The 144,179-nt window shown below is 42.8% G+C and overlaps 2 protein-coding genes across 2 annotated transcripts in view; both read left to right on the top strand.

Annotated features, from left to right (window-relative positions):
* Positions 1-4,336, top strand: part of rrp15 (ribosomal RNA processing 15 homolog) — a 25,394-nt gene extending 21,058 nt beyond the window's left edge. The window contains exon 5 of the mRNA XM_041208282.1: positions 3,911-4,336. Coding sequence (XP_041064216.1) covers positions 3,911-4,057 — 147 coding nt within the window. The 3' untranslated portion in view covers positions 4,058-4,336. The remainder of the gene's footprint in view (positions 1-3,910) is intronic.
* A 2,223-nt stretch (positions 4,337-6,559) lies between these two features.
* On the top strand, positions 6,560-94,388 carry LOC121269664 (transforming growth factor beta-2 proprotein-like). Its single transcript, XM_041174454.1, has 8 exons — positions 6,560-7,118; positions 7,282-7,643; positions 30,602-30,765; positions 77,880-78,012; positions 78,152-78,262; positions 83,205-83,382; positions 89,267-89,420; positions 91,316-94,388. Exons 2-8 carry the CDS (start codon positions 7,298-7,300, stop codon positions 91,472-91,474), a joined length of 1,245 nt encoding a protein of 414 aa, XP_041030388.1. The 5' UTR covers positions 6,560-7,118; positions 7,282-7,297; the 3' UTR covers positions 91,475-94,388.
* The last annotated feature ends 49,791 nt before the right edge of the window (positions 94,389-144,179 follow it).

A 144,179-nucleotide genomic window follows, 5' to 3' on the forward strand; every position in this document is an offset into this window, starting at 1 on the left:
CTGTTCATGAAGTTTTGGCATGGATCCTGATGGAAAGGAAAGAATGTCAAGTATAGAGCCACGAACCAAACTAAACTATTGGAAAAAATATGCTGCAGGAGATCAGTGAAATTGCTATTCTTGTCATTGAAAAATCTAATTAAAAAATGTTGTATGGCACAAAAATCCTTGGCTCAAATAACTAATGTTAACCATGCTGATTGTTTCGCATTTGTCATTGGGATTTTTCAGGTAATCACAAACTTAGTCCATTCGCTTGACAGATAGGAATTTTCCAATTACCAATGGGCATGCACTGCTGAACCGCCCAATTAAGTTATTTATTTTTTTTCCCTCAAACTAAGCAATCTGGAGCTGACAACTACTACAGACCAAACCACTCATAGTTTCTTCATTGTATTCAGTCTTTACTTTCTTTCCGTTAGACCAGTGCCTATAATTAACATTTGCAATTTAATACACGTTTCTGTGAAAAGAAACCACGAAATGTACCCTTAAAATCATTTAATGGTGGAAATTCTTGAAGAGGTTTTCCTATATAGGTCTAATTTTGAAATTTCACATGGGAGGCAGAGATCCAATAATAGATTTTCCCCTTTTCAGTTTTTTTACATAGTTTAAGCCATTAGATAAAAAAACTGAACTTATGGTATTCTGGGTAAGGTTTTCTTGGCATTGCAAAGGAATGATGTTTGCTTTGGAGAAAAAGGAGCTTATTGCCTCAGAATGTGTGATCAGTGGAGGAAGAACGATGCTGACATTTGTTACATTCACAGTTACCCACACACTTTTCATGGACTTTGCATGATGACTTACAGAAATAGAGATCCATTTTGGTCTCGTGCTCTACAGAGGGGATCTGGGACCTGTGCAAACAGTGACATGTTTTCAACCAATCAGATCGATGAACATTTATTGAGACAAAGAGTTTAAAGCAGAAAGTGTATTTAATACAATATAAAATCATGTCAGCAAAATAGACAGAAAGCAAGATGAAATTGAGAGGGATGAGACAATTAAAATCTGAAGGAATGAGCTTTTCAATTTTAAGTTTTCAGTGCCAGAGAGGTTGTTCAGTAATTTAACTGTATCACATCATTAAAAATTATTTAATGAATAAACCTCAATTTTTTTCAGATGTGTTTAGCGGGTATCCTTCATGTATTTTAGTGCTGTGACTCTTGATGAGGTGTTGGTATAACAACGTTTGTGGAGGCCCACGATAACTTTGGCAGCAACTTTCCGATTTGCAGAACTGAACATGTTGCTGTCTGTAAAAATGTTGAGTGCTGATGATCTTTGAGATGTTTGAATGATGAACTGCAAATCCATTGTGGAAAGATCTGTCCATTGGGAAAGAAAGTGGTGAAAATGTCTTTTATAATCATGCAGACCTTTAAGCAAAGGAAGGAAGGTTTAAAGAGGAAAGTGGTGGGGGGTGCGGGGATGGATGGGGGGGGCGGGGGTGGGTGGGTGGGTGCGTTGGTGGCAGGGGGAAACTTGGTCCTATCTGTGCTGAATTATTTTCTGTTAATTTCTCCTGTTTTTATTTTGTGGACCAGGAGTTTGGAAATGGCAGCACTTGGGATTGTTGGTGGCTAAATCATAGGTAGCTAAATCTTAAATCATCAAAAAGTAATGCAATTAGCAAATTGCCATATATACAAATAGACTTGCATGTTGACATGGCTGTATGGTATGCATCTCTGCACCTGCAAAGGCAACGAGATTAAGCAACCCTGCCCCAGAGGGTAAAGCTATTGCCTAGTAATACTCAACAATACAAAGTCCCAGAGATAAAAACAAAAAAACTGCGGATGCTGGAAATCCAAAACAAAAACAGAATTACCTGGAAAAACTCAGCAGGTCTGGCAGCATCGGCGGAGAAGAAAAGAAAAGAAGGGTCATGAGGACTCGAAACGTCAACTCTTTTCTTCTCCGCCAATGCTGCCAGACCTGCTGAGTTTTTCCAGGTAATTCTGTTTTTGTTTTTAACACAAAGTCCCAGGTTCATTCTCTGGCCTGAGTTGACTTATGTCACATGGGGTAATATTTGGATGTTAGATTTACGATAGAATATAAAATTCATATTATTGATCATATTTAGTGATTCTGGCTGGAAAGTACATGATCCCAGGTGGAAAGTGCTCGGATGAGGACAGGATCTGACTTGGTTGGACGCCCTCTGTCTTGGGGAGTCCAGTGGCACTATCTAGGCACACATAAAGAATGGTCACTTTGCCAAGGTATTGGAGTGTTACTAGCGCCTGTGTGAGCGTACCCTAACAAGAGGTGATGCCTGTCGGAGAGGAGGAGGTAGTTTGCTTGGATTTGTGAACACCCTTGATTTGTTTATTTTATTTTTGAATTTTGGTTGTACCCATGACTCCATCAGAGCTCCAGGTTCTCCTGGAGAATTGATGATTGTAACCTTAAACTCCATTTGAAAACAATTCAATAATTAGTGTTTTTATAGCCCCGACGCTGTTCTTGAATCTTTAACGGCAGTAATGATTGTCAAAATATATTTTTTCCATGTGGTATATGCAGTCACTAGATAACCACAATTTTGTGTGGTTATAAATTTCACACTGTCTCCTGTAGCTATAATTCATACACAAGCCCTTTGATGCTTAAATTGCATCAAACTGACACCTCCTGGTAATTTAGCATTCCCTTGCAGAATGCTAATGAACCTAATCTAAACCATGCCTGTATCACATCGAATACATTGTTATAAGACAAAGATATTAATACTGACTCCTCCATTCACCACTGTGAACAGTGGTTGAACCATTGGGGTATGGTAATAATGTGTGCTATTGTGGCTTTGCAAAGTTCAAAGGGGCATCTCAGATGTATTGGGTAGAAGACTCAAGAGCTATCTGCCTCACAATTGATTCATAACAGTACCCACAACTCTTGCCAGCTTCAAGGTTCCTTCTGAAGCATGCTAAAAAAAATAAAGGCTCATTTGTTATTGAAGAAAAATTAGAAGGACCAAAGTTCCAATGCTGATTAAGCTGTAGGTAAGTAAGAATGTTTAGAACTCCTAGCTTTCAATTAAAGGTCTTCCTTCGGGCAGCGAGAAAGGTTTAGAGACTCTTTATTACAAAAATGGTTTGGGGGCTTCAGGGCTCAGGTCCCACTTCAAAAACTTCGCTGCAAAACCAACACTTTTCGTGTATTTTATTGAAGATTTTCATGTTAAAAGAAAATTAACGAGGTTATCTGCTTTAATGTTCCAATGCTGCTGTCAATGACTTTACATCAAAAAGCTGGCCAGTGCCTTGGCATTGTATCGTGGGTCGGTGTAATGCTGAAAGGTGCCTCAGAGTGGCGCTCCAGCTCCACCTTAATCCTTTCTGTATACGGTATCCTGTTCTCATATCCAGTTGTAAAATTCTACATTGCTATCGTGTAAACTAACTTTTGAGGAAAGGGAGTTGAGGGAGAACTCACGGCTGATTTCAACTACTGAGCCGGATGCCTCTAGTTTTAAACACAAATATAGGAAATGTTGTACAAGATTGCTTCCGTTTGAACCAACCGACCGCAAGAGAATGAATTAGTGCCACGATAACAACGTTTGACTCGTTCCAAGCACAGATCTATATTATAGTCATCAGACTTCCTAAAAGCCAGCTTTGTGCCATGTGAGGTAATGTAGCACATAAAGGGAATTTGGTTCAGAGATCAAAAGAAATATTGTATCTCGTTTCAAACGGGTTCATTAAATCCATGTTCTGTATCGGATTCGTATGCCAGGAAATATTCTAATGTGCCAGCACCTGGGGGTTAAAAAAAAGCCTCCGATGAGTGTTCAGACTGCCAGAGTTAATGAAAATGTGAATTTTATACGCTTATTTGTGCTTTTGATTATATTTCATAATGCACTGTTCTATTGCAGGTTGAGGTTAAATCAGAAGATAGTGCAACATGGAACATATTACGTGATGACTTCATGATGGGAGCTACAATGAAAGACTGGGATAAAGAGAGTGACGAGGAGGCAAAGACTGATGTAGCTGCCGGGAAAAATGATGCAGACCCATGAACCTTGTGATCATTTGGACTTGGCGCAAACCAATGTGAACTGCAAAAATGCTCATTCTGTGAATGCATGAAATTGTGTATGATAGGGGGGACGTGCTGCCTTTTAAATAAAGCACTGTTTCTTTCCAAGGACTTCAAAATAAACCTGTTCCAAATCCATACATTCCACCGTATTTTGTGTACAGATCCCTTCAGAACAGAATGATGATCTGGAATTCAACGGAAGAATCAATGCTGGTTGAAATAGTAACAAGTCAATAAAGACGAGTATTAATTCAGATTTATGCTTGTGAGTTGTCCCATTTTCTAAGGGCTGGTCCTTGCTGGGAGTTGCACCAATCATTTTGTCTCCTTTAGACAAAACAGGTCTGCGCTTTATTCCCGTAACAAACATCTGCGGTTCATATACAAGGAGCTAGTTTGAAGTTAGGTAGGGAAATGGGGCGAGAATTGGAATAACAGAAAATGTTGGGGAAAAAAAACTCAGCTGGTTTGATAGCACCTGTGGAGAGAGAAACAGAGTTAACGTTTCGAGTCTGTATGACCCCTCAGAGCTAGATGGGGCGAGAATTGAAGCCCACAGAGTAGTGAGATACAGGCCAGTTCATCTTGTTGCTGATGGTGGGTGGGGGGAACAACCAGGAGCTTATCACCCGGTTAGTATTCTACAGTTAGATCTTTAGCATCCATCTGAGGTGGCTTCTTCCATCTAGTGAAGTTTCAGCACTCCGCTTAAAACTATCAATGACTTTGTCCAGTCCTCGAGGGCTTTGTTGTTGTAAAAGGGGTGTAAAATGCTTCAAAACATTTAGCACTTGCCTATAATCTCGGCATATACATCTGTACACGGCAGCAAATGTAGCCATTGTGTAGTCAGTCAACGCTAGGTCCTGGAGAGAGGTGGGGAGTTGCTGAAGAAACTGGCATTTACTTTGTGTGAGTTGTGTGTTTGATTTAACTGCACGTTTTTGAAGGGAGAATTCCAGCGGTGCTGCCGAGTCTGAATCAGTTTATTTTCCCCTGCGATGTGGAAATATTTGTCCAACTGTCTGTTGGTTTAGAAACTGAACGACCCGTCCTGCTGTCCAGTCTAATATTCTGAGTCACGTAGGTAGACGATTTCTCAAGTGATGAGGATTGCCTTGTCACCGAGGCAGAGCGCACCACGAGCACCATTCTGTGGACAGGCAGCTCGCACCGCGCCAAATGTGGCGCCCCCGGGCCCTAGCGCTCCTTTCCAAATCGAGTATTCTGATCGTCACTGATAAAATATTTATCTGAGGCGAGCTCGAGTTGTTTTTATTTTTACACAATGTTTAGCTACAAGGACTAGAACAGCTGTGAAGCAAGCAACAGGGCAATTGTGTTCCCTCTCCCCTTCAATATTGTTAAACTCAAAGCATTAAACTGTCTACAAGAATTTGCATAACTCCACATAGTATAATTCTAGTATGTAATAAGTCCCTGGAATGAAAACGTTGCAGATGATGAGAGACTTTATCTCGCCATGAATCACACGATTTGAAGCAAAAGTTCATCTTCACTGGGTTTCTGTGTGAATCTCTTTGATCCCGTGCTTTGTAAGCTTAAAGGGCTTGGATTTTCCATCATACAGCAGCTTTGGAAAAATCAAATAGGGATCGGAGTAAACACGGGCTGCTGTGCTGCTCTCTGATGCCACACGTGTTAAATAGCTTCAGTACAGTTTCATGTTTTCAGATGGCTTGTGCTAGCATGAACAGCTTTATTTCTGTAATTTGTAGTTTAAGGTGGTCACAGGATCCAAGCTGTCTCCAAATGAAAAGGGTGTTAAATGGCTGATAGGGATACAAATTGGCGATTCAGTGGGGAAAAGGACCGTTGAAAACATTTATTGATGCTACGAAGGAGTACACTTATAAACAAAACTATCAGCAGCGTCACCCTTATTGTCACTGCCACTTTGAAGCAATGAGTTAAATAAATCTTCACACTATCTCGCGAAAAGCATTTTGCTCTTACGGGTTGTTTCTGCCTATTGCCTATGCTGTAAAGCGGCGGCGGTGGGGGGTGAAACTCTGCTCACTCTGTCTATCCCTCCACCCAGAAGGGCACTGGGAAATAACGCTAGATATTTACTGTTAAAAGATTATCTTGGGCTACAGTTGGGAAGCAAAGTCCCTTAAAACGGGGGATGCCAGCTACCATCCACAAAGCTCCTCTCCGCTGTTACATTTGCCTGAAAGCCGGTGTTTTGAAATCTACTTGGGAGTCCGCCTGAGTTCCAACGATCCCTGCGCCTCAAGCAGGAAGCAGAGCGCAGTCGGCGGGGCTCGGGGAGGGAGTTGGGGGGAGAGGGCGGGCACTAGGACAGCGCGGAGAGTTTGGAGCCGCCTGTCAGTGGGCAGCCTGTTAACGAATGCTGAGGAATCTTCCATCGGTCGGACCCCCACGTCACTCCATGGAGGCAACACGTGGTAAAGTGAGACATTATAAAGGTCTCCCTGTGCAGCCTGATGTTATCTGCTGGCAACTCGCTCCCTAAGACGCACACTGTACAGACTCTGTCTCTCTCTCTCTCTCTCTCACTCACTCTCTCACTCACTCACTCACTCCCAGCCTGGACTCAGACTAGGATGGAGGAGCGAAAATAACGGTTCGCGAATGACGTGAGGCTCCTACTTCAGATTTTTTTCCAAAAAAAGTATAAACTTTTTTCGATCTCTTGTCAGCCCCCCCCTTTTTTGAGCTTAGCTTTTGCCAAATTAATTTTTTTTTTTGCTTGTGTGTATGTGTAAGATTCTCTCCCTTTTTCACTTCACCCTGGACTCCAGGCGAATCAGGAGAGCTCAGCCTAGTGGAATAAAGCTGCTGTTTTATTGACATTTTTATAACTGGAGAAAGCAAAGGCTTTTGGAGAGAGAGAGAGAAAAGTTGGGAGAAGTGAAAAGATTTCCTCAGGACTGCGATGAAGTGAAGGTGTGTTTATCTTCGGCAGAAGCAACGTTAGCGCCTGGACTGCAGCTTCAGCGAGAAGCCAGCACTTGGCAAGTCATTGAACTGCACAGGACTTGAGAATCAAGGTTAAACAATAGCAACAACAAACGTGCCTTTCCTCTTTTTTGTTTTGTTGTAAATATTTAACTTGTTTTTCTTTCGCGTGACGATCACGATCTGCAGCTGATATTTTTCTCTCTCTCTCTCTGGCCCCCACATACACCACCCACTCTCTCTTCAACTTTCCAGCTGCCCGGCTTTGAAAATGCACTACTCCATTTTCACTGTTTTTCTCACGCTGGATTTCGCAATGATCGCCGCTTGCTTGTCGACCTGCAACACTCTCGACATGGAACAGTTCATGAAGAAGAGGATCGAGGCCATCCGAGGGCAAATCCTCAGCAAACTGAAACTCACCAACCCCCCGGAACATTACCCGGAGCCCGAGGAGGTCTCGATCGATGTGCTCGCGATTTACAACAGCACCAGGGATTTGCTTCTGGAGAAAGCGAACGAGAGGGCTGCCACTTGTGAACGAGAGAGGAGCGAAGAGGAGTATTACGCAAAAGAAGTTTACAAGATTGATATGAATCCATTTAGCTATCCTGAAAGTAAGCCATAACCAACAATTTAAAGTGAGCGTATCCCTTTTTGCCAGCTAATGGAGACTGTAATGTATTTATCAATCAAGTCACATAAATCTGCTTATTTGAAATACCACCCCCCCAAGTTGGGTTAAAGATGTGTAATTGGCAATGCTTCATTTAAAATAAGAGATTGATAGTTTTAATATCCAATCTGTCAGCAAAAAGGGATGTCATTCCTCTTTAAGACAAACTTTTTTTGCATGGTAACCCATTTTGCGAAGAAGTTCAGTTGGCAGTTTGCTTTCGCGCTATTTTTATGTAATATGTTATATGTGTACATAAGGCAGCTGAAGTACAGCAGTCGCCTATTCGCACCCTGCAATTTGAGCAGAGCGAAGTGACATGATTGGACAAAAAGTAATAATGGCATTTTTTTGGTTTTGTTTATTTTTGTAGCGGTAATTTGGGTTGTGGGCAGTGTGCACGGTCGCCTGACCACGAACCGGTTCTGGATGATGGCCCTGTGGAAATCATATCGAACATATGAATCACACAATCTAGAACCTGCCGTCTTCAGTGGAAATGCTGAAATTCCAAGACAGGTGCTGTGTAAACAAACACGGCAGTCAGGCACAGGGATAAATATTCGGATTTCCAGCTACCATTTAACTCTTTACGTGCTGAACTACCTTTCCAACTGCTCACTTTATTAGATACTTTCGCACAGAATAAAGTTGCCTTATGCCTAATATTGTAGAAATTAATGCATCTTAAAAACCCAACCAACTTTTTTTTTCGCAGATTGACTAAAATGACTTTCTTAAGCTCAGAAACATTGTTGCGGTCCTCATATGGTTAACTTGTCCGATGATTTATGTGACGAAAGTACAAAGGAAATCTATAAAATGTGATCTTTACGATCTGCTCCACAACCTTAACTAGTTATGGGATTTCTCAGAGAAGCACCCGCTAGAAACTAAGCTGTGGGATCTTTCCTGTGTCTTTCCTTAAGGCTTTTGTTGAAATTGTGTGTTAGACAGCAAATAGTTTATCATATTAGACATACAATATCGCATTTTAGACACGTGTCAAAGCTTGAAACGTTCTCACAGTTCAGAACTGCAAGCGTACAGTAAGTGTTCAATTTGAACAATCGAGTATCAGTCCAGTGCAAGTTGTGCATTCAGTTCGTAGAGCAGACCTTCACAACAAAGTGCACCCCCCACCATCCCCCAACCCCATGGCGTGCGAGCCGCTATTTCTGTATGGAGCACGTGCACGTTCAGTCACTCTGCCCCAGGTTAATTGGGCAGAAACGCCTGGCCTCGCAATCCTCGGTGTACAGTTTCACATACAGTGCTATCCTTGGCCGTTACAAAAATACCGTCAAACTCCAGCTTGGGCTAAGCGCCAACAGCGTTACGCACCAGAAATGGGTCAAACGTATAGTTGTGAGATACCAATTACGATACCAGAGCGATTTAAACATTTTTTTAAAAAGTTTTCTGGCTTGTATTTATTGACCTAAAATTACATATGCTAATTTGGGAGAGTGACGGGAGACTTACATTTTCTATACTTCACTGGAAGTCAAAACTCCAAACTACACCTCCCGAGTTTTTTTTATATATCAAAAGCTTTGTTAACCAACCAGAAATGGCCGTGGTTGACTCAATGAAAGATCTGTGCTTGGAAAATATAAATTGTCCCAATAATTGCTGGGTACGAATATAGTGCAACCTAGAGAGAGGAAGGGCGATTGGAATAGGTTTCTGTTTTACTAGAAGCCCAGGCCATGCAACGACTTAAATCCCTTGTAATATTCGTGCAATCGCTTGCAAATCCGTGTTGTGGACGATTTCACTCTAAAGCATACAAGTAGAATTTCCTAATTGATGTTTGCCCTAATGAATATTTTCAAACCCAGTATAAGGGGAGGGGAGATCTGATTGTTAAGAATGAAAATATGTGCGTTTTTATGACGTGTACACGGGGTTTGTGTTGGAAGAATGAAAATATAATAATCGGGTGGAGGGGGAGCAGAATGAAGTCGCCTTCTTAGCTGTAAAGCGTTTTAGAATAGCGTTAGGTCCGGAGGAGATTTATATAAATGTAGGTCCTTTCCTATAATTTTGCATAATTTGGCACAAATGGTGCTAAAGTATTAACATCTTGCTCTGAATTGTATGCTCTGTGTCCCTGCTTCAAAACTCCAGAGTCCAGATTCCTGACTTCTGCCTGGAAGACTTGTGTTAACCCGTGATCCAAACTCTCGTTCTGGGCATAAACGTCAGGTTCCAGTCACCAAACTGTCACCTATGCTCCCCAGTGCTCTGTGCGCCTGGTTATTAAACAACCAATACTCCGGCACTAAACTGCAGGCTCCAAATCCAAGCCTCTGTGCTCTCCTCCGTCCACCTGTCTCGGCTGAACCCCTCTCTCATTTTCTGAGGTGAGTTGTATGTATCTCAATCAACACATCTCAACCAATGGGATGCTAGGAAGTGAGTAACGACACTGCCGTCGCTGCAGCTCAGGGACAGCCAGAGCACAACTGCCTTAGAAGCCGGGGTGGGCAGTACTTTCTAACAAATTCAGGAGCATGCATTGTTGGTGTGGAGAGGTTTAAAGGTGTTCAGAGGTTAATCCATATCGCGCATATCTACACAAAGAGCGAGAAAACGTGGAATGTAACCGTCTCCCCTATAAGAAGCTCATAGACACCGGCTTCCCAACATTAAGAGCAGCGAGCTGCTGTGTGTTATTCCCGAGCTGAAGGGCCAACATAGTTTGGGCTGCGCAGAGTCGGACATTTAGTTAGCCACAGATTTTGGAAGTCAAGTGTTTACTTCTCCCCACCGTTGGCCACGATCATAAAATGTATTTGGCATCAGTTCCAGGACACTGCCTCTTTTGCTTGCATTAGCTGCAGCACCATAAAGCAGTGAAAGAGACATGGAGGAGTGCCTTTCTGAAAATGAGAGATGACAAAATGTTTCAAGGCCGCATTTCAGCGACCATGCGTTACTTTCTAGAGCCTCTTCAGGTTGGCATTTTATGTCAGCTGGCACTGCCAGTCAGTTAGGGATTCCCCAGGAAACACAAATCCATTTTTAAATACTGAATTTGTTTCAGATACAGGAATTTCAATACCTGCTAGGGAAGTATGCAAATCAACTGGTTCGCTTTCCTGAAACACCGGAATTTCCTGGATTGCATTTACACAAAGCTTACACCGAAACTTATGCCAGAGTTTAAGAACCAGCAGAAAGCAAGTGCAAATGCAACACCACCCATTGACGAAATAATCAATTGTTCTCTTGTGCTATGGAAATTCAATCTTCGAGCCTTTTACCTCTACCTGCTCCTCTATCCCTTCTACTATTATGCAGAACATGGGTCCGCCCATCGGGAAGACAAGTCCAACTGCCTAGCCCTTCAATGGTGGGGGATGCAAAGTATTTCAGGGGTGCTGAGACTGGCAGCTCTTTGAGTGAGAAACTCTGATTCTTTGGTAGAGTAATAAAATGATTTTCTAAATCATGAAAATCATTCTAAAACTCTAGAGCTCCCATTTAGGCTCATCTCAGGTGACTTTGTGCAGTACCTGTCCCTCAATATTTGCCCATCAGTCTATTCCTGTGCATTTTCTATTTTGCATAAATCTGAGAAACATGAGGGCCCTTGAGAGGGCGTACTGTTTACCACAATGCTTCCAGGGATGAGGGATTTTAGCTACAAGGTTAGCTGGGGCTAGGAGCAAAGGAGATTGAGGTGAGACCTGACAGAGGTGTACAAGATTATGACAGGTTTAAATAAAGCAGACAAAGAAAGGCTGTTCCCATTAGCTGATGGTACAAGGAGTAAGGGACACAGACTTAAGAGTTTGTGCAAAAGATGCAGCGGAGGGGGTTGGGGGGGATGGGGCTGATGTGAGGAAGTACTTTTTTATGCAGTAACTGGTAATGTCCTGGAAATCACGGCCAAGAAGGTAGCGAAAGCAGAGATGATCAGTGATTTCAAAAGAAAATTGGATGTGCATTTGAGAGAAATAAACTTGCAGGGCTACGAGGATAGAACAGGTGAATGAGGCTGACTGGATTGCTTTATCGAGAACAGCATGGATTCGATGGCTGAATGGCCTCCTTCTGTGTCTTTATAACTCTATCACTGTATGTATGACCTGGCCTGTTGCATAGGTGGTAGGGCTATGTAAAGAAGTAGCAGAGGGTTTTGGCGGCTATATCTCAGATTTCGTGCAAATAATTGAGGCAATTTGCACATAGCAACGTATCAGCGTTCAACTGGCACTAATCAGCTATGCACAAATTTTCTTGGAAAAAGCTGGCACAGCTCCAATTTTACAGTATAATTTCACTGAAACTTTCCAGGAAATTCCAGGCTATCATTCCATCCTGTGAACCCTCTCGCAACTCATTTTCCTCGCACTTTTTTTCTCTTTATTATTTGGCTCTGGAGAGATTTTTAACATTTTCAGTCAACAGTTGTGCTCAGCAGCTTCCAGCTGTTGATGTACTTTATACCAGATAGAGAAAATTCACTGTTCTATGGGTACTGCTATAAACCCTGATAATTTATGATATATTTGTAATCACCAAACAATTTCAAACAATTTCTCAGACTTTTTTTTAATAAAATGCCAATGTATTGTACTCCTTATTTAGGATATTATTCCTGTAACTCTGGTGTAAATTCCTAAAATGCCACTGGATTGTGGTTTTGACAGAAGGATTTGTGAAATATCCTAAAACTCTGGTACAATTCCCAGAATCTCATGTGATAAAAATAGAATATGAGTTCAGCCTTTGCAGACAAGTCATCCCAATTATAAATGGGCAAAGCGCTGAACTGAAATTTCAAAAATATAGATAAAAGGTCCTGGAATCCCGCATAATAAAAATAGAATTTGACCAATTCAATCACTATAAATAAAAGGCCCAGCCCATAACTACAACATAGTTAGAAAAATAAATTAAACCAGAGCTGGATTTACAATCAAATGCAATTTTCAGTGCAGCTGTGCATGATTGCAAGATTGCAATGTTGTATGGCCTTCTTTTCCAACATTTTTTGTTAAAAAAGAGCAATATGACACAGTTGACAGGAGCAGTGAAAACATTTGCTGGCTTGTGGAAGCAGGCTTAGATCCAATTTATGAATGCCATGTTATTGAATAATTTGATTATGTTGCAGTGGTTGCTTTAGGCAGAAAACATAATTACAAATGATGCTTCTGATTGCTGCTGTCTGTTATCAAAAATGCTCAACCACTATCTTTGGATTTATATATTTTATAAATCACCCCAAAAACAGATGGAAATCCAAAATCTCATTCCAGTGACAAAGAAACAAAAAATAAATGCATTTAGTGCAAGGAAATAAATCATCCCCCCCCCCCACCCCAAGCAATCCCTATAAGAAACAACTGGTTGTACTCTAACATAATTAAATAATTGTCTGAAATATTTCATGATCCTCAGATTAAACCTTTTATATAACTGGAAAATTGGAATCGCCCGAGCAGTCCTTTTCTCTGAAGCATGTAAATTGAAGATGCACAATTGTGTCTGGGTTTAGAAAGTGTTCAAGTGGTCTGCTGCAACTCCTGGGCACTTTATAACCTTAGCATGGAGTCCTTCTAATGTTACAAGAAAATGGACACTTAAGCCCAATCTCCTAACCTAAAAAAAACACCAGGGAGTGGAGCTCTATGCATGTACGGAAACACACATGCACAGCACTCTTTCCTGTTGGGCAGATTATGATTTCCAGCCACGCGTAGTCCAATATATAAGTTGAGTATTGCTGACTGCATTTCAGTCTAAAGTTATGGCTTTTAGACAGTAGGACAGTTTAATTGAATAGTAGCTGCTGAAAGCTAGGTTTTATACATGTTTTGATGTACAGTTATGCAAAAGTCATTTCAAAATGTATTTTTTTAGTCAAATTAATTTGAGAAGGCTAATGGCTCCAAATGAATAACTTTCTATTCAGGGAGATTATTATTTATCATTTGGTGTAGTTGACGTGCCAGTCTGGTTTATGTCACATCATCCTGATATTTCCAAGTTTTTGTCAATGAGAAGGTGATCTTGGATAAGCCAGCTTCAGGCAGATACTAATATCTATCTAAGAGCCTCCATAATACCTGTATATATTAATCACTGACAACATCTGCCCGCTTTAGGGATATTGGTAAACCAAAAGTAAGGGGTTTCCCATTTAAGAAGGAGATGCGAACAAAAATTTCTCTCAGAGGGCCGTGAATCTTTGGAATACTGCTCCCCAGAGACCGGTGGAGGCAGGATCAATGGATATTTTTAAGGCAGAGGTAGATAGATTCTTGCCTAACAATAACCCAATACTAAAAATGAAGAACAAAATAGGCAAATGGACATTGATGTGCTGGTAGCAATTATACCTGGAAGAGTGGTCTTCACACAGTAATGATGTGCATCAGTTTCAGCATAAAACAATCAGGCTAAGATTTATTTTTCTGAAACAAACTCTGGTAGCTTGCAGTAAAATGCATTCATTCACATTTTGTAATTGACGAGGACCAAATGCCTCATTTCTTTTCAATCTTTATATCATTACCAACAGTCATGCTATGCCCAGTGATGCCTGCATGGACATTGCAGACTTTGGATGACCTCAACTTGCTGATAGTACAACTGGGTGCAGCTGTCGGTTGCAGTCTCAACCCATTGATAGGCCCATGCCTGCCCCAAACCTTACTATTTCTTGTCCCTCAGAAAGATATCTTCAACCCACTCACTTCTATCTACCACCACCACCACCATCCCCCACCCCCCCCCCCCCCCCCCCCCCCCCCCCCCCCCCCCCAAGGAAAGGTCGAGGGTGGGTTGCTTCAGGCTCATGTTGCACACTTACTGGTCACAGGTGGAGTGGCACCCCTAAAGGTTGGGAGCAGGCTACTTGTGCACCCTCTGGTCAGTATGGAACATGAGGAAACTGGAAAAAATGGAAGGTGAGGCAATGCAAACTAAATTAGATAAAAGTTCTGTTGAAGGGTCATGAGGACTCAAAATGTCAATTGTTCTCTTCTCCGCCGATGCTGCCAGACCTGCTGAGTTTTTCCAGGTATTTCTGTTTCTGCTTTTGTTTTAGATAAAAGTAGTACGGCACTTTAGGTCATGTTCCTCATTCACCACCAAATGATCAGCTTGTTTCAGGTAAAATGATTAAGTATGCATCACAATTTAGATTTCTAGTTGTTCTTGCACATGTTTAAAGGATAGTTTTTACTATTTGTTTTAGGCATTTTCTGTGTGCTTTCAAGTTTTCTTTCATTAAGGAAGATTACATTTGGAGTAAAGCAAATAATGTAGAGCCAGTTTCAGTGTACAATCTGACAGTTGGAATAAACATTTTATCTGTATTCCTGTGGAGATAAGTGAAATGACACATCTTTATTTCCAAGAAAACATTATTTAATTAACACACAAAGCATGGCTATAATATATGTAGCAGGCAAATATATGGCAGAGCTTTTTATAGCCTTTTCCGCTTAATTTTTGTGTTTATTCTGTGTTATTGAAATGAATACTAACTTTGGAACATTTTTCTTTCAGGGGAGGAATGGCATCAGGTTTTAATAGTTAAAAACTAAAAGAAGCAGCCTTATACAGTGTGTCTAAACATGGTCTGTGAAGCATATTTAATTTTAAATGACTAAATGTGGGCAGTGTTATAGTAAAATCTCAGCAATATTTAGTGTGATGATAATGTGTATTTAATGCTCCCTTTTGTAAGCTTGTTCTTTATTTTAGTATAGATTCTGTACTCATCATTGTGATGAATGTTAACATTAAGGAATGGAACATCTAACATGTCTGTTACAAAAGGGCAGGATTTTCCCTGTGGGCTTCAGGCTGTAATATAGTTCAGAAGCCCACACTGAATGGGAAACAGTCACTCACTATGATTTTTCCCCAGAGCAGCCAATTAGTGGCCGGAGGTTGGGCTTGCCATCCAATTAAAGATGGCAAGCCAGGCTCTTGAAGCTGGAGGGCCATTCTGCCGCTGTATCCATCCTGAAAGCAGCAGAATGCATGGTAAATGAGAGCGATGACACTTCAAAATGGAGGGACCCTCTCCAACATCTTTTTGTGGCAGTCTTCTGTCTCGTAAGACGATGGTTTGCGTTATGTTGGGAATCTCTGTGTTAAGCATCGCCTGGTGTGGCTCAGGATGTTACTACAGTGCCATCTCAATGTTCAGCCTGTCAAGCTCCATGTTGATCACAGCTGCCTTGTGCACGTTATCAATCAGCTGCAAGTTGCCTGTCTATCTTAAGCACATGGTCCTAATGTCCTCAGGAGCCTCACTCTGGCATGGCAGTCTCTGCTGTGTTTGCTGCAGAGACAGTGGGATGTGAAGGTGCACAATTCACAGAAGCACAGAATCACATAGTGCAGAAGAGGTCCTTCGGCCCATCGAGTCTGCACCGACACGTGAGAAACACCTGACCTACCTACCTAATCTCATTTACCAACACTTGGCCCATAGCCTTGAATGTTATGAAGTGCCAAGTGCTCATCCAGGTACTTTTTAAAGGATGTGAGGCAACCCGCCTCCACCACCCACTCAGGCAGTGCATTCCAGACTGTTACCACCCTCTGGGTTAAAAAGCTTTTCCTCACATCCCCCTAAACTTCCTGCCCCTTACCTTGAACTTGTGTTCCCTCGTGACTGACCTTCAACTAAGCGGAACAGCTGGCCCCTATCCACCCTGTCCATGCCCCTCATAATCTTGTACACCTCGATCAGGTTGCCCCTCCGTCTTCTCTGCTCCAACGAAAACAACCCAAGTCTATCCAACCTCTCTTCATAAGTTAAATGTTTCTTCCCAGGCAACATCCTGGTGAATCTCTTCTGCAGCCCCTCCAGTGCAATCACATCCTTCCTATAATGTGGTGACCAGAACTGCACACAGTACTCCAGCTGATTCGCTGGCCTGTTTTTTCTGGGCCCTTGTCTCAGCCAGCAGCTCTTAATTTCTGCTCGTCTCTTCCAATGCTCTTCCAAACAGTCAGCCTCCAGAGGTCATGGCTTTCAATGACTGTCTCCCAGTTGTCAGTGACAATGTCCCCCATCCTCACTAACTGCAATAATCAGTTGGGGAGATGGGTGAAACACCACCTTGAGTTGTACTGTAGGGAGAACACAGTCAATGAGGAAGGTCTAGACACCATAGAAAGCCTGCCTGCCATGGCAGTGCTGGATATCGAACTCACAGTGGAGGAGCTTAGCACACTTGTGGATGTTATTGTAGTAGAGTTCTGGGTGCCCAAGAGGTGACCCAGTGGCCAGTTCACCTTACAGAAGGTTTTTGGGTTTATGGCCGTCATTCATCAAGTGAACGTAGCCAAGCTAGTGCAGTCACCGTTGGCTTAGGAATGAGTGTAAGCTGATGGAACCGCAAGCTCCAGGACCTCTGGGTTGGTGACCTTGTCCTGCCAAGAGTTGCAGAGGATTTGTTTGAGATAGCGAAGGTGGAAGCTGTTCAGCCTTTTCTCCTGCCTTGCATATGTTGTCCAGGTCACACTATTGTAGAAGAGTGCCCTGAGGACACAGGCTTGGTAGACCCGCAGTTTGGTGTTTTCACTCAAGTCACTGTTGCTCCACAGCCTCTTACTCGGCTTGGATATAACTCTTGCAATGTGTGTGTTGATTTCAGCATCAAGTGACAGATTTCTGATGATTGTGGAGCCTAGCTATGTGCGGCTATTAATAACCTCTAGCGTTACATTGTCAATGCTGATAGATGGTGGTATGGCAGTATCCTGGACCATCACATTTGTCTTCCTGATGCTGATGGTCAAATTAAACTCTTTACAGACATGAGAGAGCCTGTCCATTTGCCGCTGAAATGTTCCTCAGTATGGGATGCTAGTGCAGCCTTGTCATCATAGAGCAACTCTCTGATGAGGACTTGGCACACCTTTGTCTTGGATCTCAGGCGGGTATGGATGAACAGCTTTCTGTCAGTACTGCTACGTAAGTAGACACCTTCTGTAGATGATCTGAAGGCATATGACAGCAGCAAAGAGAAAAATATGTCAAAGAGTGTTGGTGCTAGAACACAACCCTGTTTGACTCCAGTGTGGATATCAAAGAGCTCCGATGCTGCCCCAACATAGCTGACCTTGCCCATCATGTTGTCATCGAAAGAGGAGATTGCATTGTGCAGTTTCAGCAGGCAGCCAATTTTCTCCAGCAGCTTAAATAGACTACCTCTGCTCACATGGTCAAATGCCTTGGTGAGATCAGCGAAAGCAATATCTAGTGGTCTCCTTTGTTAACAGCATTTGTCCTGCAGTTGCTGGACTGAGAAGACCATGCCATTGCTGATCTTCCAGTTCTGAAACCGCACTGGGAATCGGGGTAGATGTGTTCAGCCAGGATCTGTAGCCTGACAAGGGAAAAATAGGCAAATACTTTTCCAATGATGCTCAACAGAGTGATGTCTGAATAGTTGTTAAAATGGCTGCAGTCACCCTTGTTCTTGTACAGGGTCACAATCTTTGCATCACACATATCCTGAGGCACTGCCACCTCCCTCCAGCAGAGACAAAGACATTCGTGCAGATGCTGCAGGAGTGTTGGTTTCCTGTACTTGCTGAGTTCAGGCAGTATGGCATTAGCACCTGGAGCTTTGTCCATGGCAAGTGAGTCAATAGTTTTGCTAAGCTCCTCCACTGTGGGTTCGATATCCAGCACTACCATGACAGGCAGGCTTTCTGTGGTGTCTAGAGCTTCCTCATTAACTGTGTTGCCCCTAGAGCACAACTCAAGGTAGTGTTTCACCCATCTCTCCAGCTGTTTATTGCAGTCGGTGATGACCTCCCCTCCCTTTGTTTTCAATGGAGCCATTTTCTTTGCTGATGGACCTGTTGCCTTTTTGATCCCTTAACACATGCCTCTAGCATTCCCTGTGTCGAATGACATCTGGATATTCTGGCAAAGTTGTAATCAGTAGTCATTGGCGCATAGCCTAGCAGTCTGTTGGACTTTACTTCGGCTTGGTGTATTCAGAGTCTTCTCATTTGGATCTCTCTTGTAATTAATGAGAGTAGACCGCTTGGCTTCAATGACAGGTTCCATGACAGTGATGTTAGCCTCGAACCAGTCAGCATTTTTCCTCTCTTGCTTCCCATATGTTGAGAGTGCAGTATTGTGGGTGGTGTCTCGAAGTATGTTCCATTTTGCTTTTGCACTCTGTGTGGGAATGCCAGGGAGCACACGTTCAACCCAGTCGGGAGACTGTCAGGTTTACCTGGGTAGGGAGTACGGCTGGCCTTGATACGAGGACGGCACTTCTGCTTTGAATGAAGAAACTCTAGGGTTGCATCTTAACCCTGGTGCACACTAGAGAGGGATCTGTACCACAGTCAGCACAGTGGTGGCTGCGTGTGTTGAGAATGCTGTTCAGAGATTCATGTCTGGTGATGGTCAGATCCAGTTGGTGCCAATGTCCTGATCTTGGATGTCTCCAGGATACCCTGTGGCATGGTTTGTTCCGAAAGAAGGTGTTAGTTACACAAAGCTCGTGGTAGCAGGAATGTAGTCTCTGCCCATTCTCATTTATCTTTCCCAGACCATAATGTCTGAGGCAAGAGGGCCATGCCCCATAGTCCATGCCCACTCTTGCATTGAAATCACTCAGCAGGTAAAGATGTTCTGGCTTCGGGATTCTGCTGATAGCGGTATCATGGATCTGGTCTTTCACCTCTGTAATGGAGCATAGTGTTAGAGCGTAGACAGTCTTGTGGTTAACTGGCTCTGTTTGATTTGAGAGGCGAATGGAGAGAACACACTCTGAGCCATTTGTGGGGGGGTCCTATCATCGAGAGTAACGAGTTCCTTACAGTGAAGCCTACACCTTGCTCACGCATTTCCTCTGAACTCTTCCCCTGTCAGATGAACGTGTAATGTTTTTCTTTCAGTGATTCGCTCTCAGTGAGTTTGGTCTCTAGTAGGCAAGCTATGTCAATGTTCAGCCTATCAAGTTCCATGTTGATCACAGCTGTCTTGTCATCTGTCAATCCTGCACATATGGTCCTGACATTCCATCTTTCCAATCGAAGAGTTGGCATTTTCTTTCTTTTTGTTTGTTTGTCTGGTGCGATGGATTCCGTCCACTCATTGAGCAGAGACTCTAAGCTCCAAGCACCCACTGAAGCAGGTTAGCACCTTATTAGTTGGGAGCTACCCGACTTAAGGTTGGCAGTGGCTGAACAGTGGGACACAATGGTCGCTCCTACCATTGGAAACAGCTTGTAGCACCCATTCTCTTAGCCAATGGCGTTGGGCTTATCGCTCATAACTATGTTGTGTTAATGCTCTTCAGCGAAACTGGAGTGTCCTCTCTTGGGCTCAAGCTTGTGCAAAATGTATGGAGACCTTGGGCTGCCCAAATGTCAGGGGCTCCCTCTCGACCTCCCTGGTTGAGCCCAAAGGTATGCAAAGCACTGCATTTGGCTCCGGCTTGGTTGCAGGAGTTTCCAGAAAGAAGACATTTTTATACTTAAACTAAAAAATGGCTTCTGAAGATGGGCCATCACAATGAGGAGTGGTGGGGAATCCTTCTGCCAGGGGGATGTGGCTGCTGCTTCACCCAGGCAGGCAGAGAGGGCCACTGGGTGCTGCCTCCACCAACTCCCTGCCTCGCTCTGTCACCGAACAGTTAAACTGGACCTTCCACCAACTGAGGGAATCTGGAGGCCGGCTGGAAAACCTGAATGCCGCCCCCCCCCCCCAAAAAACACGCACATGCCATTCTGCCTTCGTGGGGGCAGGATGGAGCCAGATAACTGCCACTTATGCCAGTGGCACTATTTTTAGTGCCCACTGGCCACTGAACTAGAGTTCCAACTCCGGCGGGGGCTAAAATTTTAAGCCCTTGGTGTCAGCACCAAGCATTCAGTAGCCAGGTATAGCATGGTTGCGTGAAGAGTGAAGTTTTCATTGCTCTCTGCCCAGTGATGCATTTCAGGCCTATCCTGAATTATTTGAATTGAGCCAATGACATTTTTTTTTTATTATCCACACCCAACATCCTGCGGCCTCCATACATAGGAATGTGAATAGGTGTTAATTAATGTTGGGCAGTTTTGTGCTGACGATTTTTATGCTACGAACTGGATTAACAGCAGCAACATTTTTGACAGTCCATCAGTATAGAGTCATAGAGGTCTACAGCATAGAAAATGGCCCTTCGGCCCATCGAGTCTGCGCCGGTCAAACAAGTACCTAACTATTCTAATCCTATTTTCCAGCCCTAGGCCCATAGCCTTGAATGCCATGGCATCGCAAGTACACATCCAAATACTTCTTAAATGTTGTGAGGGTTTCTGCCTCTCTGCCTTCCAGGCAGTGAGTTCCAGATTCCCACCCCCCTCTAGGTGAAAAAATTCTTCCTCACATCCCCTCTAAACCTCCTGCCCTTTACCTTAAACCTATGCCCCCTGGTTATTGATCCCTCCACCAAGGGGAAAAGTTCCTTCCTGTTTATCCCATCTATGCCCCTCATAATTTTATACACCTCAATCATGTCCCCCCTCAATCTCCTCCACTCCAGGGAAAATAACCCCAGTCTATCCATTCTCTCCTTATAACTAAAACTCTCCAGACCCAGGGGTCCATATTAAGATTGCTGCTCCTTTTGATATATATTAATGAACCAAACTTGGGTATACAGGATAAAATTTCAAAAGCTGCAGGTGACACAAAACTTGAAAATGTAGTAAACCATGCTTTAGATAGTAAAAATTTCAAGAGGATATGGACTAGTGAATTGGGTAAGGCACATGTCAGATGAAAGGTAGCATAAACTAAAAGGTGCAATCTCAAAGTATACATGAGTTAATGGTATAAATGGTTTCCATAGACCGGGAAGTTCTTTGGAGTTGTTCTTGCATTGCTATAGATATTTTTCCGGAAATGTGGCGCAAATCCCGTTATGCCACATTCCTGAAAAAGTAGAGCAGGAGCAGGTTGGAGAAATTTCCTGGCCGCAGTGTCTTCCGCGTTACTGGAAACCTGCTGCAAGGGAAACTAATTCCTGCGGAGTGAGCTTTCCTGGAAAGCAGCAGGAACCTTTGCCTTAAGAAGATGATTTACCGGAGTCCAGTTTCGGGAAACTGCGTCTATTCACTGCATGCAAAGCTGCATGCAGATTCAGAGCAAATCTTTGTGATTGGCAGCAGAGGTGAGCCCATTAACAACTAACACTTGCATTTAAATCACAGGAGAGTGATTTTTCACATTCAGTGTGGTGTGGAAACTGGCGATAGCAGATCGACCGCCTGTTTTACACCCCACCTGGAACAGAAGTTTGAGCGGTGTGTAAAACAGGCGACCAATCCACTACCACCACACTGAAGCAAAAACACCCCAGTTGCAGTTTCTAGACTTTTAAAAGAGCATCATTCCTGTCACCAAGGACAGTTCAGCTGTTTCAACACAAAGAATTTGTTTTTGTGATTATGCCAAAGTGTTTACTTTCCGAACAGCAGGAATTGCAAATTAATTCCACTCTTTATGATGGACTATAAAAAAAATTAAAGCTTGCATGGTTTTATGCGAAAAATGTATGAAAACTGATATTGTCAAGTGGAGTTTTCCAAAATAAATGCCATGCAGTATTCTGCATTCTCCCTCCAGTCTTATTTATGGCTTCTGAAATATTTTACAGTCAGTCAAATTGACAGGCAGGAAGCAGTTGTCTTCATTTGAGAGCCCATAAAATTACTTTCCATTGTCCACACTAAATGGTGATTGGAGCAATCCAGAAATTCTTGAAAAGATAAATAGTAACAATAAAGTTCTGTAGCTCTAACATTCGATAGCTTTGATTGACAAAGTCTGTGGTAACAAATAAGGATGTTTAGTTCTGACTGTGGATATTTTTGGAGGATAGTACAAGAATGATATAGGCATTTTAGACATTTTTTAAGTATGTCTACATTGGTGTCCTACTTTACTCTTTTCAGTTACCTGCACCCCCTCTGATGCTCGATGCTGGGTTTAGTGCATGAGTGATGTGGCATGATTTTCTCTTTAATTTTTCTTTCAGTCAGTTCAGAACAGGGTTAACTGCCTGGATTTGATAGTATGTCATACTTTTTGGAGCATGACTATGTTTGGAACTCGGCACGTGGGCCATGGTACACTATTATACAGTACCAGTGTCCTGCACCATCTGACACAGCACACTGGAGTAAAAATACACCACACTACCATAGCAGCAAACTTCCTTTAAAGGCGAATGCAGTATTTTGTGTCACATACATCCAAAATAAACATGAAATTACAACTTTCTGTTTTTCCTGATTATAATAAACCAGGACAAAACTCACAATTCCAAAGAAAGAATTGAACTTAATAGTAGGCAGGTGGACCCAAAATATGAGCATGGCTGCTAAATTTCAACAATTAGAAGCCCTGATTAGCTGCCTGATATTATTTTTTAAAAGGTCACTACAAAGGCAATGAATGTTGTGATCATGTGGGAATGAGCCTGATGTTTGCGATAAATCAAAACATTGGAACATTAGAATTAAAGGATGAAAAAAGACCGAGATCCATCTAATTCACATTCTATCATCTCGATTGTTGCACAATACAACAAAATGGAAATGCTGACTAATCATGACAATTAATCTTTATTTATCAACCTGCTACAGACCCAGACAAGAGGTGAGGGAAATCAGTAATGGTGGAAAACGTTGGGAGCCGTAGATCAAAAGTTACCCCAAGCATGCTATGCTTATCATATGTCATGTCTTAAATTACTCATATACCAAATCTCAAAATATTCTTATAGAAAGCTATCTAATTCACATTTGAATAAAGACTTAAATCTCCACTCAGTTATAAAAGATGAACCATAATGTTAATGTTTTCCTCCATGTGTTGTAACTAGTTTCAAAAGCACAACAGCATAACCTGAGAGCAAGGAAATGAATAAAGTTGTATCTGGTGATGTAATTCATGTTTTGTGTTTGGTTTGCCACCATGTATGATGAATTAGTGGCTCATCTAACTAAAAGTTGTTGTTTTTGTACATTCTTCCCCTGGAGAATTGTGCAAAATTGTGCAAGGATTTGCAGGCTGATTAACAGTCACAAAATTATTAATTTCATGGAATGTGAGTGTCATAGGCATTTATTACCCATTCCTAATTGCCCTTGATCAGAGAGCATTTTAAGAGCCAACCACATTGATGTGGGTCTGGATTCACATGTAGGCCAGACCAGGTAAGGACAGCAGATTTCCATCTCTAAAGGGCATTAGTGAACCAGATGGGTTTTTACAACAATTGACAATGGTTTCACAGTTTCATCATTAGCCTTTTAATTCCAGATTTTTACTGAATTCAAATTCCACCATCTGCCATTGCAGGATTTGAACCCAGGTCCCAAGAGCATTACCCTGGGCTTCGGGATTTCTAGTCCGGCGACAATAACACTGCCATTGCCTCCCCCTCTCTCAGAGGCTGTAACCATCTTTATGCCAGCTGATACTGTGATTTATCCTATAATGTGGGAGGTCTTCATGGACTCCCCTAACCCATATAATATGGGGAAGGACTTTACATCCACCAGATCCATACATCCCACTGGATGCTAACCTAGAATCAGAGTTTCAGCCAGTACCTCCAAAACATACTGGAGAGAAGATCAAACATTGCATTTTCTGACTAAGTGACAAGCCAATGGCTCTCTCCCATCTAGCTCGAATTGAAAGTATTACATTTTTACTCCAAATCTGTATCAGTCTAATTATCTACTAAATTTTCGATAATAAAATATCATTTTAGGCAAAAAGGAGCTAATTTAGTAGGGAATGTTGAAATTTCCATCCTGAAAGGGTTAAGTGTATGTCCCTCTGTATTGGAAACAAAAATTAGCTTAAATTTCAATTTTGTAAAAACAAGCCAAACTATCTGTCAGCCAAAGGTGTTGTCATGGTGATCTGTATATCCAAAAACATATTTTATGTAGGTTGGATAAACTTGCTATCCTGGCCACTTACAGCTGTTTTTATTGGCCACTTTTTTTGAGGTCACCTGGACTCTGTTGACTATGGAAAATAATCCAGAATTTAAGCAATGCCAAGATTTATGTGGAATAATTTCAAAGCCCACATTTGAAGGATTGCTGCTGATGGTGGTCCCATTGTCTAGCTACCAGATATTGAGAAGAACATAGCATATACAGCCAGGAGCACAAAAAAGCTATTCCATCAATGTAAAGGATGACTCAAGTGAAAGTCTTATGTTCCCTATATGGACTAAAATTAGAACACAGGAACAGGAGTAGGGCATTCAGTCGCTCAACCCAGTTCCGTTTTCAATTAGATCATTGCTGATCTTAAGTTTGTTTTCCCCTGGCCCCCTTTGTTCCTTACCCCTTATTATAATTCTGTCATAAATATTCTTGAAAGAAGTCTATCATTCTCAACTTTGAAAATTTCAATTGGCCTAGTCTTAGCAGCTTTTGGGAGGAGAGAGTTGCAGACTTCTATGATTTGTTGTGTGAGGAAATGTTTCCTGATTTCACCCTATAGCCATGGCATCTGGGCTCCCCCAGCCAGACTCGCAGGCTCAGTCAATAACACTGATAATTTGTTATTTTATGCTACAGTGTATTATCCCTTCAGTTTGATTGGACAATGTGCTGACTGTGTCAATTCGTTATGGGACATCACTCAGAGACTGCGGTAAACATAACGATACAGTGGTTTCTTATATTACCTTAGCTCTAAGTTAAAATATTCAAGATTAAAAATTCACAGAAGATCAGCTTCATGCATATGATCCCACTTTTGGAAAGTTGGATTTTGTGACTTGTATTTTTAAGAAGGGGCTATTTTTCTGCTTTTCCCACTCAGCTTATCATGTACTTTCAGGTCAAATACAATGCCGATTATGCCATTTTTCTATCTGGTTACAAATGATGTGTATGCAATTGCTGTCTTACCAAAGTGCCCCAGTTTCCTCCAAAAAGTAGAGCACCTCCACACATGCTCATTGATAGTGAACAAAATGTTTTGCAGCACACGTGTGGAATAACCCGCTGATTCTTGGAATTAGATTTGTTGCAGTGAGTAGTTAGGCTGATGTTATTGAAATGCAATCATTTCTGGGGCACTCTGTCAATGCCAGCTGTTATATTGAAGCTGGCACAACCATTTGAACATTCAGCTACCGACTCAGGAAATGGTTTCAGGAGGTGTAGCAGCCAGATAAGTGTATAATTGGTAACTCTGTACTATTATGTTTAAGTCAAATTTATACATTAAACTTGGGGTGAAAATTCTGGATACAATGATCCAAATATTCACAGAGAAAGAATATCAAAGCAAAATTCAGGACCTCAGTATAAAGAAGATGGAAGTTTTGGACAAGCTGAAAGGGCTTAAAATAAATAGATCCCCAGGGATAGTTGATATTTATTTCAGAGTGTTGAGAAAGACTAGAGAGGAGATCTGAAAGGTACTGATAATCATTATGAGAGAGTCATTGGACACTGAAGTTATCAGTAGATTGGAAGCATACCCATTTTCAAAATTAGTGACAAAACAGATGCAAGGAATGATAACCTCTTAATCTTATTTCAATTCTGTGCAAAGTAATGGAACAATTATCAGGAGTAAACTTGAGGATTATCTGTGCACAATTAAATTAGTTAACATCAGGAAATATAGCTTTATATAGGCAAGATCCTGCCTGATTGACCCCCTTGGTTTCTTTTAGAAGTGACAACCCAAATGAACAGTGCCGAACCTTATGATTTTCAAAAGGTGATTGATAAATCTCTTCATAATTAAACTCAATGCAGTGGGCTTTAGGACAAAACTTAGATATGGATAAGAAAATGGATGAAAGGTAGAAATGCTTAAGCATTGTTTAAAGGGGTCCTATCAGGGTAGTAGTGATAAGCATTAAGTGGAGAGTCCCAGGGCTCAGCAGGGGGGCCAATGCTATTTCTAATGTACACCAATGACTTGAATTCAGAAATGTTACTATAAGCTGGTCAAGCTTCAAGACAATACCAAAATAAGAAGGACAGTGAAATCAGTGATGCAACCTAGAAACTCCAGGGTGAGTTAAACAAAATATGCGAGTGGATTAAACAAAAACTGACGAAATGTAATGCAGGTAAATACTAAAATTGCACAGGGGAAGGAAAAATAAATGATTTATGTACTTCATGAATGGTGTATAAGTAGCTAAGGATGAAACTGAAAAAAACCTGAGTATTAGTAGATTGAACCCTCAATTTGTACAACCAATGTAGTGTAGAAATCACAAAAACCATGTTGAAAATCGAACGGCATATCCAAGACAATAGAATACAAACCAGAGGAAGTAATTAACAAACTATACAGCGTTCTGGTCAGATCGCATCTTGAGAACTGCCGCTAGTACTGGCAAATGAGGAAGATATTTAATTCCTGGAAGCAATGTAAGGAAGAGCCACCAGGCTGATCTGTAGTGTCAGGAATCTGAGTTATGAAGAAAGATTGACAACACTAGAGCTTTTCAGCCTAAAAAGGAGGCATTTGAAAGGGAATATTATAGAGATATTTATGAGAACATAAAAAGGTTGTTTTGAAATACTATTTTAAAATAAACTTTAGGAATAGGACACAATTTCAAACCAATTGAAGGTAACTTCAGGACTAATTTCTTGAAATGGGATTCTGGGTAAAGGAGTGGAAGTGGAAACCTTGGAATGACTTAAGAAATAACTAAATGCAGCTACTGGGAGAGTATAGTTATTCAGAATGGATGAATTAAAATAGGTAAAATGGTCTTCCTCATCTGTAAATAAATTGTCATCTTGTGAGAGTAAAGTTATAAAACAAAAACAGAATTACCTGGAAAAACTCAGCAGGTCTGGCAGCATCGACGGAGAAGAAAAGAGATGACGTTTCGAGTCCTCATGACCCTTCGACAGAACTTGAGTTCGAGTCCAAGAAAGAGTTGAAATATAAGCTGGTTTAAGGTGTGTGTGTGTGTGTGGGGGGGGGGGGGCGCGGAGAGAGAGAGAAGTGGAGGGGGGGTGTGGTTGTAGGGACAAACAAGCAGTGATAGAAGCAGATCATCAAAAGATGTCAACAACAATAGAACAAAAGAACACATAGGTGTTAAAGTTGGTGATATTATCTAAACGAATGTGCTAATTAAGAATGGATGGTAGGGCACTCAAGGTATAGCTCTAGTGGGGGTGGGAAGAGCATAAAAGATTTTAAAATATTTAAAAATAATGGAAATAGGTGGGAAAAGAAAAATCTATATAATTTATTGGAAAAAAAAGGAAGGGGGAAACAGAAAGGGGGTGGGGATGGGAGAGGGAGCTCAAGACCTAAAGTTGTTGAATTCAATATTCAGTCCGGAAGGCTGTAAAGTGCCTAGTCGGAAGATGAGGTGCTGTTCCTCCAGTTTGCGTTGGGCTTCACTGGAACAATGCAGCAAGCCAAGGACAGACATGTGGGCAAGAGAGCAGGGTGGAGTGTTAAAATGGCAAGCGACTGGGAGGTTTGGGTCATTCTTGCGGACAGACCGCAGGTGTTCTGCAAAGCGGTTGCCCAGTTTACGTTTGGTCTCTCCAATGTAGAGGAGACCACATTGGGAGCAATGAATGCAGTAGACTAAGTTGGGGGAAATGCAAGTGAAATGCTGCTTCACTTGAAAGGAGTGTTTGGGCCCTTGGACGGTGAGGAGAGAGAAAGTGAAGGGGCAGGTGTTGCATCTTTTGCGTGGGCATGGGGTGGTGCCATAGGAGGGGGTTGAGGAGTAGGGGGTGATGGAGGAGTGGACCAGGGTGTCCCGGAGGGAGCGATCCCTACGGAATGCCGATAGGGGGGGTGAAGGGAAGATGTGTTTGGTGGTGGCATCATGCTGGAGTTGGCGAAAATGGTGGAGGATGATCCTTTGAATGCGGAGGCTGGTGGGGTGATAAGTGAGGACAAGGGGGACCCTATCATGTTTCTGGGAGGGAGGAGAAGGCGTGAGGGCGGATGCGCGGGAGATGGGCCGGACACGGTTGAGGGCCCTGTCAAAAGTTATCCTTACTTTGCTCTAACACTATCCTCAGAGCAGCACCTTCTATGGCACCAATGTGGCACATGCATTTGCCGTAGGCTGCATCTTTCTCGATTCTGAATGAAGTTGGCAATTTAGTATTGCATCATACTGAAGTGTGGTAAACTCTGTTCACATGTATTTTTTGGGAAGTGGGTTCAGACTGCACAAACTTAGTTCATGTAATAGTTCTACAAGCAGCAGGGAGGATAGACAAGCCTGGATTGTATTTCTTCTCGATTTCCTTCTATCACTTTCTCTCAAAAAGGCATTTGCTCCCTAGTGTGTACAGTTCCATGAATTCCAATCATTTTTCAATAACGTGCCCAAATGATTATTACTCATATATTACATTTGGCACTGAAAGTTAAGAGGTTATTAAACATCAGTGCTATCACAACCAAGCTTGATCCTGTCCTCATCTGATATTTACACACATAAACACATTTCCAGCAGGGGCAACTGGATAATTTGTGAGCAAGAGCCCTAATCCACCTAACCCACTGGTGTCAATCCAAATCCTACCACCTCTACCATTGTCTCAGTAGAGAACAGGTAATTCGGAACACATCAAGTCTGGGAGTTTTGTAGCCTGTGTGGTTCAACTACTCGATATATCCCACTGGGGAACTGGTCAGCCTGAGTTTGAACTCCAGAGATGGATGCATAATATGCTAAATGATTGCGCCATCCAACCCCAAAGAGTAGCTGATTTTTAAATTATGTTTACAGACATCTGCTATTACTGAAGTTGTTTAGATCTCTAACACATGTATATTTTGAAAATTACCAGGAGATTTTAGTGTTTAAATAATTCAAGTACTGCAATGATCATTACAAATCAGAACTAATCAGATGGTGGGAGACATTTGGTTTAGAGATAAACCATGGGGAGGCTTTTCTGCATCCACATATTGAAGTCCTTAGGAGACACACCCACTTTTCTAAAAGGAAATGGAATTAAATTGCAAGACTGACTGGAAGAAACCATGAAATTAGTGCTATGAATTTCAATTCAAACCATTTCTAAACAGGAAAAAGGAAACATATGTATGTAGGATAATGCATGGTTGTAACAAGGTAGTTATTCAATTGAAGAATCCAGGTAACATCATAAGTGGCAAGAGCACAGCTCAAACTGTTCAGAGACCTTGGCTGAACCCCTTAGATTAAGTTACAGCCTTTTACTTCATTTCAACCATATTATTTGTTGTATAATACTTTCTTCAATTAGCTCTTATGTTAATGCCTGATATCTTGCAGAACACGGGTAAATTTAGTGAAAGTCTTTTGTGTCTGTACTGCTAAAATGAATTATTAATTTGGCAGTTCCATTAAAGCAGATGTTTTATTAATATCCTGACTAGTTATTATAATGCATTACCTGCAAAATACTTGCCATGTATGCCACAGGAGGGCAAAATAAGGGAGCATTTAGAAGTTCTAAATCAAAATCACGAGGAATAGAGTGTGTCAACACTCCAGAGTTACAAAGCATTATCGTAGTAACATTTTACCTTACACCTCTGAAGTGCAGACAAATAGAATGCTTACACTACATAGAAACCTGAAGCCTTGTTACCCTCTGAAAACAGTTGTTATTAATAATGCCAGGCTTAGGAATGTGGAAAATATCATAATTTAATGATTTACATTTAAACTAATTATTTATGAAATCTGGGAGCATGGGGTCATGCACTGCACTATATTTGTATAGGGACATCTGGGAGCACTAACTGAAACTAATACTTTACATACTGGCTTCAGTTGTTTTTACTACTGTGGTTGCTGATCTTTGTTGATATACTGACTTGTCATTGCTCTGTACATTTCCATGCAGATGTCATCCCGTCCCAACAATATAACCCATACTTCAGACGTGTGTATTTAGACGTCACTTCAATGGAGAAAAATGTTTCGAACCTGGTGAAGGCAGAATTTAGAGTGTTTCGTTTACAGAATCCAAAGGCAAAAGTAGAGGAACAACGAATAGAACTTTATCAGGTAATTTTTTTTATTTTTAAAAATGTTATTGCATTTAATGTTTTTTTTATGTTGCTAATTTAAATGTTCAGTAATTGTTGGACATGGGTATATTGGTTCATTTCATTATATCATCTTTAGGAGCCATGTAAGTGTTTATATATGGAGAAGGACTATATGCTCTACAATCATACATGTCAAGTACTGAAATCATCAAATTTATGGCCTGCGGGCTTTTTGGTAAAGTCACCCCAGAATGCCCTCAATGCACTAAAAATATTTGTCCATGTGCAGAGGCTGGGAGAACACTTGGACCCCAAGATGGTTCAGCACAATACTTGGTGGCTGATAGGGTAGGGGTTTAGCATTCACTTGATATTTCTTTTCAATTAGTGAGCCATGTACTGCGAGACTAGAGTTTTTAGCATTTCCAGCATTACAATGCCTGTTTTATTTTCATGATCTACTCTGATTGTGGGATAAGTAATTATGGTATTAATGTGAGTCAGCAACCTGTTATGTTATACTCAAACATGAAGAGGGAATTGCAAGGGAACAATTAGTATATTCTAAAGCTTAAAAGATTTGCAACCTCTCAACAATAAGTTAGTTTTGTCTTTAAAGGCTGAATTAAAACACAGTTCAAAATGCAGGAAATTTTACCAACAAAATGTCAAAAACTGAAACATTTGTGGGGAGGGGGAGGCTTTACTCCCAGACCTGAGTAAGTATCCACATATCCCATCACAAAACTTTGGACTTGACCAATATGAAAAATGCATTTTTGTGTGTTTGGTTTTTCTCTATACTACAAGTGGTGAATATATTGGGCAAACCACCAGCTTAAGTTACAACAAACTTATGTCGCATTGCATTCTCAGTATGACCGATTGTTTTTATGTCATAGACAAAAGTCTTTAGGTTTTGTCTTCATGGATAAAGGGTCTGAATTATAAGATGTAATTGCACAAAAAATTGTTGAAAATCCTGAAATCAACGCACTAAAACAAGACTTATTTAATTGGCGTAAAGCAATGGCGCTGGCCCTAAGCCTGTATTCCAGGCTCTTTTTTGAATTTTTGATTTTTATATGAATTGTCAGATTATGGGGCTATGTCAGCTGCCTTGAGTTTATGAATTTTATTAATAATGTTTATTATAAATTTAACATTTCTGAGTTTTCTAGATCAGTATCTATGTTCACGGGATACTGTCACTTAACCAATTTAATATAGTTTCACTATAGTATTAAACAATTTAGCAGGCAGAATGAGAGAGTAATATTTGGTACGTTAAATATGATTTTCCTATTAGGCTGCAAGCCATGCTGAATATGATATTGAGAGTATAATTTCTCTATTAGAGGGGGAACCATAACTGTGCTATGGGGGAGGAATATTTTGGATGGTTTCTTAATGATACTTCTATTACAATTGCATTTTAACTACATTAATTTTTGCTATGATTGAAAATGCTATACCATTATCTGAAAATAGGGTGTCAGTATTGCTCCCAACTTCTAGTGAGAATGTTAGTATTATGATGGATTAGAGTTGTGCCAGTTTTTGTCCAACGTAAGGCTGACATGTACCTGAAACTGTGGCATATTATGATGTAATTGACTTAATCAATTCAGCTTTCACACTTGCAATTTTTGTCTGATTAAGCTTCCTTGAAGAGCCTTGCAAAATTTCTTTGTGTTAAAGATACTACGTAATTCCAAGTTTTTCTTGCTACTATCAGCACAAGTCCATTTTCTTGGGTCAGCTCAGATAATCAAGGCAACAGGCTATCCTAGATTTCAACTAGGGAACAGGCTTTCCGAGATTTGGCATTGTGCAATGTGAAGGGGTTAATTAATAATCTTGTCATGCCTTTAGGGAACAGTGACCATAACATGATAGAATTCTTCATTAGGATGGAAAGTGATGCAGTCCAATCTGAAGCTAGGGTCCTAAATCTTAACAAAGGAAACTATGGAATTATGAGGTGTGAGTTAGCTAAGATAGATTGGGGAATTTCATTAAAAGGCATGATGATGAATAGATAATGGCTAATATTTAAGGAATGCATGTATGCATTGCAACAGTTTATATATTCCTTTCTGGCACAAAAACACAACAGGAAAAGCGGCCCAACCATAGCTAACAAAAGAAATTAAGGATACTATTAGATCCAAAGAGGAATCATATAAAGTTACTAGAAAAAGTAGCATGCCTAAAAATTGAGAGCAGTTTAGAATTCAGCAAAGGAGGTCCAAGAGATTGATTATGAGGAGGAAAATAGAGTGTGAGAGTAAACTTGCAAGAAACATAAAAGCAGATTGTGGAAGCTTCTATAAGTATGTAAAAAGAAAAAGATTAGTGAAGACAAATGTAGGTCCCTTATAATTCAAAATGGGAGAACTTATAGTAGAGAATAAGGAAATGGCAGAGCAATTAAACAACTACTTTAGTTCTTTCTTCACAGAGGAAGACACAAATAACTCCCCAGAAATACTAGGGAGCCAAGGGCCTAGTGAGAAGGAAGAATTGAAGGAAATTAATATTGGCAAAACAATAGTGCTGGAGAAATTAATGGGACTGAAAGTTGATAAAACCACAGGGCCAGATAATTTACATCCCAGGGTACTAAAGGAAGTGGCCATGGAAATAGTGGATGCGTTGGTTGTCATCTTCCAAAATTCTGTAGATTCTGGAACAGTCCCGGCAGATTGGAGGGTGGCAAATATAACCTCACTATTTAAAAAAGGAGGGAGGGAGAAAACAGCAAATTACAGACTGGTTAGCCTAAAATCAGTAGTAGGGAAAATGCTAGAATGATGGGAACAGCATTAATTGCTTTAAGTTGAGACTTTCAGCCCTTTCTTGGGAGGAAGTCCTGGTTCAGAGAGCAGCTGGCCAATTGGATGGCCATTGGTGCGCGGGGTTGGGGCGGGGGGTGGGGGGGGGGGCAGTGGTTGGGGGTGGTGGGGGTGGTGGGGAGGTGACCTTCAATGGATCCAGGAGGCCCAGCCCCCCAGTTGCCCAACACCAGCCTGTGCAGCTAAAGCTGATTGTCTTCCCATATGGTGTGGGCCTCACTCCACCACCTGGTGAAATACTGGCAGTGGTGAGTTGAGGCCCTTGAGTGACTATTAATTGATCATTTAAGGGCCTCAGTAGGCCCAAGGGTGGGTGAGCCCCCAATGCCTCCCTCGCCCCTTTAAAATTTCAGACAGGTTGGGGGCAGGCGAGCAGGTAGGTGGTGAGAAGGCCACCTTTTATGTGTCCCCATCTTCAACCCACCAGCGGTAGAATATAAAATCCAGCCCAGAGAGATTGTGAATGGCAAACTTGAAGGAAAATGGAGTTGAGTGTCGGTACATAAAAGATCACCCATTTTTATATGATAAGAAACTAAGAACTGTGGAGGAACAAATGGATTTGGTTGTCCATGTGTACAAATTACAAGAAGCCAATGAAAAGGCACAAAGTCAAAAGACTAATGGAATGTTGACCTTTCTCCCAAAAGGGCTTGAAAACCAAGAGAAGGAAGTTATACTTCAGTTCTATAGAACCTTGGTCAGCTGCACCTAGAGTACTGCATTCAGTTCTGGGCACTCCACTACATGCAGTAGAGATTGACCTTAGAGGGGCACAGTGCAGATTCACCAGAATGATTTTGGAGGTTACAGGGTTATATTATGCAGACAGGTTGCATAAACTAGGGGCTGAATTTTCCCCATGGCTGTTGGTGAGAAAGGCCCTCCCCGTCAGGTCCTTCCTACACACCCAGAGTCTTTCCCCCTTCACACGTTAACCTCGAAGGGGCTGTGGTGGGGAACAGACCATTGTCCACCTCCTTCGGGAAAGGAGATTTGGAAAAGAGATGCAGTGGTTTTTGTCAAGGTTCATCCTGAGCAGCTGTGTGATGCAGGACTCTGTGCTCTATAGGCTGTTCCCAGGGATGCATGCTGAGGTAAACATCAATTGTGGCTGCAGGACTATCAACCCAGTGAAAGACGCTCTTTGCTCTCCCTGAAACATGCTGGTCTTCCAGTGCAAAGCGTTGTTGATGACCAACCCTTGCATTCTGGCACATTCCAAGGTCCAGGACTGTGTGCTGAGGGATGCATTACAGGGTGGCCTTTGACTGCCTCAGGAGAGCCTTTAAGTCTGCAAGGAGGGCTGGCACCCTGGCCTATGGTAGCGGGCCAGCCGCCAGGCGGCTGATTTTCCCTCTGTCATGTTTGAAAACAAGAAACTGGAAAATCCCAGTCAGCCTCCTTAAAGCTTGCCCAACAAGCAATAAGCCTAATTACCTACCTTCCCTATGTAGGTGGGCGGCCTTCCCAGGCACCAAACCCACATTGGCCAAAATGATGTTGGGAACGGGGTCAGGATGCTGGCATGCTGGCCAGCCTTGGAATTTCTGGGCCCCATTGCCTCCATTTCTGACATTGGTGCAGACTGAAAATTCAGCCCTGGGTTTGTATTTCCTTGAGTAGAGAAGATTGAGGATCAGTTTAATCAAGCTATTTAAAATTATTTGATAGGGAAGATAAAGAGCTTGTTTAAAATGATAAAAGATTTTGATACGTTGGATAAAGAGAATCTATTCCCACTGATGGTAGAATCTACGATAAAGCACAGTTTCACTGGAACTCTTTTCCCTCAAAGGCTGTGGATGCTGAAATTGAAACTTTCAACCTTAGTCTTAAAAGTTTTCATATCCCTTAAAACCCTTAGCTAGTAAAAACCTATTAGCCTCAGGCTTAGAACAGATTATAGATGAAAGGCATGTGGATGAAGGGACAGAATGGCCTACTTCTTCCCCAACGTTCCTATAATAAGTGGGCAAGTGACTATTTCGTTTATGAGTAAAAATAATGTTCATGCATATCCTCATTTCTTCCAACGTCATAATTCTATGTACACACAATGGCCAGAATTTTATATTGAATGAGCGGGCACGTGCCCGACCTGAAATCACAATTCAAGTGGGATAAAAGGCAACCGGACCATTGGCTGCATGTATTGTTAGGTGTTCAGGTGAGAGTTTGCTGTTTTTTGTCTGCTGAGATTTTCCTGTGGTTTCTGCTGAAGTATTCGCTTTCTGCTTCTGAGGAGGCAGTGCCATGACCCCAGCGTCGCTTCACAACCTCTGTGATAAAGTTTGCTGCCCCTGCCGTCTATCATAAGGCACTGATGAGGCCTGCACCTATGGAAAACATAAGGGACACTCAAGGCTTTAAAACAAAATCTAGATTTATATCTTTTCCAGAGTTGCAAAAAAAGGAAAATAACATAATGTTTTTTGCTACTGTCACACAAAAACAATACATAACACTGATGAAATGAAATAATGTCACCCGTGAAAATTTCATCCTGTGCTCATGGTATCTTAAACTTAAATTTGCGAGTGCTACATCTCGGTGCCTCCCCCCCCTCCCCGCCACCTCGCTGGCAGTGGCAATGGAGGCACTCTCTGCCTCTGCCAACTCCTTATGTGAGTGTGCCACATCCTCTCCACAATGCTCTACTATCTGAGCCGACAAACTAATGTCCACCGCTGTACTTGTATCTGTGCTGGTGTCTGGTAGCAAGAGAGGGTGTGACGCTGGTGGATCTATCTGCATTTCCTCCTCAGGTGTCAAGGGAAGGTCCTTGGGGTCCCAGCAGCCTCTAGAGGATGGCTCATCTGAGGGAGGAAGACAATATGCCATTATTATCAATCATCACATAGTCAATGTGCATGCTAGGTGGGCTGGTGTGACTATGGCCAACTACATTATGGTGGCATTGTGATTGCTGAATCACTAGGGACTCTTGGTTAGAAGCCCTCCTTTGAGATGAGACAACACTGTACTGACCAACAATGCTTATCCTCACTGGCTATTCTTACCATGCCTGCCACATGGGAAATGACAATCAGAAAGCAGTGCCCAGGTACCCGAAGGGTTTCCTCCTGCCCTGCCCCATTTACTGCCTGTTCCAGGGAGGCCATGGGGAAGATGACAGTAAGTCCAGGAAACAGCTGCAAAGGACACTAATGTATTTCCACCAGTAGAGGGAGAGGATTTTGTAGCAGTCTCCTTTCCCTCCAAACACTCAGCTGCTAAAGATCTGTCCTGACCAAGGCCTTCAGAGGAAGCCTTTATTCCCACCTTTGTAATATTTCTGCTCCTTTTAGGTTCCTTCTCACCCCTTGTTCCCACTGCACTTTGCTTATTTCCATTGGTGAGTTCCATCTTGATGCAAGATATCCTGTCAAGAGCCTGTTGCGTATATATAATAAGCCCCAATGAAGGTGTAGCAATGTACAGCATGTATCTATATGCATATGTGCTTTGGTAATGCACTAAAATTCAAAGAAAAGTATGAGGTTGGCCAATTAACTGTGTAGCAATAGAGAACAGTACCAAATACAGCAACCTGCACCATGGCAACTAGGAATAATGGGAGCGTGGGAGAGGAACCCTACATTGCTATTATTTGGTGTCTCTGTTAGGTAGAGCGCCATAAATCAGCCTGGAAATTCCTAAGAATGATGACACAACAAAACTTAGGCTGATCTTGGTGAATTACGCTGCAATTCCCCGAGAATCTCATTAGCATAGGCCGGAACATAAAGGCAGACCTAAAGCAAGTGGAATAAGACGAAACAACCGTGAGCTGAGGAACCAAACTGATGCTGCGTTCCTTCTTTAAGCTCCTCCTTATGCATGAAAATTGAGTCATCAAACCATCATATATGCACAGTTGACAGGCTTGGGTCTTCTTCAATATTTAGTGCAAATCATTTTGATCCGTAGAAATGCATTCAAAGATAAAATGAAGGAAAACGATTAAAAAGAAGTAATTGACAATGCCACCAAACAGCAGAAATAATACCTTAGGGTCCCATTGTGCCTGAAATGTTAAGAGCAGATTTACTGTCCATTCAGAACTGATGTAAATTCAGGAAATCTGCCTAAGTTGCACTCTGGCATGGGGGTGGGGCTAGGTTATTGAGCAGCAGAGATTTTCAATGAAGGTTCTTTTGAATTGGCATAAAGATCTAGAAATTACAACGTAAAAATAGCTGGAAGTGATTTACTCCTGAACTCCCTTGATCTTTTACACTGGAAATTGGCATTACAGTGATTATATTGTTTTTCTGGTACAAATTTACAGGACATGCTTTATATACATTCACTGTTGTACAGGGAGCCACACAGTATGAGAGGGAATATTTAATATGCGTTCTCTACTGTTTATGGAATCTAACATTGTGCTGTAGGAGATTTTATTTGGATTTCTTGAGTTTTGTGCTTTTTATTGCAATTGCTCTCTTTAAAAAGAACAAGTTCACAAAGAAACTTTGAAAGGTTCATTGTGAAAATCTAAGATTTTATAATTAATGTTCTTTTATGTTATTGTGGGTTGTTTATACCTGTTTTTGTAGGAAGAAAATCAGCCATGGATAGAGATCACGGATTTGTTTATTTTCTTAAGGCTGCTGTTTAATAGTCTCAGTTAAGTCCTGTCTTCTTATGTCAGTGCAGAAGTACCACAGCTCCATGTTTAGGTTGGAGTTTGGAAAACCTCCTGATGTGGTGCTGAGAATATAATTAAATCATTGTTTGAATGCCAGATGGCTCTGTGCCATCAATATCCTTTTATACATTAAAAAAATCAAAGATGGCACAATGGTCGAGTGGTGGCATGGCATTGTGATAGTGTAGACAGTGCCACAGAATGATAGGATGCAGCCAAATAGGAACAGGAGTAGGCCTTTCAACCCCTCGGGCCTTTTCTACCACTCAACTTGATCAATGGCTTCAATTTCTCACTTAATAGGTTCCTGAACTTAGCCTGACCATCAAGAGGAAATAGAGAACATAGCCCACACACTTCACAACAGGAGGGGAGGGGAATCCACAAGAGAGTCACATTGAGGGGTTGTAATGTTGTTTGTAGTGAAATCATTTGCAGATGGCTCAGAGTAAGTTCTCTGCCCTTCCTCTCTCCCGGAGAATTGTTAGAGATTCCCACGAAGAAGCAAAAAATAAAATAAAATAAAGAAGCAAAATACTGCAGATGTTGGAAATCTGAAATAAAAACAGAAAATGCTGGAAAAACTCAGCAGTTCAGGCAGCAGCTGTAGAGAATGAAGCATAAGTTAACTGGCTGAATTTTACAGGCCCCCCAGGTAGCGGGAACAGAGACAGGGCTGCCAATAAAATGGCGGGAGCTACGTCAGAACAGTCCTACAGTCAGGGAAGTTTTCCAGTGGTGTGTGGAAGGCAGGCCTAGGTGTGGATTGACTGGCTGCTCTATGGACTCAGGCATCCAATTTGCATAATTAAGGCCTCAGTTATTGGCCATTGTACCGGGCTGCTGGCATTTTGCTAATGGCCGAACTGGGCCTGCCTCACCAGCTTCATGGAGACAGCCTCCTTGCCTGGGCATCCTCAGAGCTGGAGGCTCCATGGCCCAACAAAGGGGCTGCCAGCATGCAAGAAATCCCCCTTATCCCCAGTGATCCCCCCAGAGGAGCTTCCCCTCCACTGCATGAAACCTACCATCCTTGGCTCCCTAAATTTTAAATTTTGCCTACCTGTCTGAAGGCGCCTCCATGTTGGGGCACCCCTAAGCTCTCCTGCCAATTGGCAGTGCCCATTGCCTCCCGATCAGACTGCTGAGACTTCAGAGCTGCTGGTCTTCTGACTAGGCCAGCAGTTCCAAGAGCCTGCCCGCTGTCCTTAATTAGATGGTGAGTCTACAGGTAATGAATGAGGAGGCTGCCAGCAGTGGGATCACTGAGCTATTCCCACTGTCACCAAGTGTGAGCTCACGACTTGCTTTTCAGCCTGACATTGTGGCCCTGAAGCCCACAGTAAAATTCTACCTAATGTTTCAGGTTGATGACCTTCTGTCACAATTCTAAAAGCATTTCCAGAATTTTCTTTCTTTATTCAAGAAAAGATAGTGTTGCCCTGTATTCCTCTTTCCCCCTCCAACTTCCTCGCCCCACAGTAAGAAAACATTTGTGATCCTGATCCAAACTAGATATCTTCTGAATAACTTTTGGACTACTTCTCCAGCAACTGGATTGTTCTTCCACAAATGGGAGCCGGGGAGAAGAATAATCACATCAACATGCACCATTTTTAATCTCCAGCACTCCAGTCAATATAAAGCAACATGGAGATCCAACAAAAAAGTTGTGAAGGTAGTATAACATTATTTATGTGCTGTAATACAGTGCATTGTAATAACTATTTATCAACATAGTATTACTGATTGGCTGTTATGTAAATGCATAAATAAAATTTAATCTATAAATTAAGAGTTACCAAGTATATCAATTCAGTCAGTCATTGATTAGTGGAAGCTGACTTGTTTCTCCCTAGAAAATGCTCCTTAACAACATATAAGTATGAAGACACTATCCCATTTTAACATATTATGTATTCAAAGCTAGCTTGGCTTTGTAATTATATGTTTCCAGGATGCCATTATTTTCACAAAATAAAAATTAAGCAGTATCCCTGTCCTTTTCATTGGAAGGCAAGATAGATTTGCGACAAATAGTAGCTGTGCCAAAATTGAATTATGTTTATAATACCACTGACAGCTGTACCAGAATACTGTAAGATTACCCTTTTTAATAAAACCCTTTCTTATGGCGAGAAAAAAACACCTTTGAATAGTGATTTCTAGTTGATAAATAGAGATGTGAGGGTGGGCCAAGGCCTCCCAGAAGCAGCAGCATTCTTCACACTTCTCAGTTTGTTTTCACAAAGCAATCTCCTCATAAAATCAAATAAAAACACTAATGTATTTTGTTGGGCGGGGTGGGGGGGTGGGGAAGTGGTAGTAATTTTGATTCCGAAAATTTGATCAGGAATAAAATATAATGTCCCAGGAGTACCAGCCTTAAATGTTTGTGTTAGATCTGAACTTTTAGCTTACCCATAGCGGGGATGCAATTTCTGAGACTGCAGCATTATACTGTGGGAAATGAAGAAGCTTTTACCTACTACATTGTATTGTGACTGTTGGATCATATGCAGTCAAAATATGAATATAATCCAGAAGGGTGTCTGTTGGCCAATTTGAATTGATATTAGCTTACAGCTACATTCTACAGTTATCTTGAGCTGCTGGCAATAGCATTTTACTTAGCCTGGCATTGCTATCCTTATCTACCCTCAAAGTAATGATTTCCCAAAGCACAAGCAGTAAAGCTGATAGTTTTGCTATTTCTTGAGATATGGAATGTATGAAGCCAGCCAGTATCTCAAGAAGCCAAGCTCTTGACTCTTAACTAAAAGGCTAAACATTTTTGTGAACCCCTTTTACTGATTGTTTTCTTTGGGGAAGCATTGTTCATTGTTCCTGGGTTTGTTAGAAAAAAGTGCCACACAGAATTCAGCCTCTTCAGTTCAGGTGGGGACCTAGTAGAAAATACTTTGCCAGTTCATTTTGTTGAAAGCAGTTGGAAACTTCTGCAGCTTAAACCGTTCCAGTCCACCTTGTGTCAGTGGAATGGGCAAGAGGTGAGAGGAAGTGGGGACTAGATGGGAAAATATGTTCATTAAAAATTATACAGTAAAGAGGCTCTTTTAAAAGATAAACATATATACATTCAAAAAGAGAAAACGTAGACTATGAAGACCTGTATAGTCTTTTTGACCTATGGTGGCAAAGTGATGCTCTGCAGATAACACGCAAAAGGATATTAGCTGTGTTTCTGTTGCTGTCTGTGATGCTAACATGGTGTGGGCTGGAATCCCCTCTGTAATACTTCTTGAAATGGGATAGGATAGTGTTGGAGGCTGAGAGGAATGAAACAGTGACGCCAACTGATGCTTTACTGTTCCAACCTGAATTTTCTTGCCTCTAACCCTAACAGAACTTCAGTTGAAAACTCCATCTTCACCTGCTACATGCAAGTGGGAGTGGTGGGGATGGGAGAAAAGGGGGTCATAGATGGATCTTACTGATATCTGGGTCTCTTTCTGCTGCTTCCTAGGAAAGGTGGTAGTAGACTTGGGTCAGCTGTGGGAAGGATCTAAAATTTTTTGAAAAGAGAGAGAAAGTCTAGTAATGGCACCCTTTCCCTCCAATTGCTTATCTATTCAAAGCCTCAATGTTAAATGAGTTAGACCAGCCTTTGGAGTCCTGTTAGTACCTCCTGCCTTTTTGTGTGCTGCAACAGCTGTCCTGCTACGATACAATCTTAATTTTCCTGTGGACCACTGGTAGGCTCGCACTTGCTACTAGAAATCGTAACAGAATCTTGCAATGAACATCTTATCATTTTGATTGCAGGGCAAGCTTTTCTCCTTATGAACTAATGGATAGCTGCTGACTAGTGTAGTGGAAATCTAGTATTGCTATTTATTCTGTTACCATGTACATACTAATGGAATGAGAGAGAGAAAAAACAGTAAACAACTATTCTAACCCATTGAAAATTTACTAACATACAAATAGCCTCTAATATATAATGCCACCACAGTCACAAGCTCAATTTTGCCCTCTGAATGCTTCTAACTTTGTATGACTGAATAACTGGCACACGACTGTTCCTTCATTGCGGCACACATGCTGTCATTACCCATTGGGATTTAATCAGATCACCTCAGTGCCAATATTGAGCTCTCCTCTGGATTCATTCAAATCACTTATCTAAATGCTGTCATGTTGGTAAATACCTGACTTGTTGGGGTGCATATGCATTCACATAGAAACCTGGTTATTGATAGCAGGAAGACTAATTGTGCTGTAAATAACCCTTTTCATAAGTAGAAATTTTCCATAGCAGTTTTTACAAAGCAGGTGTCAAACTGCAACATGAATAAGGGAGGAAACAAGCACCGTGAAGGTTATATTTATTTGTTTTGCATCCAGTGTAAATACTGAGCACTGAGGGATTGGATGGAATCCTACTGTAAGGATTGGAGGCTGATTATCATCCAAGTCAATTTGGAATGATTTAGAACTGGTATTAATCACTCCTAAGCAGTCAAATGCAAACAACACTCTATTAAATAATTAAGGATAAAAGTGTTGGTTGCTGAAGGGGGTGGAGATGAAACAATGGAACTCCTGGCAGCGTTGTTGGATCTGGTGTCCAGCACATCCATGAGCTGGGAAATGAAGCCCTGGCCTACAGTCCGTGTTTAAAAACCTTAATGAAATTGCCACCTGTTTCAGATGGGAGTTTTCAACACCCGCTCCAGACATATTTCTATAATAGAGCAGGGCTGAAGTTAAATGGCAAACCTGCAGGGCTGATTTCCAGTGGATTCCACAGTTCAGGATGCTCTGTCTGCGACCATAAACAGGGCGTGTCAGACCCTAAAATTGGCCCCATTTATTCATGAAGGTCTCTATTCAGTTTCTCTTCACGACCACCCTGAAAACACAGAAGTTGCCTTCCAGTCAGAGACTGATTGAAGTCAGATTGGCTATTTGTAGTAAGCTGACTAGGTGTGTGTTCTGCACCAGAGAAACAGGAAGGAGAACTTGTGTCTACTAATTCCAGAAGATAGACCCAAGCCACAGGAATTCTGTGAGGATCTAATACCTTTCACTTTGCCTGCTCTCTTTCTTCCATGCTTGTTCCTTCTGTCTTTGAGCTTTGATACATTGACCAAACGTCCTTCCCTTTAACTTCAGGTTCACAGAGCAGCTGTGTCCTTCATACAAATTACACTCAAATCCCAAATTTCTGAGAATATTTTTCTATGGATTGTATTTCAAAACAATTCCAGTTCTTTGTGCAGTATTACAGCCAACATGTGCAAAAGGTGCCAATTGCAAGCATTTTAGTTTACTTTAAAAATCCACTACAAAATGGTAACAATTTTACAGTGTTAATGACTGGGCATTTAGCCCATTTTAGATTTTGATTTAGACTAGAGGTTATGAAATTCTGATATTGCCAAATGTGTGTGAAAATGAATCATACTCTAGTCAACCAACAGGCATCCCAGATACGTCCGCTTTTTTCTTCCAAGCCTATACCAGACTGCCCAGCATTAGACACACGAAGATGCTGACACACGTGCACACACACAAACACAACACACACATGCACACGCAGACCTACACATACACCCACACACACACCCACACAAACACACCCACACACAAAGACACACACACACCCATACACACACAGACACGCACACATGCACACACACACATGCTCAGACATATACACTCAGGCACACTTTCCTTCCCCACAGAGTGTCAATTTTCCAACATTACAACACTGACTACTTTTCTGAAGAATTTCATTGGTGCTTTGGGGTGCCCTGCGGCTAGGAAAGGAGCAATGAAAATGTAAGGGCGGAATTTTCCGTGCCCATTGATGTCGGGGGTCATGGCGGATGTGAGTGGGCAGTAGGGCGGGAAGGCCAAAAATCAGTTTCATGATGTCGTGAAACCAGGTTGCGGTCGTTTGCTTCGCCCGTCAATGGCGGGCCGCGTTTCCCCCTGCTGCACATCGGGAACTTCATATCGGTACATCTGCATATCATTATAAACTCTGCTCGCTGGAATCATCCCCTCGTGCTGGATCATCAGGGGACGTGGGCATGATTGCTCGCTGTCGTGTTTCACAAATGAACATAAGTGACGTACACTTGGTGAGATGCACTTTGCTCGGGACATCGAGGTTTGTTTGTCTACCTTGCTTTAGGCAGCACTTGTGGTCATTAGCACCAGGCTTCGCAGACTACACCACATCACTTTTAGGGGGACTCATGGGCCGGCCTCTACTTACGAGACCAGCTATGAAGCAGGGGTGGCTTTTAAACAGCTGCAGGGCTAGGGTTTACTTTGGGAAGGGGGAGAAGTGGCCTCAGGCAAGGGAAGGGGCTGCAGGACGAGGGTTGTACTGGGGAAGGAGGGTATGCCAGGGTATGTGTGGGGCTACATGTGGATCTGTGCAAGTGACCTCAAGATGATGAGGCCTGAGGAGGCAGTCTCCAGAGGAGATGAGGCCAGATGAAGATGTGATGTTATGTGTGAGAGAGAGAGAGTGCTGATGTCCCTTGAGCTGACACGTGAATGTGTGATGGCCTTGTGAGTCTGTGAGTTTAGTGTGATGAGATGGTTGCGTTACCCTGGCAGCATGGATGAGATCATTCATCCTCATTCTGCACTGGAAGGTGAACTTCTTCTGTGCAGCGTTGGCACTGACCACCACTGGCCACTGCCTCCCAAGCTAAAGTGGTGACACTGATGGGCCTCCTGAGGCCAGAGCAGGGGTAGAGGACATTGCAGTGGGCTCCAACGGTGTCCAGAAGGCATCCCAGGGATGCATCACTGAATCGGGGGGCTGCAGTCTTCTTGCCTTTCTGCATATCTTCTGTACAGCAGTCCTGGGCTGGAAGCTCTCCGTGCGGCTGCACTTTAAATCTGGTGCCCGGTGTTAGGGAGTGGCAAGGTGATGACAAGGTGGGCGAATTGGAGGCTGCCCACCAGCGAAACGCATGTTTCCGGAGAATGCATGATTAAAGAGGCAGGATTGGGATGATATGGCGTGAAAAGCCATTGCAGCCAGCTGGTAAAATGTTCTTTTACCACCTGCTACTGCCCCAAGTCTTTTTGCTTTCTTCTTTTCAATTTGCTGCAATGGCTCCAGCCACATAAACAGAAGGTTTATAGGTAGATTTGCTTTGGATTATTGTTCTACTAGTTTTTCAATGTCTTTTAAAGCTTGTAGGGAAGTAATTGGAAATAGTGTTTGAAATAAGTGCTGCAGTTATTTTCACTGAAGGTGTACATATCTGCTTACATTGAGTTTCTGGGCCCTTCAATCATTTGCCAACCATTTATCAAGATTAAAAAAGACCCAGACAGTCAGTTCTGGCATGCACATCCAACACATAGTGGAAAAGGTATTGCATGTGTGCACCACATTGGCATGAACTGATTCCAACTTTGAAGAAATATAATGGAGGCATGTGTGTCCTGTCTCGCCATACTAACACTTGGCTGAATAATTGCAGGACCAGACTCTTAACTCTTCAGTCTTCCAGTTGTCCCTGAATTGAACAAAAGCCAATAGTACACATCACACATCAAGTCCATTGCCATTTTCTTAGCAGACCATTTAATTGCCTTTTTTCTGTGTTTTCCTCTTTATATCGTGATTTTTTTTTCACAGTCCCAGCTGTCTTCCCTGTGGAATGTACTACAGTATTACAACATTCTTTTCTCAAACGGTCTCAGCTGTCCTTTTGTGGAACTTCCTAGTTTCTGCTGCCGGTGTTGCCACCCGTCCAGTTTTGGATTAGACAGTCCTGTTTTTGAGTGGGCTGTCCGGAAATATCTAAGATGTAAACCAGACATCAAAAGTCTGATTTTTAAAATTTAAGTCCTTTTTTTTCCAAACATGTTTGTGTCTCATAATGTGGAGACATTAATTATTGAGGTTATTAGGGACTTTTTCATCACCAACACATTGAATCTCAGAATTTAAGCCATAGTCCCACACACTCCCTCCTGTCCCAATTCCACCCCCTGTCTGGTTTTGAACTTGGCAGAAGATAACCTAATCTATTGCATTTGTCTTAAAGGCATCACGAGGGCCTGCTTCCTTATGCCATTAACCTCTTGCTAGGAAGGAAGCAAATTTCACATAAACACTAAATAGAGTAATGATTGTGTTCAAGGTGCAGGCCTTCTGTTTCTAACCATTAATTTTTGTTATATTTGTTCATGGGATGTCAGCATTGCTAACCAGGTTTAGAGGGCATTTTAAGAGTCAACCACATTGATGTGGGGTCTGGAGTCATGTGTAGGCCAGACCAGGTAAGGGTGGCAGATTTCCTTCCCTAAAGGGCATTAATGAACCAGATTGGTTTTTACAACATGGTTTCATAGTCATTATTAGACTTTCAATTCCAGATTATTATTCAATTCAAATTCCACCATTGTAGAATTTGAACCCAGGTCCTCAGGATTACTAGTCCAACAACAATACCACTATGCCATTGACACCCTGTTATTGCCCTGTCTATTTGATTTAGATTTAGATTTCATTATGTATACCAACTTCCTGTCTAAAGACACCAACTTATCATTTGTCAACACAGTTCCCTAATGTGAACAAATGAATGTAATATTGTAATTTTTTTCTGTAGATAAGACAAACAAGGAAAAAACATCAGAGGATCAGAAACAAATATTCAAACTAAAATCCAGGTGTTTAGAGAGATAGCCAACAGAGACACAGAAAAAGACAACATTTACTCATCAACCAAAAGCACATTCAGCTTTATTGGAGTTGAGTCTACACTAGTGGCTCTTTAGTTATGGGGCCTCTCAGTTGAAAGAATCTAGCCATGCTAATTTCAAATGCAGCATCATTTAAACATGTCTCTCTGTTTCCATCTGTCCAATACACCACACTGTGTTACAGAGCCATAAAGGTTGGGAAGTGCCATAGGTTCAATCCCTAATCTGTGGTGATCTGGGGGGTGGTGATGGGATAGCGCTGACCCCAGAAGCAGATTCTAGGCGGCCATGGGGTTAGGCAGGTGCTGAGGTGGGCCGGTTGGAAGGCCTGCCTCGACTGTCTGGGACTTCGTCCCAGTTGTTTTAGACGCTGTTAGGCCCTCTAACCCTCACCCTCAGCCCCTTGCCCCCATACCTTCTTACCACCTTCATGCTAATAAATACACCCGATGTATCCCCATGCCTCCTCATGCACCCCCATGTTCCCTCCATATCCACTATTCACCATGGCTGGGCCTCAGGGGTCATGTGGAGATGAAAAAAGATAAACTATTAATAATCTAACAATTCACTTGGTAATAAAAAAAAGCTCCCATTCAAGAAACCAATTCAAAGCTTTTAAATCTCCTCACGTGGTTAATGTCTTATAAAAACAAATGAACTTCTATTTAGACCCCACATCCATGACAGATAATAACCTTTTAAAACTGTCAAGCTGTGAACTCAGAAGCCCTGCTGAGATAATTGTAGCTTTTGAAATTCAGCCTGGCTTTCATAATGACATAATAATAGTTCTTGGGGAACTATCAACAAAGAACTCTATTGAAACTGCATGACCAGATGGTAATGCTTTTTTATAACTCACACTAGATGGCCTGTCAATCAAAGCAGTCCAGCAGAGGGTTCTTTTTGTAACTCCCACTGACAGCTTCAGCCTGTTTTTTACATGTTTAAGAGTAGGGGATTTGAATTTGATCATGACATTTAAATGGCCTTCAAGAATGCTTACACCTACTTCAACAATTTGTGATCCCATTCAGCTTAACAGCCAAAATGAGGTGTGTTTGAACTCATCATTAAGTTCAAATGGCCCTGCTGAGTTTGGATTTCCTGCCTATGTAAATAATGCTCATTCCCCTTCCTCCAACAACAAAAATTGGATCTGTTGGAAAGGGGACGGGACTTCTGCATCTTGATACCACCTGCCATTATTTAAAGGTCTGCGGAGTCTTCCTGACTTCACGAAAATCTGACCTAGTGTCTCAGGTTAGGGAGGAAGAAAATCAGCCAGGATCTGCACACCCAGTTTAATGATCCTACTGGAAAGTTTGTGCGCAGACAATGGAATCCAGTTTAACACCAATACTTTTATGGTTGAAAAATGGGATGACACTTATTTCTTGGGCTTACACTTAAAGAATGATGGCTTTGGTGAGGTACTGGAGGGCAGCTGGTGTCTATGAAATCCTAACCTGAGTTGACACGTTCAGAAGAGGAGAAGCAAATTAAGAAGAAGATTGGAGATTATAAACTAGTTTCATTGACAGCAGCCATAAAGTGTAACCTACTAAAATTTGAATTTTTGGCTCTGTGTTGTAGAACTAAGCTGCAGTTTTTATGCATTTTTAGCATTGATTATGTTTTTGTTAGAATAACTTCTGCAAAAATGGAAAAAAAAGTCCAGCCTGTTCTGCACTTTTAAGCAAACCATTCTTATGTTTGTTTTTAGTTAGATTGCCAATTTCTGCTGCAAGTGATTTTTGACTTAAGTTGGATTTCTCTTGTGTATTGCACTGAGAAAAACTCACTAGCAGGCAGCCATTAATGAACTAACTTTATTTACATTAGATAAAAGCAAAATACTGCAAATGCTGGAAATCTGAAACAAAAACAGAAAATGCTGGAAAAACTCAGCAGATCTAACATCATCTGTGGAGAGAAAGACAGTTAACATTTCAAGTCTGTATGACTCTTCTTCAGTCATGCGGATTTTATTTACACCTCCAAAACAGAGATGGCAGTAGAGAGGGCAATATAACAAAATGCTTCAATCTTGCAAGATACTACACTCCCTCCCACTTAAAACAATAGATACATTAAAATGTAGAATGGTACATGTACATCATCTCCCAGGATACAATATAACAAAACAAACATCAACAATATCTGAAATTTAGCAGGTTAGGTTGCATATGTGTTTTTACTATAATCACCAACAATACATAGATATGATCAAAATTGCCAGAGTAATTTACATGTAGAAACATTGGGTAGAATTTTCTCCCCGTTGGGGGTTGTGCGAGAGCAGGCATGGGCAAGCGCGCAGCTGATCGCTGCCCACGATTGGCTGGGCGCCGCCATTTTACCTAGGCGGGCCAGTTAAGACCCACCCAGCATGACGCGGGCCCGGAAGTGCTGAGTACTATCTGTGCAGGTGGGGAGGGGGTTACCTGAGTCGGAGCCTGCACTCTTTCGCACATGTGCGTGAAAGAGTGCAGAAAGCTCGCTGAGGCACAGAGCTGCCTTAGGGAGATTAGTTTAAGTTTAAAAAATTCTAATAAAGGAAAAAAAAAATTTTTAGGTCATGTCCCCTCATGTGAAACTGTCACATGAGCTGGGACATGTCTATAAATTTTATTAAATTTTTTTTCAAACCTTTAAAAACCTTCAAGAATCCTCATCCCACCTGTGGATGAGGTTCCATGAAAAATGCAAAGTCTGCCTGGGCTCTTCACCTGTCCACCAACCTTAAGGCTGAATGGGCAGCTCAGTTTATTGTTTTAATTGATAGTTAACTGGCCTTAATAGGCCTTTGACAGTTTGATGGGCGCGCAGCCAACTCAGGTGTATGCCCGCCGAACTGAAAATACGAATGACACACGGTGATGCCGGGATGCACGCCCGACATCACCGCGCATCACTTTACACCTTGGCGAGCAGGCCATGCCGAGCCGAAGATTCTGCCCATTGATTTCTTTAGCACCAATTTGTATTTAACAACAATATCAACATTTGAAAAGAAATAATGAAAAGAACAAGTTTTTTCTTCCCTCCTACATACTTCCAATTAACTTATCTCGTTTCTTTCTCGTTCTGTCTGGGTAGCTCCCTCCATTTCCATTAGCTTGACTCTGTTCCCTCAACATTTCTGACTGTCAAACCTAAACCTTAACTTTGACTAATCTACTGCACCTAATGGTTAGGACTGTGACATTGATTTTTGATTTGTCTTAATCAAAGGCCCTGCCTCACTTTGCTCTACTGATGGATTCTGTGATACCGGCAAACTTTCTTTTTGACTTTCACTTTCTTTCTCACTTTCACTTTGGGCTGTAGGGGGAATTTGGACTCTAGCTGGTTTTTCCTGCTCTCGCTTTGTCAGATTTCCCCTTTCAAGCAAATGACCTTTATGACACTGATGGAGTCTCTCTACAATCTTCAGTAGATATGTGAACGCACCTAGTCTCTTTGTAGAACTCCAATCACATAATTCTCCTTATTACTTTGGTGCTTTTTCACCATGATCTTCTGATCAGCACTGAACTCTCTAAGTTTCATTCCTGGCTTTTCCCTCACTTTGCACTTGACGTCAGGCTCAAGCAAACTAAACCTTATCCTAGGAGTGTATTTAAACACTAACTCATAAGGTGAGCAACCTGTTGTAGACTGTAGGATTAACCTGCAAGAGGACATAAAACTTGTGTTGAAGAGAACCATGGAAATTACAGCTTAGCTGGTCACCTAACAAATAGGTCTGTGAAGACCACTTCACAATCTGTACACTTCTTTCTGCAACACCATTCCAATACTGGATGATATGGTGGTATTAGAGTGTGTTTGACTCCATTCTTACTCAGAAATATTTCAAACTCTTCTGACATAAACTGTGGACCATTATCTGACACCAACATCTCTGGCATGCATAAATTGCAAACCAGCTTCTCAAAACCTCAAGATTTTTGGCACTTGTGGGATCAGGCATGGATTCAACATTTATCCGCTTGCAATTGCTATTGATCAAAACAAGGTGCTCTTTCCCTTTCACTTTGAAATCAACATTTGCTTATTCCCACAGTTTCTCTGTGTTTGACCATGGAATGAAAGGCACTTTGGTTGGATCATTTCGCATCCTGAGGCACACTTCACAACTTTTCACCAATTCTTCAATATCTCTATCTACGTTCGGATACCAAAAATAGCTTCTTGCTACTGCTTTCATATGACTACCCTGGTGTGCTCTTAATGAAGTTCCTCTGACAATCTTTCTCTGAACCTCGGTGGAATAATGACTTTAAAAACTATAGAAGTCAACCTTGATCTACACTTAGTCCATTTCTATCAGTGGAATACTCCTGCAATTTCTCATCATCACACTGTTTAGGCCAGCCATTCATGACATAGTTGAGCACTTTACTGAGCATCACACCCTTGAGAATTTCTTCATTAATTTCTCTGGCAGACTCTGGCATGTCACTTGTGTATGTAAAGTAATTCTCAGGTAACTCAGCAGTTAGAAATGAATCACAGGAAATCTCAAAAGAACATCTAAATTTGCATGATCTGCTGATTTATGATATTTAATATTGTACTGATGGCTAATTTTATCTTTCAGTTCTTCCTCCTCAAAGACCACTTTGTGCTGTCTTAGCACTTCTTGAATGACAATTACTGATTCCTACTGTGAATACCTTGACCCAGTTTAACCGTATTTTCTTAAGCCACTTCCTTCCCTCCTACTACTACAAATGGCAAGTAACAGGATGCATCATCGTATTCCACCCCAACACTAACTTCACATAACACTGAGTACTGTTATTGGAATAATTAGTCAGCTTCACATTAGTTTTACATAAGGGAATGTGATTAGGGATTTCTTGTATTCTTTTGAGATACACTATTGCTGTTGTACCAACGAGGAAAGTAAGTTATGAATCTCGACTTTCATTTTTAATGTGGGTACTTGATTTATATCTTCAGTCCTTTTACTCTCATCTTCCATGTGTTGTTTCTCTTGCTCCCTGACTGAGTACAACTTCTGATCTTCCTGCTCGATAATATCAACCTCGGTTTCTCTTTGTTACTATATCAATCATATGTGCATTCGAGGATTTCAAAACTCCTGAACTAGCTTTAGATCTACCATGACCTCAACCTGGTGCATGGCTGGAGCGTTACTGTTTGCTCTACTCCTGCATGCCATTCGGATATGACTGATTTTCCCACAGGCATAGCACTTGGAAAGGGGGCATTTAAGTATTTGGTGGCTGCCATGGCAATGGTAGCATTTAAATTGCCATTTCTGAGACTGTCAGTTTGGCTGCCATTGCCTGGAGCTTGCTGAAATCCAATGGACCACCCCTGCCAGCTCAGGAAAAGAACTCCCTTGCAATTTGCAACTATCTCTTTCTATCATTTCCATGGCTTTGGCTGCATCATAGCTCTCCTTCCCCATGAGCTTATTACTTAAAAACCTGGCCTGGATTTTATTGTCCTTTAGACCTCCTACTAGCATGTCCCTAAGGTTGATTTCTAAGTTTGCTCCATACCTATAGTGATGAGAGAGTTTCATTAACTTGAGAATGTAATTTGCAATAGTCTCACTTGGCAATTGCTTCCTGTGACAGAACATAATTCTCAATGCAATTTCATTCTTAGTCATACCATAATTAATATGAGTCCAGAATTTCACTGATTTCAGCATATTCCATCAAACTGGAGTTTCTCAGACAGCATTGGTTAAAAACTACGATAAAAATCACCTGGCCCCATCATGGTGAGGAAAACATTTAGTTTATCCTCATCTCCTATTTTATTCACTTTCAGCAAAATGTGAAACCCTTGTTCATGATTATACCAGTCCTGTTTGTTAGGATTGAGTTCCCCCATTGTCCCCAAAAACGTCTTCAGTGCTCTTTTTCCAATTATACACCTTGTTAATGCACTGTCTACCTGAATCTTTCAAATTACTCAAACCTCCTAAAAAAAATCAATGTTAGGAGTTTCAAAAATATGTCACAATATTCTTCAGCCCTTAATTTCTCAACTGAATTGTAAAATCAAATTCCATCCCAGCCTCATCACTATTTTTCTGTTGTGTATTGCACTGAAAAAAAATTAACCAGCAGGCAGCCATCAATGAACTAACTTTATTTATACCTCTCTAACAGTGGGGATGGCAAAGAGGGCAATGTAACAAAATGCTCATATCTTGCAATATTCTGCTGTTTCAAATGCCCCTTTAAAAACTAGCACAATGTCATGAGAGAATTCACAATTTCTTTCACCCATTTTGTATAACATCAGTTTATTTTCATTGCACCACATGAAAACTAACACTGCCTTTCAGATTACGTCACTGAAGGGCAGCTTATAGATGAAAAGTGAAGGGGGCCAAGGATAAATGCTTGGGGGGCACCAGAGGTAGCAGGGAGAGAGCTATTTCAAATTATGCTCTGGCGATAATTAAATAGATAAGAATGGAACCGGGTGAGAGCAGTCTCACCCAGCTAGACCACAGTGGAAAGGCATTGGAGGAGGATGGTGTGGTCAACCATGTCAAAAGCTGCAGACAGGTTGAGAAGGATGAAGAAAGAACGTTTACCTTTGTCACTGTCACATTGGATGTCATTTTGTGACCTTAATAAGAGCCATTTCGGTAGGGGTAGGGACTGAAACGTGATTGGAGGGATCCAGACATCTGGCTCCAGGAAAGATAGGAATGGATTTGAGAGATGATAGCATGTTCAAGGATCTTAGAGAGGAAAGCAAGGTTGGAGATGTGATGGTAGTTTGCAAGGACAGAGGAATGATGTGTTATTTTTGAGCAGAATGGTGGTGATGGCAGATTTAAAGGAGAGAGGGACAGTTCCTGAAGAGAGAGAACTACTTAAATACTGGCTAACGTGTTGACCAGGAGTGGAAGTTGGGTGGGAATAGGATTGAGGGAGCAGGAAGTGGATGAAATGAGCTCGGAGAGGGCATGAGCAGAGATAGGAGAGAAACTAGAGAAAGATGCGAGTTCAGGGCTAGGGCAAGGGGTAGAATTAGAGGAAGTTTGGCCAGGTAAGCTAGTGGAAGGGAGGGATGTGACACAGGCAGCTGATCAAAATATAAGCGACCTGTACAAGGGAACTGTTGATTATACCAACCTATGTTTTGCTGAACCAAATCCTCACATTCAAGGAATTCCTGTGTGTCTAATAGATACAGTAAAAGCAGCTGTTATGATATTGATCCAAACCAAGACACAGAGCTTTTCTTTATTGAGAGAGTTTATTGACTTGTTCAGTCTCACAGCACTCCTTCCACTCAACCCAGTGTCCCAGCTTTTCCCTGTTTATAGTCTCTTTAAATAAAATCAATAATCAAAAGTAAACTAACAAGAGTGGGTGACAGCTCCTGGTGGGGCACTGTAACAAAAATCAAAATTTCAAAAGGAAACTTACAAAATCAAATCAAAATATCATTCCCGGCGATAATGATGTACCCCAGCTCCATTGGTCACAGAAATCCCCTGTTTATACATTTTTAGTAAAATAAAGATCAATAAATGAGAGGGAGTGACAGCACCTGATGAGGCACTGTAACAAACCAAAAACGTGAAGGGAAACTTAATTAATTAGACTAAAATAACATTCACGGGGGTGATGAGGTATCCCAGCCCCCTGGAACCCACTGGTCACGGAAATCCCCTATTTATACTCTTTCAGTAAAACAAAATTCAATAAATTAAACAAAAATCAATAAATCAGAGAGGGTAAACAATCCCTGATGGGGCACTGCAACTGAAACAAAGGGCAGAATTTTGCCCTTGATGGGCGGGCGGGCCCCACCAGTTCAGCAGCGGGGGGGGGGGATTCCCCAACTGTCAGAGTGCACTTTTTTGCGCATGAAAGAGCGCACGTCTCCCTGAGGCAAAATGCTGCCTCAGGGAGATTGCTGAAAGGCTGGCAAATATAAAAAATAGAACAATAAAAAATTAATTAACATGTCCCCCTCATGTGAAAATGTCACATGAGATGGGACATGTTAATGAAATAAACAAAAACTTTATTACACTTCTTTAAAACCACTATCAAACCTCATCCCGCCACTGGATAAGGTTTGTAGGAAAAAAATCACCTACCCGCCTGCCTGTGGGGCCTATGTGCTGAGCTGAAGTTCGCACGGGCCCCTCAAAATTGTCGACGATTGCCAAGATAAGGGCCTTAACGAGTCCTTTAATTAATGGCGGGCGCACATCCCGCTGCATAGCGGCCCGCCGACCAAAATATTGCAACGCCGCGCGGTGACTTCGGGACGCTCATTTTAAGTGCCGGTGTGCGGACTCCATCACCCGCACGCCAGCCAGAAAATTCTGCCCAAAGACTTGAAAGGAAGCTTACAAAATCAAATCAAATCTGGGGGTGATGATGCGCCCCAGATCCCCTATTTATAGACTCTTTTTGAGAATCAAAAATCAATAAATTAAACTAAAAATCATTAAATCAGAGGGGTCACAGCCCCTGATGGGGCACCGCAACTGAAACAAGAACATGAAAGGAAACTTACAAAATTAAATTAAAATGCCATTTCCAGGGCTGATGATGCACCCCAGATCCCCTATTTATACGTGCTCAAAGACAATTACTACCCATCACCTGTTTTTCTTAACCGTAACAATTTAATTGACATGACGTTAACAAACCTTAACAATGTAATTGACAAGACATTCACAACTGCCAGGGCAGTATTCTGAACCAATGATATTCAACAACTGCTGGTCCCACAGGCTGGTAGTTTTCGTATACTTTCAAGTTTTAACCTTGTGGATCAGTAATTTATGGTTGCTTCTAATTCCAAACACCAGGAGCTGGATTTTCCTGATGGGTTTCTGAATCCCACCATCAGGCTCAAAAGTGGTTCATAAGTCCGCACTATGTTGGAAACAAACTCTCATCTTTGTATTTCCCTGGCGCGGACAATTAATGGCTCGCCATCCAATCAAACCCATTGAGTGGGCTTTTTAAGCTGAAGGGCCAACCAGAGGCCTACCAACTTGAAAGGCAGCAGAGTGTCGTGACAAGTAAGTGAGGGAGCAGAGGCTTCAAATTGGAGGTGTCCTCTCTCAAAATTTTTCAAGAACTAAATCAGAAATTGCCTTTGCAGACAGGACAACAATGCGGGGGTAGTTGGGTGGGTAGGGCAGCGGGGTCGATGGTGTAGCAGGAGGGAAGCTCTTCTACAGCATGACCACTGGTTGCTGCTGCATCCAGGCAGGCAGGGAGGACATTTCAGCCTACCTGGAGTGCTGTCCCCCCAGACTGCCATCGGGAGGCTGCCTCTAGCAGCACCCCACTTTCTCCAGGAACCTGGAGGCTGACTGGAAAATCCTAGTTGATGTCCTTTGATTGGCCTTAAGTGGCCATTAATGAGCTGAATCTTCTACCCGCCGCATGTGGGCAGGTAGCCCTGCTTTCCCCCCATACCACCTCTAGGAAAATGGCCAGGGAGCGGGATGGGAATTATCATGCAGGCTGCTGTCGCTATTTTTAGTGCCCGCCTACATTTGTTCCCAGTCCTGGTAAAGGCTAAGAATCCAGCCCCAGGAATCAATGCCTAAAAAGCAATTTTCACTGGATTCCTAAGATGTTTCCACTTCCAATGAACAGAATCTCTTGAAATTCTTACTGAGTAAATGTTGCCAGCAAGATTCTCAAGTGCAAGGTTAAAAGGTTTTGGTAGTTTAAATATTTCTAATTTGGAGACACTTGTTATGGAGCAGAAAAGAAGGGAGGTCAGGCAAAAGAGTTCCTTAAGAGTGCACTTTCCTCATGCACCTTGTTAATGTCAGAAGATGACTTTCCATGAAGGAAAACCTGGTTGACTCTTGTTGTGACTTTCAGTTCAATGGCTCTACATTTGTTTTCTGAGCTGCATTCCAGTTCTTGAGAGACCATGTCCTTATGCGTTGTAAGAATGAAATGCCAGGAACGCCATTCACATCGGGGGAAAAATTGGCTCCGTTGTAGTCTCGAAAGGCAAACTCTTTGTATGTACAAGCAGCCACAAATATTCATACATGGCTATGGTGTTTGAGTGAATAAGCCAAAATAATTTAACCATTGAAGAGCTGGTTATTCAACGCTCATTAATAAATGAGATCAGGTGAGAAAGTGAGACTTTAATTTCTAAAGCTGAATATTATAGAATTAAAGAAGCATTTAGAATTCTGGGAAAATTTTCAGCTCAGAATATTGTTTGCATAAATAGACACATGCTTTATTTTTTGGCACAAAAGTAATATTCCGGGCCTCAGAACATGCTGGGTGTTCTACAATCAGGAAGGTTGCAGAGATAAATCTGAATAAATGTAATTATTGTTACTATCAGTGAAAGAATTTAGGTTCACACTCCTCATTATGTGGTTTAGTGAAGAAAGGATATCCAGCCACAAAAATGGGAGAATCCAGAGAGAAAGGACAAATTGTGAAGCTCCATCCCCAGTTGAGAAGACAGATAAGTAACCTGTCCCCAGAATTCCATCACAATCATTTCATCTTAGAAATAACAGAAACATATTTTCTTTGTGGAAATTATAAATCAGGAAATGTATATAAATGTCCTACGACCTTGCAGTGGATGAGCTGTTTACAATTTTTTTTTATATTCATTCATGGGATGTGTCACTGGCTAGGCCAACATTTATTGCCCATCCTTAATTACCCTTGAGAAGGTGGTGGTGAGCTGCCTCCTTGCAGTCCATATGATATGGTTACACCCACACTGCTGTTAGGGAATGAGTTCCAGGATTTTGACCCAGCTAAAGTAAAGGAACAGAGATATAGTTCCAATCAGGATGGTGAGTTGCTTGGATGGGAGCTTCCAGGTGGTGGTGTTCCCATGTATCTGCTGCCCTTGTCCTTCTGGGTGCTAGTGTCATGGATTTGGAATGTGCTGTCTAAGGAGCCATGGTGAGTTGCTGTGGTGCCTCTTGTAGATGGTGCACATTGCTGCCACTGTGCATCAGTGATGGAGGGAGTCAATATTTGTGGATGTGGTGCCAAGCAAGTGGGCTGCTTTGTCCTGGACGGTGTAAAGCTTCTTGAGTGTTGTTGGAGCTGCACTCATCCAGGCAAGTGGAGAGTATTCCATCACACTCCTGACTTGTGCTTTGTAGATGGTGGCTATAGTTGGTGAATATATGTGAGTACCCAAACTTATAATAATAATTGGCTTTCTATGTTGAAACAACAATATGTTGTACTTAAATAACACTTGTAACAAAATTTCCTAAGGTTTTTCACAAAGAGGTACACAGGATTAGAAGATTTAGGGAAGTGATCAAAGGCAAGGTTAAAGAGATAATTTTTGAGGAGGAAAGTGAGCAGTAGAAATACATTTTTAACATTTCAACTCATCTATCAATCCATTTTATTATTAAAAAATAATTTTATATTTTTCTACTAAACCAACATTTTTAAACTTTTTTAAAAAATTGTTTAACAAAGTGAGGGATGAAAATAGTTCAAGTCAGCCTCTGAGAATAGGCCTAATTCGCCTTTAATTGGCTACCCGGTGCTAGAGGGCAGGTAGACTTTATGACCTCTGTTACAGCTTCTGGGAAGGACCGGGACAGAATGCTGCCAGGAAACTGATATGCTGACCAGCTGCGTGAATTTTCACATTTGGCCACCTCCATACTTGCTCTCATTTGGGGATGAAAATCCTGTCCCCAGTGGCAGCATCAAGCACGCTCAAGTCAAGTAAAGCACAGCAAGATACATAGAAAACTCTGTCTACTCTTTCCCAGTCACAAATGGGCACTGTCTTTTGAACTAGTGTGAGGTTTTCTGTTTCAAGTGGATTCTTCCACTGAAATTGATCATTAACACTGGGCAGAATCTTCGGGTCAGCGAGCAGGGGTGGGCCCCTCTTGCCAATGCGTAAAATGACCCGCGGTGATGTCAGGCTTGCATCACAACGTCACCATGCGTCATTCTGATCCTCAGTTCAGCAGGGACGCACTGGAGTCGGCTGCATGCCCACTGAACTGTCAAAGGCCTATTAAGGCCATTTAAAAACTAATTAAAGTAATTAATTGAACTGCCCGTCCAACCTTAAGGTTGGCGGGCAGACAAAGAGCCCAGGCAGCCTCCACATTTATCATGAAACCTCATCCATGGGCGGGATGAGGTTTCATGAAGGGTTTATAAATTAAATAAATCTTTTCATTAAAGCTCATTGACATGTCCCAACTCATGTGACACTGTCACGTGAAGGTACATGTCTTAAAATTTTCTTTTTTGCTTTATTAAAATTTTTGGAACTTAAACTAATCTCCCTGATGCAGCTCTGTGCCTCAGGGAGATTTCTGCGCTTTTTCGCGCACATGCTCCAAAGAGCGCAGGCTCCGACTCAGTCAACCTCCAGCCCGCACAGGGTGCGCTCAATACTTCTGGGTGCACGTTACATTGGGCAAGCCTTAATTAGCCCGTCCATTTAAAATGGCAGCGCCCAGCCAATCGCGAGCGGCAATTGCCTACACACATGGCTACGGCCACTCCCTCCCAACTCTCCCGATGGGGAGAAAATTCTCCCTACTAAGTTTGTGTTGTAGGGCCATGGCCATCAGGAAGTGAGTTAGACTGCCCAATCATTTTTATATATGATATATTTAGCCCACCCGTCTAGGGTGTATTTGAATATTGGTCCTGGAGGTAATAGCGTCTAACCTGTCGCACCAGCCAATTCCCTATCAACATTTTTCTCATTTTAAAACTAATGTTACAACCTTTGACCTAACTTTCTGCTAGCTGTACACTGTCCATTCGGAAGTTTATAAAATCCAGGTCCTGGCATTAAGTTCCATGGTCAGAATTTTACAGCCCCATCATGCTGGGGATGGGGCCATAAAATGTGACGAGCCATTTTAAACTCCATTAGCCAGAAATTTCCCCCGTCGGTGGAGGTTGTGCAGGGGTGGGCCTGAACCCGATCGGCGCCCCCGATCGGGTCTGCGCCGCCATTTTATGTGGGTGGGCCAGTTAAGACCCGCCCATCGTGACGCACGCTCAGAAGTGCTGAGCACTCCCTGTGCAGTCAGGGTTGGGGAGGATTCCCTGCACTCTTGCACACACGTGCATGAAAGATCACAGAGATCTCCCTGATGCACAGAGGTGCCTCAGGGAGATTTGTTTCAGTGTTAAAATTTTAAATTAACGTTCTTAAAACTTTTAAAACATGTCCCCTCATGTGACACTATCACATGAGCTGGGGCATGTCAAAGAATAAATGTATAACTTTTTATTAGATTTTAAAACGCTTCATGAAAACTCATCCCACCCGTGGATGAGGTTTCATGAAAAATGCAAAGGCTGCCTGTGCTCTTCACCTGCCGCCAACCTTAAGGTTGGATGGGCAGCTCATTAAATTGAGTTAGTTTTAAATGGCCCTAATAGGCCTTTGACAGTTCAGCGGGTGTGCAGCCGAGTCGGCTGCACGCCCACCAAACTGAAAATCTAAATGACATGCGGTGGCATTGGGACGCCCACCTGATGTCACCGCGCATCATTTTACGTGTCGGTGAGCGACCTCTGCCCCCCACTTGGCGATGGGAAAATGCTGCCCATTGACTTCGGCAGAACCGTAAAATCGCACTGGCATAAAACTCCACCCCATTTGCTGATATCTGTAATACTGCTGAAGTTTTGAGTAAAATTATCTGAATTTCCTTCCCTTTGTCCTTCTCAATGAATTCAATTGCACATCAGGATTTCCTAAACAGTGACTGATATTTGCCTCAAATGTAAAAGTTGGTGCAAAGATTGGATTGTAGATTAAACCGAAGATTAAACAGAGTTGTATTGTCACAGGAAATCCATCCCAAATGGAAACTATTTCAATCCAATCTGTTTATATACTTGAAAAATCTGATTTTCCCAATCAACTCAATGTAATACCTCTGTTGAACATCATGTATATGCTTTATAGACAGCATGACTTTGACTAAAATATCTAAGGGATTATATTTATAATATCTACTGTGTATTGTATATTGCCCCTGAAAAATTGAAATTACAAGGGCAGCATCAGCAGATGCATGGGAACACCACCATCTGCAAGTTCCCCTTCAAGCTAACACTACCCTGACTTGGAACAATCGTTGGGATTTTCCAGCTGTGCCCATGGCCAGGATTTTCCTGTGCCGCCTAAAGTCAATAGACTTTTGACTGACCCTCCAAATTTTTTGTTCCCACCCGCGACAGAAAATCCCAGCCTTTACCACTGTCGCTGGGTCAAAATCTTGGAACTCTCTTCCTAACAGCACTGTGGGTGTACCTATACCACGCGGCCTGCAGCGATTCAAGTAGATGGCTTCTCAAGGGCAATTAGGGATGGGCAGTAAATTCTGGCTTAAAGCGATGTCCACATCCTGTGAAAGAAATTTTTAAAAATCTGCTTCCATTGGATGCTAAACCATACAAGGACAATCAATGACACTCACTTAAGTAAGCAATGATTTTTAAAATAATGTTTGCTGTAAAAATTAACATTATAATATACTATAATAAATTATATATCGTAGAATATATAGAATATATATATATTGTACATATATTACAATAATAAATGTTAGTGTTGTGGCTTGCTAATATCTCAGTAATTCAGTATGCCTGGTATGGCACCGAATCATATGTACCAAGATGGTGGTAAGATCCTGGATTATGTTGAGATAGCTGACATCAGCCAGTTAAGGACAGATATGCCAGAATTAGCACCAGCATTTTGAGTCAAGGAAGGGAAAAATCAATCCCATTTCTGTTCACCGACCCTTCCTGCAAATATCTGTGTGTGAGTATGAGGTATGTTCAGGCTTGGCTGTGATAGACTCTGTTATTGAAAAGTCCAACAACAGTTGTACATGAATGTGCTCCAGAACCATTGTTTCAGGAGAGTTGGGGTAAAAAGACAAAACAGGCAGAACAACACTGGTGTGCATCATAAATAACCAATACTAGTTCGCAGGTTTAGGCAACCATTAAACCCTTGGGTTCATAGATCTTTTGCCGGCATGGGCTCAATGAGTCAAATTGCCTCCTTCTGTGCTGTAATGACTCTAATGAACTCTTATGACCCTATGAGATCCTTTGGATGCCAACTAAACTCCAGGATTAGATTTTGTTGTTTTGTTAGCAAGGCCAGGCCTGTAATGTGTGACAGCACCAAGGCTGCAAAGTGGTGCAGAGAATACAAAATAAGTCAAGTGGGTAGGTGATATTAATGTTGGATTTGAAAAGGCTGCAGATCAAAAGACGAAGGAATGATTGAGGATTGTAAGGAGTTCAACAGTTTTAATACCCTGGAAAATAATGAGCTAGGCTAGGGGAAAGCATGGTGGGTTTTGATTTCAACACAGTGAGGTATGGAAAATAGGAAGAGTGTGCAGGATGATGAACTTGGAGCTTCAGAGGAGCAGGAGTACCTAATAATTCACTTACAGGCATCTATTATCTTGTAACAAACGACTTGTACTCAAGCACTGATAGTGTTTTGTTTATAATGTGTGTGTGGTCTAGGCCGCTGCAGTGAATGGCTGCAGGATGACTTCGGAACCATACTTGTAAGCATCAAGAGTTGGCTTCTCCTCCCTACTCCTTTTCTTCTCTTCCTTCAAACACCAACTGTCATCACAGCTGGAATCCGTTCCAGTTCTGCTTTCTGCTCCTGTATGGATAGCTGAGTTGCTTTCTCATAGGAAAGTACTTTCAGTGAAATTTGAAAAGTTGCATGTGCTTAGAAGTCAATGGATTGATGCCTCTCTCCCCTTCCCGGGTTTATGTAGCCGGCTGCCACTATCTATATTTAAACATGGAAAAACATCACCATTTGGGGATGTCCTGGAGTGTCACTGGTGCCCATGAACTAGACCTCAACTTAAGTCAGCATCTTTAAGGAGAAAGAAAGTTGGTGTGTAAGTCCCTTGTGATTTTATTGCCTTTTAGAGGTCTCTATGGGATGTTTTCCATACTCAATGCTTGGCATGTGCACTGTCCACTCTGTAATACTCCGCAAAAAATGATATCTGCTTTTTTATCTTCTAATTATTTTCTTTAAAAAGTTGTGCAACAGTCTGTGTGTGAGCTGGCCTTTTTATACAAGTAATTCCAGAGATTACTTCAGAACCTATTGACTTTAATGGAAAGCCCGACGCAGGCTATGTCTTAATACCAACCATCAAGCCTTTCTAATACTGTAATATCGCTTTCCTGTTCCCATAGTCCACTTATTGCCAAAAGTAATAGAGCTAGAGGCCAATAACAACATTTTTGCAGTTAGTAAATGTAAAAACATGTGACCTTTAAATACAAAAATGAATACTGTAAAGAAAAATATTAAACACTGTGGTAATGAATTAAGATAATAGTTTGTGGTGTCTCTCTTCATCTCCAAATACCTGAATTTCTACCTCTGTACATAATGGTTCAGTATATTATTTCTTTTCTGGGTCGGTTTAAAGTTACAAACTCAAATCTCTTATTCATTCTCTATCGCTATTATGAAATGAATGAAATCTCTACTGCTCTAATCTCAACAAGCCCACAAGCTTTTAAAATCTTTCTTAGATTATTTCACTTCCCTTGTTTAGCCTTCCAAAGACCATAAGACATAGGAGCAGAAGTAGACCATTCAGCCCATCGAGTCTGCTCCACCATTCAATGAGATAAGGGCTGATCTGGTAATCCTCAACTCCACTTTCCTGCCTTTTCCCCATAACCCTTGATTCCCTTACTGATTAAAAATTTGTCTATCTCAGCCTTGAATATACTTAATGACCCAGCCTCTACAGCCCTCTGCAGGAAAGAATTCCATAGATTGACTACCCTCTCAGAGAAGAAATTCCTCCTCAACTCTGTTTTAAATGAACATCCCCTTATTCTGAGATTATGTCCGCTGGCCCAAGACTCTCTCACAAGGGGAAACAACCTCTCAGCATCTACCCTGTCAAGCCCCCTAAGAATCTTATGTGGTTCAATAAGGTCACCTCTCATTCTTCTAAATTCCAATGAGTACAGGCCCAACCTACTCAACCTCTCCTCATAAGAAAATCCCTCCATACCCGGGATCAACCTTGTGAACTATTTCTGGACTGCCTCCAATGCCAGTATATCTTTCCTTAGATAAGGGGACCAAAATTATTCACAGTATTCTAGGTGTGGTCTAACTAGTGCCTTATATAGTTTTAGCAGTACTTCCCTATTTTTATACCCCATTCCCTTTGAAATAAAGGCCAACATTCTATTTGCCAACCCTATTACCTGTTGAACTTGTATGTTAGCTTTTTAGGATTCATGCACAGGGACTCCCAAATCCCTCTGTGCTTCAGCCTTCTGCAGTCTTTCTCCATTTAAATAATATTCAGCTCCTCTATTCCTCCTGCCAAAGTGCATAACCTCACATTTTCCCACATTATGTTCCATCTGCCAAGTTTTTGCCCACTCACTTAACCTGTCTATATATCTTTGTAGATTCCTTGTGTCATCCTCCCCACTTACCTTCCCACCTATTTTGTGCCATCCGCAAACTTGGGGATAGTACATTCACTTCCCTCATCTAAGTCATTAATATATATTGTAAATAATTGAGGCCCTACCCCTGTGGCGCTCCGCCAGTTACAGATTGTCATCCCGAAAATGCCCCCCTTATCCCAAATCTCTGTCTTCTATTAGTTAGCCAATCCTCTATCCATGCTAATATACTATCCCCAAAACCATGGGCTCTTTTCTTATTAAGTAGCCTTATGTGCATTACTTTATCAAATGTCCTTTGGAAATCCAAATATATCATACCTTCTGGTTCCCTTTTATCTATCCTGCTTGTTACCTCCTCAAAGAATTATAATAAATTTGTTAGGCATGATTTCCCCATCATGAAGCCATGCTGACTCTGCTTCATTAGATTCTATGGGCAGAATTTTGCCGTCGGCGAGCAGGGTGCGGGGCCCGCTCACCGATGCATAAAATGACGCAAGCGGAACCCCGGATGTCATCCCGGCCCATTTAAATTTTCAGGAAGGCGGGAGCACAGCAAAATCAGCTGCGGGCCCGCCGACCTGTCAATGGCCAATTGAGGCCATTGACAGGATCAATTATACAATTAAAGGACCTGCCCGTCCAACCTTAAGGTTGGCGGGTAGGCCAGGAGCCCCGGCGGCAAATAGAAAAAACGTGAAACCTCATCCACCGGTAGGATGAGGTTTCATGTAGGGATTTAAAAAGATTAATAAACGTATAACATATATTATGAACATGTCCCATCTCATGTGACATTGTCACACGAGGGAGACATGTTAGGGAATTTTTTTCTCTCTAATTTTCATATTTTTAGAAGTGTAAGCGATCTCCCTGAGGCTGCACTTAGCCTCACGGAGATGTGTGCTCTTTCATGTGTGTGCGCGAAAGAGCGCACTCTCGCTTTTGGGGAATTCCCCCCCCCCCCCGCCCGCACAGGGAGCGCATAGTGCTTACCACCAGACATCACGATGGGCGGGTCTTAATTGGCCCGCCCATGTAAAATGGCGGCAGGGCCTGCTTCTCCGGCGGGGATCATCTCTCCACCCACCCAACAGGCAGAAAATTCTGCCCTATGTTTCTAAATGCTCTGCTATTACATCCTTTATAATAGACTCCAACATTTTCCCAATGACAGATGTTAAGCTAACTGGCCTGTAGTTACCTGTTTTTTGTCTCCCTTTTTGAATAGAGGTGTTACATTGGCCTTTCTCCAATCCTCTGGGACTTTTCCAGAATCTAAGGATTCTTGGAAGATTACTACCAGTGCATCCACTCCCTCTGTAGCTACTTCCCTTAACATACTAGGATGCAACTCATCAGGTCCAGGGGACTTTTTGGCCTTTAGGCCCATTATTTTCCCTAGTACTTTTTCTTAGTGATAGTTATTGTATTTATTTCCTCGCCCCCCCACCACCCCCCCCCCCCCCACCCCCCCAACTTTTGCCCCTTGATTATTTAGTATTTTTGGAATTCTATTATTATCTTCTACCGTGAAGACTAAAGCAAAGTATTTATTCAACTCCTCTACCATTTCCTGGTTCCCATCATTATTTCTCCAGCCTCATTCTCCACGGGGTCTATGTTCACTTTGGCCTCTCTCTTCCTTTTTATATGTTTAAAGAAGCTCTTACTGCCTACTCTACAATGCTACATATTATTCTGCAAACTGGGAGTGAGGCAGTGATGCACTGTATTTCAGTTATATTAATAAAGTGCAGCATGGAAAGCTGAATGCTCTGTTTGGTGATTATTTTCTCGATACATAGGGAGGCTACAAATACAGACATTTAGATATTGGTAGAAGTGTATCCTCTACATTTTGTAGTGATCTAATGTATTTAAATGCTTGTATTTTCCCATTCTAAGCCAGTGATGGAGGACTTCTTTTCTGCAAAGTGATCCTGTTGATGATATCTGCTCTCTAAATCACCAAGGCCAGGATTTTGCAGGCCCCCAGGAAGTGAGCTGGAAGGCAAGGGATGTGCGTTAAAATTGTAGGGAGCCATGTCAGATTGGCTCCCTGACATGGTCCTGCCATCAGGGCAATGTACTCATGGTGGGAACAGAAATGGAGAGGCTGCCGCTTCAAGGACGCAGGTAGTTGATTTCCATAAAGGCCCAATTATGGACCGTTTTACAGTGCCAGGGATGGGTTGATTACTGGCTAAATGGGATGTTCTCCCAGTGGCAGCTTGAGACAGGGAAGGTTTTAAGGAATAAATTTGGGCCTGTGGGCAGGGAAGACAGTCCCTGCGGCCCTGAAGATTTCCCCGAAGGGCTTTCCCTTCCCTCACAGAGACCCCTGTTTTTAAAAAATTATTTTTAACTACCTCCTGTAGGCCCAAGGTCCCTTGCGTTCCTCAGCTGTGACCACCTTTCCCAGTAGCGCTGCTGAGGCTTCAGGGCTGTCAGCCCTCTGATTGGGCCAACAGCATCAAGAGCTTGCCCGTCACCCGTAATTGGACGGCAGGCCCACAGGTGGCAACTGACTGGAGTCTGAAGTGTATTATTCATATTATCCAATTCTTTTGATGGAATTAAGCTTTTAATAATTAGTACTAGCCTGTATCCTACATCCCCTTTCTCCTGGACTATCAGTTATAGCTGTTACATTATGTCAAACATACAATCTGTTACCAAACACCTGTGCCTCTGAGATGGATTAAAGATTTTTTTTTACACATACATTCCCCACATATCGGTGTCAGTCCATTGTTCTGCTGTCTCTCAGGAGATGTTCAGAATATTTTCCAGATCAGAGAACAAATTCAATGATGGAAAGTATAATAAATGGACTGAAACCCATTTGAAGATAAAGCTCAGAGGGTTCTTCCCTATCGTATTGCCAGCAGTATCACCTTACTTCTTCCAAGAACAAATTTTTAAAAAAATTGTAAGGCATTTACTTCTTCTTTTCCTTTTCCGCTCCTCATAGTTTCCTGCACAAAGTTATTTAAAAAAAGAGAGGAGCATTTAAGAAAAAATTGCTATACTTAACCATGTGCATGTGTGTGCACTTATCCATTTTGCTTTACTGGAACAGACTGTGGGAGAGGAAATGGAAAATAAAAAAGTGAATGGAAGAAAAACTGGAGCTAGAAAAGAATTCTGCACTTCCCTTAAAATTTTTGCCTTAGTCGTCAGCTGTATGTACAGATATTCTATTTACTATTCTTGAATAAGAAAATGAACCGTGGTTTGTTGGACCGATCCTGCAGCAGACATTGTCTGCCTACCAGATGTTTTTCTCAATTTCCAAAAAAATGCCGAATCAGTTGTTAGTTGGATATTCCATTATTTAACTTGTACTTGAAATGTGCTTCATATTTCTCCATCTCTTCTTGTGAAGAAAGGAAAAGAAAGAACAGAGTCAGAGAATGACAGGCAGGGAGAGTTATAATGACTTAAGGCTTAAAATAGAGAGGGATTTTTTTTTCTCCCTGGTCAACTGAAGATAGCACTGGGTGGTAAGACATTTAGAATAGGATAAGCGAGGCAGGCGTGGGGAGGTACAGGCAACATAAATCTTGCTACACCAGCACTTAGTGTTTACCGATATATACCAAATGCCATGCTTGCTGAAATAGAAACCAGGCTTACACTGAAGTCACATTTTTCTTCTATTAAGAGATCTTGGGAATCACTGTATTAACTCTTTACATTCATTGGTGTTTTTTAAAGTCATCTACATTAATGGTCCAAAACAGTGGGCAGAGTTTTACACTGATCGAGAGGGTGCGTGCCCAGCCCGATCAGACGTGAAATCGCGCGAGGTGACATTGGGCGAGTGTCCCGACATCACCCCGCGCTCACGCGATATTTCGGTTGGTGGGCGCGCATGGGTGTCGGAGCCGCACTCGCCATCAGGTAAGAGACCAGTTAAGTCCTTAAAAAGGTAATTGAGCAAGATTTCACCTTGCCTGCATGATTTCACATTCGTCACTCGGTCAAAATGGGCAGGTGGCCAGCCGCCATTTTGCAAAACCTCATCCATGTGCTGGATAAACAGGGTCAGCAGCCTGGCCAGGGTGAGTAGTGAGGGGTTTGGAGATAGTTTGCTGCTGGTTGCTTACTGGTACATGGCAGCTTCATCTCTGTTCGGGTTTCATTGTTAGCATTTCCAGGCTTCAATTCAGGACTTATTGGTGTCTCCAGGGCCCCCGAAGGATTCAGACTGTGTGGATCCTTCCAGGTATCAGACAACCTTCTGTAACCCTGGTACTGGGGATTGTGCTCTCCACTGGAGGCACCCCCTCTGAGGAGGGAGAGAGGGGCAGAAGGGAGAGGAGGTCAGGTGTCCCTATGCAGCTTCCACGGGAGGGACCTGTGGGAGGAGAGGCGCAGGCACAAGGGGGCCAGGGCCAGCAGGTAGGCCAAGGCAGAAGGACCGCAGAAGATGCCACTATCCTGCTGTCAGGGTTTACAAGCAGCAAAGCAGCTACCTCAATATGTCTGAGGTGCAATGCCAAAGGAGGCTCCGCCTTTCCAGGGAGACAGTGACCTTCATTTGTCAGGTGATTGAGCCTGAGATCACCTCCAGCTGTGTGAGCCAAAGGCTCTGAAGGTCACGTTGGCCCTCAACCTCTATGCCTTTAGCTCTTTCCAAGGGGTCAGTGGAGGATCTGTGTGGAATGCCCCAATCAGCTGTCCACAGTTGTGTCAAGTTGGTGACAGAAACTCTGTTCAGGCAAGTAATGACGTTTATTCATTTCTGTATGGATGAGGCCAGCCAGGCTGAGCGAGCCAGAGGCTTTGCGCAATTGTTGCCCCACGTCCAGGGTGCAATCGACTGCTGACATGTGGCCATCAAAGCGCCAAAGGGTCAGTTGGGTGCCATTATCAACAGGAAGGGATTTCACTCCACATGCAGGTAGTGTGTGAGCACAAGATGCAGATTCTGCAAGTCTGTGCAAGGTACCCTGGCAGCTCATGACGCTTATATCCTGAGACACTCCCGGGTGCCAAAGCTCTAGAGTGCTCCAGCCCGACTAGATGGATAGCTGCTGGGTGACAAGGGCTATCCCTTGAAAAGAAAACAAAAAATGCTGGAAAAACTCAGCAGGTCTGACAGTATCTGTGGAGAGAGAGAGACAGGATAACATTTCGAGTCCGTCTGACTCTTCTTCAGATCTAAAGGCAGGTAGAGATGTGGTGAAATATATACTGATTAAGGGGGGTAGAACCTGTGTACCTGGCTAGAAGGCCAGTGATAGGTGGAGGCAAAGGAGAGATGGCAAAAGATGTCATAAACAAAAGGTCAAAGAGTTGTTAATGTGGTTGTACTGGCTAAAGGAGGTGCTAATGGTGACATTAAGGAAGCAAAATATGATAATAGCCGGACCAGGGTAAGCACTCTGAAAAGTGACAGATGGCCCTATTGGGGGTGGGGGAAGAACGATCGAAAATAAGCTAAAAGCTGGGGATAAAACAATGAATGAAAATGGAAATAAATGTAAAAAATAATAATAATGAAAATAAGTGGAGGGAAAAAATTAATGAAAATTGAAAAGTAAATAAATAAAATAAAATAAAAATGAATATGGAAAAAAGCGGGATGAAAAAGGGGGGTGGGGATGGAGGAGAGATTTCATGGTCTGAAGTTGTTGAACTCAATGTTAAGTCCAGAAGGCCGTAAAGTGCCTAATCGGAAGATGAGGTGCTGTTCCTCCAGTTTACATTGAGCTTCACTGGAATATTGCAGCAGGTCAAGGACAGACATGTGGGCATGAGAGCAGGAGGGGGTGTTGAAATGGCAAGCGACAGGAAAGTCTGGGTCAGGCTTGCAGACAGACCGAAGGTGTTCTGCAAAGCGGTCACCCAGTCTGCGTTTGGTCTCTCCAATGTAGAGGAGACCGCATTGGGTGCAGTGAATGCAGTAGACCTTCACTTGAAAGGAGTGTTTGGGCCCTTGGACGGTGAGGAGGGGGAGATAAGGTGCAGGTGTTGCACTTGCTGCGATTGCACGAGAGGGTGCTGTGGGAAGGGGATGAGGTGTTAGGGGTGATGGAGGAGTGGGCCAGGGTGTCCCAGAGGGACCTTGAAAAGGTGGCTCATGATGCCTCTCCACCATCCAAGAGCAGAGGCTGAGCAGCATTATAATAGGAACCATGCCTCCACAAGGGCGGTGGTAGAAAGGACCATAGGTCTTCTGAAGATGTGCTTCCGATGTGTGGGCCGTTCATGGGTGCACTACAGTACCCCCCCAGAGCGGGTGTCACTGATCATAGTTGCATGCTGCGCTCTCCATAATCTGACACTGGCAAGGTTGGGGGGACCTATTGGAGGAAGAGGAGCTTGAAGCAGCTCCACAGGCCAGAGAGGAACACATTGAGGAGAACATTGAGGGAGTGGAGGCAGAGCTCTGTAACCTCCAGGGAGGCAGGGACACCGGGGACGCCTTGATCTAATGGTCCTTCAGCTAGGCTGCCAAAGAACTGCTCGCACCTCATGCCAGGACTGCCGCCTCTATCCAGGATGTCCAAAATGCACTGCTCGCCATTGATGGATGGGCACCTAGCTGGGATACCGGGTGCCTCATCCATCTCCCACACTGGCACTGACCACCTTAGGTCAATGCCTGTGTGAGGGCAGCCCAGGAACCCCTGATTCTGTCTCTGGAGCTGCCTTTCTATGAGAGTCATCACTCTCTCAATGGAGTAGGCAGTGCACTCGGCCATGAGGGTCGATGCAGTGCTTATGCTCCGCATGGACTCTTCCACAACAGAGACCATGGGACACAGACCCTCATGGATCTCCACCAGATCCTCCCGCAAATCCTGCTGGTCTTCCAGCATCTGCTGCCTAATGGAGGATTCCAGAGACTCATCATCTGCCTTTGACCCAGCATCATTCTGGTCTCCAGCAGTCCTCTGACTGCCGGCACCATGGGCACTCTCTGTCTCCGCCTGCACCTCAAGCGAATGTGAAGTGCCCTTACCAATGCGCACTAACAATGTAGCCGACGATCCGACACTCACCAAGGTGCTGGTATCTGTGTTGTTGCTTGGTTCAGAGTGCGGGTGTGACGCAGGTGCAGATGAAGCCCAATGGTCCTCTGGCATCAGGAGTGCCCTTTGGGGTCCTGCGATTGGGTGCCAGCTGGGGAATTGAAGGGAGAACAACAACATGTCATTAGTTAAAGTCATCACACTGTCACTGTGCATGCCAGGCACCCTGGTGAGATAATGGAGATCTGCATCATCCATCGTCTTTCAATGATCAATGGGGACTCCAGGTTTGAGGTTCCCATCAATGAGGAGACTACACTAGAATGGTTACACAATCCAAAACTCTCACTTCTGTGCCCTATGCTCTTACCTTCATCTGACACCCCAGCCTCTCCATCGCCGCTTGTACTGGGAGTGTGCTGGCTCTCCAGCTCAAGGGCATCCTGCTCGAACCTGATCAGCAGCAGCAGGTTGGGTGAGCCTCCACCTGTCCGTGACCTCTCCAGTTGGTTATGGCTCATGTTCTCTTGAAAGGACAGAGGAGCATTGATTAGTTCACTCTCTACCTGCAATGCCATTGCAGTCTGGCCGACCCCACCTGAGGAACACCTTGCAGGGCACTCCTGGGTTGTGGTTCTTGAGCCGTAAGACACTCCATCTAAGCAGCCATGGCTCATCCCCTTGTCCAGCTCCGGCGTCATTGACAGTTAGCTTTCAGACTCTCCTAACACCCCTGAGCTCCATGAAGTACAGCCAGCCCTTAACATTTCTGCATACTGATCCATGCCAACATGGTGCTCACCCTTCCTGAGCGCAGCAGGTCGTTTAACCTTTTGTGGCACTGCTCCCATGTGTGCTGCACCACGTCATGGCTGCTGACCTGCACTGCCACGTTCTCCCGGACTTTCTTCACCAGGTGTGGTGGCCTCCTTCCGTCACTTGGTACAAAGGTGTCCCTCCTGGCAGCCACCTCCTCCAGGAGCACGTCGAGGCACTTGTCCAAAATGCGAGGGGCCAAGTGCCCACCCAACCTGCCCTCCCGCCTGGCGTCTCCAGCCGCTGCTGAGGCCATGAGTACCATCTCCGCAATGTAGACTGTATGCTTCTTCACCAGCAGCCTTCAAGGGGCTGCCTGTGCCATTTTTGAATTGCCTGCCAGGTCGTCATTGGACTCTGCGCATGACACACCTACTCACGCGCCTTGTCCTTCCCAACCATTGGGAAGTCATATTTCACACTGGGCGGGCCTTAATCGGTCAGCCAGCACAAAATCGTGGTCGTGGGCTGATCGCAGGTGCGGCCTGTTTTCCAGTTGATCCTGGACCCACCGATCGTGCCCACCCGCTGATCTGAAAATTCTGCCCAGCCTTTCTGTGGTCAGGTGGACATTTATCCCAGCTTGGAGAAGCCCAAGATCTCTAGTGTCAGAGGCTACACAGGATTATCCATGACATGGGTGGCTCACTGAACACACTCAGGAGCCAGTGGAATAATGTTGACCCAGTAACAATGTCCTTCTTTCAAAGGGTTTAACCATTTAATTTGCTTAAGTGTAAGGGAGAAAATAAACCCAGGAGAATTTAAAGGACTTTTAAATGTTAGGAAGTTCATGATTGTGACCAGTGCTTGCACCTTAACTCTTTTCTGAGTAAGTCCGAAATGTGAACCTTTATGAAACACAGGATAAAGGAGACACAATAATGCCTACCCTGATCTCTGTCCCCAGATTTATTATAACAGTGCAGAATTGATTTATGGCATGTCTTGTGATGACACAGAACTTTAAATTGTAACCAGGTTTGATATAGCAGGTATTTTAAACTGTTATATGTTTATCTATATACTATTACAAATGGTGAGACATGGTAACATTATGTTGGTATTATGGCTATTGGTGACACTCTTGAAGGTCAAGTTATGTGTCGTGCTGTGTCAAGTACAGCAGGCCACAACTGGACTGATTTAGTACTTCCCCTTCATCGCATTTGATAGCCATTGAGTTGAAATCCAAATCTATTGAAGAATGAATGGATGCTCATCTCCCCTACATAGCCTTTAAATATTCGGAGAGGTAAATTGCAGTTATCCCTTTACCTTTGTTCCATCCCCATTGCTTTAATTTGAAGAGGCACGTTTCCTATCTCTGCTCACATCCAACACTCTGCCATTATCTATCTTCTCCATTGCCCATCTCACACCCTCCTCCTCTCCCCTCTTCCCCCGCACTTCTTTCCAGGTTCTCCACTCACCTCTTTCTTTGTCTTCCTCCTCCCACATTTTCATCCCCCCTCCTCCCTCCCCCTAAGTCCAATTATCTCCCCATCTTTAACCTTGCTAAGCCTGAATACTGAGCATGGTCTTGACTCCATGGGCTGGATTTTGTCAGAGCAACCCCTACGGCAGGCCGGAAAACAGAGGGCAACCCTGCCTTGGCCTTTTTGGGGAGGCCCGGCTGGATTCTGAGGCTGTCAGGCAGTTAGTTATTAGGTGCTGTTGGGGACTCTAGTCTCTTTAAGGAGGCCTGTTAGCTCTTCTGTCCCATCAGCAGCACCAGCAGAGGTGACCACTCATAATTGCACTCGCTGCACCCAGCCTAGAGAAGCAGCATGTTCACCATTCTCAGAAATTGGTGAGCGGGGAGAGGCCTCAATGAGGGTGCTGGGTTTGGTTGGTGAGGGCAGGTAATGGTGTTGTCATTGGAGGTGCCCATTACTGTTTGGGGGCCCTCAATGGGCCACAGAGCGCCTGAAAAGGAGACCACCACCACCCCCCCCCCCCCCACTCTCCACTACCACCTCCAAGCCCACAGGGAGGCCATCAGGGTTTACCAGGCGGTGTCTCCACAAAGCAGAGGGCTCACCAGCCACTGTTAAAATGCCAACAGTAGCAGAAAGAGACCCTTAATTAGCCATTTAATGGCTTCAGTTGATCTCTGGGCAGAAAGGTGGTCCCCCACTTGCCCCATTGCTGGTAACATTCTATGGCTTCGGAGAAGTAATAGACATTCAACTCCACTTCCCTTTGCAGCCCATGCCCCGCCTCCCAGTCTGTCCCTAGAGACCCCATAAAATTCAGCCCCATGTGTGTGATGCCACTGAAAATGGATTATTTTAAGACAATCACATGGTACATTTAGAATGAATTTCTTGTCCATCACATCTCATTGCAATGGTTTCTGGCACCTCTTGGAGATTTTCAGGGTGACAGATCGATGGAAAAGGGCATGTTGAGGAAAAACTAATGGGACAAAAAGAAATAATAATTTAGTATAATTTACAAACAATATTGATGAGAAAGGACTCTGACCCTTATGAGACAAGAGTCAGGGGTTTAAAGATTTTTCAATAATGACTGCTAAAGCAAAGGTTTGAGGGTTGGGGAATGAATTTTCATTGGATTTCTTGCACTATGAACTGCCATTGGTCACACAATGTGATCCCAGTGATTATGCTGGGATCACACCAATGGGTGTCCTCCTGTGCTGACTCTCATTGGGCCCATTTATAAATATGCCCATCGGAAGGCCTGTGTACCTTACTTCACTTGACATGGCAGCCTCCACAACTGGGCAGGCTGCTGAATGAGTTGGCAAACTGAAAATTCCTGCTGTAGGGTGCCCCTGTCTCTTGCTGCAACTGCTCCCCCATTCCACCTCCCACTCCCCTCCACCCCTTCCAGCAACTTTTGCTTTGTGAAGAAAAGTTTTGTTGCTTACAAGAAGATTCCCCAAACTAGCAGAGGTTCAGAGCAGCCAGTTCTTCATTGAGTTCTGCCAGTCACCCTTTGGAGTTACAGCAGAAGACTTGAATCCCTGTGGATGTTCAGTGCTATTCTGTCAAAATATTGTGCACCATGGTGGAAATCTCTTGAAGAGAAACTCTTCTGCCCTCGATATATGTAAAAAGTCTCAGGGCCACAAAACAAATAATTGACAATTAGTTTGAAATAATTAACAGTATTTCTCACAAGGTGTATAAATGTCCTAGAAAATTCCTATTCGATGCCAGAAGGAAAAACCTCGAGAGACAACTTTGCAAAAACATTTTCATGCAATGTTGATAATATTCTCAATAACTAATTGCTGCTGTACCGAATCCAAAGCAAAATCTCTAACATCCAATGTAAATGGGTGCTCTTGATTGGAGAGCGAGGAATATTCAGTGAAAACTAATTTGTTTTCCTGACAAGAGTAAACTACTTGAAAGGGCATTTTTTTCTCCCTAACCCACAGATGGGATGGTCATGGAGTGAGGATCATAGGAGAGGGAGGCATTGGGGTAAGCAGCAAGGACTGGGGAGGTGACTGTCAGTGGGCTTCATTCCCAATGCAAATAACATTGATCAGACACTGAGTGCCTTTGAATGAAGGACCCCTGCCGGGCTTTTTGGGGTTCCCGCGTGGCAACTGCCCCACCCGCTATTGTTTGAATATCAATGGTGACGGGATAAGCCCCTTAAGTGGGCAAACTCAATTGGCGGCAAGGCAGGAAGACCATCCATGACACTTTCCACTCAACTTAATCGAGTTGGTGACGGGAAAGCGGTGTGGTCCCCACCAAACGCCCTCCCGCCCTAATAAACTAGGGAGGGCATTCATTTCCATCCATAGCGTCTGCTTATTCTGACTTCTGAATAAAATAGCAGAATCAGGTGCAGATTAATAGCTGGATTAGTCCAAAGTCAAAATATCCAACTATAGTGCTGGACCTTAGTTCTCATGCTTGGCTTGCTGAATGCTTGTAATAATTTGGTAGCTGGGTTCTGCTTTATTGCTCATACACCCTCCAGGAAAGGAAAAGCTGCAGTAAAGAGGCCTGAAAAAAAAAACTGAAAACAAGTGAGCTATCTGTCTTGCAGTTGTCGGCAACAGTAGCTTTTCCTCCTGTGCAAAGAGTACTTCAACTTTGAACAATGTACAAAGGATGACAGGGGAATATGTTACCGTTCATACTGATTTATAAATATATTCTTTTTACACATGTTTACAATTTTGCTGCAAATGGTAAACAGCCGAAACTGTCCAGATTTAAAAAAAAATACACCTGGATTTCAGCTAGTAAAATTGAACGAGATGGGTCGTATTCATCTTTGATATATCATCCCCCAGTATAACATTATCTGATATACCATGATCTGTGATGTATTGCACATTGCTCATAACTCTTTCTAGTAGAAAAGTTATACAAAACAGCCCACTCATAACTGAATTCCCAGTAAAGTATGTTTTGTGTGTGGTTTCCACAGATTGTGTCACCAAGGAGACCTCATGTTGTTGTACTATCTTGGAAGGTCTTCAGTGAATATATTCAATTTGTGGTATATTCAAGATGGTAGAGATGTAAATGTTAACTGTAAACCACAATCACAGACATAAGATCTATTATGAAGTCAGGAATAGATTGCAACCTGAGTGGGAGATGCAAAGCAGGAAGGTCTTCAATGCACAGATGGATCTTTATGTTTGCATTTACTGAACAACATGAATAAAATAGTTAGGAAATATGTTAAAGGCATGGATCCACTGTGCTTTTAATCCATGGCAGAGGACACAAGCCCTATCAGCAGGAGGGGGCGTAATGTTGGGAACGCATACCATGATTCAATTTAGTCTAAACTGAGCCAAGCATATCAGAGTTTTGGATATCCTGAGAAAAGTGGTGTCGCCTTAATGAGAAAATAAATAAACCCAACCAATAAATGAATCAAAGTCAGAACCACTGAGTTCCATTTTTGCTCAGTCAGATTGTAAAATACAATAGTAATGGGTAGGGAACAGGAACAGGAGCATTCAGTTAGTTCATGACTGATCTGTACCTCAATTCTATTTATCCACCATTTCTCTATATCCTGCAGTACTGTGGCCTGATAAAAATCTATGATCCTAGTCATTAAAATTTGAATTGGCCCAATATCCATAGCCTCTTAGCAGAGATGGTTCCAGTTTTCCACTACTCATTGTGATAAAACTATTCCTTGGATTAGATTTCAATTATTGGCTCAGAATTTCATTCCCCATCCTGCTTTCCTATCCATGTTTATGGTATTTGATATTCAAAAGGCAAGATGAGGTTAGCTGAGGGCCAATTCTAGTGCAGGCCTTAGATCTCTTACTCTGAGAGCCTCCTAGATTCAATTTAGTTCTACAAAAAGGTTCCATTTGATTTACTTCTGTGCACAGCCAACTTCCTGACTGAGTCCATCTGCCACATCCGGCGTACTTTGTCGGAAGAAGTGTTTTGCAATGACCTGATGAAGATGACACTGGCTATCAGTTTGCCAGCATCTATCTATTGCCACTCCAGTGGTATTTGCATCAAAATTCTGATTAGTAGCAAAAGTAGTAGTGGTCTTTGGTTGACATTGATGCAGTCAAAAAAATTTCACCATTATTACATTCTTATTCTCAGATTCTAAAATCTAAAGAACCTTCATCTCCATCCCAGCGGTATATTGACAGTAAAGTTGTGCGAACGAGAACAGAAGGGGAATGGCTGTCCTTTGATGTTACTGAGACAGTTAATGAATGGCTGCTCCATCGAGGTAAACTTTTATCGTTTCAACTTCTATTTAAATGTTGTCCAAATATTGTCCAAAGAATATTTTGAGAGTATTGCTTTGGATTTTGGAAAATGTGCATTTATGCTATGTATTAAAATGTTCAATATTTTGTGTTCTGCAGACAGAAACCTTGGGTTTAAGATAAGTCTACATTGCCCATGTTGCACATTCGTGCCATCAAATAATTATATTATACCAAATAAGAGTGAAGAGCTGGAAGCCAGATTTGCAGGTAAATAATATAACAATTCTTACAACATTTCATGCTGTCTGTCAAGGGCAATGGCACCTCTTTTGGTTCTGGATTTCCTTGGTTTCAGCTTCAGTTATGTGTGTTGTGACTCACTGTAAAATTTTCTTTGGTCCTGTGTCTGTCACAAGATCTTGTCATTTACCTTTGCCATTGTGAGTTTTGCTGGTTGATATATCTATCCACAGTGCTGGCTTTTCTATAGTAGGGATATCTATCCACAGTGCTGGCTTTTCTATAGTAATGTATTAGTTAAAATAACATTGGAACAAACCCAATGCCACCTGCTATAATTTTATTATCAGTGTAAACTTGAATGGACTTCATAGCAAAATATTCATAATGTGCACTGCAAGACTATGGCACAATTGATCACTCACTACCACTTGGACTCGGATTAGGAAAGAATTGTGTAGCCCCTAGCTTGTAAGTAAGAAGACAGCTAATGTAGAAGCTTTAAAAACAATGTCTGAAGATCCAGATCATGATACATCACTCATAGGGGAGAATTTTCCCTCCGTCAGGGGGGGTTGTGTGGGGGCAGGCGCAGACCCGATCGGTGCCCCCAATCAGGTCCGCACTGCCATTTTACGTGGGCGGGCCAATTAAGGCCTGCCCAGCGTGACGTGTGCCCGGAAGCGCTGAGTGCTCCCTGTGCAGGCGGTGGGGGTTCCCTGAGCCGGGTCCTGTGCTCTTTCTTGCTGCCTCAGGGAGATTAGTTTAAGTTTTAAAAATTTAAATAAAGAAAAAAATTTAAGACATGTTTCCTCATGTGACAGTGTCACATGAGCTGGGATAGGTAAATGAGTTTTTATAAAAAATTTTATTCAATTTATAAACACTTCATGAAACTTCATCCCGCCCGTGGATGAGGTACCATGAAAAATGCAAAGGCAGCCTGGGCCCTTCATTTGCCCGCCAACCTTAAGATTGGACAGACAGCTCAGTTTACTAGTTTAATTGATATTTAAATGGCCTTAATAGGCCTTTGACAGTTCGGTGGGTGCGCAGCTGACTTGGCTGCGCACCCGCCAATCTGAAAATCTAAATGATGCGCAGTGACGTTGGGACACCCGCCTGCACTCACCGACCTGAAAATCCTGGCCGTAGTTTCCACTGATGTTAAAATTGAGCCTATCTTCTTGCTGGATTGTGAGGTGTTGGTAGAAGGCTGCAGCCGTGTCCTTTATAGACATTCGTTAAAATTGTTTAGATTTCTTAAAGGAAAAGGATCAAGTTTGAATAATGCCTCCAAAGCTTTCCTAGTCACATACTGATCAGTCAGAGAGAGTCCATGGAGGGAACTCTTATGACATCAAAAATAAATGGTCTCAATATTTACATAGATTTTAAAACAGATCATTTGTACAGCCAAGAACTTTTATAAGGTTCTCCAAATATTTTCCTTGCAACTGCTTTGGGATGAGGACATTCATTCTCCAATGTCAGTGACAACTACTTCTTAAAACAAGAAATAGATAATTACTGTAAAAATATTTTTCCATTTTGTGACAGTGGGGTCAAAGGTTCATGTTAATGGGGATGACTTGTCTGACTGGTTAGTTTACTACTGTTGTTCTAATATGGCTTGTTTCTTTGATAAACAATAATTGTCCAATTCCTCATGACATAAATATTCCAACAAAGCCAAACGAATGAATCAAACTTGCAGTGAGAAAATGGTAACAAAAGTGGATGACTGCCAAAGCAGTATATGTAAAATAGTGCTTTGATGTTCTTATATTTAAGAGAACCAACTGTATGCCAGAACATAAACTCACTAACATTTTACTTGTTTGATATCCATACTGAGGCTGAGCCATTTAAAAACTTATATTAGTACTTTTTAAAACTCTATTTTCATTGACTTAACCTCTCCCTATTGTTGCTAGGACCGCCATTGGAATTCAGGATTTTGAGCAGCACTGCATTTAGTGCAGCACTACAGTAACGTACATTACAGTTGCTGGAAAAATGGATCTTGCTACTGGAAACAGTAAGCATTCCAGAGATTCCTTCAGTTAGCAGACCTTAGTTAGGTCATATTTATGGAATTTCACAGTAATGTTACATTGAGTCTTTTAAGTTCTAACAATTAAGTAAAGTATTTCAGTTACGAGGGTAATACTTAAACCCAAGTGAAAATTTAAGATTCCTGAACTGAAGCGCTTCAGTGGCTTTAATTTGCGTAACCAATTATTGAAGTGATTTCTAAAGCAGTGTCTAAATGGGAGTCTTGAGGCAGGACTGAAGGAGAGCTGAAGAAATTAGCGGTGACCCTTTCAGTGCATTTTGAGTTTCTTCCTATGGTGCTGGCTGTGTTGGCACTCCTTTGAAGAATTGTGAGCATTGACCATGCTGTTTCATTAATGTCAAATTTTACCCATTTAAGGCCTTTTAAATTTGGGGTGATTAATCCTCTTAAGAAAATAAAGCTACATGTCCACATGGTCTCAATGCGGCTGATTTTCTTGGCTGCCCTTTGCTCAGGCACATGGCAGTCTGTGGTAATTGGTGAGCTGACTACTCCTCTGGCATAGGCCCATCCCCTGACAGCATCATGTACCAGGAAACAAGAGCTGAAACAGCAATGTAGCTGCAAATTAATTGCTGACATTAGGAACTTCTGCTGGCAAACAACAGCCAAAGGACCACCAGACCTGAAAAGCTAATTTAATAAAAGCTAGGCTATTTGTCTTTTGCCCAACTTTACCTTGCTGCCAGGCACCCTCAGATTTGCCATTCTAAAGGGTTTAAGGTGCAAGGTCCATCATCAATTTCTTGGGGTACGGTGAAAATGAGATGTGGGATGTAAGCACAGGAAATTAAGTGGCAGGACCATCTTCCCCCTCATTACCATGTAATTGCTGGATCTGTACCTATTGTTGCCATCATTGTGTCAACATATTGGGTATTACCTCAGGACAAAGCCCATTTTACTTTATTCAAATACAAAAGAAAGCAGATACTGTGCAATTACCGATTGGCAGTCAAGTGGAAAATCTGCAGTTCCCTGTGCAGCATGTGTCTGATTTTTGTTGGTTTAGTGTGGGATAAATCTTGTTCTTAAAGGGATATATCTGCTAATTGCTAAGAAGCTCCCAGTTTCAATCCTTTGTTTGTACTGAGTTAGCTGGACTCGCCTGTGATGGCAACAATGTCCTCAGCTACTTGAGTTCAGGGGTTGAGATGGGGCGTGGAGGCATGGGGAAACGTTGCCCATAGTAATGAACCTCCTCAATTCTGACATATGACAGCAAATATGACTTATTATTTATAGTTATTATTTCCTTAGGCACAAGCTGAAATATCTCTTCTGTATTGACCTGTACAAGCATGGCTGAGACCTCATTTTCACCTCCATTATGCATTTATTTAGAGTAGAACCTGAGGCAGAATTTTAATCTTTGGGCCCATTCTCGCAGAGGCTGGCAGTGGGTTGGGAACCCAAAACTTCATGGAGTGGGCTTTGCCATGGCTTTGCCATTCTGTTAGCATCCCGTTTGCAGGTTTCCCAATCAATTGGAGCAGGCAAGCGGAATGACAATCTGCACTTGACTGTTCAAACCTCATTATTTAATGGGACCCAGGCAGGCATTAGAATGGATCCATTCTGTCAGCTCAGAGACAGCAGCTGTACAGATGGAGTCTCACCATGGGAAGGGTCCCACTGTTGTCCTTGGTGGCACCACTACCATTGAGGATCATACTGTGGCAGTTAAGGCCCACAGAGAAATATTCTTCCGACAAAGTGGCCAGTCTCTGAGACCAAGCAGGCTGAGGAGTGAATAGCAGGAGTTTGGTCCCTCACTCATGGATGCAGTGCCTCAAGAGATGCAGTGACTTCATGAGGGATGGAAGTTGAGTGGCATGCCACATTCCAGTGCCAACCTTCTGACTCTGGCTTCCCCAACCTTTCCTGACACAGCGCTTCTCAGACCAACATATCTTACAGCTGCATCCAGCCCTCTCTTTCAAGGCACCTCCTCACATTTTCATCTGAAAGCCACCACTGACGCTAACCTTCATCTTGTTGCTATGTTACACATATCCCTCACAGTCACCCTCTTAAACCATTCCATATTTCTGACTCAAAACTCTCTTTCTTCTCTCCTTGCAGCAGCAGAGAGAGCAGAACCTCAGGGAGAGGTGGAGAACTGGGGCTGGCCCTCCAGTCTTCGCCACCCTGACTACTGCAGAGGAGGATGAACTGGAGATCAGTATAGTGTCTGAATGCATGTCTGTTAGAGATAGAGAAATGGGGGTCTCCCAGATATATGGTGACAGAATTAGATATCACACAGCAACATGACACATAACACTCACTCATGTTGACTTGATGTCAGCAAGCAATGAAATATGATCATCCGCTCAAAGATGATTTTGAACCTTTTCACCTTGTCAGTTCTAATTCCTGTCTTTCATCTCCCACAGATTCCACCAAAGACTGCCCACCTGTACCTATGCACGGTCTAACTCGACCATTGGGACAGGATGCAGCATTTCAACCTCTGACTGGGGTGGTGGGGGCAGGAGACTTTTACTTTAGGTTGCATTTTATCAGCATACAGGATGGGGCTAATTATACAGATGGCACTAATCCCATTTTGCTCTGGAGCCCTTCCTCTCTCTCAGAAACTGAATTGTTCTTCCTCCACCTGCACAATCAAGAATGGTCGGAATTTACCCAGGGTGCATTGGCAAATTCAGCCTCTGCATAACACAACAAATAAAATGTTTGTTACTATAACATCTAATCTGGACCCAAGACACAGGGGAACATTTCAATTTTTAACTTCAAAGAAATTTGGTATCTGGTTTGATTTTTCAGAAGGCCTTTTAACTTATTGAGATAAAGAAATATGCTGATGGCAGGAATATGCATTGCAGCCTTTTCTAACTGGCGCTGTTGTTACTTTTGAAGGAATTTATGACAACTATCCAAGAGATTATTCCAGTGGAGATATGAGAAAACTAAAAAGTAATCATTATAATGGGAAAACGGCACATCTTCTCCTAATGCTACTACCAACCTATAGACTTGAGTCACAACAATCTAGTCGGCGGAAGAAACGTGCACTGGATGCTGCATTTTGTTTTAGGTAATGTAAATGCATACGCTGCACATCCCTCAGTCCCACATACCTTTGTGAACTCACCTTTGTTTTGAGGTTTGAAGTGTAACATTTATAAACACTTAGCGAACTGCCCTATCAATCACCTTAGCTGTTACAACTACTATTAATCTTTTTTTCCATTGATATATAACTTTTGGGGTGAATATTGTGTTCATGAAGGCCAACTAAATATTGGGAAAATCAAAGCTATTGTCTTCACCCTCAACTATGTATTCTGTTCTCTCATCACTGACCCCAGACTCACCCAACTCTAGCCATTGTGTCAGAATCAAGCTTTGCCCTACTTCAGTATCCTGCTTACCCAAGCTTAGTTTTTAAATCTATATCCTCTCAAGCACAATGACCTGCTTCCACCACTGTAACATTGTCTGCCTCTGTTCCTACCTCAACTGTTACACTTTTGGAACTCTCAGACATAGCTTTGTCACCTTATACTCAATTACCTCAATGCTCTTCTTGCTGGCATTCCATTCTCCAAAAACTCTGCCTTACCCAAAACTCTACTGCTTATATTCTATCCCACACCAAGTCCTGCACATCTATTGTTAATTCTATATTAATTATGTTCAATTGTATGCAGGTAGTGGGCATTAACTGGGGATTCACTTGTACCCATATAATAGACATAGACTGAAACTATGAACTTTTGGTTAGGAGGTGTATGCTTGTAACATGTAAGTTTAAGTACTTTAGATAAGTACTTATAGAAGCGTGTAAAGATTGACTCCATTTCTATCCTTCACCAACTGGCTTTCTGGAATTAAATATTAACACCCTACATGCCCATCCTCACTGATATAGCTCATGATCAACCAGTGTTTCAAATTTAAAATTATTGACCTTGTTTTAAATCTTCTTATGGATGACCTTCCCTTCCTCTGTAGCCTCTTCCAGTGCTACAGTCAAGCTTTCCCTGGACCTCTGATCCTCTGTCTCCAATGTCTTGCCCATTCTTCGCGCCATCCCCCCACCGCACCCCCCACCACACAACCACCACCCCCCCCCCCCCCCCCCCCCCCCCCCCCCAGTTCCCTTTCCTATACCCAATCATTTGGAGAGATATTGTAAGCCTTCTAGTCCAATTCTCTGGAGTTTACTACCGTTGTAAATCTACTCCTTTCTTCTTCTTCAAGGTCCTCCATGAACCCTATCTCTTTGACCAAGATACAATCACTCCTTCAATCTTTCCTTCTTTGTCTTGGGGTGCACTATTGGTACATCTTTATGAAGTGCTTTTGGGTTATTGTTAGTATTAAAATGCGTTGTATAAATGTGGGTTTTTGTAGTTGCTGCGGTTGAGTGAATTTAACACTGGGAAATGGAACGTTTTCCTATTTCAGGCATTGGGCATCAGAAACAAATAATACAGGTCAGTATATAAGGTTAAGCATAGATTTCCAGCCCCACCCTATCATTGGGCTTTAATTTTTATACAGTCATCATCATAATATCTTACTTTTTGCATTAAATGCCCCCCAATATAAATGCAATAATTCCATTTGCCCTTCTTTCATGGAATGTGGGCATTGCTGGCAAGGCCAGCATTTATTGCGTATCCCAATTGCCCTTAAACTTAGTGACTTGCTAGGCTATTTCAGATGGCAGCTAAGAGTCAACCATACTGATGTGGCTATGGAGTCACATGTAGGCCAGACTGGGTAAGGAGATCAGTGAACCAGATGGATTTTTGTACTAATTGATGATAGTTTTGTGCTCACCATGACTGGGACTAGCTTCATATTCCATATTTATTAATTATATTTAAACTCCATCAGCTGCCATGGTGGGATTTGAACACATATCCCCAGAGCGTTAGTGTGGGCCTCTGGATTACTAACACAGTGATATTACCACTATGCCACCATCTCCCCTATAACCTGGTAACTTGGTTATCCACTTTTATAGTTTTATCTATTTATTATTTCTGCAGATCTCAATAAACTAGTACAGTGATGTTATCACTATACCACCACCTCCCCTATAAACCACTTTTATAGTTTTATCTATTTATTATTTCTCCAAATCTCCCTAAACTGTCTGCAGATTTCAATTTCAATGATTTAAACAATTTGATGCTCTGAAAAGTACAACCAGTATTGTAGAAATCCCTTTGTTAACCCCTTAGCTGAACTCACTGTCTACTTGTTTGATATTTTCCTAATTTCCTAGTTTCCTAATTTCATTCTTTATTGCTCTCGTCTACATGCATTTTAGTGGTTATCTTTGTTGTTAAACCGTTTCTTTTCCTCATTGCTATAATTTTTCTTTCTCCTTCCTTTGCCTCTATGCCCAAAGTCTCACTACTATCCCCCCTAACCTCTCTAGTGTTATTTGGTTTGTGGTATTTTACCCTTTTTCTTTGCTACTTTTGAGGTCTTCCTTATCTACAGCTAACCTCTTGCAAGCCTAATTAGTCATCAGGTGTCCTAGTTGGTCAGCCTTGTTTGCCACACCTCCTAACTTGCAGATTTAATTTTGCCTTGACTATCTAATTAACAATCTCACAATGGCAAATGAAGACTATCCCTTCTGTACATCGTTCACCTTTCTCAGAATTTGCCCATGCCCTGGAAATCTGAAACCTTCTCTCATGCACTGGTTCTTGAACTAAACTCTGATGCCTATAACATTTCAGTCCCTGGGTGAGTTGAGCGCAAGGCACCAGGAGTAATGCTGCAATACTATCCTTGACACCTCACTCTGTAGTTTAGTTACTAACTTCTCAAATTCCCTCTGAAAAACCACTCTTCCCTATGTTGTTAGTTCTGACATGAACTATAACTTTTGACTGATCACACTCTGCCATTGCCTTATCATGTGGAAAGCAACATACTGTTTGGGACTAAGTTTTGTTTAAAAACGCCTGTCCAGCCCTCTAATTATGGGATATCCTACAACAGTAACTTAATTGCTGCCCTCATCGATCTTATTATTTTTGCACCAGTAATGATTTGGTTTTTCTGTGACTACTCTCCCCTGTGCTACCTTCTTTGTCTCATAGCCATTAAGTATATACAGACATGAATGCAATTTAGTGCCAGTTTTGTCCAGGAATTTGTCCCATACTACAGAGAAACATCTCTGGCCAAGTAGACAAAAAGGCTGTTTCAACAAAAAAACTTTAAACATTGCTGATGGATGAGAGAGAGATTCAATCTTAGGAAGCTATACACCCCATCCCTCAAAGTTTTAAAAGAATGCTGATGGGATATTGGATGATGAGTGGCTTTTGTGCTTGGAGAATGGGCATTCCTCAGGAGTAAGGATTAAAAAAGTCAACCTGCTGAAAATTATAATTCTACTCATTATATGACTTTGTCAGTTAATTCTTAGAAAAATATTTCACAAGGAAAAGTAGTTACATAATAAAAGGACAGTGTTCTTTGCTGAATTAGGTGTTTGTGATTCCATATATAAAACCTATCTTCTTACCATACTAAATATTTAAGTGCTTATCGCGCCCTTTAATTTCCCAGGCGACATGCTTCATTTTCTTGCCAAAACAGTGGGCAAGTAACCCATTGCTAAGAGTCTGTTTATATGACTCCTGAGCCAGTCCCGAGCGGTGACTGAACCATCAATTTCTCCTCCTTTCATATAGGAACAAGCCTAACCTTTGTGCTGTGGCTACCTCTTATGGCCTGGATGAGATTAGAGAGGCTGCTTTGTGGGAACTGTGCAATCTTAACCTATATTGTATCTTATACTGTTGTAGTTAGTTGGAGCAGTAACAGACAGCATCACACTACTTTTTAATACAGCAGAATTTTCTACCTGTCGGGCGAGCGGTGCAGGAGTGGCCATGGGCAGGCGCAGACCCGATCAGCGCCCCCAATCGGGTCCGCGCCACCATTTTATGTGGGCGGACCAATTAAGGCCTACCCCCAACATGATGCGAACCCAGAAGCGCTGTGCGCTCCATGTGCAGGCGGGGTGGGTTGCCTGAGTTGGGAGTGAGCTTTCGCACAGATCTGCCTCAGGGAGATGAATTTGTGTGTGAAAAACTGAAAAAAAGATTTTTAAAAATATTCGGACATGTCCCCTCATGTGAAACTGTTACATGAACTGTGCATTAATTTCAATAAAAATTTTTTTCCTAATTTAAAATCATTCATGAAACTTCATCCCGCTCATGGATGAGGTCCCATGAAAAATGCGAAGGTCGTCTGGGCTCTTTGCCTGCCGGCCAACCTTAAGGTTGGATGGGCAACTCTGTTAATTATTTTAATTGACAGTTAAATGGCCTTAGTAGGCCTTTGACAGTTCGGTGGGCGCACACCTGACTCAGGTGCGTGCCCGCCGAACTGAAAGTCTGAAAGACGCGCGGTGACTTTGGGACGCACGCCCGACATCACAATGCATTACTTTACACCTCGGCGAGCGGGCCCCGCCCCCACTCATCGAGCCAAAGATTCAACTCATCAACTCAGCCAGCTATAAACATCAAAGTCTTTTGCAAAAATAAATTGTGACAATACTTCAAGGTTTCTGTGCTAAAAGCCTTAGTCAGTCGGTTTTCTTTTTGCCCGAAAATAACCAACATAGCAATGACTAAAATTTCAAAAAATATTCGGTAATGAAAAATCTTCTGTAAGCAATCAGTTTAATAATTTCATTTCAGATTACTACTAGTCAGGCTGGAAAGTATTGGAAGTGGATAAGGGCTTTTCATTCTCCTGGATGCCTTTCTGGAGGATAAATTTTATGTATGAAAGTGTTTGAAATTTACACTTTTAATTTTAATGAAAATGTAGGCATTAGCAGAAACAGAAAATACTAATTGTACCACATCTCATTTTTCCCACTCAAATTAGTAAAGACAGGCTAAAAGTGTGACATACTTCTGTTATATGTTTTCACAATTTGCAAAACTTATATTTCATATTTTGCAAGCTTTCACCAGCCTTTTTTAAGTTTAATTTTATTGATCTGATAACATGATAAATGCAAACAAGTACCTTTCCAGCTGGCACATAGCTTTGGTTTTCCAAAGAATATTTAGGGCAGCTTCAGGCTATACTTTTACTGTGATTATTTGTTATCTTTCATCTAAACAGATCTGATTTGTGCTGATTAGTTTCTGTTCCACCAAAGCTGGGAAATACAAATAAGAAACATCACCTGTTATGTAAAGCAGCTATCCACAAGAGTACAAGTGAGATCCACAAGAGTATAAGTGAGATCCTACATTAAATTCAAAATATTATGTTCAATAGTAGATTTAGGAAACTATTGAACTTCAGTTGCATTTCTGACTGAATTCACGCAAATCAGCTTCCTCAATGTAGTCACTGTTACAGTATAGGAAACACAGCAGCCAAATTGCACCCAGCCAAGGTCACAGCAAAGTAATCAAGATGAGTTCTGACCAACACCTTGTACAGGAATGATGGAATCTCCTTTGATTTGTACTCTATCTCTTTGTTAATGCAAAACATGATTTTGTTTGCCTTTTTTTTGTAGCCAAGCGCTGGGGAGATAGCCCTATAAATTTTTCCACAACTGGTGCATATTATCCAATGAATCTTGCTAGGTTTAAAAAAACCATACAGTTTTGAAATGTTTTTATTTTGTAACTAATATGATACTCCAGTCCTACACCAACATGCCCCCTGGAATGGTCCAGTAAGCCACTCAGTTGTACCAGGTGTATGAAGCTCAGGGCAACTAGGGATGGGCAATAAAAACCAACATTTCCAGCCACACCCGCATCCTGAGAATTATAAAAAATACCTGCTTTAGACGTACTGTTGCATAAGTCGGAAATTCAGGAGAAAAGGGAAAAAAGAAGTAAAAACTGAAAAATAAAATCCTGTCACTTAAATGTGAATTTTTGTCTATTGAACAGAAATGTGCAGGACAACTGCTGCCTACGCCCACTATACATTGACTTCCGGAGAGACCTAGGCTGGAAATGGATTCATGAGCCCAAGGGCTATCAGGCTAACTTCTGTGCTGGGGCCTGTCCTTACCTGTGGAGCTCAGATACTCAACACAGCAGGGTAAGTATTGTCTGTGACCGCACAGACATAATTGCACTATCATATTGAACAGTTTAAACATTTTTGGTCTTTTACAATGCTGTTAAATTGTACTTATGCCATCCAGTTTGATTTATTTTTGCACAGTCACAGATAAAAGAGCTGCATGTTATCTGTATTTTCTGCACTCCATTTTTAAATTAAAGATGTGTGAAAATGGACATTGCTCCATAGAAATACGTAAATAAAGATCAAGCAATGCAAATGCAATTTTATCATCTAAAATCTGAGCATTTGTTTGTGAAAGAGGAAAGAATTGAAGTCTGGCCTACCTTGGCCCAATTTCTATGAAATTAGTTTCTAGAATTAGGAAATGTTGTCAGGCTGGGAACAGTATCCACTTTTCATCTGCACAGTGCCCTGTAAACTTAACTGTTCTGGACTCAAAATAACTGGTGAGAAACCACAATGCAGTTGGAAAACTGGATGCTTGACAATACAATCCAGAGTACAGTATAATCATTTACAATCAATATAATCAACCCGAGTGAGAGAACAGCAATAAAATGTCAAATCCTTGTCCTTGGGCTTATCATCATACATGTCTGAGGCCGCAAACCAATTATTAGGACTGTTATTAAGGTAATCATTAGTAAAAGGTAGTATAGGATGACTTTTTCAACCAATCTGTTATATGAAACTCCATTAACCAATCATGTTCATTTGCAGCGAAGTATCGATTCCACAGGGTTCCAATACAATAGTGTTCTTACTTCATGTTGTTCCTGAACAACTGTACCTACTTCATTCTGTTCCTGTAGACAAGTGTATCAACTCCACACTATTCTTATCTAACACCCTACTTGCTGTACCCCATTTCCATACAGCAGGGTTGCCCTTCCACATTATTCATACAGCAGTATATTTATTTCATACTATTCCCATATAGAAGTCAACCCATTCCACACTTGTCCTGTAAAGAAGTATCTCTACTCCACATTGTTCCAATAGAGCAGTACCCCTACTTTGTACTCTTCTTCTAATTTCCATCATCTGAACTATTTATATTAAGAAAAATCTCTATTTCAGCCTGTTCCTATAATGTTGCGCCCCTAGTTTTCACTCTTTCCATATCCCAAAATATTTTTATCACCAGGTTGCCCATTATTTGGCTTATCCTGCACCAGTTTTATAAAACCATTTTGAAACTGATAAGCAGGAATTCTGAGGTGTTAGGTTTTATCCTGTGGGCAGTGGCAACTTGATGGTAGTTAAAATAGTAAGTCAAACTCATTGAGCCACCAGTATTTAGGCAGTCACTTTGAAAACATTAAACACTGAATTTGATTTTGAGTCCAATCTGCCAAATGACTTTCAGTTTATTTAAAGTAGTCCCCATTTTTTTTTAAAGTTAGGAAATTAGGTTTATAACAGAGCCCTGTTTTATCCCTAGGAGACAGTGCAAATATTTATAGATGCCAAAAGGTGACATACTGTAGTAATGGCAAAATTTACTTCAGCATTTCACACATTGCCATGGATTTATATTAAATATTTTCACTGCCATCTGTGTCCACCAAAAGGGCTGAATTTTCTTTAAAAGTCAAATTCACCCTGTATGTGGTATCTCTTTTAATGGTGGAATGTTACTATAAAATCATATTTCAGAATTGGACATGTTATGGTGTTAGAAAAACTGCATAACAATTCTCTTTTGCTTATTCAATGGGTCAATGGTCAAGCTGCAAAACTGCCTTTGTCCCAGTATGGCAGTATTTATTTAGGCTATTTCTCAAGTGACCATTCACTCTTTGTTTCAGTGATATATAAACTTCCTAGCAGAATGACCCCAGGCCAGCTGACTCTGTTTTTCTAAAAGATTATTGGCAGACTAAATGATGTTTTCTTTATTTCAGATACTTAGTCTGTACAACAATATAAACCCTGAAGCGTCTGCCTCCCCTTGCTGCGTTTCTCAAGACCTGGAGCCACTCACTATTCTCTACTTCGTTGGCAAAGTTCCGAAAATTGAACACCTCTCGAACATGGTAGTTAAGTCTTGCAAATGCAGCTAAGAATGAATACAACTCCCCTGAAAATCCCAGGTTCATCAGTGTTAAACAAAAGAACAATACATGGTACTAGTTTGAACTATTTGGAACATTTTTTTTCGTTTAACTACCAACAGAAGCAAAAGGAAAAAAAAATGTACATTGAAGGCTTTATTCCTATCCTTCATCTACTATTTTAGTGTGATAGATGAGACACAGAACCTTTAAATTTAAACAAAAACACTGGAAAAATTGTAAGTGTTAATATGTGAAATAAAAAGAGTCCCACTTAGTGGAAATGCTGTACAGGTCCCGTGCCTTACTTGATCTTGTGTATTGTTATGCAATTGGCATCCTATATACTCCTTTCTTAGGGCACCAACAAAGTCAAATGTATTGCTGATATGTTCATTGAGGGGATGTGTTATTGGGTGAAGTGACAGGAGACGATAACAAACTTTGTAATCAACACACAAGTATGTACTTGCTGTCAGTCAAGTATGATACTGGCCTAGAGAATGCTAGTGATTACAATTTGGGCCTAAAAATGAGTACATTACAAGTAAGAAGGAACATGAGGTGGAACACTTAGCACCCAAAAGTTAGCATGCTTGGAGGAGAGGTGTCCAATTAAGATAAGTAGATGCATTCCTGAAGAGAGAAGAGATTGAGTGAAATGGTGAGAAGGCTGAATGTTAGGGTTTAATTTTCAAAAAAAAGGACAGACTTGTTAGACATAATGCCCTTTCCACTAAATACCATATATTTTACTCTCTGGATTAGCTTTAACAAATTCATAGGCATAATAGCCTGGAAATTGTAAACTCTACTCCTGGTGCAGTCTTATTCAACAGAAGTGTTGACTGGAGAATTATCTGTGGAGGTCGGCATGGTTGATTTCATTTCCCAGCTGTTAAAATCAATGACTGGAATATCAGGAATGCCATAACTTGCTACATAATGGCAAACCTTTCTTTCTAAAGCATCTTTGCTGATATTTTCCACTGTGCATTGATTCTGTACTTGCATTTCCAGATAGTAGCCTGAAATTGTGAAACTTCACTCAAGTGAAGATCAGAGAGCTAGATGCAGGATCATTTTTGGGACTCATAATATTCTAACCTTTAGTTTTAATATCCAAAAACGAAAATTACAGCAACTCAGGCACACTAATCTTTCCACCAACTCTTCAATCTTACTCCTGCTGAGCTAGGTTGCACATCAGGAGCAGACTCTTACAACTACAGGGCTAATATATTTATGAATTTGCAAAAACAAATGCAGAGAGCAAAAAATGGGTGCTTATGTCCTTTGACATTTCTGTTTCTGGATTTCCATATTTCAGCTTCATCTTTAGGAGTAGTTAAGGAAATAGCCCTTCCTCCCAAATGCCAGATATGATATATGCTAAATTATATTGGCTTTATCCTTCCTCTAAATTAAGCATCAGCCCAAAAATTCCAACTCTTCTGTTTTTAAATCTACTTGTGTGATGCTTTTTTGTTATCAGTTACTTATGAGTGAACAGTTAGCAAACACAAAAATGAAATGTGTACAGTATTGTTAAAAATAAAGAAAATAGCACAACAATATGAAAGTGATGCTTCTGTTTACACCAAGCGAAATGTTTTATCTGTAAGGGCAGCCCATAACTATAACACTCATCTGATTAGAATACTTGAGTTCCTTTTTAGGTTAGGTACAGGCCAATAATAACAGTACTAGGACAATGCCTTTTTGGCCCAAGGCTGTATTAGGGATGCTGTAACATGTTGCATCATGGAATGAGAGAATGTGGGTCTATGTCACAGAAAAGAGAAGGAAAACCGTAGGTTTCATAGTTCCGCAGAAACTGCATTAAAACTCCTATAGTTTTAATAGAGCCCTTTCATAGCTTTACGAATGCTGAGATAGTCCTCTTTCCCAAGAAAGTTTCCTTTCTTCCTCAGACTGTATAGCAATAGAAGGAGAAAGAACATCTTCGGGAAGCACTCTGTGGGAGGGTGGACCACGAAGCCTGCTGAGGGCTACAAGTGAAAGGACAGTAGATCACAAATGTTGCCCCCTCCTGTTACACTGAAGTTTTGTTTCTTGGTCAGGAGATCCATGTTCCAGTCCTGGACTCTAAACAATAGTACACATGTTGACTGGGATTTCTGAGCTATATTTGCTATTTTGGGCGACCTAGCCCTTCTGCCATGACCAGCAAAATGCTGTCCCCTCGGAGAGGCATTCAATTTAAATCCCAGACAAGAGACAGCAGAGTGACTACAAATCCAGCTAGATGACTCATCACTAGAAATGCTGACTTAGAATGTTTAACCCAGACAAAGTTGTGGGATAAAAAGAGAACTGGGGACTGAGACTAATTAGATAATTCCTTCAAAGGGCTGACAGAGGCATATTGGGCCGAATGCCTCCTTCTGTGCTGTATGAGTCAATGAAAAGCTACTGGGGGAGAGATTGCTTTACACATTGCTCTAGTGATGTTTCTGGTGGGTGACTATGGAGCAGCATTTATGGTGCAGTTGGAGAACAGCATTCATCACCTCTATGGTTGCACCTCCCAGCTGAGAAGGACAACATGAACATGGGGTGGAAGGACTTACATAGGGAATTATGAAAAGTCAAGTTTGATTAAACATAGACCCTATATTATTTCCAACATTTTAATTCAGATGTCATTTTAATAGTAATTTCAAGAAGTCTTACAATGCTAAACCATGGGAATATCCCTCTGTTGTGACTATTTCCATTCACTTGGTAAGTGTAAAGTAAACATAACGTCACTAGAAAAATATGCAAGAAACTGTGTGCTAAAATTTCACAAGTTAACTCATGGAAATAAGCAGTGACCTTTGACAGCTTCCTTAAGATATACAGTGGAAAATGTGCTGATGTAGTTGTCTAAATAAAATAAATATCCAGATCCCCTTTATTACTTCTCATGACTCACTGATGTGTATAGGACATTCATTTAAAACCATTTGGAAACCCCTACTTCTGTGATGCTCATCATACTAGATGATAAAACCACGTTACCTATTTTATAATACTGTCTATTCATTTCAGATCTTTTTGAATTGTTGAACTAATTCCCATATGATTTTCATTGTTCATTGGGATATAAAGAGTGAATCATTTTAAAGGGCCATTGCCTTCAAGAAAAAAGTCACTGGCCAACTTTTTTATTTGGCAAAGGAGAAGACCCATGCATCATCTTCATCATTGTAATATTGCCTGCAAATGACACAATGATACCTTTTGGCTGGATTTACATCTATGAGGTAATTGTGTCAGACAAATGAAAAAATGTTTGCCAAATACTGTTTTCATGAAGACAGTGGCCTCAATTTAGCTCGAATCTAACACTTTTAAACATCATTTGAAATTCACAAAATATACATTGTAGATAAATACATGAAAATAGCTTCTGACATCTGGAATGCCAGTCGTAAGCACTTTTGTCGGGGATAGCCTATCTTTAACTCTTTAAGAGTGTCATTCATTGTGGATAGTATGGGATCCTATATATGAATGGCATATTAATTTGTCTTTTAGCTCCAATAGAAGGAGATGGGATGCCAGAATGTCGAACTATACTTGATTGCGCTGGACGCAGCCAAATGTTGAATGCTTTTTTTAGAAAAAAACGTATCTCTGTATTTTGCTCAATATTTCCTTCTGCTGTTTTTTTTTTGCCCCATTAGGATGAAGTTCTTTTCCTCAGGATTGCACTGATACTAGTATAAAGCTTCCTCTTGTAATGCTGACGTCTTTGAAACTATTGTTTTTAAAAATTGTACACTTATTTCTTGATCCTTAGTAAATGTTGGACATTTGACGATTTTACCACTTGGGTGGGAGGGTGGGTGCTTTTTCCTTGTTTTATCTTTCAAACGTACATTTTGGTCAAACATACATATTTGTTGGCTAATTACTATGTATTTTAACACATGGTATGTCTGTGAAGCCTGCAAATTTTGTGGTGCTCTAGTGGTTAAATAAATTATTTCAGTTTTACTTTTTTTGGCAGTCCTTGACTTATTATAAAAAATGTATTTTACAGATGTACAACAGCCTAAGGTCCAAGATGTTCTTACTCAGATTACTGGAGAGATCATAATCCAGGTGTCTATTGACCGAAAACTGGCTTAAAACACTTAGTCAAAATACAGTTCATCTCAGATCTCAAAGACTTATTTACTCGATTAGCAAATGGGCTGTATTTTAATGAACAAGTTATTTGATTTGAATATAAGTGATCATCATTTAAGTGAATTATTGTCTGCCTTGCCTGAAATGAGTTGATTAGCTACTTACCATTGGCAGTAGAAATTTGGAAGAAAATTCAGAAAGGTCTTCTTTGAATCTTTGGAACAATTGTGGAAAGTCCCCAAAATATTGCATTTCTATAATTGACAAACAGTAGTTTATATAAATTTTAAAATGAGATAATCTTCCAAACTCTCGGGATATTTTCAATCTAATGCCTACTATACTGATTCCAATTATATTGGTTAGCCCTTGACTGATTTCCAAAATTATTTGAATTTTCACTGCCACACAATTGGCATTAACTGAAGCAACAGTGCCAAGTGAAGTGAGACAGACAGTTTGATAGATGTGTCAGTATTGGTGGTGACCATTTTAAGCATATGATCTCAATTGCATACAATTGAAATCAACAGATTTTTGTGCTCCAACTTATAATGTGCCTCAACTGAATGCAACCTACTGCTGGGAGGACCAATCCATTTGCTTGATGTGTGGTCTCTGCCTTTACAGACCTGAGAAACAAGCCAAAGATTGGCCTGCTTATGTAATTCAACCAATTATGAAATCTTTATCGCTTCATTTTCTGATAATAAAACAGCCATTCAAATGGCAATTGTTTCAAAGTTTCTCTAACTTTCAAAATGCATGATAAGAATATTACAAGTCACTGGTCTACCCAAGCCTGGATGTTATCCATATCCTAAGCTGGCATGGGCTGCTTCATTATCAGAGGGAATGTAGATGGTGCTGAACATTATGGAATTGTTAGCAATCAACCCCACTCCTGATTGTATGATGGAAGAAAGTCATTGATAAAGCAACCAATGGTGGTTGGGTTAAAGAAGCAACCCTGAGGATCTCCTACAGTGATGTCCTTAGACTGCAATTATAGACCTCAAAAAACCATAAACCATCTTCATGAACCAGGATTCTTCCTTTGATGTCAATGACTGCAGATCTGTAAGGGTGCTATACTGTGCAAAATGTTACAGCAGTTACTCCTATTGTTCCTTTGACAATCAGCTCTTGTGCCCAAATTTGGATCAAGACTGTGATGAGAACCGGAGCCAAGTGTTTTTGGTGGAAAGTGAATTGAGCACCAGTGAGCAAGTTATTGGGGAATAGGGAATTTGATGGGAATATTGATATTTCCAAGTGAAATTTAAAAATGTAGAAAATAATTCAGTTCCTCCAGCACACCTGCCTGCATAAATGTCTCGGACCAGAACACGTGCAATTTACATTTATTAAAGATTATTCGGTTGTTAAGAGTAGGAAGGGAAATATGAAAATCAAACTCAAATTGATCAATATATTTTCTTCTGTACAAACCTTCCACATGCTGCCCCTCAGCGGCATCATCCAAAAATAAAACATCAGTTTCATATATACAATGATGACACACACATCCAGTACTTCCTGCAATCAAATATGGGGAAGACCAAAGCCACGGGCTGATCTTCCTATTCCCACAGAGACGGCTTTGGAGTCAGGAATGCAAAGACATTTGGAAATATGCATCTTGGGTAGATTCCCCAATGCATTCTCACCTCAGACCACCCTCCCAGTGGCAGAAAGAATTCACTTAAAGATGGTAATGAGCCTCGCACTTAGCTTCAATTTTCCAGGCAGCAAAAGATCTTCCCAACTGCGCATTGGACTTCCCCACTATGTCAGGAACCTGAAAATGGATCAAAGGTGGCTTTGCAGTAGGTGATCCAAGCTGCGACTCAGTTGAGAGTTTAAATTTATTTTATGGCAATGATTCACAAAGGAGATCTGCAGACCCCTCCAGTCCTTGCAGCCACTTCATGGAAATTGATGTCTCTGTTAATGCTTGCCCTGCTTCAATGGCAGCCACTTCCCTTCCACTGCAGGATCTCCATGTTGCTAGTGTGGCTCCTGCTGATGACCAGGTATCGGCTACACTGCGAAAGATGGCAGTGCCCCTATCTACAAGCTGCACCGAATGGACCTCCCATTGCTGGGATCCGGCCACCAACTCTAATTGGATGGGGTTCCTGGAGGCAGCTTGTTAAATGGCCACCCCCAGGTAGGTTACATTGGTCATTCAGTAGCGGTCTCTTCCAGGTTCCTAACTTGGAATTCATTGGACGTTGGAATTGCACTTCACCCATGAAAATTCAGCCAATTGCCTTTGATCCCCACCACAAACTCCATTGCCTAGCCACTGAACCATCCCTCTTCCTCCAACTGCCTGAGGCTAAACCATATTGTTTGCAACCTTGGTGTAGTACTTGGCCCCAAGGTGACCTTCCGACCACATATCGGCTCTGTCACCAAGACTACCCACTTCCACCTCCATAACACCATCCAACTATGCCCCTTCATCAGCTCATCTTTTGCTGAAACCCTAACTATCCTTTCCTATCTCTAGACTTGATCACTCCAATGCACATCCAGCCAGCCTCACATCTCCCACCTTACATAAGCTTAAACTCATCTAAAACTCAACCACTTGTATCCTAACTCGCACCAATTCCTGTTCATCTATCATCCCCATGCTCAATGATGTACACTGGCTCCCAGATGAATGAAACCTCAATTTTAAACTTTGCAAGCTTGTTTTCAAATCCCTCCAGGACCTCGTGCCTTGCTATCCCTGTAATCTTCTCCAATCCCACAACCCTCTGTGATATCTGTTCTTCTCTAACTCTGGTCTCTTGAACTACCCTGATTTTAAAGGGTCCACCATTGAAAGTTGTGCCTTCAGCTGCCTAGGCCCTAAGCTCTGGATTCCCCTCTCTAAATCTCTCCACCTCTCTCTCCTCCTGTAACATGCACCTTAAGACCTGCCTCTTTGGCCAGGCTTTTGGTCATCTGCCTGAATATCTCATTATGTGGCTCAGTGTCAAATTTTGTTTGATTGAGCTCTTCTGAAGCATCCTTTGGATGCTTTGCCAAGTTAAAAGCCATATAAATGCAAGTTGTTGTTATTGCCATAAAGGTATTTTTGACATGTTTCTATTCATTTACAAAACATTGCTGAATATTCTAGAAAGCATCTACAGAATTCTTTTGGCTTTTTAACAGCATTTACATTTGGCTCACTTGTCCATACAGCATGCCTAGCCAGATGACCTATTTCCAGGCCTTTGCCTGTGCTGTTCTTTGTTTGCTAAGAGGTGCAGAAGAATCATCCAGAATGACTTAATTGAATTTCTGCTTTCCATCTGTTGAGCAGTATTGGGCTTTTGACTGGCACGTCTGAGGTTCATAACTTAGCGTATTGAGGGAAAACTTCAAATTCTGAAAATTCTTTGGCACCAAATGTCAATGTTCTTTTAAATAAAACTCAACAATTTTTTCACGATCTACTTCTCACTCCATTTGCACTACTTTGAGTACTCTGACTGAATTTCATTTCTTCTTTCTCTTTTTCATAGTCTGCTACATGCCGTTAAAATGGGATTAATCATTACTTTCCAAAGTGTTAAAGTCTGCTAGAATACATTGTAAAATACACAATTTTAGAACAAAACAATTGCAAAACAGATGCCACTTAATTAACAAATGTCTCCAGGCAAGGATTTTAATATCAAACAGTTCCAGGCACCCGGGTTCAATTCTGACCTCGGGTGTCTGCGTGGGTTTCCTCTGGGTGCTCTGGTTTCCTCCCACTTTCCAAAGATGTGCTGGTTAGGTTGATTGGTTATGGTAAATTGTCTCCCAGTGTGTGTGTACGTGTGAGTGTGTGCCCTGTGATGGACTGGCGTCCTATCCCGGGTGCACCCGGTCTAACACCCATTGCCTGTCGGGATAGGTTCTGACTCCCCACAGCCCCGAATTGGATGAAAACAGTTCTGGAAAAGTGAATGAGTGATATGGTCATTATGTTTCTGCCATTATAAAACTCCAGCCTTTTTGATCTCCCTTACTTAGCCTGTGGAAACAAAATGAACATGTTAGATCACCCAAACGGAAACTTAAAGGCCTCATAACACATGATGGCTTGCTCCATCAGCACAAGTGCAGGATGCTATATTCCGAAGAAACAAGTGGCAGGTATTCCATTTATATGCCATCAATTGATTACCCTGTTGTTAGAAATTTCTAGGACTCAGGCTAAGGATTTTTAAGGGTGAAGTGGATAGAATGGTCTGGGAAAATCCAGGAAATCCCCAGATATGCCCATTGGTGGACAGTCTGTTCAAGGCCCTCCTACCAAAATTAACAGGCCAGTGCTAATCGGCCAAATCCTGCCGAAACAGGTTCTGTCCCAATTTCCTGGCTCTTCTTGGCAAAGGTTTTGCTTCCCACCTTTCTCAATTCCAGGGATTTTAGGGAGGCTTCATTTTTATGAAGTTAAAGAAAATTGACATGTCACAAACTCTATCCCCCACTCCCCAGCCTGTTTAGGTCTGTGAAATGGAACAATTTATAGGGTGAGCAAACTGGACACAACCTTTAGCCGCCTCTAGGGACCACTACTAGCAGTGTTGCTGCGCAAAATTGTTTACTCTGTGGCTCTGAGCAGATATCATTTCCTGGCCATTGATGACATTTTAGTTTAAGAATTTTATCAAACCCTTCCTGCACAGATATGCATATGATGTAAGTTTGGTTTTCATTATCATTTCGATCAGTGGGATAAAGAGGGCTGAGCAGCATTTCAAGTCAGAACGTAGTTATGTAAAAAGAGAAAACAGACGTTTCATTCCATTTAACCACTATGCTGGTGAAGAGTGCTACTGAATTACACGCAAGATCAACTCACAGCAACACAAAGCAGTCTATGGGTTGTACAATCATCTGTGAGCCATAGAAAAACATAATACACATAAGCATTACCACATGTGTGGAGGAAATATATTCCAGCCTGTATCATCCGCTTCATTTGTCTGTGCATGTTGAAATGTTTTTAACTAACACCTTATTTTTTTCCTGGTGTGAAGCAGGTTGCAGATGCCACAGATCAGCAGGTCAAATGTCATTCAGCCAGGTGCTCTTAATCGTAAAAGTTCCATGAAATAAAAATGAATAAATGAGTTGAATCCACTGTCACAACCATGTAAAAGGCGTTTCCTTAAAGTAGTCCGTGAGCTAAGAATTTATGTGTACATGTAGCTGGCTCCCTTTTGATTTATGAGTGGTTCGATTTAAAAATAACCCAGCAGACAAGCTTTAGCCTTAAACAAGATAAAAGGTTAATTAGTACAAAAACTACTGCTGGAAGTTAGTGAAGTAAAAGTGATAAAGTTTTTAACTAAAATACAGATACAAAGATTAAAAGCAGATAAAGATAGAAAGATAATTAAAGATTAGATTTCAAATCAGTCTCTGTGGGATATCATTGCAGGCCCGTTGCTTGAATTCCTTGTTTCCGAAGTGAAGGGTTGAAACTTAAGGTTTTGTTTAGTAGCTGTGATGGCTTCTGTAGTTGAAGAGTTGAGGTTTGCCTTTGCAAGTGGACTCAACAAGCAGAACAAGTCCTGGGAGTGTGTGAAGGCTCCTGTTTTCATTTTTTGGTACTGAAGGTGGTGGTTCTTAGTCTGATTTAGTACAGCAGTCCAATAGCTGTTTCTGGAAATGCTCCCCAGTCTATCCCTGTTGAGAAGCAGCTTCTGTTTAAAGGTGTCTCACTCATGATGTTCAAGATGGTTCTGTGCACAAAATGGCAGTTTGCAGCCAGCGTTTATACAGTTTCAGAACTTAAAACGGCTGTTATCCCAAACTGTTAAATCATGCTTCCATATTAGGCGTTGGATTAGTCTGGAATGGGGGGCAAAGTCCCATCCATTGCCTTTCTGGATGAGGTAATTAACCTTTAAAGGTCTCAGCCATTAATGTAATGGTTCCTATTCTCCTAGGTTTGAGGTAAGAAAGAGTCATTCACACCTCCAGGGAAGATACAATGAGCTTGTATAAAAACAAAAAACTGCGGATACTGGAAATCCAAAACAAAAACAGAATTACCCGGAAAAACTCAGCAGGTCTGGCAGCATAGGCGGAGAAGAAAAGAGTTGACGTTTCGAGTCCTCATTACCCTTCAACAGAACTAAGTTCTGAGTTCTGTTGAAGGGTCATGAGGACTCGAAACGTCAACTCTTTTCTTTTCCGCCAATGCTGCCAGACCTGCTGAGTTTTTCCAGGTAATTCTATTTTCTATTTTTGTTATACAATGACCTTGTGTTTACCCTGGTGGAAATGCAAATTGAATTTCAAAAGTCATCACATGTCTGAAAATGTCTACCTGTCTACTTGGAGCAGGTAGGTCAGGTGACTTTTGGCGGCTAGCTTTAAAATTTCTTGTGTCCATTTACAAAGAAAGATACAAAATCTATATATATGTGACACCACATATATGCAAGTTCATTGCTATGCTCCAGAAATGCTCCTTACCTACAGAATCATAGCATTATCAATTATGTAATAGACAATAAAAACAGAGTGCTGGAAAATACTCAAGTCAGTCAAGCAGCATATGTGGAGTGAAAACAGAGCAGGTTGATGACCTTTCAGCTGAACTGCTGATATTATTTGTTGTTAACTGGAATTGCTTCTGCTTCAGTGTCATATACAAGCCTGATTATAGGGATATATTTGGTCTTATTACACACTTTTATATAATCGATTACAGTTCTTATCATAGAATCATAGAATGGTTTTAGCACATAAGGAGTTCATTTGGCTCATCATGTCTGTACTGGTCCACTGCAGGAGAAATTCACCTGGTGCCACTCCCCTCCCCATTTCCTGTAGCCAAGAACATTTTTCTTTTACAGATAATGGGCTGGATTATATACTGAGGTCAGGCTTCCCACATGCCAGCATCAAGTTTAGGAGACCTCCACTTAGCCGGCTTGCCCCGCTTTAATTTTTTTGGTGATGGCCCTTTAATTAGTATGAGGTGGGACTGGTGCTCATCTCCAGGAGCAAGTTCCACCTCTTAGTGCTGCCAGTCCATTGGAGACCAGCAACCTTGCATACCAGCAGACACAAGCAGGAATGGTGGCTGATGCTGCAGGTAAGGAGGTGGGAAGGGAAGGGGGTGATCTTCAACAATGGACCCAGACATTCAAGGAAGTCTGAGATCTCACTGTGGCCAGCCTGATAGGCCCCAGCAAGGGAGGGTCGGGGGCCATGTTGGACATGGCAGGGGGAAGGATGGACTTGAGGAGGCAAAGCTGTGGGAGGGAGGCCTCCAATTGACAGAGGGGGCCCAGGAAAGAGGTTCACTGACCAGCAGCCCACAGGTTTAAAGCTGCAGAACTACACGTTGGACACAAGCCTCCTGCTGTCCATTATATCAGAGCAATGGGCTGAGGCCCTTAATTGGGCATCAATTAGGCCTCGGGCAGGTAACCCACCTGATGTGTCACCAGCCAACCATAAAATCATGGCAGGGCGAGTGGAACTGCAGCGGGTACTCCACTGATGCACGGAGCCCTAATTTACAGGTCCACTTGCCTGTATTCCTACCCAGTGGTGACCCATAAAATTCAGCCCATTGATCTAATTCCCTTTTGAATAGCTTGACTGAACCTACCTCCTCAATACTCTCAGGCAGTGGACTCCAAATCCTAACTACTCAAAGCCTTTGAATTTTAATGGATCTCCAAATTTTCCCGTCCTGCCCACGATGATGCCCACTGGTGTTGGGGCTGGAAAATCCCACCCTCTGTTTCCTATCACTCTGCCAATTTTGTATCCATGTTGCTACTGTCCTGTTTATTCCAAACTTTGCTGACATACGTACTCTATGGCGCTTTATCAAATTTCTTTCAGAAGTCCATGTACACCAAATCAACAGCATTACCCTCATCGACCCTCTTTGTTATGGCACCAAAAAACTCAAACAAGTTAGTTAAACACAATTTTCCATTAATAAATCCATGCTGGCTTTTCTTAACTAACCCACGTTTGCCCAAGTGACTATTGGAATAATATCAGCATAAATCCTAATTTTGTTCATTCTGTCTGTCCAAGCCTGTTGTTTAGAATTGCATATATTAATTTGTAGAGCTGAATTTCATGCCCCTGCCACCTGGCGTGTTTTCGGTGGGGGTAGGCAGCACGTAAAATATGTGCCCCGCCTGCTTCCTTCCTGCCCGCCCCTGACCTGGTCCCCATAATGCAGGGAATCGGCAGGGTGGCCCACCGCTGGCCTATTGAGGACCATTAAGGATCACAATCTGCCTCCGCTGCAATAAAAGGCTGGGAAGTGGCAGGCAGGCCAAAGTGCAAAGGCCATTTTTGAAATGGCTTCTTTGAAAAGGCAGGAAGGAAGGGAGGTCTAATCAGTTGATGCATGTGCACAGCAAGATATCACCGCACCTTCATTCTTCCCTGCCTCCCCTCCAAAACCCAGCTCCCCAACCCCATTTTTCTGCCTCTCTAGGCTTTACAATCCCTCCCCGCCCTAAAAGCCCATGACCTACCTGTCTCTGGTCGTGATGATCTTCTTCCGGGGGCCTGCTTGCAGTCCCAGCAGTGTCCAATACTGAGTTCTGGCACAGCTGGGACTGCAGGCGAATCAGACTGGCCAAAGTCCGCCCTTAGCCTGTTTAGCCCAATCCCAGAGTGTTATTCCTTCAGGGCAGGCTTTTTAAAAGCCTGTCTGTTTGGGATCAACTTTCCTTCTGGTGAGGGAGGAGCAGTCTGCCCTTCCCCTGTAAAACCCATCCCATAACTTTTTAAAATTATTTTATGGCATGTGGGCGTTGCTGGCTAGGCCAGCATTTATTGCCCATCCCTAATTGCCCTTGGGAAGGTGGTGGTGGGCTGCTTTCTTGAACCACTGCAGTGCCTGTGGTGTAGGTATACCCACAGTGCTATTAGGGAGGGAGTTCCAATTTTTTACGTAGCGACAGTGAAGGAACGGATATGTTTCCAAGTCTGGATGGTGAATTACTTGGAGGAGAACTGAGAGGTGCTGGTGTTCCCATGTGTCTGCTGCCCTTGTCCTTCTAGATGGTAGAGGTTGTGGGTTTGGAAGATGCTGCCTAAGGAGCCTTGGTGAGTTTCTGCAGTCCATCTTGTAGATAGCACACAATGCTGCATTGGTGGTGAAGAGAGTGAGTGTTTGTGGATGAGGTGGCAATCAAACGGGTTGCTTTGTCCTGGATAGTGTTGGAGCTGCACTCATTCAGGTAAGTATAGAATTTTCCATTACACTCCTGACTTGTGACTTGTAGATGGTGGATAGTCTTTGGGGAGTCAAGAGGTTAGTGACTTGCTGCAGGATTCCTAGCCTCTGACCTGCTCTGTAGCCACAATATTTATATGGCTAGTCCAGTTCAGTTTCTGGTCAATGATAACCTCCATGATGTTAGTGGAGGATTCAACAATGGTAATGCCACTGAATGTGAAGGGGCGATGTTTAGATTCCCTCTTGTTGGAGAAAGTAATTGCCTGGCATTTGTGTGGCACGAATGTCACTTGCCACTTGTCTGCCTAAGCCAGGATAATGAACAGGTCTTGCTGCAATTAGACATGGACTGCTTCAATATCTGAGGAGTCATAAATGATGCTGAACATTGTGCAATCATCAGCAAACATTCCCACCTCTGACCTTATGATGGAAGGAAGAGAATTGATGAAGCAGCTGAAGATGGTTGAGCCCAGGACATTACCCTGAGGAACTTCTGCACTGATGTCTTAGAGCTGAGTTGACTGACTTCCAACAACCACAGCCATCTTCCTTTGTGCTAGGTATGACTCCAACTGGCGGAGAGTTTTCCCCCTGATTCCCATCGCCTCCAGTTTCACTATGGCTCCTTGATGCTACACTCTGTCAAATGCTACCTTGATGTCACCTCACCTCTGGAGTTCAGCTCTTTTGTCCATGTCTGAACCAGTGAGATTAGAGCTGAGTGACCCTGGCAGAACCCAAGCTGAGCATCAGTGAGCAGGTTATTACTAAGCAAGTGCCACTTGATAGCACTGTTGATGATCCCTTCCGTCACTTTACTGATGATCGAGGGTAGACTGATGGGGCAGTAATTGGCCAGGTTGGATTTGTCTTGTGTATAGATCATACCTGGGCAATTTTTCACATTGTCGGGTAGATGTCAGTGTTGTAGCTGTACTGGAACAGCTTGGCTAGGGGTGTGGCAAGTTCTGGAGCATGAGTCTTCAGTACTATTGCCAGAATATTGTCAGGACACAGGACCTTTGCAGTAGCCAATGCTTTCAGCCATTTCTTGATATCATGTAGAGTGAATCCACTTAGCTGAAGACTGGCATCTGTGATGCTGCGAACTTCCAGAGGAGGCTGAGATCATCCTCTCAGCACTTCTGGCTGAAGATTGTTGCGAAGGCTTCAGCTTTATCTTTTGCACTGAGGTGCTGGGTGCCTCCATCATTGAGGATAGGGATTTTTGTGGAGCCTCCTCCTCTAGTGAGTTGTTTACTTGTCCACCACCATTCATGACTGGATGTGGCAGAACTTAGGTCTGATCCATTAGTTGTGGAATTGCTTAGCTATGTCTATCACTTGCTGCTTATGCTGTTTGGCACACAAGTAGTCCTGTTCTGTAGCTTCACCAGATTGACAATTCATTTTTACATATGCCTGGTAATGCTCCTGGCATGCCCTCCTGCACTCTTCACTAAACCAAGGTTGATCCCCTGGCTTGATAGTAATGTCAGAGTGGGGGATATGCAGGGCCATGAGGTTATAGATTATGATTGAGTACAATTCTGCTGCCGATGGCCCACAGTGCCTCAGTCTTGACTTGCTAGATCTGTTCGAAATCTATCCCATTTAGCACGGTGGTAGTGCCACCGTGGAGGCTATCCTTAATGTGAAGATGGGACTTCATCTGTGATGGTCACTCCTACCGATACTGTATGGGCAGATGCAGCAGTGGCAGGCAGGGTGATGAGGATGAGGTCAAATATGTTTTTCCCTCTTGTTGGACCCCTTACCACCTGCCACAGACCCAGCCTAGCAGCTATGTTCTTTAGGACTTAGCCAGCTCAGTGTGTGAAGGTGCTACTGAGCTAATCTTGGTGATGGACATTGAAGATCTTTCCCCATAATATAATCTGCACTGTTTCCACCCTCAGCGCTCCCTCCAAGTGGTGTTCACCTCCAACTGAATACCACAGTGCTGCCACCTCTACCGGTGGGACTGGACACATACAGAGATGGTGATATCTGGGACATGATCTGTAAGGTATGACTCCATGAGTATGGGTATGTCAGGCTGTTGTTTCACTAGTTTGTAAGATAGCTCTCTCAATTTTGGCACAGCTATTCTTAAGGAGGAGTTTGTGGAGTTGACAGGGTTTGCCGTTGTCATTTCCAGTGCCTACATCGATGCCAGGGGGTCTGTGCAGTTTCATTCCTTTTTAGTGGCTTGATACAACTGAGAGGGCATTATGTGTCAACTGTGGTAATGTGGATCTGGAGTCACATGTAGGCCAAACCAGGTTTCCTTCCCTAAAGGGCATTAGTGAACCAGATGGGTTTTTACAACAGTGAACATGGTCATCATTAGACTTTTAATTCCAGATTTTTATTGAATTCAAATTCCACCAGCTGCTGTGGTGGGATTTGAACCCAGGTCCTGGGACATTACCCTGGCTCTCTGGATTACAAGTCCAGTGACAATACCATTACACCACTGACTCCCCTGAGCATACCATTCCAAACATTCAAAACTTTGATTTAAGCCATATCAGAACAGATGCAGCGGCAGAACAAGGATGAAAATAACTCACAGCTCTTCTGGCTATTTGTTGAAGCATGCCAGTCACTTTTTTACAAAGACAATGCTCTTTTAAACCACTATCACTCGGGGGTGATGAATGCAGGATAAAAGTAGCATGAGTTTATATTTAATCATGGTTTATTTTTCTGTTTAAGAGCCCACAAACTTGGACAGACCGCTCCAATGGAAAACTTTCAGAACACACAATTGGCATTTGCTGACAATCCATGTTAATATCACTCATGGAGCAAAACAAAGGGCTCCAGATGAAAAAAAAGGTCATCATTCTTAAAATGATACTGATTATTCATATTATCAATACAGTAACGTACAGCTAAGGGAGATAAAAACAAAACAGTTCAGGGTGATCTGCACGGATATTAATATACATTGTTGCATATATAGGTACCTTGATTTAATCTCTCCCTCCCCACCTGGAATTTGACGGTCCAAATTTCAGATATTAAAAACAATTTTGATCAGACATGAGAATTCATCAGGGAGAGCCTTTCCAGACTGCCAGGGAAATTCACTGTACATCTTGGATGGATATGCACCACCCCCCTACTGTGCATCACCACCCCCCCACAAAAGTACTAGTGAAATTCACAACTCAACTACTTTGTCTACATCGATAGGAACAACCAGGGACATGGGATGGATATTTCTTCGTGTCATTTGATCCTCGTGCCCGTGTTACTGCTTGTAACACTGTGCCAGCCATTATTACATTTACAGCAGTACAAGTAAAACTCATTTTAAATGCAGTGCTGTAGCTTTCACTGACTGTTATAGTGAAAATCATATTTAGGGGCAACATTTTTGTAGATATTGAAGTAATTTAGTTTTCTCAAACAATGTGTATTTTTGTTCTAAGCATTGTCATCTGTGCAGATTGGGACTTGGAGAGTTTTGCCTTTGCCAGTGTCAACCAATCCCGCATTTTTCACTTTCAATCAAACTTGTAAAATGCAGACACTGTCAGAAGCAGTAAACAGTGAGACTGACTGCTTCCAGTGCCAGGATTCATACTGCATGCATTCTGCTAGTCTGAGTGACAGCAGGAAACATGAACATTGCCAATACCAACAAATTCAGGTTATCGAAGCAGGATCCAATCAAACATTGTGGATTGTTCCATATTTAGAACTAGTGCAGCAATAGGAGACCCCTTCATTTTAGTGAGGTCCAGTTGTTTCTGCCATTTGTGATGCCTGATCTGATAAATGAAGAGGGCCTTCATGTGCTCAGGGCATGGACATATAACTAATACTTTAAGGGTTAATGGTAAATTTTGTTTCAATTTGTTGCAAAATGATTGTCAGTACTCTATATACAATTCATGCTATTGGGAGTAACAATCAGCAGCAAGTTTCCTTTTAACCGTTAGGACACGATGGGAGTCATTTTCCTGCAGGACTGACCTGTACTTGTGTTCTAATATACTGGACCTGATTATAACAGGTGAGCAGTTAAATTCATGAAAATCACCTAACCATCTCTTGCTACAGGAAACTCATTGTGCATTATTTGACTGAGTGCCTGACTGAAGTCACCAATACAGCCTTGTGAATAAATTCAAATAGGTTCCAGTGATGCTGCACTCTGCTGCAGTTTTAACTGGGTGGATCAAAACTCCCACCCAATGACCAACCTGCTGAGTAAAATGTCTTAACAAACTCATTGCTATGACTAAAAGCTGAATTTTAAGAAGCACTTATCTGTGGGCCCTCAAGATATGTGTACTACAGTCAATAGTGCAAGTGCAAGGTAGCTCTGAGTTTCCAGTTTGTTTTTTTCTGATCCCTGCCCCACCTTATATACCCTCATTAAGCGCTTAGAACTTTGGATGTTTTAACAGTTGGAGGAACAGTAGCAGGGGCAGTATGAACAACCAGGAGAAGTAACAGATGCATCTGTTAGAAGACAGTAGGTGAAGGGGCCTATTTGCAGAAGGTTTTACCTAGCCTATAGGGCCTATAAGCCAAGACTGGGGTCTTGGGTATTTCTTAGGAGTATTGCATGAGGAGGTTGCACTTCTGCAGACATGTTATTGCTGATTTATGCAGTTTCCTGCAAGAAAACCTGCTGCTTGCTGGACCTGAGTGTCATCTTTTGCCAGTAGCTGTCAAAGCCAACCTACCTTTAACTACTTTGCCACAGGCTTCATCCATTACAGCAAACATCACAAACATCTCTCAGCCTGCAGTACACAACTTCATCAAACAGGTCACTAACACACTCTTTGCCAGAGCAAATTAGTACACTGTCTTAATGATGGATGTCGACAGCCATAATGAGAGATCAATGGGATTTGAGCAGTGGCAGCTTTCCTCATGTCCAGGGTATAATATTCATATAGCTATCAGAGCACCGGAAGATGAAACAGTGTAAACGCAAGTTTGACAGTCAGTCCATCAACATACTACCGGTGTCTGATCACCACAGAAGGATAGTGCAAGTTTGCGTCAATTTTACTGGCTGCTGGCATGATGTCTTCTTCCTGTGGCATTCATCTATCCATCCACTTTTGCCATCCAGAAATGTCAATGCCTTGCTGCTGGGGGCAAGGTGTTTCATGTATAAGGACAGCAGTCTCCATCAATGTCAGTCTCTGTGAGAGGCTTTATTGAACTGCTGTAAGATGTCTGCTTCCAGAGGCAGCTTCATGGCATAGTCACATGACTACAGAAAATCTGATGGGGCAATTAGACTGGTTACATTTCAAAATCCAAACATTCTCCTTTTCATATCGAACAAAAGATGCAAACATCCCCCTTTTCCTTGTGAACAAACCATATCTTTGCATGCTCAATCCTGTGTGTCTGTGAGTTTTCCAAGTTACCCTTTATACACCCACTGTTCTCATACATTAACCATTGTTTGTTCTATTAGTCAGTCACAGCAAATGCATTGCACACATAGGGCAGAATTTTGCCCTTGATGGGCGGGTGGGCCTCACCGGCTTGGCAGCAGGTGGGCAGCCAATCGCTGCTGCCAAAGTGGGCCCCGCTGCCAGGTCTCTTAATGGAACGTGTGCGTGTTGGCATTGGCTGTTTGTCTGGGTGAAGTTCTTTGTTCAGAGGACATCATTTCCATGGCTCTTGTTGTCCTGGTGACTGTTGTTATTCTATTGGGGTTGTTGGGTAATGTGGACCACTAGTATTGATGGTTGTTCTGTACTCAGTACAGCTGGTAAGATCCCTGCTCCCTGATTGGCCAATTGCAGTGAAGGAACAGCTTCACTCCCAATTTTACACCTGGGCTGACTCCTGTTGAGAGTGTTGAGGGTTTGTACCCTGACTGGCTCCTCATGTTTTTCCATGGCTACATATTGATTCTTCAAGGATTCTTTCAAGGTCACAACTTCTTTGTGTGCCTTTTCTGCCTGCTGTTTTGCCTGGCTGTACATCAGGTTGAGTTGCCAACTGTGGAATTGTAGGTCATTCTTTCCTCCAGGTACCTTAGTGTTGTCTCTGAAATTCGTTTAGATCTCGCACAGATTGGTTCATTGAAGATTTCAGTTTATTGTACGATTTCAATGGTATATACTCAGCTGGAATCTTGCACTTCAAATCTCCCAGTTTTGCTCTGATGTGAACATTTTCCTGTAGAACTGCTTCATTTACCTTCTGCTCATGCATTTCCTTGCACTGACGTGGTCGGCAACAATCTTGTGGTTTACTTACATATTGTCTCCCTTACTCTAGAATCTTTTGTTTCTCTTTCTCTGTTGGCACGTTTAGAGTTATCAGTCCAAGCTTTAGACTTGCTTCAGCTGAGATGAGTGGTCGTTGCATCCCATCTGTGATCTGGACCTCCAGATCTCCCTTCTTGCCATTACATTGGGCTCTCAGACTAATTTGCCCTCTTGGAAGGAGTATCGTGCCATCATATCTTACTTTCAAGGGCTGCATTTTCAGATCACCATGTTGAGCCAATTCACACTAATCTGTGAAGGTCATTATGTCGCATGACCATGTCTATTTAGCATTCCTTGTTTGCCTGATATTCTCCCTCTGCAGTCATCATGATAACAGTCACAAACCATTTGTCATCTACAGACTTGACAGAACCAACTTGTGGTATAGTGTATAGTTCTTCATCAGACTTGTCTTTTGATATCTCTCCCATGGCCACCTGTATCGGCTTGTTTTGCTTCCTTCTAGTCAAACACTTGTGTGCGAAATGATCCTGCTTCTTGAAATTAAAACACTGCTTTCTCCATGCTGGACTGTCCCTTCTTTTACAGTTCATGCTGTCCTCTGCAGTATTTGCGTCCTGTCCTTCGTCTGCGATTGCTCCGCTCTTTTGGTTTGGACTGTCTTGCAGCATAATATATGTCCGGGTCTGCTCTGCCATACACATGCTCTAGCTGATGTTTCCCAACTTCCGCATTTTGATACACGTCTATCGCTTTCTTTAGCGTCAGTTTCTCATCTTTCAGTAGACTTGCTCTCAGCGAGGGGTCCATCACATCTAAGACTAATCTATCTTCAATCAGATCATCTTTTAGATGTCTGAATTCACATGATTCTGCCAGCTGCACTACTGCAGACACATACTGTTCAATGGTCTCATTTCCACCCTGAACTCTGGCGTTGAATACATATTGTTCATACTCAAAGTTCAAAACATGCGTTCAAGGCATTCAAAATCTCTGCCGTCTGTTTTCTTTGCTCATCTGTTAGATTTAGTGTGGTATACACTTTGTAGCAGTCCCTTCCCAGCAGTATTAAAAGTGTGGCTACTTTTATCATTTTAGGCTTGTTGATTAAGTCTGTTGCAATCTCATAATTTTGCTATTATAATTGGAAAAACAGCCTGTTTTGCCACATATCACCATCCAACGTTACTGGAGTTGGGATTGGAAAATTTACTGCAGCCATTTTTTACCTACTCAGTAATTTTCTTGCACCCTTTTCTTGCTTTTCTTTGATCGTTTTCAGCAGCTTTTATTGCAGATTTTAATCTTTCTGTGTTCCTGGATTCTCAGTCTCTTCTTTGCATAATTTCCAGAGTTCAAAAATATTTCTTCCTCACTTTCTGACACCGTTTCATGCATAAATACAGCAGTCTTCATCAGTATCTGTCTCTGTGAGAGGCTTTATTGATCTGCTGTAGATGTCTACCTCTAGAGACATCCTCGTGGCATAGTCACATGGCTAAGGGAAGCCTGATGTGACATCAGGCTAATTACATTTCAAAATCCAAACACAAGGGATACCCCCACAATCATGGCTGATAACCCCCCTATACAACTCCATCTGCAATTGAGAGCCATGGAACTACCAAGCAAATCATTGACTATGCCACTGCCCTATTGAATCAAGGTCCAATGCCTTGATTGTGCTGGAGACTCCTTACAATATGGCATATACAAAGATAGCCACATTCTTGTAATTTTAACATTTTGCATAACCGAGCACTTCAAAGAGGATTGGAGTTGGAAGAGGCATAGCAACATGAAGTGATTTAATTAGTTAAGGAAGAACTAGGTGAAGGTAAAGGAAACAGGAAAAAAACAGGCCCAGCACTCTTATTGCAGTTACAGAGGACAGGAATCAATTTATAGTGCAATGCTTTCAATGACCTCCTCAATCCCCTTACTGACTGGTGACAAAAAGTATGAAGTGTTCTTACTGCTTTCACCACTCCTTTGATTCTATACTGAAGAACGTTGACCCCATTCAGTCAACTTCTCTGTCAATTAAGTAGTCTGACAATGCAGGCCAACAAGTTTTGATTAAAAGAAAATATAGATCAAAGTCCCCAGTGGCATAAAGATGATTTTAACCCCATACATGATATTGGAGTGAATTCTTTTGTCACCCACTCATCAACTCACCGTGCTTTTCATAAAAGGAGCTTGTTATAATCCCCATAGAGACTAATAGCTTTAAACAAGATATTTGAATCCGCAGTGGTTGACTTAATAAAATTGCATGATAAGATTTTAAGTTTTAAGATTTTTACTGCAACGAACAAAATAAAATCAACATTGACCAAACATTATTTAGTAGGAATCTAATAGCCTAAACTGCCAAAAAGATATTTCTTACTAGTTTCTCAACATGACTGATACCCCATGCCACATTTATATGCCATGCCACACCCTCTGCAGAATTATAGGGTGGAAGTTTCTCTTCCAGAGACTAAGTCCGGTGGAGGACGGGTTTTGTGGCGCATTTCCCACTGGGGGTATGGCAGGAAATCGCCCCTGATTTCACGCTCCGTAGCTCATTAATTATGCATTTGCGAATAGCTCTGCAAATCATATAGCGGGGCGGGCACTGATTCATCTGCCATACCAATACCGGGCACCATACTTAAGTGCCACCCGAACACACGCATTATTCTCAGCAGGCCAGCTGTATGCAGGAAACTTCTTGATTTGGCTCCACCAAAGAAAAAAGCTGCTCCCAGCTTCAGCAATTACTCCCTTGAGGCCCTCATCCATACAGACCAGCAGCACTAGGATGTCCTCTGCCTGTGGGATGGCTTCAGGAGGCCGACCAGCCTCACCTCTCTGGCCTCGGAGGCGGTTGCAAGGGAGGGCAGCTTGTTGGGCACTCACCCCGAAACGCCATTCAGCACAGGAAGAGAATAAATGATCTCATCTACTCTGCCAGGGTAAGTCAACCTTCAGCTGACCCCAATCTCACACTTTCATAATGGCATCATGCACTCAAAGGGTTACACTGCTCAGGGGTCTCACACAATATTACTGGGGGACACATCAGCACAGCTTGTCTCATGGACACTTTAACATCACCAGCATCTCATCTATCATTCTGTACAAACTTCATCTTCAGTCCTTACAGGGGAGGGCTCAGCACACACAGCAGGCATGCATGCTTCCCAAACTCCCCTCCTTCTCTTCTCATCACCTTCCATTCCATTTATCTTCATGCAGGCCAAGCTCACCCATCACCGAAGGGTGATATACCAGATGAGAGGAGGACCACAGATGTTCAGGAGCTGTGCTAATTGGAGGAGGATGCTGCCAAGCTGTCAGGTGAAGAGAAAGATCACTCCTGTGGGGAGCAAGCCAGTATGGATGAGCCCTCCATGAGTTGATAGTCACAGTGAGTGACATGCAATATTGTATTCTACCTGCTTATGATCTAAATCCATCTTTCCTCTCTTACAGGCATGATCCAGACAGACCACCAAACCAAACATAAGCCCCAGCACCCAGGCTACCTCAGAGGAGGATACTGAGGATACATCATATGAAGACCTGTCACTGCATTCACCTCCACCCTCCACCAGCGCAGACGCACACCCCAATAGGACATGGATCTAGATTAGGCTCAGGGTCATTTTCTGGGGAATGCCTTACTGACAGGTCTCTGCAGCAGTTGGAGGTGGTGACAGCCCAGGTCTCTGGCACTCGGAGGACTGCTGGAGATTAGACACTCGCTGAGTCTGAGTCAGATAATGAACCTCTGCAAACAGCCATCTCTAGCATGCAGGATATGGAATGACAGGCAGCGGAAAATCAGGTAGAGTTGCGAGAGGCAGTCAACAGATTGCAGCGAAGGATGGAGGTGTCCATCTGTGTTCTCTCTGATTCCATGGTTTCGACATGTAAGCACCTCGAGGTCTCCTTGGGATGGGTGCCGTCCACCTTGGAGACCTTGGTCCAGCAGATCCTGCCAGATTTGCGCTCGGGCCTGCACTCCATCGCTATAGGCATTGGTGGGATGCATCAGTAGCTAGGTGAGAGGGGAGCGTGGGCATCTTGACCTCCCTCTCTCAGGGAGTCAGGCAGAGGCCATCATGCACACATAGGGACGGGGACCAGCAGCTGGAGACCCCAAGGTCATCCACCCAGGTGGCTCCGAGTGTCCAGCTGTACAGGCTGAGGAGACTGCACTTGCCCCACAGCTGAACACCCAAAGCAGGCCGGGGCCCTCCAGGTCTTGGCCCACTTGAGGACATTTGCCAAAATCATCAAAGACCACAGGGAATAGCAGTCAGCAGGCTCCCTCCACCTCTGCTGTGGATGTCTGGGATTCACCAAGACTAGCGCTAGGGTTAGAAAAATTAATAAACTTTGACATCACTTCCTGGTGTTCAATCACTGTATATACCATGTACCTTTGTAAATGCATTTGCTGGTCATGAGAATGGTCTCGTCATCTGAAAGCGTCGTGTGTATGCATCTATGTGCCCGCTTATTGCAATGTTCCCACTCCGTGATCGCCTCCTTTTGTGAGCCTCACATTCATGTGATATGTAGCTGAGTCATGATAGTTACTCAACCCTTGTGTTATGTCAGGGAGATGTGTCAAACTCTTTACGGAAGTGTTTGCAAAATACGTTAGGAACATTACAAGAAAACATGGGCCTGAATTTCATGCTTGGCATGCATGTGAAGCCAGTGGGCCCGGGAGTGGATGTAGAAGCTGCTCCTGGGTGAAATCGCATCAATGCGATTTCATGCTGGGTGACCAATTAACGCCCACTCAGGATGAAATGCATCTGTTCACTGGTTGGATGGGCCAGGCAAGGGCAGGAGCCTGCCTGGCACCAGGTCCAATGGCGACCTGGTGGGGGATTCAAAAGCAGCAGAGGCAGCTCCCTGAAGACTGCCAGGGAACAAAGAGGGAGCTTTCAAGTTCAAGAAAGAGAAATTTGTGTGGAATAGCAATGGCATCAGAACCTGCAGGGCATGCCAGGCGGGAGGGTAAGTTGAGTGGGCACTCGTCCCCCTAGTTCTCGGAATTGTGCCTGTGGGGGAGGAGGTCAGTGCCACACAGGACATCTAGCGACTCGGGATGTAAAGAGGAGGTCACCGCACCTCACCAAGAAGGCATGGGCAGAGGTGGCAGCCCAAGTCAGCAGCCATGATGTTGTGCAGCACACATGGGTGCAGTGCCGTAAAATGTTCAATGATCTGCTGCACTCGGCAAGGGTGAGCACCAAGTTGGCATGTATCCGAATGGAGAAGTGTTAATGGCTGGCCGTCCCCTCCCCGTGGTGCTCAAAGGTCTAAGAGTCTGAATGCAAACTGTCACTGATATCGGCACCGGTCAAGGCCGTGAGCTCTGGCTGCTTGGCCTGGTTGCTTTGCAGGTCGAGACCACGACTCGGATGTGCCCTGTGAGTGTTCCTCAGGTGGGGTTGGCCAGGCTGCAATGGTGCTGCAGGTAGTGAGTGGACTAATCAAGGCTCCTCTGTCCTACTGGGGGAAGAGAAGCCATAACACCATTGAGGGGTCAATGACAGGCGGAGGTCCCCCAAACCTGTGATTCTGACGAGGTATGAGATGGATGCTCTGGAGATGGAGTGCTGATGCCCAGCTTGGTCCACCAGTCGTGGAGAAGCAGAGGTCCCTGATGCAGTGCACAGATGTGAGAGTGTCAGAGTGTGTAGAGATTGTTCTGTTGTCTCATCTGAAATGGAAACCTCAAACTTGGAGTCCCCATAGTTCCTTGAAAGATGATGGCACCATGATGCAGATCCCCCTTGTCTCACCAGCCCACCTAGCATGCAAAGTCATAGTGTGATGACTGATACCATTGACATGTTGTTTTCCTCCCCAAGAATCACTATCCAGCAAATGATTGGAGGGTCCCAAGGAGCTATCTTTGATACCGCAAGACCAGTGGCCATCAGATGTACTTGCAGCACACGCCCTCCCTGCAACAGGCACCAATGCAGATACATCTCAGTGGGCATTAGATCGTCGGCTACAATGTCAGTGCACAGTGGGGAGGGCACGGTACACTCACAAGAGGAGCTGGTGGAGGCAGAGAATGCCCAGGGCACCGGCATTTGGAGGACTGCTGGAGACCATGACCATGCTCAGTCCAGGGCAGATGATGAGCTTCTGGAGTTGTCTATTAGGGGGCAGATGCTTGATGTCCAGCGGGATGTGTGGGAAGATCTGGCGGAGGTTCCTGAGAGTTTGCGTGCCATAGTCTCTGCCATGGAGGAGCATGAGGACTGCATTAACCCTGAGCACCAAGTGCACTGCCTGCTCCAATAAGAGAGTGGAGACTCTCATGGAGAGGCAGCTCCAGGAACAGAATGAGGGGTCGCTAGGGCTGTGCTTGGACCTGCAAATCCTCACACAGGAAATGACTTCAGGAGGGCAGTTCCAGTATGAGAGATGAATGAGGCACCTAGTATCTCTGCTAGGTGCCCATCCATCAATGGTGAGCAGGGAGGTCCAGACCTACCTCACATTGGTGGATGAGCTTTGTGCCTGCAGGCTCCTCTCAGAGTTTTAAAAAATTCATTCACAGGATGTAGGCTTCAATGGCTGGGCCAGCATTTATTGCCCATCCCTAGTTGCCCTTGAAAAGGTAGTGGTGAGCTGCCTTCTTAACTGCTGCAGTCCATGTGGTGTGGGTACACCCACAGCGCTATCAGGAAGGGAGTTCCAGGATTTTGACCTAGCGATAGTGAAGGAACGGCGACATATTTCCAAGTCAGGATGGTGAGTGACTTGGAGGGGAACCTTCAGGTGGTGGTGTTCCCATCTATCTGCTGCCCTTGTCCTTCTGGGTAGTAGTGATCGTGGGTTTGGAAGGTGCTGTCTAAGGAGCCTTGGAGAATTCCTGCAGTGCATCTTGTAGTTGGTACCCACTGCTGCCACTGTGTGTCGGTAATGGAGAGAGTGAATGTTTGTAGATGTGGTGCCAAACAAGTGGGCTGCTTTGTCCTGGACAGTGTCCAGCTTCTTGAGTGTTGTGGGAGCTGCACTCATCCAGGCAAGTGGGGAGTATTCCATCACACTCCTGACTTGTGCCTTGTAGATGGTGGATAGGCTTTGAGGAGTCAGGGGGTGAGGTACTCATTGCACGATTCCTAGTCTCTGACCTGCTCTTATAGCCATGAAATTTATATGGCTGGTCCAGTTCAGTTTCTGGTCAATGGTAATCCCAAGGATGCTGATAGTGGGGGATTCAGTGATGGTAATGCCAATGAACATCAAAGGGTGATGGTTGGATTCTCTCTTGTTGGTGATGGCCATTGCCTGGCACTTGTGTGGTGCGAAATTTACTTGGCACTTGTCAGCCCAAGCCTGGATATTGTCCAGGTCTTGTTGCATTTGGACATGGACAGCTTCAATATCTGAGGAGTTGTGAATGGTGCTGAATATTGTGCAATCATTAGCGAACATCCTTACTTCTGACCTCATGATAGAAGGAAGGTCATTGATGAAGCAGCTGAAGATGGTTGGGCCGAGGAGACTACCCTGAGGCCCTCCTGCAGTGATGTCCTGGAGCTGAGATGACTGACTTCCAACAACGACAACCATCTTCTTTTGTGTTAGGTGTGACTCCAACCAGTGGAGAGTTTTCCCCCTGATTCTCATTGGCTCAGCTTTGCTAGGGCTCCTTGATGCCACACTCTGTTAAATGCTGCCTTGATGCCAAGGACAGTCACTCTCACCTCACCACATGAGTTCAGTTGTTTGAACCAAGGCTGTAATGAAGTCAGGAGCTGAGTCACCCCAGCAGAACTCAAACTGGGCATCAGTAAGCAGGTTATTGCTAAGCAAGTGCCACTTCATAGCACTGTTGATGACCTCTTCCATTATTTCACTGATGATCCAGAGTAGACTGATGGGGCAGCAATTGGCCAGGTTGGATTTGTCCTGCTTTTTATGTACAGAATATACCTGGGCAATTTTCCACATGGCCGGATAGATGTCAGTGTTGTAGCTGTACTGGAACAGCTTGGCTAGGGGTGCAGCAAGTTCTAGAGCACAGGTCTTCAGTACTGTTGCCGGAATATTATCAGGGCCCTTAGCCTTTGCAGTATCCAGTGCCTTCAGCCATTTCTTGATATCATGTTGAGTGAATCGAATTGGCTGAAGATTGGCATCAGTGATGCCGGGTACCTCTGGAGGAGGCTGAGATTAATCATCCACTCAGCACTTCTGGCTGAAAATTGTTGCGAATGCTTCAGCCTTATCTTTTGCACTGCTGTGCTGGGCTCCTCCATCATTGATGATGGGGATATTTGTGGAGTCTCCTCCTCCAGTGAGTTATTTAATTGTTCACCACCAGTCACGACTGGATATGGCAGGACTGAAGAGCTTAGATTTGATCTGTTGGTTGTGGGATCGCTTAGCTCTGTCTATCACTTGCTGCTTATGCTGCTTGGCACACAAGTAGTCCTGTGTTATAGATTCACCAGGTTGACACCTCATTTTCAGAAATGCCTGGTGCTGCTCCTAACATGCCCTCCTGCACTCTTCATTGAACCAGGGTTGATTCCCTGGCTTGACAGTAATGGTAGAATGAGGGATATGCTGGGCCATGATTGTGTTCAAGTACAATTCTGCTGCTGCTGATGGCCCACAGAGCCTCATGGATGCATAGTCTTGAGTTGCTAGATCTGTTCGAAACCGATCCCATTTAGCACGGTGGTAGTGCCACACAACACAATGGAGGGTATCCTCAATGTGAAGACGGGACTCCACAATGACTGTGTGGTGGTCACTCCTACTGATACTGTCATGGACAGATGCAGTTTGGTGAGAATAGGGTCAAGTATGTTTCTCCCCCTTGTTGGTTCCCTTACCACCTGCAGCAGATCCAGTCTAGCAGCTGTCAGCAGTGGTGTTACAAAGCCACTCTTGTTGATGGACATTGAAGTCCTCACCCAGAGTACATTCTGTGCCCTTGCCACCCTCAGTGCTTCCTCCAAATGATTTTCAACATGGAGGAGCACTGATTCATCAGTTTCCTTGCCCATGTTTGACCTGATGCCATGAGTCTTCATGGTGGCTGGAGTCGATGTTGAGTATACCACTGTGGCACTACCTCTGCTCGGTCTGTCCTGCCAGTGGGACAGGACATGCCCAGGGATGGTGATGGTGGAGTCTGGGACGTTATCTGTTAGCTATGATTCTATGAAGATGACTATGTCAGGTTATTGCTTGTCTAGTCTGTGAGACAGCTCTCCCAATTTTGGCACTAGCCTCCAGATGTTAGTAAGGAGGACTTTGCAGGGTCAACAGGGCTGGGTTTGCAGTTGTCGTTTCCGGTGCCTAGGTCAATGCCAGGTGATCTGTCTGGTTTCATTCCTTTTTTGAGTCTTTTTAGCAGTTTGTTACAACTGAGTGCTAGGCCATTTCAGAGTGTGGGTCTGGAGTCACATGTAGGCCAGAACAGGTAAGGATAACAGATTTTCTTCTCTATAGGTTATTAGTAAACAAGATGGGTTTTTACAACAGTGGTTTCATGGTCATTAGACTTCTAATTCCAGATTTTTATTGAATTTAAATCCCACCATCTGCCGTGGTCCAAACCTGGGCCCCCAGAGCATCACCCCAGGTCTCTGGATTACCAGCCCAGTGACAATAACACTATGCCATCGCCTCCCCTTGCACTGGTGCACTGGATGGTGGCAGCAGCTCCTCCCAGCTTCTGCCAGTGACTGTGCCATCTGATGAGGCTGTGATGACTAAGGAATGCTCAGCCATGGCACTGGACGCACCCTCACAGGCGGTGGCCGCGCAGGCTCTGCCGGCCAAAGGATGACCGGCAAAGTGATCAGGGCCAACACGGCAACCGAGTAACCATGCTGCCTATGATGCTGCTGCCAGCAAGAGGAGGTGGAGGAGTGGGGGGAGGGGAGCAAGATGCAGCACTCACAAACGTTTGTTTAAATCATCACAAGAGGGTCTTTTCATGGGTGATTTTCTGTTCTGCCATTATCTGTTAAATTGTTTACTGGTGTAACTGTTAACAACTTATAATGTTATGTTAATTGTCTGTAAGTGCCACAATCATATAAATATTGTTTTAATGTTAATAGCCTGAGTATGTTCCATTTGTTTTATAGGCGCAGGGCATGCCAGTATCTCATGCCGGACATAGGGGGCTCTAAACTTTATTGCACAAGTACTGTGGACTTTGGGTTCAATGGGACGGTCATTGCAAACACCTGTTAAGGAGGTGGCACCCTTGGCATGAGGTGGAAGCAGTGCCTTGGCAGCCTGGCTGAAGGAGCGTTGAATTGAGGCCTCCCTGGTGCCCCTGCCTCCCTGTAGGTTCCAGAGGTCTGCCTCCACGTCCTCACCAAGTTCTTCCCCGGGCTCCTCTTCTGATCCACCACTGGGGTCATCACCTATGGCCTGTTGAGCTGCCTCAAAGTCATTGTTCTCCAGTGGGTCCTCCCTTGCTAGAGCCAGATTGTGGAGAGCGCAGCATGCAGCGTCTATAAGAGACATACGCTCTGGAGGATATTGCAATGCTCCCCTTGAATGGTCCAGGCATCACCTCATCTTCAGCAGACCAATGGTCCTCTCTATCACCGCCCTTGTGGAGGCAAGCCTCCTATTATGCCTCTGCTCTGCTTCTGTCCTTGGATGTCAGAGAGGCGTCAAAAGCCACATTTTCAATGGATAGCTTTTGGCACCCAGCAGCCATCCATCCAGCTGAGCTGGAGAAATGAACAGCCTTGGCACCTGTGAGTGTCAGAGCATGTATACATCATGTGAGCTGCCAATGTATCTTGCACAGACTTGCAGAATCCAGGTCTTGTGGTCACAAACTATCTGCACGTTCATCGAGTGGGAGCCTTTCCTGTTGACGATGGCACCTGGCTGACCCGCTAGCACCTTGCTGGCCACATGAGTGCAGTCAATGGTACCCTGGACGTGGGGGAAACCAGCAATTGCAGTGATACCTCTGGCTCGCTTAGCCTAGCTGGCCTCATCTGTCTAAATGAATAAATATCATGACCCGCCTGAACTGAGTGTCAGTGACCAACTTGACAACTGTGGACAGCTGATAGGACACTCCGCACATATTAACCCACTGACCCCTGGAAAGAGCTGGAGGCATAGAAGTTAAGGGCCACTGTGACCTTTAGAGCCAGTGGCATGGAGTGGCCACCCATACAGTTGGAGATGATCTCCGGCCCAATCATCTGACATACGGATGTCACAGTCTCCCTGGAGAGGTGGAGCCTCCTTCGGCATTGCATCTCTGACATGTTGATGTAGCTGCAATGCTGCCTGTACACTCTGGCAGCAGGATAATGGCATCTTCTGTAGCCCCTTCTGCCTTGGGCACCCAGCTGGCCCTGCGCTTCCTGTGCCTGTGCCTCTCCTCCCACAGGTCACTAGCTTGGATGCTGCCTACGGACACGTGGCCTCTTCTCCCTTCTGCCCCTCTCTTTCTCCTCAAAGGAGCTGCCACCAGCGGAGTAGACAATCGCCATTACCAGAAAAACTGGAGGCTGTCTGGTGACCGGAAGGGCCCACATGGTATAAATCCTCCAAGGGCCTTGGAGACGTCAATGAGTCCTGAAATGAAGGCTAGCAATGCAAAGACTGAAGTTCAAAACAGAGATAAAGTTGTCAAGTTTCACTAAGCAGCCAGCAGCAAACTATCTCCTAAATCCCTTACTAATCACAATGGCAATATTCCAGACCCTTTTTATCCCACTCTTGGACGACAATTTGATAATAACGTTCTGCCTGCTTGCCCATTTTGCCCATGCAACAAGTGTGGAATCGCACAGGAAACATAAAATCTCGGTCAATGGGCTTTTTAATGGTCTTAATTGGCCCTTTAATTGTTGGCGTGTGTGGCTCTGACACCTGCGCGTGCCCGCTGACCTCAATGTTGCACACGTGCATGATGACATTGGTACGCACGCCCAGTGTCATTTTACATGCATTTGGGTTGGGCGCGTGCCCAACCTCGGAATGTAAAATTCAGGCCATGGAGTTAGGCATGTTCAATAGTCTTGGAGGGTTAGCTGGAATTGTCTCTCAAAGTGAGGCGGCTGTCTTCATTGGTAGTGCCAAAGCACAAGACCTGCAGCCATGGTGGTCTTTCCAAGCATGCGTGCATCTCAGTGTCTACTAAAGATGCGATGACTGCATCAAGTCCTTTGACACACCGTTTGAGCTGTTGTACCGACTTTCATTTCCCAGAGTGCATGGATTTGCCACTGACCTTTCCAAAGATTCGGGCCTAGTGAATCATGAGTACTGAAGGTGCAAGTCTGAATGCTGAACTTGCTCACGATGTTACTGGTTGTAAAGGCCTTTCAGTGCACTGGCATGGCACTAAGGGACAGAAGGAATGTGGCCATGTCCCATTGCCTGCACCTTACTCGTCCTGGAATCCTCTGGCTACCAGTGTGGCACAAGCACGTCTTCCATGTCATGCTTCTTCGATGGCATCCTCACATGGAAACTGACCTTCATTCCCCTATTCAGGTTCCTGCCTTTCCTACTCTTCATTGTCCAAGGAGCTCTCAGCCTTCTCCATGTCTGCCTCTGGCAAGGGATTCCCCCTTTGAAGCGCCAGGTTGTGAAGGGCACAGCAGACCATGATGATGTGGGACACCCTCTGTGGAGAGTTCTGCAGAGTCCCACCTGAGTGGTCCAAGCATCGGAGGTGCACCTTCAGGATGCCAATGGTCTGCCTGATGATGGATTGTGTCGACCAATGTACCACATTGTATCTCTCCTCCAAAGCACTCTGAGGATGATACACAGGTGTCTTGAGCCATCATTTGAGTGGGTACCCCTTATCCCCAAACAGCCAGTCCCGTAATTGCTGAGGCCCTTCAAGTATGTGAGGCACCTGGGAGTGACTCAGGATGTATGAGTCATGGGAACTCCCAGGGTACCTGGCACAAACATACATGATTTACTTCTGATGATTGCATACAGCTGAAAGTTCAGGGAGTGAAACACATTCCTGTTAATGAACATCAGAGGCTGCAGTTGTACACTGAACTCTAAGAAAGTCTGAGATAGCTGTGAACCCCAGAAATCTAACAGTCTGGCTAGCTTCACATAATGATGAGCCTTATGGTAAAGGGCATTTGTCTCCTCCTTGATACATTTATATGCTGAGGACTGTGAGATGCTGCATAGGTACATTGTGGATCCCTGGAACAATCCGCAGGCAAAAAATGGAGCGTGGCAGTGACCTTCAGGGGCACTGGCAGGGGATGTTCTCCCAGTCTACTGGGCATTAGACCCTGTCGCAAAATGTGACAGATATGATCCACCACACCCCCGGACAAGTGCAGACATGGACGGTATTGTCTTTTGTTCATCCCCAGGTAGGAATATCTTCTTGGGTAGAGTCTTGGTCATGCGAGTCGTCTCCATTGGATGGATCTAACTCCTCATCCTTTGTGTCTTGCTGGGGTTCCCCTGGACCATGGACCTCAGGCTGGCGTCCCCTCGAAGCTGCGCTAGGCAGCGCCAGACCCTTGTCTTTCTTAGTTGGATTACAGCCATCAAGAAGGCAGCATTGAGCACAGGCTCCATTATTCAACCCTCCTTCTTCCTGGGGACTGATAGATGCAACAGGTTAACGAATACTGGGCAAATATAGTAAAGCTCCCACTCACAAACACAAAGCCACTCTCATGCCCTGGAGCTGCATCTGCACTACTAGCTTTTCGCTGATGCAGCCTTATATCTGAGGCACAAACTCACAGATCTCGGTGACAAAGATACCAAATCTGATACTTGACATCTGTGTATCATAGGGGTTGGAAGATGTTTAGATGCATTTATGAAATGTGCCACCTTACCAAAGGTACTACTGCAATCTCTGATGTGGTGTGCTGATTAAGCTCAATTCTTTCAAGTACAAACCCGTTTCCATCTGTTTCAGATGAAGTTACATTGTTTCATAGTTTGCCTTTGTGAGATTTGAACTCTTGATCTTAGAGTTACAAACCCAGTACCATAACCACTTGGCTATTTAGGCCAAGCCCTGATTAAGCTCAACTTGCACTTCAGCACTGACTGGATGTCCTTTAGCCTGTTATCCATGCCAATTGGCGAAAGCACATTGGAAGCTTTCATGGCTTGGCCTAAATAGCCAAGTGGTTATGGTACTGGGTTTGTAACCCCAAGATCAAGAGTTCAAATCTCACAATGGCAAACTATAAAATAATGTAACTTCATCTGAAACAGATGGGAAACGGGTTTGTACTTGAAAGAGTTTGGAAGCTTTCATTAATGATCTGGCAGATATGCAGCAGCTGTGCCTACCTAACAGATGTCTGCATTTTCTATTCTCACATACCTCTCTGTTAAGGCTCAACTAGAGCCAATGACTTCTGCAGTCTCTTGTTAATGTGCACCAAAAGGCAGTGGCTCTAGTTGCACCTTCTCAAGAAAGTCTTCCTCTTTTCCCTCAGCTCAGACTCTATTTCAATGCTGTGACTGTAAGCAGTTTGAGGGTGGTCCCTGAAAGGGCCCTTTAGTCCAGCTGTGGGCTCCTCCCACACTGCCTCAGACCCCTCCCATGCAGATTCTTTTCCAGTTTTGATTTTAAGCTGTGCAATAACTTTGGTGTTTTCAGATGGTGATGCTGTATTTTTATTTTTAGACCAGCTTCGACCCTCCCCTGTCAGTGTGCTGGTCCCTCCAAACTTCCTGGAGCCTCCCAATTCCAGGATGTGCAGGTAGACCTCCATTCAGTTATTCTCCAGCCTCCCCCTGTAACCTTGGATCCCACTGTAATTGTGGTGGACATTCCAGCCCTCCCATTGAACCCATCACTATTGATGTCCCCATGCCCCATGTGGACCTCACCCTTCCCATTTTAAGGCTGTGTGCACGGTCACATACAGAGGAGAACCCCTCCCAGGAGAGCTTCAAATATCCACTCCCGCTCCCCCTTATTGCCTTTCCCCCACTTACAGGCTGCAGATGCTTCCCCTAACCATGACCATCCCATCTGCAGCCCAGTACCGAGCCAGACAACCCCATTGCCACTAACTGTTGGACAAAGAACACGCCCTGCACACCAAGCTGTGCCTTATCCCAATTGAGCACACAGGCCTTGCCCATCCGTGGAGTGGGACCATGATGTGCCCTGCAGCATGGCCCACAATGCCCCAGGGCTACCTTTAATCTCTCACTCTGACTATGCAATCCACAAAGTCCGAGGACAGCCTTTGATCTCTCACTCCGCCCTCTTGGCCCCAGACCAGGGGCTATGGCTGTCTTTCAGTGAGCTCTCCCATTCCTTCATGACTGGTCATAACACAGTCTGCCTTCCACCCACCCATCCCCCCATGAGTCTCTGTGCAATTCATCCCTCTTTTGTAACATTAACACAAGCTGCCCACCCCTCCCACCCTTGCAACACTCTCAATATGGAGTCTGTATGCACCCCTCTCTTTCATACAGTTCAATTCCCATCCACCCTCTTTTGTGTCTGCATTCTAATCTTCCATGTTGGGCTCGAACCCCCCTGCCCTCGGTCTCCCTTCTAACTACCATCATCAATCCCGCCCCCTCATCCCCACCATACCCCATTGTCACCCATGTCTCTGTCATCCCTCCCCTCCCACAGTACACCGCCCCTGTGGCCACAACACTGGTCTCTGTTTCAGAGTGCAGTGCAGCCCTGCCTGAGACCTGCAGCACATACTGAGTACTGTCCTCTCAGAGTACGGAGACACCCATCACGAGCAGACCAACCCTACACCCGAGGCACCCACCGTGAGGAGACCAACCCTACATCCCCACCAGTGTGGCATCACACTGGCATTGGTGAAAAGCCACAGCAGCGCTACTGCAGGTAGGATTTGCATGTTGGACTCACCTCTAAGTCACGAGTGAAATGAGGGTGGACAGCTGCATGCCACTTACATCCAATAGTGATTTATACTGGTCTAATTTCCCGCTGGTGTGGCACATAATTGGGAGAGGGAATGTTATTCTGCTGAGTCGAGTTTTTAATGAGTATTCATGGCATGGTAATGCATGCACATGGCGTTCCCAACATGGATCAGCGGGAAAGCCAACCTGCCATCAGTCTGCCATGAAAGTGGTGAGGAGAAGATTCCAAATTGATTTCCTGCTGGCAGGATTCCAATTTTTGGCCTCTCTTTGAATTCCCCGCTCCCGCCCGCCCTGAAGTGCGCCGCTGGCAGGACTGGAAAATTCTGCCCATAGTCTTTACAGGAACCAGTCCCAGTTGCTCCCAACTTTCAATGGGTTCACTTCTCCCTGTTTCACTGAGTTGTACATTGAAAATTGTTTCTTCCAGTCTTCTGAGAATCCTTGCACCAAGGAAGGCCACTCTGGTGATTCCTTCTCCCGGTCTCATGAGGAAGAAACCTCCCACTGTCCTTAAATTTCCATTGGTTCCATGTCTTCAATCAGAGAATGTCCTCTCACCCATATTCTGCCTGGTAGCTAACAGAGACAACAGCATTTTACCCTCTGCTGACCACAGCAGCTACTGTCTCTATCTCTGTCATTTTGTATCCAAGTTTTTTAAAATCAGACTGACTGAGGGTCTGTAAGTGTACCCATGGCAAAGCCAGCTGCTCTTTCCTTTGATTTCAGGTGTTATGCCTGGCACATGGATTTCAAAAGCACTTGACCTGGGTCCACTGTCCTCATGGAAACCAGGTCATATTGGCTTATCACAGGACACAACTAGCAGAAGGTCACAAGCTCCCTTTTTACTTGAATTAAAAGAAACAATTTAAAACAACCATCTTATAAAATCTTACATTTTAACAAGATTCATTAACACTACTACTCCAGTGAGCTGCTTCCTCAAGAGGTTTCACCGACATTGACGAGTGGCTGCTATGACTCATGTGGACACTCCGAATTGCATTGGCTGATATGTCCTGGCTGCTTGAGCATCTGAGGACTTGGCTACTGGTACAGGACTTGGGCTGTTTCTGGGCAGTCTGGTCCTCTGTCCCTACTGAGGATTTTAAAAATTAATTCATGGAATGTGGCCATCACTGGCTTGGCCAGAATTTATTGCTGATCTCTAATTGCCCTTGAGAAGGTAGTGGTGAGCTGCCCTCTTGAACTGCTGCTGTCCATGTGTTGTAGATATACGCACAGTGCTGTGAGGGAGGGAGTTCCAGGATTTTGACCCAGCTAGTCCAGTTCAGTCTCTGGTCAATGGTAACCCCCAGCATGTTGATAGTGGGAGATTCAGCGATGGTAATGCCATTGAATGTCAAGGGATGGTGGTTAGATTCTCCCTTGTTGGAGATGGTCATTGCCTAGCACTTGTATGGCATGAATGTTATTTGTCACTTGTCAAACCAAGCCTGGTTATTGTTCAGGTCTTGCTGTAATTGGACATGGGCTGCTTCAGTATCTAAGGAGTTGTGAATGGTGCTGAACATTGTGCAAGCATCAGGGAACATCCCCACTTCTGACCTTATGATGGAAAGAAGGTCATTGATGAAGCAGCTGAATATGGTTGGGCCTAGGACACTACCCTGAAGAACTCCTGCAGTGATGTCCTGGAACTGAGATGATTGAACTCCAACAACCACAACCATCTTCTTTCGTGCTAGGTATGATTCCAACCAGCAGAGAATTTTCCCCCAGATCCCCATTAACTCCAGTTTTGCTCGGGCTTCCTTATCCTGTACTCGGTCAAATGCTGCCTTGATGTCAAGGCCAGTCACTCTTATCTCACCTCTGCAACTCAGCTCTCAATTTAACATTTCATCCAAAATACAGCACCTCTTTCAGGGCTACACTGAAGGATCAGCTGAAATCTCTGGAGTAGGATTTGACCCAATAATGTTCTGTCTCAGAGGTGAGAGCACTGAGCCAAGGCTGATACCTAAAGGAAGGATGCTGGAGGAAAGAGAAAATGATCGAGAATTAGGCTGACACTGAGAGCTGACAGGTACAATAAGGATGCAGTCAAGCTGTGTGATTGTGAATTTCTGGAAAACGCACAAAGGGCTGCAAGAAATAGTCATAAATGCCGTTCAGAGGAAACCTGGCCTCAGAATATCCTACCCTGACACTCAGGAGGGACCTCTGATTTTCAGCACTTGTTGCTCTAGCTCAGGGAAGTCCATGAGGTTGACTGGCTCTTATCCCTTCTTGCTCCCTCACCTTGCATTGTCCTGCAGTGAGTGAAGGGGAGAGATAATGAGTGCTTCCTATGAGGATGCAGGTGTGTAGGACTTCTGCCTGTTGTACAGCTGCTGAGAGAGAGAAGAAGAAAGGAACAACAGGGTGCAGAGGTGTTGATTGTGGCTTGAGTGTGAAGTGATGAAGGAACCATGAGACAAGTTGATGATTCTGCAAAGGCTACCATGTGAGGAGAGAATAGTGTTCGTGGCAGCTGTAAAGGGAGCAAGGAAAAGGTGAATGGGTGCTTGTAATGAGAAATCATGAGGAGATATAGTGTTACTTTTCGTACTGAAGGAGTTGTTGAGGGTGGCATGGGAGGGGCGAAGGCTTGTTGCAAGATGCTGTTAAGAGATGGAGAAACAAAGAGCTGTACTCACCATGTTACTCTTGAGAGATCACTGAGGTGCTTCTTACACTGGACTGAGGTCCTGGGGACAGTTTCATCAATCTCTCTCCAAGGTACGTTTGGTTTTTCGGGATCCTCCTGTTACTGTCACTGGGCGGAAAGAGAACTTCATGCCTTACTCTGACCTCTTCCAACATAGAAACTTCAGGGAGACTTTAGCGAACCTGGAGGTTTATTTTCTCGACATCTATGATGTTCCCCTCCCTTGTAAAGCAATATTTATCCAGGAGCTGGAAGCCAATGCAACCTCACTTTAAGAAAAGCTGACCCATTGGAAATTGAAACTGGGTGGCTTTCCTCGTGGCTCGGTGATTCATTTAGGAAACTCACCCATGAGATTCTAATGAACCCCCGGGAGTGAAAATAGTCCTGACCTATTTTCTGGGGAAATGGGTGAGTTGTAAGCTCACCCTACTAGCCACCCATCCAAAACCCAGCCACAGTTTGAGTTGGGACCATAAAGTGAATTCTGTCCCTTCTCAGCTAGACCACTAGATGGAAGTACAGCGTGAGAGCAAGATATTCCATTTCACAAGTGATCAGAACCTGATACTAGCTTAGTCTGGTAGCAAGTTATTGAATGTTGCTCAGAGAGATTGTGAGAAGTCTGCAGTTCTGTCCATCTTTTCCCCTCAGAGGGAAAAAGATGCATCTTTTTGAACTTCTAACTGGAGAAGGTAAGTAAATGCTTAAACAGTATAAACTAACACACAAGCCATAGCGGACTAAGATAGATCTTTCATCGCAATCTGGAAAATGTTCTAACCCATCCAATTGATCAATAAGACTGACCACTATTACAAGTAAAAGACCACATTGGCATTATTCTTCATCCATTCAACAGTATTCAAAGCAACAGTTCTGAGATGGACAGTGGCCTTACTAGCTATTAATATCAGATGGCAGCCCTCCTTAACTAGGTGCAATTTCTCACCACATGTCCTCAAATGTTTAACTCTTCACTGGAGTGTTGAATTTAAGTCTGTTACTCACTTAACAATTCTTCAATTGGCCAGACAAGTGTGCCAAAATCAATTGAAAATAGGCTTTAATATCGCCTCAAGCAAAAATCTATTTTTGTTCCAGTTAAATGAAATCAAAGAATAGCAGGACAGAAGTCCAACTATTCATTTGCCCTGCAATTGGTGGCAATTTAGATTATTTTGTTTTCAAAAGGGTACCCTACCAAATGCTTCATCTTGGACTGGATATGTTTGTGTGTGTATGTGTCAAGATTTCAAATATAACATTTTTGATTCCTATAAGAAATCAATAGAGTGGAATAACCAGTAGAAAATAGCTCTACTGGTGATCTGGATTTGATAGTAAAGCCATTAGTTGGTATATAGGACCAAAATGAATTCTTTCTCTCCTTAAAAACTCTATCACTATTCATATTCACTCTATAGACAGCAAAACAGTATAAGGACAACCACCCTAATTCATGGTTTATGGGTTCCTCAGATACAAATCTTACCAGCTAATGTTGAAAACATAACCTATCGGTGTTGTACTGCTATCTTACATTGCCTTTTAGGCAAATGAACTACTATGAAAAGCAAGGACAGTCTTGTGACCAATATCTACAGTGAACTGAGTTCAGACTATTTTGTAAAAACGTCTTATCAGGCTGCTACTCTGTAGTTAAACAGATTTATTCTGAACTGCAAGAAGCACATGTCTCACAGACATTCTGTCTCCACCCCCTATCCAAATATTTCCACTTCCTGAGTTCACAGGGAGGTCATACTTGTTTTGAAAGTGTCAACTCTACATCCAGTCTATGGGTTTATTGAAAAAAATATTTTTTTCACTAAAAGTCCATTCTAGACAGTTGTTTTGAAAGTCATCCAGATTTTGCCCAAGCTCCAGCTTTCATTTGGTTAAAGTGTCTAACTGCTTCTCCAGTGTATGATTCAATTACAGATGTTTATTGGCAGTACCTGATTCTTTCATTTGGTTGTTAGCAGATTTATACTCTTGAGCAGAGCATTATGTTATAAGTGTGAGGATCTTACTTTTGGAGGAGGATCCCACTGATAAGGGAGAATTGTGGGGCTGAGTTTGAATGTGCAGGAGTTGGGGTTAGAAGCAGGTGGAGGGAAATCAACAGCACGTTGGGGAGCTCACTCTATTGTATTTTATGTCTCAGAGATGTGCAGATGTCACACACCAGGTTCTGTGGGAACAGGAGCGTTACTTCAAAGCTTTTAAACTATCTTCAGCCACAAGCCAACTTTTCTGTTTCTCTAACCAAATGCACAAACTTGACTCACAGCACACAGCACAGTGAGTAGTCAACAGACACAAACAATCAAATGCCAAACAATAGACCAGTTGAACACAACAGGCTCCAACTGTTGACTCCCACATTTCACTCGAGTGTGTGAAGATGCATCCTTACAACCAGCTCAGGAGAAGTGGATTGTCAATATATGCTAACTGCTCAACTACAGTGATATTTGAAGGCGTTTTTTTAGTTAAACTCTGGGTCCACAGGTTTCCTGGGCTTTGCCAGTGAAAGAAAGGTGAGTACGCAGCAGCAATTGAAAGAGTTAAAACAATTTTAAGGAAATATGCCAACAAACGCCCAATATTCACAGCTGCTTTCTTGCTGGTGGGAAGGGATTTATTCACAGAACCTTTTGCTGAGATCTTACTTTGTACACTTTGGAGGTTTACTTTATTATATCAGGATAAGTACCACTTATGCTACCTTATTTTGGACCTCAGGTGAGGACCAAGATGGCCAGCAGTACCAGCAGCAATGGCACTCACAATCACAGACCTGTAGGGCCCGACAGTCGTTGGTGGGGAGGGGAGGGGAGACAGCTTATGAGCTACTGACTAAGTAGTGGGCTGTGGGTGAGAAGTGGAAATAGTTTGGATGGATTCCCTACCTCTATGTCCTCTTTCATCAACATCCCTCTCACAGGTCAGCTGAGTTGCATTGCTACCATTGTGCTGGAGAACACTTTGATGCTGACCAGTACGCTGCTGTGAAGCCAAGGCTAAGGTATCTGACAACTTGTTTAAAGTGGCAGACATATTGGCTTCTAGAGTTTACACGGTGGTGTTGAAGGTGTTCATTCACTCGTTTGATTGCAGCATTTCATTGTCCATGGCATTCACCACTCTGATCATGGAAGAAAACATCATCTCAACAGCCTGCAACATTACCCCCTCATGCTTGAAGTGGACTCCTCAATTCTCTCTCTAATTGTGGTGAGTTTACTTTGCAAGCCATTCAGTGCATCACACATTGCCTGCTGCTGCTCAATGGTTCTCCACTTCAATGACCTCAGGGTACAGAAACTGCAGGTGTGCCCTGTTCAAAAAAAGCAGGACAAATCCAGTCCAGCCAATTACTACCTCAGCAGTGTGCCCTCTATCATCAGCAAAGTGCTGGACGGTGTTGTCGACAATGCTATCAAGTGGCACTTAGACAGCAATAACCTGTACACTGATGCTCAGTTTGTCTTCTGTCAGGGCCACTTGGCTTCTGACCTCATTACAGCCTTCTTCCAAACATGGACAAAATGAGCAGAACACAAGAAGTGGGGTGACCTGGAGCCCTGGTAAAACTGAAGTCAATGGGAATTGGGGGGAAATTCTCCAATAGTTAGAGGCATACTTAGCACAAAGAAAGGTGATTGTGGCTGTTGGAGGCTAATCATCTCAGCCCCAGGACATTGCTGAAGGAGTTTCACAGGGTAGTGTCCTAGACCCAACAACCTTCTGCTGCTTTCATCAATGACCTACCCACCATCATAAAGTCAGAAGTGGAATGTTCGCCAATGATTGCACAATGTTCAGCACCATTTGAGACTCCTCAGATGCTGAAGTAGTCCATGTTCAAATGCAGAAAGACCTGGAAAATACTCAGGCTTAGGCTGATAAGTGACAAGTAACATTTATGCTACACAAATGGAGGCAATGACCATCTCTGACAAGAGAGAATCTAGCCAGCTCTCCTTGACATTCAATGGCATTACCATCACTGACTCCCCCTCTGTCAACATTCTGGCTATTAACACTGGCCAGAAACTGAGCTGGGCCAGCTATATGATCACTGTGGCTGTAAGAGCAGGTCAGATGCTGGAAATCCTGTGGTGAGTAACTCACCTCCTGACTCCTCAAAGCCTGTCCACCATCGACACAACACAAGTCAAGAGTATGATGGAATACTCTCCATTTGCTTGGATGAGTGCAGCTCAAGAAGCTCAACACCATCCAGGACAAAGCAGCCCACTTGAATGGCACTTCATTCACCACCTTAAACATTCAGTCTCTCCACCCTGATGCACAATGGCTGCACTGTGATCATCTAGAAGATGTATTGCAGCAACTCACCAAGGGTCCTTCTACAGCACCTTCCAAACACACTACTGCTACCATCTAGAAGGACAAGGGCAGCAGATGCATGGGAACACCACCACCTGCAAGTTCCCCTCCAACCACACACTATCCTGACTTGGAACTATATTGCTGTTCCTTTGATGCTGCTGGATCAAAATGCTGGAGCTCTATTCCTAACAATACTGTTCAACAGGAACAGTTCAAGAAGGCAGTTCACCACCACCTTCTCAAGGGCAATTGTAGTGATGAGCAGCAAATGTTGGCCTTACCTGTAAGGCTCACACCTCATGAAAAAACAAAGAAAATGTATCCAGCTGAGCAAAGCTTGGAGAAGATTGCGGTCTCTGACACAAAATCTCCAAAGCCCCTTCCATCAAGTAGCTTCTGCTAGCCAACAACACTCAAGAAGCTTGACACGATCCATGATAAAGCAAGATCAGAACTCCATCCACCACCTTAAACAATCACTCCCTCCGCCACTGGCACACCACATTAGCAGTGAGTACCATCTACAAGATGCACTGCAGCTACTGCAGCAGCTTGCGAAGGCTTCTTCAACAGCACCTCCCAGATCTATAGCCTCTCCCACTTTGAAGGATAAGAACAGCAGGTGCACAGAGACATGACCACCACACAGTTCCTCTCCAAGTCACACATCTTCTTGACATGAAAATATATTACGGTTATGGGTCAAAATCCTGGAACTCCCTCCCTAACAGCAGAGAGTACTTTCACCACGTGGACTAAAGGGGTTTAAGAAAGTGCCTCACCACCACCTTCTTGAAGGCAATTGGAGATGGGCAATAAATGTTCGCCTCACCAGCAATGCCCACATCCCATGAATGATTGAAAACACTAATATTATTAGCTTGTTCTTACATATCTCACTGAGTTTTCTGCACATCTCCACCTCTGTCTTATCTCCATTGCTGGTGATCTATAATATAATTCAAGGAACTCCTGTGGGTTACTTTCATTTAATTGGCCAATAAGTTCCTTTATCTGCTCATGCCAATATTCTGACAAAATTAGCACTAGTTTCCATGTGAATCTTGCTGATGGTAACTTACACTGAAATCGCCCCAGAATCTCATTAGCCTACACTAGAATGTAAAAACTGGAGTAAAATCAATGTAAACAATTAGGTCTCAAGAAAAGCATGGAACATAGACCATAGGTCGAATTTTCATGTCGGCGTGTGGGGGTGGGGCCGGCACACCAACGCGTAAAATGTGGCACAGTGACATCGGGCATGCGTTTTGACATCACCGCGCGTCATTCAGATCTTTCATTTGGCAGGTGCGCGTCGGAGGCGACTGCGTGCCCGCTGAACTGTCAAAGGTCTGTTAAAGCCATTAAAGAAACGATTAAAGTAGTTATCAACGCTGCCTGTCCAACCTTAAGGTTGTCGGGCAGGTGAAGAGCCCAAGCGGCCTTCACGTTTTTCAGGAAAACTCATCCATGGGCGGGATGAGGTTTCCTGAACATTTCATTAAATGAATAAATATTTTTTTCACAATTCATAAACATGTCCCAGTTCATGTGACACTGTCACTTGAGGGGACATGTCTAAATAATGTTTATCTTTCTTTATTTAAATATTTCAATATGAACTTAATCTCTCTGAGGCAGCTCTGTGCCTCAGGGAGACTTCAGCACTCTTTCGCACACATGCGTGGGCGATGATCAGCTCTATGCCCACCCGCGCCTGATCCTGACCAGCCCATCCCATCTTCCTGATTTAAGTACCGCTTTATCTTACTGGTGTTTTGAAATTAAAATTTGGAGTCATCAATCCATGCAATATGAACATTAAGCACAGCATGTTGGAGAAAATGTAATAGTCAAAATGTTTCTCCGTTTAGTGTAAGAGAACTTAATGTCATGAAAAACCATACAAAGTTATAGTAAATACAGTGTAACTTGCAATAAGGCAACATTAAAAAAATCACTAAAAGAACCATTCTTAAACACAAGAAATAGTGACCAGGTCAGTTGTGTTTAAAATTTTGAGCATAAATTTGCAGCCAATCAGAACTAGTTTCGTTGCAGGAAACTTACATCCTCTGGTGAACTGCAAAAGGCAGAATTATGCTAATCAGCTGAATTTCAGTGGATGTAACTGGTGTGTGGTACAAATTATTGAGACTATTTCTACATTGTTTTGTTTTGGGATAAAACTGACCTTAGTCAGTTACATACAAATTTCCTTAGGAAAATTAAAGCAACAGTTTTGTCCTTACGGCATAGTTCACAGAAGCACAGAATCACAGAACTATTATGGTATAGAAGGAGGCCATTCAGCCCATTGTGTCTGCACCAGCTCTCTGAACATTTTAACTTAGTACCAATCTGTTGCCTTTTCCCCGTAACCCTGCACATTGTTCCTGTTTAAATAATCATCCAATGCCCTCTTGAATGCTTCAATTGAACTTGCCTCCACCACAATTCCAGGCAGTGCATTCTATACCCTAACTACTCGCTGTGTGAAAAAAAATTTTCTCACCTCGCATTTGCTTCTTTTGCAAAATACCTTAAAACTGTGCCCTCTGGTTCTCGATCTGTTTACAAGCGGGAACAGTTTCTCCCTCTCTAATCTGTCCATGGTCCTCATTATTTTGAAAACTTCGATCAAGTCTCCTCTCAGCCTTCCACTCTCCAAGGAAAACAGTCCCAACTTCCCCAATCTTTCCTCATAGCTGAAGTATCTCATCCCTGGAACCATTCTCGTAAACCTTTTCTGCACTCTCTCCAATGCATTCACATCCTTCCTATAGTGTTGGGCCCATAACTGTACACAATACTCCAGTTGACATCTAACCAGTGTTTTATATAAGTTCATCATAATCTCCCTGCTCTTGTACTCTATGCCCCTATTAATGAAGCCTAGAATACTGTATGCTTTAGAAACAGCTCTCTCTACCTGTCCTGCCACCTTTAATGACTTATGTACACACACATTCATGTCTCTCTGTTCCTGCACATCCTTTAGAATAGTATCCTTTATTTTTTACTGTCTCTCTATTTTCTTTGTACAAAAGCGTATCACCTCACACTTCTCTACATTGAACTTCATCTGCCACCTATCTGCCCACTCCACCAATGTGTCAATGTCCTTTTGAAGTTCTACACTGTCCTCCTCACAGTTTACAATTCTCCCAAGTTTTGTGTCATCCACAAACTTTGAAATTGTCCCCTGCACACCAAGATCTAGATCATTTATGGGTAGAATTTTCTGCCTGTCGGGCCCAACCCAATATCCGGCGGGTGGGGAGCCAATCCCCACTGGAGAAGCGGGCCCCACTGCCATTTTAAGCGGGCGGGCCAATTAAGACCTGCCCAACATGATGTCTGCTAGGAAGCGCTTCCCCAAATGCAAGAGTGCGCTCTTTCGCGCATGCGCACGAAAGAGCGCACATCTCCCTGAGGCTACGTGCTGCCTCAGTGAGATCGCTGACAGCTGTATAAACTTTAAAAATATAAAAATAATAAAATCCTAAACATGTCCCCCTCATGTGACAATGTCACATAAATTTCACCGAAACTTTAATAAACCATTTTAAACCCTACATGAAACCTTATCCCGCCGGTGGATGGGGTTTCATGTATTTTCAGAAGCCTGCCGGGGCTCCTGGCCTTCCCACCAACCTTAAGGTTGGATGGGCAGATCCTTTAATTGTTTTAATTGGCCATTGACAGGTCAGCGGGTGGACAGCTGATCGCGCTGTGCCCCCGCCTTCCTGAAAATTTAAATGGGCCGGGATAGTGTTGGGGGCTCCCCCCCGATGTCATCCTGTGTCATTTCACTGTCGGCGAGCAGGCCCCGCCCCCTGCTCGCCGACGGCAAAATCCAGCCCTATGTATATCAGGAAGCGCAAGGGTCCCGATACTGATCCCTGGGGAACTCCATTACAAACCTTCTTCCAGCTCAAAAAATACACATTAACCATTACTCTCTGTTTCTTATCCCTTAGCCATGTTGCTAATGTGGTTATTCCATGACCTCTAACTTTCCTCACAAGTCTGTTGTGTCACACTGTATCGAATGCCTTTTGGAAGTCCATATAAACCACATCAACAGTCTTGCCCTCATTAACCATCTCTATTACCTCTTCAAAAAACTCCAGCGGATTAGTTAAATACGATTTTCCTTTAACAAATCCATGCTGACTCTTCCCAATCAATCTAAATTTTTCCATGTGACCATTAATTCTATCCTGATAATTGTTTCTAGAAGTTTTCCCACCACCGAAGTTAAACTGACTGGTCTGTAATTGCAGGACAGATCTTTAAAATCTTTTTTGAAGAAGGACATAATGTTTGCAATTCTCTAGTACTCAGGCACCTCCCCTGAATCCAGGGAATATTGAAAGATTATTGTCATTGCCTCTGAAATTTCCACTCTCACTTCCTTCAGTATTCTTGCATGCATCTCATTCGGTCCTGGTGCCTTATCAACTTTAAGTACTGACAGCTTATACAATATCTCCTCCTTATCAATTTTAAACCCTTCTAGTGACTGAGTTTCCTCCTCTGTCACCATGGCCTGGGCAGCAGGTAGATAGATGCAAAGTATTCATTTAACACCTTAGCCATGCCTCCTGCCTCTATGGGTAAATCCCCTATTTGGTCCCTAATCAGCCCTACTCCTTTTACTATTGATGTGATCATAGAATAGTTTGGGATTCCCTTTTATGTTAGCTGCCAGCCTTTTTTCATAATCGCTCTTTGCTTCTCGTATTTGATTTTTCACATCCGTTCTGAATCTTCTGTATTCAACTTGGTTCTCCATTGTATTTGCTAACTGAAACCTGTCATAAGCACACTTTTTCTTCTTTAACTTAATTTCTATCTCCTTTGTCATCCAGGGAGCCCTAGATTTGTTTGTCCTAACCTTCCCTTTTGAGGGAACATACCTTGACTGTGCCCAAAACATCTCCTCTTTGAAGGTAGCCCATTGTTCAGCTACCGTTTTTCCCACCAACCTTTGGTTCCAGTCTATCCAGCCCAGCTCCGTTCTTGCCCCATAGAAGTCTACTTTGTGCCAGTTGATTATTCTTACTCTGGATTGACCAATATCCTTTTCCATTGTCATCCTAAACCTTATGATACAATGATCACTGTCCCCTGAATGTTCCCCTACTGTCACTTGATCTACTTGGCCCACCTCATTCCCAAGAACCAGGTCTAGCAGTGCTTCCTTTCTTGTTGAATTGCACACACTGCTGTAGGAAATTCTTTTTTCATAATCCCTCTTTGCTTCTCGTATTTGCTTTTTCACATCCATCCTGAACTTTCTGTATTCAGATTGGTCCTCTATTGTATTTGCTACCTGACACCTGGAACACAATCTAGGAATGCTTATCCCTCACTGCCCCTTACACTACCACTATCTCTGTCTATATACGAGTAATTAAGGTCCCCCATTATAACTAATCTACGATATTTACACGTCTCTGTAATTTCCTTGCAGATTTGTTCCTCTGTATCCTTCTCACTAGCTGGTGGTCTATACATTACACCAAGCAATGTCATTACATCCTTGTTATTCCTTAGCTCTAGCCAAATCGATTCTATCCTTGAATTCTCTGACACATCCTCTTTCTCCAGTGGTGCAATGCTCTCCTTAACCAAAAATGCCATCCCTCCTCCTTTTTTCCCTTTCCTACCTTTTCTGAAAACTTTGTAACCAGGAATATTTAACACCCAGATCTGTCCTTCCTAAAGCCAGGTTTCCGTTATCACCACAACATCATAATTCCACAAGGCAATCTGAGCCTGTAACTCCCCAAAAAACTTTATCAAAACTTTCCAGGAGATTCTGGGTTAATATGTGAATGACTTAATCGATGAGTATCAGTGAGAGGAGGGGGTAAGGCTTTCAGGAACGATTGAACATGTGACTGTGAAGAACAAGATTAACATGAAGAGACATCCAGTTGTTATGGACTATCTAATGGATTTTTCACTGTCCAGATCTTGATAGTCTCAGTAATTCTGCTCAGTTTTCATAGTAATGCCACAAGCATATGATATTTTTATTGCATGAAAATAAGTGTTCAGCAATATTTTTCTTGAATTGTTGATAAACACACAGCACGCTAAACATAATCATGCTGTTACACAGATTTTTGTACCATTTCGCTGTGAAGTTATTGTGATTAGAATGGTGCATTAATCTTCTGACTCTGCTCTTCCCCAGAAAATAAAATATCAAATGCATTTTTAAACAATAATGAACAGTAATAGGCAGTAAAGAATAAAAGTTAGCCACATCTTTTTCACTGAAAACAATCAATTCCTAAGAGTAACAATAAGGCAGTAATATTATTAATGATATCATAAACTACCAGAGTGAAACTTAAAGAGTTCAGAATTATTTTCTAAACCTCTATTTGAGGTTACTACCTTGAAATGTCTCCAAGGTGTCCTCTATTTTCATAAATGCTGGTGTGCAGGTACACATCATGGTCATGGAGGTGGGATCAATTCACAGTAGATAATAGTCCTTGTAGCCCTCTGAAATTACTATAGGATAACATTTGTGGTGATGATTAACAATTGTGGCATAGTCACAGGAAGTTAAATTAATGGTAACCAGCAATTACTATATAACTGAACAATTACTAATTGCGTGGTTTCCCATTAGCTTCCATTCTATTTCAAAATGTTACAGATAGTAAATTGAGCTGTTTAACCTTCAATAAACTATGATTTCCTTGAAGATTTCTTTAATTTATAATGACTATGAATGAAATGAGCACTTGCCTCAGAGAGTTGGCAGTTTTCATAACAGGTATATTAGAAAGTGTTCTTTTTCATATAGCTGTCATGCTGCAAGCTGAGCTATTCATTACATCTGTATAATAGGATTTCAGACTTTTTTAAACCAGACTAGTCCATATTAATCAGTACTTTTGTTCATTGGCTTTTAACTGATATAAACATCTTAGAAACACACGATTATTGAGTTTCCAACAATGTTTTGCTAAAGTATCTCCTGCCATGGATGAAAGGTCCCTTTGTGTTGGTGCTTTCCTGTCTGATTTTTAATTTTGATTTTTTAAATGAAATTTTTAAAAAAATCATATAAAGTTCTTCTGTGATCTAAGAGGAAATAACATTTACCTCATAATTTCCTTCTTTATGTCTGTGTAAATCACATTATCATTCTTGTGAAGGTAGTTTCCCATTTGGGAAAACTGCTAAGTTTTTCCCTCGCACTTGAAATTTACTTACCCGGGGTAACAGGAAATGTGGAGAGCTGAGCCCTGGATTATTATACCAGATGCTAGACTTAACACATACATGTAGACCATCAGTGGCACTGAGTCATCAACAGAAAAATCCTTCATCTGTTGTTAAAACTTAACAAAAAGACAATGTAAAAGCCTTTTCTGTTAAACTGTAGCAGTACATCACATTTACTTGACATTCGACACATACATTTTTCAGTGTTTGTGTTTTGTAGTAGAAGAGCTATTCTATGTTGCAGATATTCTTCATGTAGCACAGTTAATCTCATCCTTACAGTCTCTATTATAAACCTCTTGTCAAGATAAACAGACTTTCCTGGTCCTGAAACTCCATTAAAGTCGGATGATGAGCTCACACGTCAATAGGATGAAGAATCTGATAAGAGGACCTGAGGTCAAATGTCATCATTGCAAACATGTGAGGGTAAAGGAAGTAGTTTTCCTTTATCAGGGGTTCGCTTATTGAGGTTTGAGCCCCCCTTCTAATACTGGACAGCTTTTCACTCAAGCCAGCCAGAAAGCATTTTGTGCAACAGGAGGTGTGTAGATGCTATCATATTAATTTAATTTTGTGGCTTTAAATGTTTATGCTGTTACTTTTCAGAATTTTAATATGATTGCTTAAAGCTGACAGTTGTATGAATAACACCCTCTATTTAGTTTCATTTCAATTTCATTTTTTAGATCTACAAAATAGATTAATGAATCCTACACAAACCTACACTTTTAGAACAGAACAGCATTTATAATAAAGTTGGAATCTAATTCCCCAATCTCCCAATCAATGTTATGATGAGGCTTGACTGCAGGTTGGAAGATAATTTTGCAAAATACAGCACTTATTAAAAAAAATCTTTGTATGGTTTAAGCTACAAAAACATAGAGTCCCTCCTCCAGACAAGTGCACACGACCTCAGATAGTAATAAGCAGATGGTCTTATGTGAAATTACCGGAAAATATTTGTACTTATATGATGTCAGCAAGAAACAATGTACTTAATTACTAAAAATGATCGTGGGCTTCCTCATTGTCTAATTCTCAAGTTATAAGGGCTGTAGATTATTTTCCATTTAGTCTGTTATGATGACTCAAAGGACTGTTGCGAAGATTGGAATGTCAGTGTACCACAGCTGAGTTATTACATAAGAATATGGCCATCTCTTTAAACTGTGGAAAAACACACTAATAATGATTGAAGATAGAACCCTTAATGCTCAAGCCAAACTTCAAATGGGACAAAATAGATTCTTTATTTAATAAATGAAAAATACTGCAACATAAAATATGGATTTTGTTTAAATCCTTTTTGAAGAATCCTTTTTTTATTATATGTATTTCAGGGAACATTTTTCAGATCAACTACACTCATAATTTTTTGTTGAACTATGGAATAATGAGTCTAGTGGAACTCAGATGTCATTCCAATGAGCTCTATTGTAACAAACCCCTTGTCTGGTCTACACTGAAACATTGCTAAATGTCAGAAAGAGATCACACAGTAGTTCCCTTCCACCTAACTAACAAGAATCTCTGAATTTGAAAACAATAACTGATAATAAAATGTGAGTACAGCATATATCCAGCCAACTTTAGTTTTTTGACTATTCGTGAGTTACAAACATAGTTGATTCCCTCCTTAACATAAGCAGCTTTATGAAAAATCATCAGAGTTATCTGATACAAATTTTTCCTTATAATAATTAAATATATGAATATATGTAAGCCTATAGGGAAAGAGAAGGGAATGGTAACAATTGGATATCTCTGTCAAAGAGTCCATTCATGGTGGACTGAATAGACTCTGGCTGTTCTGTATATTTTATGATTTTATAACAATTAAAAAAGAGCAAAATTTGAAATCAAAATAAATGCAAAATAATGTCCCTAGAATTGCTACAAAAATAACAGCGATGTTAACAGTGGTCACCGTTAATTTAAGTGCAAAAGTGACATCAACCTCAGGTGAGGGCAGGTGTGTGATTAACACAGAAATGCCAAAGTCTGAGGTGGGCTGCTCCCCTTTGGCTTCACATAAATGACACCTCACAGTCTGGCTCCCCATTCAAATGAATTAATCAGCATGAAGTTCCTGCACTTGCATAGTAGATACAAATTTAACTCGCCATAAGAAGTTAGAGATTGTCCATTTTAGTCTATGTACCCTTCTAATGGCATGATACGTGATAATTACTGCCGGACTATCACTCCAGCACTGAAAATTAACTATTACAAGTGCAGAGTCCCATTTGTTTAGGTTTTAATTGTTGTGGAGATTAGTGTTTTTTGAAAAAAAACCCCAATCTTTCTTTCTCTATTTCTCTTTCTATGCCTGACTTGATAAGGAATTCACTATTCTGACTCATACTTGTCCTTTGCACTGTTAATTTCACAATCCTTCAATATGATTGGTTAAGCAGCTACACAGTTGCTTTTCTGTTCACTCGGATCCCAGATTACCTGTAGATGCTGTGACATTCCCATCTTGCACCTCTGGCAGGACAATATGGATACTCAGGCCCAGATTTTCATCCCCAGAGCAGGTGCGCATAGTTGGAGATTTCCCAGCTCTGCGAACCCAACCTTTAAAAATGTCCACCCATGGTCCGATTTTTGGTCGGGGGGGGGGTGGGGGCGGGTTGAAACATGAGTCGGGTCAGCAACCCCAGAACAAGTTCAGAGGCTGCAGGATGGGGAGGCAGGCTGGGTGGAAGGCCTGCTTCTGTGCATCAACACTGTGTTTAAATAAATAAAATAACAAATTAAAACAAAAAAAGCCCTCCAGCCCTCACCCCTCAGCACTCACACACCTCCTATGCCCCATCCATGCCAACCTATGCCAACCCATGCTCCTTTCCCTGCACCCAT

The sequence above is a fragment of the Carcharodon carcharias genome, chromosome 2 (genome assembly GCF_017639515.1).
Source record: "Carcharodon carcharias isolate sCarCar2 chromosome 2, sCarCar2.pri, whole genome shotgun sequence".
NCBI lineage: Eukaryota > Metazoa > Chordata > Chondrichthyes > Lamniformes > Lamnidae > Carcharodon > Carcharodon carcharias.

What these genes read in the sequence shown, in the direction of transcription:
- LOC121269664 (XM_041174454.1), top strand. Translation starts at nt 7,298, where the DNA reads ATGCACTACTCCATTTTCACTGTTTTTCTCACGCTGGATTTCGCAATG. An exon ending in TCCATTTAGCTATCCTGAAA is followed by an intron (nt 7,644 to 30,601) that starts GTAAGCCATAAC and finishes ATTTCCATGCAG; the next exon opens with ATGTCATCCCGTCCCAACAA. An exon ending in CAGATACTCAACACAGCAGG is followed by an intron (nt 89,421 to 91,315) that starts GTAAGTATTGTC and finishes TCTTTATTTCAG; the next exon opens with ATACTTAGTCTGTACAACAA.